General features: G+C 36.5%; 9 protein-coding genes across 9 annotated transcripts; all 9 read left to right on the top strand.

Annotated features, from left to right (window-relative positions):
- Nucleotides 1-26,336: 26,336 nt before the first annotated feature.
- On the top strand, nt 26,337-27,763 carry PCOAH_00025500 (SICA antigen; the record flags this gene model as incomplete). Its single annotated transcript, XM_020059355.1, has 2 exons — nt 26,337-26,420; nt 26,807-27,763. The coding sequence occupies 2 exons, from the start codon at nt 26,337-26,339 to the stop codon at nt 27,761-27,763; spliced, it is 1,041 nt and encodes a 346-aa protein (XP_019914831.1).
- An 11,607-nt stretch (nt 27,764-39,370) lies between these two features.
- PCOAH_00025490 (SICA-like antigen) lies at nt 39,371-40,210 on the top strand (the record flags this gene model as incomplete). The annotated part of the gene is made up of 1 exon (XM_020059354.1): nt 39,371-40,210. One exon carries the CDS (start codon nt 39,371-39,373, stop codon nt 40,208-40,210), a length of 840 nt encoding a protein of 279 aa, XP_019914873.1.
- A 1,319-nt stretch (nt 40,211-41,529) lies between these two features.
- On the top strand, nt 41,530-46,415 carry PCOAH_00025480 (SICA antigen; the record flags this gene model as incomplete). The annotated part of the gene is made up of 8 exons (XM_020059353.1): nt 41,530-41,635; nt 41,785-41,885; nt 42,016-42,669; nt 42,834-43,505; nt 43,674-44,673; nt 44,832-45,134; nt 45,240-45,391; nt 45,888-46,415. The coding sequence occupies 8 exons, from the start codon at nt 41,530-41,532 to the stop codon at nt 46,413-46,415; spliced, it is 3,516 nt and encodes a 1,171-aa protein (XP_019915005.1).
- Nucleotides 46,416-53,511: 7,096 nt separating this feature from the next.
- Nucleotides 53,512-54,940, top strand: PCOAH_00025470 (KIR protein; the record flags this gene model as incomplete). The annotated part of the gene is made up of 2 exons (XM_020059352.1): nt 53,512-53,535; nt 53,672-54,940. 2 exons carry the CDS (start codon nt 53,512-53,514, stop codon nt 54,938-54,940), a joined length of 1,293 nt encoding a protein of 430 aa, XP_019914811.1.
- A 1,870-nt stretch (nt 54,941-56,810) lies between these two features.
- On the top strand, nt 56,811-62,745 carry PCOAH_00025460 (SICA antigen; the record flags this gene model as incomplete). The annotated part of the gene is made up of 8 exons (XM_020059351.1): nt 56,811-57,591; nt 58,901-58,992; nt 59,143-59,632; nt 59,781-59,872; nt 60,160-60,777; nt 60,928-61,878; nt 62,080-62,188; nt 62,309-62,745. Coding segments are annotated over 8 exons (3,570 nt in total), but the record flags the coding sequence as incomplete, so codon positions are not given.
- Nucleotides 62,746-72,673: 9,928 nt separating this feature from the next.
- Nucleotides 72,674-91,768, top strand: PCOAH_00025450 (SICA-like antigen; the record flags this gene model as incomplete). Its single annotated transcript, XM_020059350.1, has 18 exons — nt 72,674-72,763; nt 72,897-73,586; nt 73,723-74,721; nt 75,865-75,928; nt 76,060-76,448; nt 76,694-77,762; nt 78,140-78,358; nt 79,264-79,405; nt 81,100-81,133; nt 83,104-84,201; nt 84,490-84,644; nt 86,187-86,241; nt 86,372-87,218; nt 87,368-88,084; nt 88,204-88,298; nt 88,788-89,414; nt 89,565-90,812; nt 91,166-91,768. The coding sequence occupies 18 exons, from the start codon at nt 72,674-72,676 to the stop codon at nt 91,766-91,768; spliced, it is 9,141 nt and encodes a 3,046-aa protein (XP_019915073.1).
- A 10,445-nt stretch (nt 91,769-102,213) lies between these two features.
- PCOAH_00025440 (SICA antigen) lies at nt 102,214-103,656 on the top strand (the record flags this gene model as incomplete). The annotated part of the gene is made up of 2 exons (XM_020059349.1): nt 102,214-102,288; nt 102,418-103,656. The coding sequence occupies 2 exons, from the start codon at nt 102,214-102,216 to the stop codon at nt 103,654-103,656; spliced, it is 1,314 nt and encodes a 437-aa protein (XP_019914728.1).
- A 1,851-nt stretch (nt 103,657-105,507) lies between these two features.
- PCOAH_00025430 (SICA antigen) lies at nt 105,508-107,069 on the top strand (the record flags this gene model as incomplete). The annotated part of the gene is made up of 4 exons (XM_020059348.1): nt 105,508-106,240; nt 106,410-106,472; nt 106,724-106,882; nt 106,972-107,069. The coding sequence occupies 4 exons, from the start codon at nt 105,508-105,510 to the stop codon at nt 107,067-107,069; spliced, it is 1,053 nt and encodes a 350-aa protein (XP_019914750.1).
- Nucleotides 107,070-107,772: 703 nt separating this feature from the next.
- On the top strand, nt 107,773-107,967 carry PCOAH_00025420 (SICA antigen; the record flags this gene model as incomplete). Its single annotated transcript, XM_020059347.1, has 1 exon — nt 107,773-107,967. One exon carries the CDS (start codon nt 107,773-107,775, stop codon nt 107,965-107,967), a length of 195 nt encoding a protein of 64 aa, XP_019914888.1.
- Nucleotides 107,968-112,755: the final 4,788 nt, after the last annotated feature.

Here is a 112,755-nt window from a genome sequence, read left to right as displayed (position 1 = left end):
TTAATAATATTCCATAAATATGTCCCTTCTTTACTGCTATATATATATTAATGAATATCCACACCTTCAAAACAGAAGGGAATAATACTATGTGAACAAATTATACTGTATCGGAGAATAATTTTTGTGAACACCTTCCAAATACCAATAAAACATGAATTAATATTACATATTGAAATTCCATATTAAAGGGAAAAAATTATGCTTCCTCATTATATATATTATAATTTCGACGTGTAAACAAATATTAATAATATAATGGCACCCCTAAATAATCATTTTACCATGGAATATATAATAAATAAGCATAACAAAAAAATATATATCCACACAAACATACACATAAACAATGACAATGAGTGGTGAGGTACTAAGAATGCCTTCCTTCATTCAAAACATATATATATATATATATATATATATATATGTATATATAGGCTATATGTATATATACATGTACATATATATTCCACTTATAGAACTTACACACCCTGGGATTACCATCCCAAGCAGCGTATATAATATTTAAGGATGGCGCAAATAATTGTAGCGCCTATCAAATGCAAACGAACGACGCGGAAAGTAAATTGAAAAACACACTAACTGTGCATCCAGGCATTAAAAAAGAAGTTGAGAAAATATTAAAAGCATGGTGCTATGCATCTTCACGAGGAGGAACACGGTTTTCAGACCTCAATAAGGAGTGCATTTTCTTTTATTATTGGTTGGGAAGCAAAATATGGCAAAATGGGCAAAATATAAGCACCTCTGACTCCTTTCAAAGCCTTATGAAAAGCATTTATGATGAATTAAAGAAAATTAAGCCCCAGGGGGGAGGAGGGGGAAAGGATGGATGTACCATTATAAACCAACACTATGACATCAGTAAAGACCTCTTTTCTAATGCAAGAACAATATCTGACTATTCGCTAGACTACACAACAATAAACAATAAATTATCGCAGCAGGAACAAAATGCTACATATTGTACAGCATATAAAACATACCTAAATATCGCTGCTACAGCTTACACTGCCTTGTGCACAAATACAGAAGGGGACAGTGAAACTGGCACTTTCGCTAATAAAGTTTGTGGGACATTTACGAGGGACAGAACTGGTGGTGAGAAAAAACATGATCCAGAGAAATTACTGCAACAACACTGTCCATCAATACTTGACAAAGGGTCTGAAGTACTTGAAGTTGCAGCAGGTTCAGTTGCGCAGGAGGGACATGTTCCCGGACGGGGTCCATTACCCACCACCACATCAGCAGAAGGGGGGGAAACCTCTTCCCATGGGAGTAGTGCTGTCCCTACTGTTGTCTCCAGCGCAGCTGCACTATTCGGACTACCAACAATCACCTTCCTTCTATATAAGGTAAGTACAATTACAATTTACAAAAATATAAGAACATAATATAACTAAGATGTAACATACACGCATATACCTATATATATACCTACATATATAGACATGTATATATGTATTGTATATATAACATATACATTTATATATATGTATATAATACATATTCCTTCCACCCTTCCCTTTCTTTCCACGATCCTTCATTCAGTATAACCGTTTACCCTCTTGGATTCATAACAAATTTGGAGGCAGGACCAGAAAAGGGAGATCCGTCAAACGCAACTTTGATACACTCACAGAAGACGACGACAACACCTCCACAACATATTCCACAGACGAATCTACCATATATGATAGGTCACCACCACCTAGAAGAAGCAATAATGGACAACGCAGAGCAAGAAATAATAATGCACGACAAGGAAATAGAAATAAAATACATTATCATCCTACATAAAAAGTGGCCCAACCTTCCTTTAATTATAAGTAACATATGTAATGTCCTTCCCCTTCCCTTTCCATTAATTATGAATAACGTATGTAATATACCCACCATTAATTATGAATAACATATGCAATGTCTCTCTCCCTCAAGAAGGTGAGTGTAGTGGATAATGCATCCTTCACATTAATTATAAGTAGCTAGCGTGTAATGTGAGAACTGCATTACCATAAAGGAATTATGAAATGTGGACAGGGAAAAATTCTTTACACACACATTTGTGTACGTGCTTCCTCCATAATTTAACCCATTCTCTTTGCAAAAAGTAGGAATGAAAATGGAAATGGAGAAATGAAAATGGGAAAATTTCTTTCCCCCTCCCCAGCCACTCTCCTTCATATATGAATACACACTGTAATGGTAAGCGTGATGGAACGTAGCTTTGTTATTAATAACATACCTATTATATTCTTCTATATAAATATATATATTGGTAGTTACCAGGAATGGTGTCAAATAACATTTCTATATTTGCATTCCATACACATGAGTACACGCTTCCCATAATAACTTAAATTCCTTTTTCCTGAATTAAAAGAATAAGTAGTGTATGTGATGGAGCATATCATGCTCCCTGAATGCTCCTTGAATCAAAAAATGGAGGGGGAAGCACATAGGAAACAACATCCACTTCTTTTCTATAAATATATATGTTGGAAAGGATGATGATTATATAATGATTCTCACATATATATGTATGTGGGAGGATGGAATTGTGCAAATTGTGAAAATTGTGGATATAAACACGGTGGTACATACCGAAATAATGAATGTGTATATATATTGTACAGTATTGTACAGTGTGTGGGGGGGCGGGAGCATGCGCATACACAAGTGTTGTAAAATATATATATTCATTCCATGCATTTATTCCTTCATATCAATATATATTACAAAAAAATAAATAAATGAAAAAAAAAAAAATAGTTGCTGAATAAATGTATATAATTCATGACTGAATAAGTGATTGAATAAATGACGACTATGATACATACATATATAATCATGTATATATAATAAAGTGGTACCTATGCGCAGGAGGAAAAGCTGAAATCAACCTTCTAAAATTTTTTGAGGAAAGGGAAGAAAGAAAAAAAAGGAGTACGCACATTAGTATATAGAAATATAATATGCTTTAAAAAGAAGGAAAGAGGAGTGTATAACTCAGGTGATATATAATATATATTATATCGTTGACTTCTTTATAATATAGATAGCCAAAAAAAGGAAGGTTTAAGGAAAAAAGAAAAAAAAAAAAAAAAAAAAAGAAAGGAAATAGTAGTAGTACATATGTATATATATGTGAGAACACAATAAAAGAAAAGAAAAAAAAAGAAAAAGAAAGAAAGGGAATCATTATTTTTGAATGATTATAAACAATGGAAGGAGAAGCAAGGGGGAGGGAAGGAAAAGGGTGTATACTGCAGGGAATGCTACATGTTATTATAGGAATGTATATGTGTACATATATTTCTGTTCTTTTTTTTTTTTTTTTTTTGTGTATAATGAATATATAATTCTTTGTATTGTATTATTTTACATTTATTTTATAAATGTACATTCTCCCAGCTGCATATAAATGCTTGTTAATATATGAAAGAAGGAAAAGGGAGGGTACATTTCCTATATATAAGTTGGCGATGTGTAAAAAACTTTAAACAATTTTTTTCAATTAACACTCCCCTTTAGAATAACCATAAAACATGAATTAAGAGTGTATACTAAATTTTCAGCTTAGAGGAAGAAATTACATTCCTCTGAGTAGAGCAGTTTGGGAAGGTGCGAATAATAATATAAAACATCAAACAATGATGTACACAGTTCAATAATGAAGAATTCATCCATGAACTTCATTACATATGCAGCAAGCATAAAGGGTAATAATAATAAAAGAAGAAGGAAACCACTTAAAGGAAACCACCTAAAAGGGATTACTACCTTTCCTACATTAAAAAGTAGCATACATACAAAACATACATACATATACATATATACGTATACATATATGTTATATATATATATACATATGTATATATGTACTTATATATATAACATATATGTATGGATATATAACATTCCACCCTACACCACTGTAAAAGTAGGAATGCATAAATATACCTTCCGGAATATACTAATAGAATTTAATTTTGATTAGTTCCTTATTAAGAAATATACAGATAGATCATGACAGGAAAAGGGCTTTATTGTAGTAGGCCGCAGCATGCAATTGAAAGTTATAGGCCTAATCTGAAGGGAAAGTTACCGTCGACACATCAGGATGAATATTTTGTGGATAATATTTCACAGGCCTGCTGTTGTGTATTCGACATTCCTGGCAAGGAACTTAATCAACACGACAGATGTGATCTCCTATACTACTTAATGGGAAGCATAGTATATGAAAAAATCAAGGACAAAAGTAAATTTGCAACAGTCATGAGCAAGTTACCCGAAGTATTAAAGGAACACTTTACTTTGCATGGATGTAAAATAGAGAAAGAAAAAGTCGGAAAAGAGTTATTTGCTAAAATGAACCATCTGGGAGGAAGTAGTTTCAAACTGGAAGGAGCATTTGACGGGCGGGGAAGTTCAAGTAACGTTAGTTGTGAAAGATATAAAAAGTATTTGGGTGAAATTGGGAAAATATATGGAATCGTGGAAGATCTTTGTAACCAGAAGAAGGGGGGAGCAGAATGTGAGGAAATTAAGAAGGGACATTGGAATAAGAGTCCCCAGGAACTGTACGCCCTAATGTATGGAGTAGTGAAGCTACCGAAACCTACATTCCTATTACCACAGGGACAGCCGGTACGAGAAGTTCATTTCCCTTGTTCAGAATGAATAAATAGTATGTCGTACTTTATGCGTATTGCAGAGAAAATGTAGGAAACACATATAAAAATGTACACCCATATATTTTATTCTTTACTCATTATATTTATAGGAAGAATGTTTAAAGCAATTACCCTCAGAACAAATATATGCTGAATTCGATGGTTGTACAGGTAAGTGTACTGATAAAGGGAAAGTCGGTAATGTACAAAGTGCCTTGCAAAGTACGTTAGGGAATCTGAAGAGCCCTGAAGATCATACTGGAGCTATCATAGGAGCCTGGTGTGATGCACGTAATGTAGGGAAGAACATTATATCGGAGGGTGAACGTTGTAATTTTCTGTATTATTGGCTGGGAACTACAGTAAGCAGCATATTAGGGAGTACCGATCAATTTCCAAATGCCATGAATACGACCTACCAGAAATTGGAACAGTTAGGGAATGAACTTAATTGCAATAATAAATACCATAATATTGCCTATGGTATTTTCACTGCAATAGAGAAAGTATATAAGTACTCTCAGGACTATACAACTATAGCAGAATATGCAGGAAGATCTAGGAACCATGATTCTTCCTGTACTCATGAATATCACTATTATCTGGAAGACGTTTTTCCAGCCTATAGTTATATGAATATGATCTGTAAAGATAAGAGTAATGATACATATTGTACACACTTTAAGCAAATAGCTACTAAGCATAGTCTTCAGGAGTTACTACAATTGAAATGTTCTTTAAAATATACACCAGATTGTCCAAGAAACACCGTCGCCGCTGCCATATCGGGTACATTGGCCACAGCAGTAGGATTACCTGTTATTGGTTATGCTTTATATAAAGTAATAGACATTATAATAGGAATATATATATATATATATATATAGGCATATGTCCATATATATACATGTATATATATAACTACATGTAGGCATACACATATATATATAATACATATTTCCACCCCTGAAACCTTTTTTTTCCTTCTCCCACCTAACATCCCTTCCCTCATCTCTTTTTTAGTATAATCTTCTACCCCCCTGGATAAAAAACTCCTTTGGAAACACTTTTGGAAGAAACAGCAGCACAAGAAACAGAAGATCCACTAAACATCACTTTGACACGTTCACAGAGGAGACCTCAACATTATATACGACAGATACTTCTACAACAGGTTCTATGGATGAATCTACTATATACAGTAGGAGACCACTACCCAGAGGAGCAGAGAATAATAATGCACGACAGAAGAAAAATGTAGCTTATCATCGTATGTAACATGTCCCCTTCATTTCTTACTAATAGTGTACGTAATGTCTTCCCCTCCTCAAAAAATTATAAATGACCACCATGCACACAGTTTGTGTACAGTTTATATGTACTGTTTGAAGAACAGAATGACCTTCTCCTACCTATTTTGCTTAATTTTTTTATTTTCGCCCCTACATTATTATTTCTCTCTTTCTATTGAATTTTTTATCTTTCCTTTAATTTGTTTATATGAATAATTCTCTGCATGAAGGAAGAAGAAAGAAAAAAAAAAAGGAACGGGAACGAACACATTATTACTACTAAGCAACCATGAGTGTGAGAGGGAGAAGGGTGGTTGGGCGTATACGCTACAAGGAAAGTATAATTATAAGGGATGTGCGTGAATATATTTTTCCTTTCAAGAACAGTTAACTCAATTTTTCGCACTACATGTTTTTTTTTTTTATTTATTTTATAAATGTACTTTCCTTATTAAATATTGAATAGATAAATGTACGCACATTCGAAAAAGGATGGGGGAGGGGAGGAAAGGAATGTATGCTCTCTCTATATATATATATATAATCCATACTGTATTGTATGTATGTCAACAGCTCCCCCTCCTCATAATATTCTTAAATAGGAATAAAATATATGTTAAGAATGCATGCACTAAAAATTTTTTTGCGCAAAATTTTTTTTCTGCTCAAAGAAGCAAAATTCCGCCGACTTTCCCTATATATATACACGCAATAAAAAGAGGGGAACGTGATATAAATAATATTAATAATAAATAATACAATGCTCCAATGTACAATAACATGCATGCTCCAATGTAAAATCTACAATGTGTAAAATGTACAATGTACATGTAAGTAATATGTTATCATTACTTGAAAATTAAGGTACATATATTCTTAAGAAAGAATAAAAAATTTCAACATTCCACACACCTACCAATCATACACATACAATTATCATAGAACAAACAATAACAAACAAACAGAAATAAAGCAAAACAAAAATTTTTTGCATACATACATACATACACTTCCCATATACTTCTCTATTACATAATTGTGTGAACAATTCTTAAGGAAGAATATAAACAAGAGTTCGTGTAAAAAAATGGCAGATCAGGTAATGAAAAGATTACTTCCTTCCTTGCAAAGGATGGGGGGAAAGGGGGGCCATTTGAATAATATGTGTCCACATATATACGTACATATATACATACATATACATATATATGTCTATATATGTACATATATATATATTCTACACTCTTCCTTCTGCTCAATTCCGTACGTACAGGATGGATTTTTAAAGAGTTTAACTTCATATAGCAAGTACTATGAGGCCTTCAATAATGAGGGTGGTACTATGAACAACTGTAACGGCAAGAATCTCAACCCCCAACAGTTAAGGTCTCCATTAGAAAGTAAATTCGAAGGGTGTACAAACATTATTAACGACTCTGATACAATCGCGCATGCTTATTGTAAAGCATGCAAGATGAAACAAGAGAGGAAAACGTCATCGCAGCCCAAGGATAATGAACCCTGTGAATTTTTTTATTATTGGTTGGGGGATAAATATGGGGACAAATTAAATGGTAGAACCTTGTTAAACCTGCTGAGTGCAATTTACCAAACGCTGACGGGAGGTAATACTGATGACGAATGTAGATTTCAATACACCGATATTAAGGAAACACTTCTCCCCCAAATGAAAACCATATTCGACTATTCCTACGACTATAATAGCATAGAAAAGGACTTCCAGAGTATTGATCCCGATTGTAATGGCCAATGGTCAACTTACCGCCAAAAAGTTACTCATGCATGTGAAAAATTGCACCAATATTGCGCAACTATAGACACTAATAATAAGGATTACTGTGACGATTTTAAAGACAAGTACAAAGTATATTGTAAGGCGGCGAAACTGCCAAAACTGACATGTGACTTAAAATCTGCGAAGCAAACAAAAGAATCTGAAGCTACAGCAGCATCCTTAGCAAAAGACCAAGCCGTTCGTTCTGCCACCACCACCTCTTCCATCTCTTCTATCTTTGGCACCTTAACAACCATAGGCGCCCCTTTCTTATTATACAAAGTAAGCATCCTAAAATTTCCAAATTTCAAAATTTTAAAAATAAAAAAATTGAAATATTTAACCATATTATTAATACTCAACTTCCTTAGACCCTTTCCTTCACTCCTTTTAACCCTTTCCTTTTTAACACATTCCTTCCCTTTAGTATAAACCATGGTCTTCTTTGTTTGGTAACCACACTTCTGGAAATGGAAGGAGCAACAGAAGAAGTAATAGAAGAAGAAGATCCACCATCAGGAATGAATTCGACACATTAACGGACGATGCTTCCACAACAGATTCAACCATAGTAGGTTCCACAGAAATGTCTACCATATATGATAGATCACCCAAAAGAGGAACAAGAGCAGAAGCAGGAACAGGACCAAGCACAGGAACAAATTCAAATAATAATAATACACCGCGTCATCACCAAAGAACGAATGTAGGTTACAGTCGGATGTAACACCATTGTAATGTAACACTCATTTGGAATGTTGAATGAGTGTGTGCCTCCCTTCCTCAGGAGGGGGGACGCATAAGTGACAGCGTACAATTTATATACCGTGTGTAAAGGAAAGAAGCAAAAATGGCCATTCTTCCTTCATTTACCCCTTCCTTTATTTTTTTTTTTATTTCTTTTCTTCATATTTCATTAATTTTTTTCCTTCTTTTCTTCTTATTCCTTCTTTCCTTCTTTCCTCCTTTCCTTCTTTCCTCCTTTCCTTCTTTCCTCCTTTCCTTCTTTCCTCCTTTCCTTCTTTCCTCCTTTCCTTCTTTCCCTTCCTTTCTCCTTATACCCCTTCTTCCTTCCCTCCTTAGAACCTCTATCCTTCCTCCTCCCTCAGACCCATCCTTTCCTTCTCCTTTCTTAGACCCAACTTTCCTTTCTTTCCTCCTAAGACCCCTTCCTTACACCCTCCTTTCCTTTCCTTCCCTTTTTTTCCTTTTTCCTCCTTAGACCCCCTTCCTTTCCTTCCTTCCTTAGACCCCTTCCTCCTGCGACCTTTCCTTCTAACACTAAATGCGAAATTTAACATCCACCCCTCTCCTTCCTACCTCCTAAGACCCCTCGCTTTCCTTTCCTTATTCCTCATTCGTCCTTCCCTCTTTCCTTATCCTTTCTTACTCCTTCTTATTCCTTCTTATTCCTTCCTTTACTCCTCACCATTATTCTCCTTTCTCCCCCTAAGAAGCTCAGTAGCAGACTATATTCTTCTTCCATAACAGAGAAAAAAACCTTATTCTTACAACTTGAACCATACTCCTACAGCCTGAACCCTATTCCTACACCCTACACCTTAAACCCGAAATCCGATTTCTTATACCCTGAACCCTCTTTACCTTAACCCGGAACCCACCTTCGCTCAACATCAAACCTAGAACCATCCTTTCTTTTTTTTTTTTTTTTCCCTCTTTTATATTCTTTCTTTTTTTTCTTTTCTTTCTTTCCTTCCGTAGACCCTTCGTCCACGTTAGAACTCTTCCCTACATAGAACGTCCTTCCACCATACTACCTAACAACCTTCCTTCCACCTACCACCTAACAACCCACCTACCGCCACACTAACAACCTTCCCTTTCACCAACCACCACTAACAACATTCCTTCCACCATACCACCCACCTAACAACCCACCTACCACCATAACACAACCTTCCCTTCCACACTACCACCACACTAACAACCCACCTACCACCACCCTAACAATCTTCCTTCCACAACCCTAACAACCTAACATAACCTTCCTTCCACCTACGAACAACCACCTAACAACCTTCCTTCAACCTACGAACAACCACCTAACAAAACACCTACCAGCCCTAACAACCTTCCTTCCACCGTACCACGCCTAACAAACTTCCTTCCACGAACCACCCCTAATAGCCTTGCTTCTACCTACCACCCGAAATAACCTTCCTTGCACCCTACCATCCCTAACACAACATTCCTTCCAACAACCCTAACAACCTTTCCTGCCACCTAAGAACATTCCCTTCCATCACCCTACCATCCCTAAGAACCTCTTCCTTCCTCCCCTAATACACCCCCATCCTTAAAATAATAATACATTAAAATAGAATAATACACTAAAATAATAAAACGCTAGAAAATAGTAATACCCACGAAAACCACCCTTAACCCCCCTACACATACATACTAAACACCTGCCCCTCGACACCACGCACACACCTACACGCTGAAAAAAATTCCACCGCTTTTCCACCACCCCTAACAACCCTCCTTCCACTCCTTACACGTAACCCCTTACACCTAACCCCTTATATCCCTTCCTTATACCCCCTGAACACACACACCTAAAGAAAAAAATTCCATCATTCTTAACGTGCAAAGAAATCTGACCTTCTTTCCTCCCACTACTTTTTTCACTATTATATCTAAATTAAAATAATAAAATTTTTTGAGTGTGAACTTATATAATTTTAATTTTTTTTTTTGAATGGCATAAAATATTTCTATTACACCGTTAAAAGGAAGGAAGGGAGTGTGACATACAATTGTGAGGGGTGTGAGTGTGAGAACGTGAAGGGCAAGATGTAGGGGGTTGGAGTGTGGAAGGAAGGAGTGTGAAGGAAAAAGGAGTGAAGGCAAGAGAAGGAAGTAAAAGGAGTGATGGAAAGGGAGTGTAAGATTTAGGATTAGGGCTATTAGTATGGGAGGGGGTGAGTGTTATTGTGGAGAGAAATGTGTTAGGGTGTGGGGGTTAGAAGGTGTGGGGTTTAGGGGGTGCAAGGAAGGTTGTTAGAAGGAAAGGTGGTGTGGGGGAGGGGTGTTACATTTATTTTTTCTTCTCTGTTAGAAAAATATTGACAGCTGTAAATGTTAAATTTTGAAATAATGTAATTATGTAATTAAAATATATTTTTTTTAATTATTACAAATTATTATAACACTTCCACATGTTTTATTATACATTATAATTTTAAATTGAGGAAGAAAACTTCATTTACACACTTAAAATTATGTAGCATGAATTATAGGCGCCTAAGTGACTTAATAAACATTTAGAATTAACGAACAAGAAAATAATCACATAATGTATTAATGTACACAGAACAAAGAAAAGTTTTTCATTTTTAAGCACATTTTTTAAACATTAAAAAAGAAGAAACAAAAAAAAAAAAGAAACGAACAAAATGGCACCTTTCACAAAACATTCGATACTCACCTTCGCCTACCTGCTCTTTTTGTTCTCCTGGCAACATCCTAACTACCACCACCATAATGTAAGATAAGAACTGTTACATCTTCTAAAAATTTGCGTATAATAATTATTATAATTAAAAATTTTTTTTACGCTCTTTTCACTAAAAAATTGAAAAAAAAAAAATAGAAAAGGAAAGGAAAAAAAGGAGAAAAAAAATTTTCCATCACCATAACAACCTTCCACCTTCCACTTAACAACCTTTTTTTTTTAGGTCCTAGTGCATGCAACCCCATGCGCAACCTCATGGGGCAAAACCACGTCATCAACGTCGAACACATCCACATGGAGTGCAAAATGGGGAAATACCACACCATCATCATGGAGTAAAGGGCGACGAAGTGGTTGTTTACGTGATTTATATGATTTGCCCGATCCAAGCACCATAACCACCGCAGGATCATCATTATCTACAAGTGGAAGTAGTGTAAAAACAAAACAGCACAAGCAAAATAAATACCCTTGTGTTCGTAGTACAAATTCCTCCAGGAACAACACAAATGAACGACCACCAAAAGAAAAGAACCCATTTGGTGGCCATCGATACAAAAAATCCAATTCTACAGAATCCCTTCTTAAAGAATATTCACCACCTAAAGATTCACTCCCTGAAGAATCACCACCTGACAACCCTCCAACCACCCCTAACAACCCACCCGAAGAATATTCACCACCCGAAGAATATGCACCACCCGAAGAGTATTCACCACCTAGCAACCTTCCTCCCACTCCTAACAACCCACCTGAAGAATCAGCACCCAAAGAAAATACACCACCTAAAGATTCACCACCTAACAACCTTCCCACCACCCCTAACAACCCACCTGAAGAATCACTCCCTGAAGAGTCAAATTCTAAAAATGAATTAACACAATTACCACCTGAAGAACCACAACCGAAGGTGGAATTAAAAAAATCAAAGGATGAAGCAAACCATCAAGAAAATAATGAAGAAAATAATGAAGCACCATGTGCAAAGAAGAAAAAAAGGAGTTGGCGTGATAGATTTATATGTAGATTATTCCGTGGAAAAATCAAAGCACATGAATGGATAGCTCTCGTATTAATTGCGTTCATCCTCTTTATGTGGACTCAGAGCCCTGTAGGTGCGCTCATCGATTTTGCTACAGCTGGGGGGGACTGTACTTCCTTCGGACCTGCCGCGATACCTGCCGTCACAGTTTATATAATCATTGGATTAGTACTCATGTTTATACTAGTACGATTTTTGTTCTCCAAGGGAGGAAAGAATTTGTCAAATAAAATATTAGGGTGCAAACCACCTGCAGAAGGGCAGGTCGTTCTACTCACAGAGAAAAAATCTGAAAAAACTGCAAAAACTGAATAGTTGGAAGGTGGTACGTGGGTGAAAGGAAGGTTGTTCGGGGTGGTGGTGGGAGGAAGGAACGTAAAGTTCCTTCTTTATATTAGTATGTGTATAGTGCCATTGTTCCTCCTATTCTGTGCTATGCTATATAAAATCCTTATCAATTGAGCTGAGTACAGTAACTTTGTGCAGTTATTTGGTAAATTAAAAAAATTAGGATTAAATTGTTCCTTATATGTGATGTATGTGATATGATATGTGTGTATGTGTAGTTCCGCCTGTTTATATTATTATATTGTTATGTATTAATTTGGTAAAGTTGTCTTCCTTTTGCTTTTTTTTTTTTTTTTTTTTTTAAATTATGGCAGTGTTTATTTTATTTTTCTTTTTTTCCTTTTTTTTTCCCTTAATATGTAAGAGGTTTGTGTGAATTATATACTATATTTGTCCGTTATTCCTATATATAATTAATGAACATTATTCATTTTGCTCATTGATATTATTAAGGAACAATGTATCATTGATATTGTTAAAAGGAAAAATGCATTATAGAAAGGAAGAAAGGAGGGAACCAACCTCCTCCCTTTTACAACCCCTTCTTTCTAAGGAAGGTTACAACCTTTCCTTCCCTTCAAGAGGGTTGCTTGCTTCCCTTTCCTTGGAAAGGTTGCTCCCTTCCTTTCCCTTCCTCAAGAAGGAAATCTTCCCTTCTTTCTTTCAGAGAAGGTAATGTTCCATTCCCATGTGGGAAGGTTGTTCATTTTCTTTCCTTCCACTCCTAACAACCTTACTTCGACCCACTTACCATCTTCTATCATCATCTGGATGATGAAGTGGTGGTGGTGTATGGAATAGAATATTCAGTTAAGCTGTCTGTTCCTCGACTACTGTTTAAATTTGATGTGAAATAATCTGTTGTTGAATAATCAGCGGAGTACTCTGTTTAATTATACTCCTTCAACGTATCAATGTTATGTGTAGTTGATCTCCTGCTTCTTCTTCCTCTGCTTCTGTTCATGCCTCCCTTAAATTGGTTATGGAACCAAGATGGTAGGAGACCGTACTGAAATGGGTAAATTTAAAAAAATAGAGTAGAAGGGGTGTTAGGGTGCGCATGTTTATATATATTCCTATATATACATATATGTGTATATATAGGTATATTATAATTATTACTCACTTTGTAGAGGAAGAAAGCGACAGCTGCTGGTAATCCTATGGTGGTTGCCACTGCAGAGGAGGCGATTGGGGCAACACCACCTCCATCTCCCACCACCTGTGGTGGCTGATCACTTAGTGTCTGCTGTGCTAATGATGATGCAGCGACTGCTGTAGTTGCTGCAGACAACTGTTCTAAACAGGAAAGGAGATGATCACCTTCCCCATCTTCCCCTTCGTCGTCGTCGGATAGTAGAGATTCCCCTCCTGACTCTGCTTTAGACTTCAAGTCCCTTGGTTTCGGAATTTTACCACCATTACCATCGAACTTCTCCCAAAATTTTTTAAAGTACGAATCTAGATTAGACGACCCAGTTGCTGCTATTTGTCCATACGCACCATCAGCTCCCTTAGCTCCAGTTAGGTAAGCGTCATATTTCCCCTTACAAGAGGAATCATCAGACGTGCAAACCTTCAATTCTTTCCATATAGTTTTATAATCGTAATAATAATCGAATAACTGTTTCTTCTGGGGGAAAAAATCTGTGTTCATTTTGCTGTGTACAGCACTGTTTGTACACAGTTCGTTGAATCCTTCGAATGTGTTGAAGATGCTTTGTATAACTTCCTTAAGTTTAGCATTTCCTCCTTCCAATTTGTTATGTAACATATCCCCTAACCAGAAATAAAGGAAGTCACAAATTACGGTGCACGATTGTTTCTTTGCGCTTAGTGCAGATATGTTGCACCGAGCTTGCGTAATTTTGTTGACACACTCTGTGCCATGACGCGTAGTGTCCTTTAATATATCTGCCACTACTTCCTCTATTTGTTTTGTCCAAGAACTGATTTCCGTACATGCATGTTTGCCATCCTGGAACTTTTTATATATTTTTTGTGAAGGTAATTGATTTAAGCATTGATCGTCCTATGAACATAATTAGGCAGATCATATGTATAAATGTGGGTATTTTTATATTTTTTTTTGCATTTTATTACATTATGCACATAGAGCAATATTATATGTACACCACATGAATATACACCTTACTTCATGTAATAAATAAATCATGTATTATCTTTTACCATTGTTCATGTGGACATTCTTTTATGCAATAAATTTTGTATTGTAATGTGTTGTGTTGTTGTTCCTTATATATTCATACATGCATGTGTTCACATGTGCGTACATATTTCTCTGTAGTATATAGTAAATTTATATTAAAATGTGTTCATATGTTCATGCGGAATGAATATGTGATAATTTTTTCCTGTTCCTTCATTTTGAATTGTTATGAAATTTTTATTTCCTTTTAATAATACATATTGTTTAATTTTTCACTAGATACAATATACAATACATATGTATCCGAATCAGTATACACATATATGTAAAGCAAAAAGTAGAAATAATTAGGGTGAGAATAAAAAAAAAAAAAAAAAAAAAATGTACAGAGAGCATAGTCCTTTATATACATTCCTTCTTTATTCATGTTATTTATTATTGAATAGTAGGTTATCAACGACAGCAATAGATTGTTACTTATGCGCCCCTTCCACTATGTATACGTACGAGCATACCCCCCCTTTTTTAAGTAGAAAATTTAACATGTTTTTTTCATTTATATTTTATTGTTACTTAAGGGGGGATGCTACTAGAAATTTTTAAGGTACCTATTATATAGTTCATCAGAAGGGAAGATTTTTTTTACTTCCCTTTTTTTGCGGAATTGTGCACATATATTATTGGCAAAAAACATACATATATACATATGTATGCATAATCCTACTCCTAAATTTATTGTGTGTTATTCACATAGAATATTACATAATATTTAATTCTTCATGTTGTAGAAGGAAGAGAACGAATAAAACAAAGGAAGGAAGGAACAAGGGAAGGAAAAAAAGAGAACACACACACACATATTTTCATAATAATAATAATATTCTTCTTTGTAGCACACAACTCCTTTCTTTCCCTTCCTTTCTTCCTTCCCTTTTTCGTTTATAATCAGTCAGAAATAATAATAATATTTCGCTCCTTTTTTCTTCCCTTTTTTTTTCATTTTCTTTCGCTTTTTCTTTTTTATGAAAGAAAGTGCTCATTCTATATAATATATAATTTAGGTAAAAAAGTCGCGCTTACAATTAATGTAAAGTAGATATAGAGAACCTCTTTGAATTGAAAAAAAGGGGAACAGAATGATGAGTGTGTGTTGCTTTTGTTACCAAAAGTAAAAGAATTAAAATCATGAAATTTTGACTTTTTAAAAGTTTTGCATATGAATATTAAAGAATACCATGAACAAGGATCAAAATGTAGCAGCAAAGAAATGAAATATTCTATAATTGAATGGTCGACACAAATCTTCTATTATATTTAGCAAGGTAGTTAGGAAATGTTAAAAAAATTAAGGTTAATTTGAGGAATAATTTTAATGTGATATGAAATAGCACTTTATTAAAAAGTGAACAATGTGCACGTAAACACTGGTTTTTATTACATGATAAAAGGATTATGAATATGTGAATGACATATAAGGGTACTTATATATATGTGGGCATATTTACATAGAAACCCTAATAATAATGAATGTACACATAAAATAATTGGGCGACACTGTACTAGTAGAATAAGTAAGGAGTAGGGAAAGGGAACATTCCCCCTTCCCTTTGCCCCATCTAGGTGTTACATATACGGTGTGTTATATACGATGGTTCAAGTTTTGATAAGAAATATTCCTTGAATTTTTTTTCCTTTGCCCCTGTGGTTGCTCCCTTCTATTATTACTTGTTCCTCTGGTATGTGTTGTAGTAGTATAGGCGGCAGAATATACTGTGTTAGAATCCTCCATTATTGAATTTTCTGTAGAATATAATGTTGTAGAGGTGTCATCGTCCGTTGAAGTTAGAATGTCAAATTCATTCCTGCTAGCAGATCTCCCTTTTCTTCTGGTTCTGTTTCTGTTGTTTCCAAAATGGTTACCAAAAGTATTATGTATCCAAGAAGGTAGGAGACCATACTAAGAAAGGGAAGAAAAAAATAAAAAAAAAAAAAAGGGGGGGGGGGGGGGGGTAGTATGCACATATGCAACATATGTATATATATGTACACACATATACATATATATATATATGTTGCATATATATACTTCATATATATATATATATATACATATAAATATAGCTCTATTATAATTGTTGTAATTATACTTACTTTATATAAAGCATAAGCAAGTGTTGGTAGTCCGACCACTCCAAATATGGAAGAGATGGCAGTGGTAGCGGCCATTGCTGTATTCCCAGAAGAGGACGCAGGGACGAAAATTCCTGGACTCCATACAAACTTTGGGCTACAACCAAATTTGACGTCCTTATATACTAGAACACCCTGCTCAGATCCATCTGCTAAGTTGCAATTTTTGCCTTCTAGACTTGATGTGGAAGCTTTTATACATTCAGACGTAGACTTAATTTCTAACTCCTTCTGTTGAGTGCATTCTGCAAACACTTTCTTAAATTCGATACAATATGGATCAGTGTCCGTCTTACTTTCACAATCCGCCTTTACAGCTTGATAAGCTGTAACAGCTTTTTCAAGGTGTTGGTAATATCCTTTATCACAGGTGTTGCTAAACTGGTTCAGCTTCGTCTTTATACCATTAAAGTCATAGGAGAAGTCGAATACGGTTTTTCGATTAAGGAAGAGATCCTTATCAAGATTTTTAGTGTCTGTGTCCATAATTGTGCAATTATTCGGAATATGGAATTCTAGAAGTGCCTCATAAATTTTATGCATAATTTTTGAAAATGTAGTACCACCTGCATCTCCTATTTTAGTCCATACAAGTTCACCTAACCAATAATAGAGGGCATGGCAGAATGCCTTATACAGAGATTCGTCACTGTCCTCGTTCTCCCTCTTTGAATGTATATAACAGAGGCCATCTGTAATTTTTTTGGCTTCACTCTTAATTTCTTGGCATGTCTTCAACTTGGATTCCACATTTCCTTTTTCACCATTATAATTACAATACAATGAATTTCCCCCGAGGCCTTTGTAGAGACGTGACTTCGACCCCAGTACTTCTAAGGTTGCTTTCTATAAAGTTCGTCAGGAAATTGTATATATATGTTTTCATTGTATTTTCTTTTATTATTACTTCTATTTGAGCATGCATAAATTATTATTCATTCAATAATTATAGATGCACATTAAGTAGAAGGATATGTACATTTAAGTATCCTCCTTGTGCTGGTTTTGCCATTTTTCATCTATTTGTGTGTTGTTTTTGTTAAATAATAAAATTTATATTTAAAATGTGCGCCAATTGTGCTCATTTTTCCACAGCATATATACATATACACGTAGAATTTGTGCAAAATGTGCAAATTGTGCATGTACAAATTCTCTTTGCATAGAAATTTTTTTGTATAAAAATTCTTTTTGTATAAAATTTTTTTTTTCCCCTCCTTTGGGAACCATTTTTCCCGGAACAATTTTTTTCGGGAACAATTTTTTGCAGTTATAGATTATTTTATTTTAATTGTTTTCGTTGCTATAGGAATAGGATTTATACAGATTTTATTAGTTATACATATTATATAGTTCATCTACATACACGTGCAGTTCATATATATGTATGTATATATGTATATGGACATATGTGCAGAGAGGGAGAGCATACATTCTATCCCCTTCCTAATTGTACATATATTGCTCAATATATTTGCATGAGTAGAGCAATGTATATTTATAAAGTACACATGTAACTGAGGAAGATGGGGGAGGTGGGGGTGTATAAATAAATTGTATTAATTTTCTGTGTATAGTGTTAGAAGGAAAAGAATTTTATGTGTGCGCATACCCCTTTTTAAATAATATTTCCTTGCAGTGTACACCCTTCCTTTTTTTTTCCATATTTATAGTTGTTTCAGTAATAATAATATTTTCTTTTCTTCTTTCCTCCCTTTCTTTCGGTATGTATACTATAAATAAATCACTTACATGGAATATGTGCACATTATATTATGTACTATTTGAGCATTATTCCCTTTTTTCTTTAATTCAATATTATACTTTACAAGTTAGTGTGTTCTTCCTTTTTCCCTCCTTTTATTCTTACTTGAAGGGACTGAAAAGGGTTGAAGGGGGCGGGGTTGGTTGGTTTTTTGAGTTTCTTCTTCCCCATTGAACGTACATGGGGGCTTATATTTACCATGCACTCATGCTGAGTCACATATATATTTTTGTGTACTATGCTACGTGCACTCCCCCCCTTTCTGCAACACTCCTCACAGACCCCCTCTTTCCCTCACATACGACTCACGCTGATCTCCTATGCGCATGGAAATACCAATTAAAGCTTTTCACTATTCCTAGGGGAAAAGTATTGCACATTCCCTTATTTATAATACACCATTCCACTTTTACTACACATATGTGAATGGTATATTCCAAGAAAACAGAATTGTGTACCAGTACTTTGAATTTTGACCCTGCCGCCCCTCCCCCCTCTTCATTTCTTAATTAGTTATAATGGTGGAAATAACAATATAGGAAGTACAGAAAAAAAAAAAAAAGAATGAACTTCACCTTTTTACATATATGTGGTAACAACAACTTCATATTTTGCATGCAGCACTTTTTACTTTCCATAAATTTCATTTATTGTACCCACTTTTTTCACATGTGTATATACAATTTTAATGCATATGTGAATGATTATAGATGTGTATGTGCCACCTATGTAGCACACATACGTGGTAAGATATAGTAAATAAATGAGTCTAATCCACTGTGCAGTATATAACTCCCAGTTTTAACAGCAAAAATGTATGATTCCATTTGACTATAGAGGAATTCCAGAAATGTGGACTAAGTAGAATTAATACACTTGATGACCGAATTACGTGGAGATCCCATACACCACCCTAAAAAACAAAGAACTAAATGTAAATACCCTCCTGGGTAACCTTTATGATATTGTCCTTTACACTTTATTCTTCTCATTTATGCAAAAATGAAACTTGGAGCAATGCTCATTCCACTATTATTCGTTCATTTCCATTGCCTCTATTTGGGACGCACAAATATATACGTAGATATGTTGCACGCGAAATGGAAGCAATGTGAAGGAAGATTCATTCCGCATTGCACAGTAGTGTGCAGCTACTTCTATTTAGGAAAAATTCATTTGGCACATATTGTAAGCACTGTTACATTCATAATTATAAATGTACACATTTATTCAGGAGACATGTACTCAAGACAGTATATGTTGTTATTGATAATTACAAGTATGTATACACATTTATTCGGGTGATGCATCTGCATGGGGCAGGACGTTCCATATGCAATATTCTAAGAATAATTCCCGTTGGCAGAATACCTTTGGATATTTTTCTTCCCCTATTTGGACAGTTTTTTTCCGATGTAGACAGTTCCTCCCAAAGACTAGGTATACGTAAAGGGGAAGCTTCTCGTAAAACGAATTAATAGGAACAGTTTTGCCGGGGGGGTCCATACAATTTTCCCTTTGAATACTTCCTTTGAACCGTTCATTTCTATAGGGATAAGTGTATGGGAACCCCTATTCTAGTATGTACATTCTTCCCGTAAAAGTTTTCTGTGAAGTCCGTTTCTCCCAAAAAAAAACGGTTCAGACAACCTTTTTTTTCCATATGAATATTTTCCACTTTTTTAGTCCAATAATAGCTATTAACTATTCATAGGGGAATGCGTAGACCAGGGCATGTACCTCATAGATATAATGAATGAGTTGTTCATTTATGAACTCATTCCTTTAACACTCTTTTCTTCGGGTGAAATTTTTTTTCCTGATTAATCTTTATTGAATATATATTCAAGGATAGGTATTCCTGTGGGTTGTCCCTGTTTTTATTTTGTTTCTCCTTGTCATCGAATGAAACATATATATATGGGGGGAATGTAGGCAAATTGAGAATTAATCGACGCGATATGCATGAGCAGTTGATTCCGTGACCTCCCTCCCTATAATGCATTTTTTTCATCGCGAAAAAAATGGCTAATTACAGTAGAAAAAATTATGTTGACCTATATATTAGGAAGCCCATATATATTTTTGGTAGGTACCGTTTCAACTATGGAACAAAGTTCGTTATCGTACTTTTAAGGGCAGGAACAGGTTTACTGTGTTGGTAAGGGTGAATAATTCTTTTTCTATCGAAAAAGGGGGGCAAAATTTTTTCATTCAAATAAAAATATCTTGTGTATATAGCATACAAAAAAAAAATTCTGCGCCATGGGAAAAATTCATCCGGAACAGAGCAGAATATTTATGCAAGACCATAGTTGTATTTCTTTCATGATAATAATTATGCAAGAATTTCTTTTTTTCTGCAGTTTTTCCTTTCCTTCTTTTAAAATTCCTCTTTCTTTATTTATTTCCCCTTTAAATCTTTTCTTCTCTTTCTTTTCTTTTTTCACCCATATTTGTGCTATTTTTTTTTTTTTTTTTTTTTGATTTTCTTTTTCATACTGTTAAAAAAGAGGGGTAAAAAAAAGAAGGAAGGTTAAAAAAAAATAGAAGAGTTAAAAAGGAAAAAAAAAAAAAGGGAGAGGTGCGTAATTTCCATTCCTCCCCTCCTCCTTTCTCTTCTTCTTCCTTCTTTTCTTTTTTAGAAGAAGAACGTAGTGCATAAGAAAGGGGAAGGGAGGTTGCATGCAGGAAAAGGTTTTCCCTTTTTTTTTTTTAGAAAAATACTGTTTATAAAAGAAGGAGGGTTATTATTCTTAAGGAAAGAAAAGGAAAAAAAAAAAAAAAGAAAAGTGAAAGAGAAAGGATGGCGCATAATTCCTTCGTTTTCTTTTCTTTCTAAGTTTATTTTTTTTCAAAATAATGTAAATAAAAATAAGAGTGAAAGGATGTATAGTGCACATGCAAATTGTGAATGGAATGCTTAGAATGCATGAAGCATGAGCATTTACATATTAAGGAATGAGAGTGCAAAATGTACTATATATATATTAAAAGGAAGCATGGACCGTAAGAAGAAGAATGTAATTTAATAGGAGTTATTAAATGAATATATAATATAGGAGAAGAATGAATTATAATATTAATAGGAAACCATGGCAAAACCTAACGATGAAGTATGGAAAAAATGGTTACGAAAATGGTTCCAGGATGTAAGAAAACACGGGGAAGATGCAGTTCACGTAAGGAATTATGATGAACAATGGAGGGACCGGTCGAGGAGTATATATATGTGCACGCAAGGATGAATTGTACAAGTGTACAGTAGGACATATGTGTACGTGTGCTTCATTTTTGCACACACAATATAGAAAAAACTATGGGATGATTTCAAGAGAACATTTGACGATTTGGTTGGTAGGTTAACGAAGACGGAACCGCAAGAAATCAGTCATCTTTGTGGAGATGTCCAAAAGAAAGGGTTTGGGAGTCTTTCAAATAAGAAAGAATTATGTAAAGCTATGATAGAAATACGATATTTTATGAATGGAATTATAGGAGGAAATAAAAGAGGACAAAATCGAACTATTGAGCAAATCGATGATACAGAAGCCTATCTTAGATGTATAGTTGGAATGGTCAGTATGTTGGAGTTCTATAAGGACCACTGCAAATTTGGGGAAATTGCAGAATACATTGTAGAACCGACGAAGGCAATGCAGGAAATGTACGGAACTGCAGAGAAATTTGAGAAATGTAAAGATATTGACCCCAAGAGTTTGATCATAGGCAAAAAAATTGTTGGGGAAGAAATTAAAAAATGGGTACAGGAAGCCATAAAGAAGAGTAATAGAAGAACGAAGGAAGTAATAGAGATAGGTAGAACAAATTGTAAGATAGAGAAGCTTAAGGAGAAAGAACAGGAAGAAAAAGAAAAAGAGAGTATTACAAAGTTATTTGGAAGGACAGATAAGGAAGATTTAAAGAAACTGACTGATACCAGTAATAATTTGTCTGAAGATCATGTAACGAAAATAGTGAAAACAATGGAGAAGGGAGGGATGGATAGTAAGGAGAAAGAATTATTGGAAAGAAAAGTAGAAGGAATAATAATGAACCCAACTAAATGCTCCGGAAATATAATAACAGGACTTGAAGAAAACGAGGAAGGTATAGAATTCTTTTAATATTTGTATTTTAATGTATAATACATGTAAGCATTGGGTGATGGTAAGTACTATATGGAACGAGGAAGAAGTTCATATGGCCATAAGGTAAATACATATAAGTTCGTACTCTTCCCAATATATGTTTTCAGAGAACTGGGAAGAAATGATGACAAGGTTCTTTAATGTTCCTATCAGCACGGACGACGATTATGATTACAGTCAGTTCCAGGGGTTGTCCTCCTGGTGTGGAGATGACGACCAAGATAGTGAGGATGGAATAAAAATGAGCGAATATAAAATATTCTGTGAGACTCTTATAAAGAATTTAATGATTATAGGAAAACGAAAATTCAAATGTGAAGAAGAAAATGGGGGGAATGTTCAAAGTAGGAAAGCATGTGTTAGAAGGTGTGATCTGTTAAATTTATGGTTAATGTACATGAGCAATATGTGCATACCGAGTGAAATCATTAGGAAAATTTTTCTAACAATGGAAGCCTGGGGAAAGGATTTCCCTGAAACAAAGAAGAATGCTGAATGCGCATATGGGTCATTCAGTGATTTATATAGGAATGGGGAAGATATGTTAAATATAATGACAAAATGGATGAACAGAAAAGCAGGATGTGGAAGTTTCGGTCACGCTAATAGGAAAGGGTGGTGTAAAGGGGGTGAATTGAAATACAGCACAGTTCAAAATGCACGATCGGATAATTATCATGGTGAGAAGGCTGGAGATCGTATGTTAGAAGAATATATAAAAAAATTAGAAGAGAAGACACAGGAGAACAAAGCAATACTGGACGAAATAGCAAAAACTGTCTCGTCACCACTACCATTACCACCACCACCCCCACCTCCGGAACCAGCACGACCAGCAGCTCCAGGAGGACAATTACATCCTAAACCTGCACCTTCCCCAAAGAAAGATGAGAAACCTGACCAGAAAGAAAAAACAATGGAGACAGGTAAGAAAGGGAATGATGCTAATGAATCTGACCTTCCACCTGATCAAATTGATCTTCCTTTGGATGATGTATTACCTACGGGGAGTCCTAGTCCATATGATGAGGAAGATAAACTGTACAACAAAGGTAAATTTTCAGTACCAGGTGGTCAGGCGGCCGACGTCAGCATAAATGTTGTTTCCACTATCACTACTTCAGGTCCAGGAACTACTCCCCTAAGTACAAAGGGTCAACCTTCAGGTAGTCAGGATTCAGGTCGCATTTCTACAGGTTCTACTCAAGGTCCTGGTACCACAGGACTACCAGCAGGTAAAAATATTAAAAAAAAGAATGAACACTTCCTGTCTAAATGTTCACCAAATAAACCGTAAAAAATTTAAAAAGTAAAAAGAGGTGTAAAAAAATAAAAATTAAAAAAAATAAAAAAATAATATTAAAAGAAAAAAAAAAAAAAAAAAGGAAAAGGAAAAAAAAATAAAAAGAAAAATAAATAAAATTAAGGTAAATGAATGAGTGGGGGTGTATGTAGGATGTCGCATTTTAGGGAGTGTATGTGTGTAGGATTTCGCATTTCAGGGTGTGTAAGGTTTCACAGTTAAGTTTAAGGTTCTAGGGTATAAGAACAACAATGTGGCCTGTTATTTAGCTATTTCATGGTGTAAGAACCACAATATGACCTGTTATTTAGCTGTTTTAGGGGGGATACGCCCAAAGGGTGTATTAAAAAAAAGAAAAAAAAAAAGAAAAAAAGAAAAAAAGAAAAAAAAAGTAAAAGTAAAAGTAAAAAAAAATTATGACGTAACAAAAAATTAGGACGCGTAAAAAAAATTAGAAAGTGAAAGAAGTGTAAAAATTCTGGACGCGTAAAAAATATTAGGAAGTGAAAGAAGTGTACAAAAAATTTAGGATGCGTAAAAAAAATTACGACGTAAAAAAATAAAAAAGTGAAAAATTAAAAAAGGAAAAAAATTAAAAGGTAAAAAATTAAAAAGTAAAAAAGTGAAAAATAAAAAAATAGAAGGCACGAAGAAAAAGGAAAAAAAAAAAAAAAGAAAAGAAAAAGGAAAGGAAAGGAATAAAAGTATTCCAGGAGTGTGTACAATCAGGGTGAATACAATGAATTTTGCACCCCAATACACTTGATTATATTAGAAGTCTGTACCTCCTTTTCTTACTTACTTCTTAGTTACTCCCAATAGTAAGGCTGATGGTGCAGAAGCGAAGCCTGTTGGAGGTGGTTCTGCAGGTTCTCAAGGTCAAGGTAGTGGTAAGGATGGTGGTCCAGGTGTCCCAGTAGTACCAGCTACAGGTGATCCAAATGGTGGTGTTGTACCAGGTGCTGAACCTGGTGTTCCTCCACCAGGTGGTAATGGTGCTGGTAGTGGTGGTGGAGGTGCTGGAATTCCAAGTATTGGTGTCCCTGGGGCAGGTATCCCTGTAGTTCCAGATGCAGGTCTTCCAGGAGCTGTTAGTCCTGTTGTTGTTGGTGGTGTAGATAGTCAAGATGGTTTGGTACCTGCCGCTGGAGGTGGACCTTTTGCAGGAGGTAGTGGTGCACATCCCCAAGCACCAGCATCTCCCGTCCTTCCAGCTCGACCACCCCCTCCACCACCACCAAGGAAACCATCCACACCACGAGCAAGAACAACAGCAACAACAGGAATATCGTCACCTACAGCTATTCCACTCAGTAACAAGATCGACCCTTCTGATTTTACCCCATACCTTCCTACCATTCCTGTGTTCCTTGGTATTTCTGCTATGAGCTACCCCCTTTGGAAGGTAAGAAAAAAAAGTTCAAAAAAAAAAGAGAAGAAAGGAAGAAAAAAAAAAAAGGACATATTATTTTTAGAAGGAAAGAAGGCAGAATAAAAAAAATTAAAAAAATTAAAAAAACAAAAAAAAAAGAAAAGAAAAGAAGCGAAAAAAAAAATATAAAGAGAAGAGAAAAAAAAGAAGGGAAAAAAAAAAAAAAATAAATAAAGGTTAATGAATCAGTGAGGGATATGTGGCACTTCACGCTTAAGGGTGAGTGTAGGATTTTGCATTTTAGGGTGTGTGTAGGATTTCGCATTTTAGGGTGTGCGTGTAGGATTTCGCATTTTAGGTTGTGCGTGTAGGATTTCGCATTTTAGGGGTGTATGTGTAGGATTTCCCATTTTAGGGTGTGTATGTGTAGGATTTCGCATTTTAAGATGTGTATGTAGGATTTCACATTTTAGGGTGTATGTGTAGGATTTCACATTTTGGGATGTGCGGGATTTCGCATTTTTGGGGTGTGTGTAGGATTTCGCATTTTAGGTTGTGTGTTGGTAGAATTTGATATTTTTGGGTGAGTGTATAGGATTTCTCATTTAAAGGGTGTAGGATTAAAGGTGTTGGATTGGGGCTGTAGTATTTGGGGGTGTAATGTTTTGCATTTAGGTTGTGGGATTTCGCGCTTAAGGTTAAAGTTTCAGGTTGTAACAGCAATAACATGGCCTGGTATTTAGCTGTTTTACGGTGTAGGGACAACAATGTAACCTGGTATTTAGCTGTTTTACGGTGTAAGGACAACAATGTAACCTGGTATTTAGCTGTTTTAGGGTGTAAGAAGAACAATATGTCCTGATGTTTATCTGTTTGGGGGTGTAATTAGAATAGTGTGACCAGCTGTTTAGCTGTTTCTAGGTTATAAGAAGAACAATGTGGCCTGGTCTTTACCTGCTTAAGGATTGTTATGCGTCTAATATGTGCATACAGAAAAAGGGAAAGAAGAAGAAAAAAGAGGGAGATAAAAAGGAAAAAAGAAAAAAAGAAAAGGGAGCATACACCTTCTAACTCTTCCTTTTTTTACCTTAGATGCACACATTGCTCTTACATTATAATGGCAATTATAATAATAATAATAATTTTTTACACCCTAAAAATTACATTTTCCTTCCTTCTTAACCTTTCCCTTTTTAGTATTTTTTCCTCGGTAAAACAAGAAAACGTCACAGAAGATCTCATCAAGTACGTGGTCCTCCAACTTTGGAAGAACAACCTCTTGATCATGTGGATGACCAGGATGATGGTCCACTTGAATATACTTTAGTAAAGGAACGAAAACAACCAAGATCAACACCACAAAGAAGAAGACAAAAACGTGGTGGTGGCCGTGTTGATCGACGCACTATTATTGATATTCATTTAGAAGTATTAAACGAATGTCAAAAAGGGGACCTGCATTCTACGAAGGAAGACTTCCTTAAAATCATTGTGGAGGAATTTATGGGAAGTGAATTTATAAAGGAGAAAAACGTTTCTAATGTTAATGTTCCAAATGAAGAGGTTCCAAGTTCAGATTCCGAGTTCGAGGTTCCACGTTTAGGTTTGAGGGAGGAAGACTTTGTTCCTAAGGAACAGGTTCCAAGTTCACATTCTGGGTTTAGGGAAGAAGATTTTGTTCCTAAGGAAGAGATTCCTAAGAAATGTGTTCCTAAGGAACAGGTTCCAAGTTCAGATTCCGGGTTTAGGCAGGAACACTTTATTCCTAAAGAAAAGGTTCTTGAGGAACAGGTTCCCAGGATTGATGTTCCTAAGGGAGGTGTACTTATGGAACAGGTTCCAAGTTCAGATTCCGGGTTTAGGAACGAAGACTTTGTTCCTACAGAAGATGTTCCTAAGAAATGTGTTCCTAAGGAACAGATTCCAAGTTCAGGTTTAGGGTTTAGGGAGGAAAACTTCGTTCCTGAGGAACAGGTTCAATGTTCAGATTCCGGGTTTAGGGTGGAACACTTTGTTCCTATGGAACAGGTTCAACGTTCAGATTTCGGGTTTAGGGAGGAAGACTTTGTTCCTAAGGTTGATGTTCCTAAGGAAGATATTCCTAAGGAAGGTGTTCCTATGGAACAGGTTCCAAGTTCAGATTCTAGGTTTTAGGGTGTAGTAAATATATTTTTTTTTTTTTTTTTTTTTTTTTTTTGTATTAAATTGTTTACATTGTTTATGTGTAATCAATATAAATGGAAGAAAAAAAAGGATTTTTGCCCACTTCTTTTTGACCTGTTTGTGAAATTTTTGACTTTATTCAGTTGTTTGCAACTTCTTTTTTTACTGAGAAGATCCAAAATATATGTTCATTAGAATTTTTTTTGTTACAAATTTTTATCTTTGTAATTTTTTTCAGTTCAAAATAATAATTTCCTTTTTTCCTAATTCCAATTATGGACATTTGAAAAGTGTGTTTCAGGATTTTGCGCGGGGCTCTCGCGAAGGTGCGCAAAAAAAGGAAAGGGTCTTAAAAAAGGAGTGTCTTCTTACAAAAGAAAAAAGAAAAAGAAGAAAGAACTGTGTGTACAAATTTACACGAATAATTTACCATGTCACACATGTGTGTGGAAAACTTCTTTCTTTTGTGCATTCCATAATTCCTGTGGTGATGTGCTTATTATTGTGCACATTATTTACAATTAACGGAAGGAGAACATCATATATGTGTTATTCATACATTTTTTAAAAGCAGTGGAACAGTATTTGTTATAATTTGAAAGGCGAACATTACAAACACTACTTATAATTAATGGGAGAGGAACAGCATTACATTGCTTGATAACGTATATTCCTTCCATGTCTATTATTTGTTCCTTTTCCTTTTCTGATGATGATAGATGATGGTGATGTATATAAAGAAGAATTTTCTGTTAAGTCACTCGTGGAAGCTTCCGTGGATTCATATAATGTTGAAACCTCTATAGAAGAATCGTCTTCTGTGAATGTACTAATGTTAGGCCCCGCCGATCTTTTTCTCGTATTTCTTCCACCGCTGTTGTTGTTGTTTCCAAATTGGTTACGAAGCCAAAAAGGTAGGGAAGTGTACTGAAAAAAAAAAGAAAGGGAAGGTTGGTAGTTTGTAATCTGTGCAGAATACATATATGTCACACAGCTCCCTCCTCATATACACTGTTCACACAAAAATAGTGCCCACTTCTTATATATTACTGCACTTATCAGATGTTTAATAATAGTTACCTTATATAAAAGGAAAGCAAGTGTTGGTAGTCCAACTATGGGAAGGGTGGAAGAAATGGCAGTGGTAATGTTGCTACTTCCAGGGTAGGTGGGTGTGTCCGCCTGATGTGTTACATGTCCTTCTTCCTGCGATGAAGCACATGTTAATTCTGATGGCTTCGGTATATTGTTACTTACACCATTGAACTTTTGCGTAAATTCGACACAATATGGATTATTCTTATTTTCAGGATTCGTACAATTTGTATTTATAGCTTCATATGCGGTAACAATACCTTTCAGGTAGTCACTATACTTTCCTTTACACTCAGACTTACTATTCTCTAGGAGTTTCTGTATAACACTATAGTCATGCCAATAATCAAATATGGTTTTTCTATTATTGAAAAGTTCTTTCTCAGTAGTTTCACAAATAAGTTCGCGCCCTCCTTCCCGATAGGTAGTCTTCATATTCCAACAGATCAAACTGAGAGCAGTCGCAACTATACTATCATCCTCTTCATTTCTGAATAAGAGATCCCCTATCCAATAATACAGAAATTTACACCATTCACCATTTAGTGGATCTGGTGGTTTCCCATTAGGCTTGGTACAATAGGCGCTTAGAATTTTACCTTCATAAGCACTAAGGGGGGAGTAGGTGTCCAGTGCATCTTTTACTTCTCTCTTAAAAGACGTATCATCACAGGTTGCATGGGTTTCCTTGAACTTCTTGTAGAAATGCTTGTAGGAAGGTAATTGATTCAAATATTCATCCTACAAGTATATTTGGACAGGTGTATATATATGCATTCCCATGTATATATTTTATACTCGTTAATTTAATGCATTATGGATAATGTATTATATGATTCCTGTACATATATTCATTCTGAATTAAGGTAACATACCGTTAGTGGTCCTTCTGCTTTCGCCGGATCCGGCATTGTGCATGTACACTTTTGTTGTATATATAATGGAATTTATGTTGGGAATTGAGAACACATATTCATTCCTATAGGAATATATTTGGAAGATTCACCTTTGCTCCATCTTCATGAATGAACATGAATGTTCAAAATTTTCCCATTCTTAATAATACATACTGCTCTTCCACTGCCGAAGGACGATAACACATTATATAAACATATATATACATATACATGTGCATGCATTAGAGGTATATCATTATCATATATGTTCCCATTCAACTGCAATGAACTATTAATAAATATTCGAACATAATAAAATGGGAGGAGCCATAAAATATGCATTCTCACATATACATTCCCATTTTTTCATTTATGCATTATATTATTGCATTGTAAACCATTATTTATAGCCCTATAATATTTATGCAACTCATTCATTCCCGCTGTGCACATGAGGACGTCGCACCTTTCCTTATTGATGTGTATATTTTTTATGTGTGCTATATTAATTTTATGCTTACTTTTTTGTATTTAATAAATTATTTGGTAGTAATTAACATATATGTAGTGCAATTCATACATATATATGTGGAATACTATTCATTCCTTCCTTCCGTATGGAATGTGCACATTCATCTATATATTTAATGAAGGGGCATGAATTTATAAAAGAAGTGAAAGAGGGATGTAATGCATAGAACTGTATTAACGATGTGTGAAGAGAAAAAACGTACGTGCACCTTCCCATAATAATATTTTTTACAGTGTACATTGTATTATTTGTGCTGTATGAGTAAGAATAATTTATATTACACCTCCCTTCCCCTTCCTTCTAATGTAGATTACATTTTATACATTACAATATTCCTCATTTTTAATTTTACTTTTTTCCTTTTTAGTTCATATTTGGGGAAGAACTAGGGAGGTTCAGGAAAGTTAATGGAGGGGAGGCCTAAGAGGGGGGTTCCTACCCACGCCTTTATCTTTTACGTTCATTCTCCTAGAATATATATATGGAATGATCTTACATACGTATTGTTATTATTCCCTTTAGGGAGTTATTTATTATAATGTATGATCAAATATAATAAATAAATGAAGAATGAAGTGTAGTTTACGCGTAAATTGTATACACGAATATATTTTCCTTTTTGCTTCGTTCGCATGCCTTTTTTTCCCCTTTGAACAAAGTCAGTAAATACTACAGTTAAAGGACTAGTGAATATATATATATGTAAAGAAAAATGGAAGGATAATGAGAGGCGAGGTCCCTAATTCAGTACAACTATCAACATCTATACGTAGTGCCATGTTGGGTCCCTGCAATTGTTGCTATCACTGCAATATGAGGCAACTTGCACATTATTCCTTCCCTCCCCCCTTTTACGTGGCAGGAACACCTGTGCATGTTGCCTCATATTGCTCATAGTTGTGGGGAATTTTCTGGACAAAATATTTCATAGGAGTAGAACTTGAGTGTGCAAATGTTATGCAGAAACAGCGTACTACACCATGCATGCTAAGAGGTCACGCACACTGCTAACTACTTATCTCCCGTATTTTATTACATGTATCCTATAGAACTGTTTATATGAATATCCTTATAGTAATGTGTGGAGAGAATCTACTTATGGTTACCATACTTTCTAATTATATTGCCCCCCTCCCTCTCCGTTAGGACATAACTAATACAGACCATTTATCAGTCGATTAGTGCAATGTACGAGGGGTCCCCTTTACTACAGCAGTTCCTTCGGGAGGCAGGAATATTCTTCCTGCTGCTATATTATTTATGAAGGTACGTAAGTGCCATGAGCACGCTCTTTTCCCCATGTGCAAAATATTATTCACACTCGGAGGAAGCGGTATTAAGAGCATGTGCCATTATTACTAGGGTTGTGTGCATTATTATACTATTCTTAAAGTATATTTTCACTCCCTACACATATATATAGCCTTCCCTGTACACTCTGATGTACATATTGCGAAGTGTGGACTGCACGTGGGTACTTAATCAGCAGTTGGACATTTCTAGGTCCTTCTGGTCCAATCACTATAGAGGACAGTGCTCTACGCAAAAGTTCATGCACACTGTGTTTTTTGCCTGTCGGTAGTTCCATACTTAGGATATTAATCCATGTATACTATGAGCACCCAAAAGTGCAATGAACATTAGGACTCATTACATAATGGTAGGACATGTGCTACTTGTTCCGGAAGGAAAAAATTGGAAATATATGTGCTTCCTCTGTGTACCATGTGGTATATGGCACTTAGACCATATACCATGCATACATGTTCCATAGTGCACCGCACTAGCAACATAATGTTCCTAGTTCAACATAAACACTCTAATGAATTATTGTACGCACCCATGGCAGCCACTGCAATATATATATGTTGGACATTTCCAAAGGAAAATTCCTTATAACTGTACTGCGAGTGTCTACCCCACCGCCCTACACATGAATTATGTTCTCACCCTTCCCTTATGGAAACCTCATATTTACCATCTAAGGAAAGATTAGTATACGAATTATTGGAGGATATTTCTTTAAAAGTAGGTTCACACCTAATTTAAGTATTTGCAGGGAAAAAAGTGTAGGGGGAAATTTCCTAAGGGAACTAATTCTGCCCATCAGGTTCATATGAAGGATTCCTTTCTCTGGAGGAAGGGAGTTCGCTAAGTGTTCATCAGGAGGTAACGGACTAATAAACCCCCTCCGGCAGGAATGTGCTGTAATAGATTTTCTCCTTAGGGGAAGATGATGGCTGGGGGAGGTGGGCGCACATAAATCGATGGGGAAATAATGTTAGAGAAGGGGGGGGGAGCTTCTTCCCCCCCCATGATGTACATATAGTTCACAACGTTGTTGTGTATGTATGAATAAACTACTTGTAATATACCTATCGGAGGGACGGAGAAGGATGTGTGAAATAAGTTCTGGAATATAGTATAAATAAAAAAACAAAGGCAATTCAGATAGTATAATATATATTTTTTCTGTTCAAACTGTTTATAGTGTAATTATAAGAAAAGGGATAAAAAGGGAATAAAAAGGAAGAAGAAGGTGAAAATTATTATTACAGCAAATGAAAGAAGGAAGGAGAAGAAACGAATTAATAAATAAGGAATGTGTGCGTGCACACAAGCAGAAACAGAATTTTCACTCTCTCTCTTTTGAACAGAAGAAATATGTGAGAAGAAAATATGTGAGCATATATATCTGTGTATTATATTACCTTTTTCATTTGTATTGTGAATGCACACATAGCCCTTTTCACTGAGCATATAAATGAATGTGTACATATTACGTAGGGAAGGAGGGAAGAGTGTGCTCCTTTTTTTTTGTTTGAATTATGCAATACGTGCATGTATTAACAATTTTTAATTAACCTTCCTCTTTAAACATAACAATAAAACATTAATTAATATGTAGTACATGTGAAAATTTTCGTCAAATAGAAAAAAAGGTGTGCATATATACATAACAAGAGAGAAGTGTACATAATAATGGAATGCTCCAAATGAACAAGCATATACGCAATGTACACAGAATGTGCACAAATGTAATACATAGATACAAATTGAACATAAGGAGTTTGACTCCTTCGATCCATTATTTTCTTATTCTTTGTTTGTTCGTTCATTCTTCCTGTCCGTTCATATTCTTACCTCAATTAAATGTCCCTAATTATTTAACACGTACGTATGTAGTGTGTGTAATCATAATTGGAAAGTGAAGGATTACACATCTTTATTAAGAAAGAAGTACAAAAGTTTGATATATATATATACATCTCCCACTGAGGAACTCCCCAACTTGGAATGTATAAGTGAAAAAGTGTTAACATATTTATTTATATTCCCTTCATGAATAAATAAGGGAGGAAACCTTAATAGAAATTTTGTTCTATGTACAAAGATATGTGTATATAAACAATGAGTCCAGGGGTAAGGAACACACTGAAGGAACTGTTGACCACTCCTTCCTCCTTCTTCCTTCCTTAGACCCTTTCCTTCCTTCGCAACATAAACTATTATATATATCAATGTGCACATATAATATTTTATGTGCATAGTGTAGTAAATAATAATATGGAAGGAACGTACACACATGTAGAAATACCCATTTTTTACACATGCTCCATTCTCTTTGTCAATTCCATATTTGTAGGGGAAGACAGGTTCATTTAACTTACCTTCAAAGAAAATATACGAAGCTTTAGACCAAGGAAGGGAAGGAAGGAGTTGTACATTACAAGGAAAATGGAAGAACCACAGTGAACTGGAAGAACAACTGAAAAATTCATTACAATCATACAATGGGAAAGATTGGGGGTTGATCCCTACAATAGCAAGAAACTACTGTTTAGCATGTTCGGATAAGGGGTTGGATATGCTGGGAGATGATGACCGTTGTCCATTTTTTTATTATTGGTTAGGTGATAAAGTAAGGGTAAAATTTCACACAAAAGGCCATTTCCAAATGGTTATGACGGCAATTTATGGTAAGCTCATAGGTTCCATATCCGAATGTAAGTGCAATAATATATACCCCAATATTTTGAAGGATCGTTTCGGAGAGGCTAAAATATTACATGACTATTATTATGACTATAACAAAATAGAGAAGAGTGGGGAGCCTACTAAATATACCTGCACTCCAGAATATAAGCGGTCCTTCATGACAGCCCAAACAACATATTCAGACTTAAATTCAAAGTGTGTAACCACTGCCGAAGAACCATATTGTGATAAATTTAAAGTGGAGAAAACTAAGGACGGAGAATTCGCGAAACCGAAGGAACTAACATGCCCCCCCGCCCCCCAAGCACGTATGGAAACATCTGACGATCTGGAAGCAGGTAAGGCAAATAAAATAAAGGAAGGTAAGATTCTAGGTTTAATTTGAAGGGGAAAAAAAGAAAGAAGTTTAAAGGGGAGAAAAAAAGAAAGAAGTTTAAAGGGGAGAAAAAAAGAAAGTTTTTAAAGAAGGTAAAAAAAGAAACAAAAGAAAGGAAAAAAAAGATAGGAGGAAAAGGAAGGGTCTAAGGAGAAGTAAGGAAAGGAAGGAGGATCTAAAGGAGGGAAGGAAGGTTCTTAGGGTGATGGAAGGAAGGTTGTTAGGGATGGTAGCAAGGTTGTTAGGTGGTAGGTGGAAGGAAGGTTGTTAGGGGTGGTTGGTGTTAGGTGGAAGGAAGGTTGTTAGGGGTGGTTGGTGTTAGGTGGAAGGAGAACCGTTGTTTGGGGTGGTTGGTGGAAGGGAAGGAAGGGATCTAAGGAAGGAAAGGGGGGGTCTAAGGCGTGGGTCAGAAGGAGGTCTTAGGAGAAAGGGTTAAGGGTGTTAGAAGGAAGGTTGTTAGACGGTGGTAGGTGGGTTGTTAGGGGTGTTAGAAGGAAGGTTTAAGTGTGTGTGACCTAAGGGTTTCTAGGTTATGGAACAACAATATGGCCTGCTACTTTAGCCAAACCAGGGGGGGGAGTACACCCGAAGGGTGTAGAAAGAAGATAGAGAATAAAAGGAAAGAAAAGAAGGAAAAAAAAAGAGAGAAAAAAGAAGGAAAGGTAAAAAGGGAAAAAAAAGAAAAAGGAATAAGGATAAATTTAATCACCTCCTTTTCTTACTTCTCCCTTAGACGCAAATGGACACCAGTCTCCCGGTTCTTCGGGGCCCGGAAGTACTGGCCATGAGAGTAGTGCGTCTTCTTCTAGTAGCAGCTCTTCCTCCAGTAGTAGTTCCAGTTCCAGTTCTGCGGTTGTCCAAGATGGTATAGGTGACAACGCTGCAGGGGAGGGACCAGGTCCAGGACAACAACCTCCCCCTCCTCCACCACCTCAACAACAACAGCAACCTCAACCTCCACAATTATTCGTCCCACCTGCTCCTGCCTCTTCCGCAATGGACAATACCACTATTGGTGGTGGTGCCGCTGCTGGGGCAGCAGCAATAGGATTACCAGCACTTGCTTTCTATCTATATAAGGTAAGTACACTTAACACAGGAAATATGCATAATAACACTTATTAATATTTGCTGTCTATGTAAAAAAAGAGTGCATAGAATAAATGTTAAGGTGAACGCATAAAAATAAATATAAAAAAAAATGGAATGTAGAAAAAAATGAATGCTTAAAAATGCAATGCTTACAATGTGAGCAGTAATGTGCATATATACATGCAGAACATATTTTAAATCCTTTCTCTTTCATCTTTTTTCTTTCCTTTCTTAGTATACTTCTATATTTTCCGACTTACGTGACACCTTCTTTGGAGGTGGAGGGGGAAGAAGCAGCAATAATAAAAGTAGAAGAAAAAAAAGATCATTAGTACGCAGGTTAAATAAGGAGAATGAATATGATTCTTCTCCATTTGGCTCAACAACAGTAGATTCAGAATCTGATTTAATGGAAGAGGAGGAGGATGATGATTCTACAGAACATTCTACGTTATATTCTGTTCCTTATATTAGATAAGTTCCTCTCATTCTAAAAGAAGAAGGGGAAAAAAAAAATGAAGAAAAGGAAAGGGAATAAAAAATAATGCAGGGAAGGAACAGAATAAGCTGGAAATGAGAACATGCTACTGATAATGTTCCATCCACGAAAGGTGGAAGCAACACCTAAGCAACAAACTATATGAATAGTCCTATAAGAAAAATAGTTTAGCTTCCAAATTGTGGATGCTAATCCCTTGGCAAAAATGGTTGTCGAACAATATGAGATGGAAGAAAATGTGTGTGATAAGGAAATTTATTTGGACAACCTGTTACAAAATATTTGACATAATCATATGAGCATATAAGTAGATGGGAATAAAATATGACAAAAATACTTTACTTTCTTCTATTAAACAATACACATAATGTGCTACAGCATTTGTACTATTTGCTATTTTTTCCTTTTCCTATTTATTTTTCCTTCTGCTTCCTAAAGTTAATGATTTTGTACATTCCATTCTACTCTCTTTTTTTCTTTTTCATTCTTCCATACTTACTTTTTAAAAGAAAAAAATTCCCTAAAAAAAAAAAAAAAGTTTTCTAATCTCTTTTTTTTACTTATATATTCTTCATAAAAGAAGAAGAAGAAAAAAAAAAAAAAAAAAGGAAATTGGCTAAAGAAGAGAAAAAAAGGAAAGTTTAAAAGGAAAAAAAAAAGAAAAACAAGAAAGAAAAAAAAAAAAAAAAGAATGAAGGAACGTAATTCCTTCTCTCTTCTTCCTTTCTTTCTTCCTTAGGAAGAATGTAGTGCATAAAGGAAATTGCAAAAAAAAGGGCAATACATGGGTAGAATGTATATGAAAAGGAAGGAGGCAATGGCTGTGTTTTCTCTCTCTTTTTCTTCTCTTCTTAAGAAAGTGCAATGCATAAAGGAAGGAGAAGGGTAAATTGTTTTCTTTCTTTTCTTAAAAAAAAAAAGAAAAATTTTAAAAAAATGAAAAGAAGGACATAAAAAAAAAAAAAAGGAAAAAAAAATATTTTTTCCGCAAAAAAAAAAAAAGGTAAATGGAAAAAAATGAAAGAAAAAAGGAAAAAAGGAAAAAAGGAAAATAGAAAATAATAAAAAAAAAAGAATTAAAGGAAAAAAGAAAAAAGTTTTAAGGAGTAAAAAAAAGAGAAAAGAAGAAGTGGATAATTCCTTCGTTTTTCCTTTTTTTAAAAGAGAAAGAGGAAAAAAAAGAAAGGAACAAAAGGGAAGAAAAAAGAAGAGATGCGCAATTCCACCTCCTTCTTCCTCCTTTCTTCTTTAGGAAGAATACAATGTATAAGGAAAGGAAGGAGAAGGGATGGTTATTCTCCTTTTTTCTTCCTCCTCTTCTTCTTCTTCTTTTTTAGATGAAGAAAAATGTAGTTGTATATAAGGAAGGAGAGAAGGGAAGTTTAAGGAATCTTTTCCTGAAAAAGAAAAAAAGGAAAAGAAAAAAAAAAAGGACGGGTAACTCCCTCTTTTCTTTTTTCTTTACAGAATGCAATTGTACATAGGAAGGGAAGGGTGGACGGAAGGTTGTACATTCACTGAGCAGAACAGCAGAACAGCAGAACAGCAGAACAGCAGAACAGCAGAACAGCAGAACAGTAGAACAATGTTCTATGAACATTATGTCTTCCTTCGAACCATAATAGTGGTAGTACTAGGAATGTAAGGAGTGGAGTCCCAATAGGGTCACAAACAGGGGTCATCACCGAACCAACACCATCTAAAGAATAGAGTGGGGGCAGCAACATGGCAAGACAACAAACAGGACCAAAGGCGGCGACGGCAGTCGCCATAGCGCAGCATCAATTTTTCACCACATTATTAACAAAATGGATGAAGGCAAAAGGCATGGGCAAAGAAGTGGATAACTTTAAGGTAAGGAACTCTTTAAATGTGTGAGGGGGAGTAGTTGCATAATAATAGTATAAGAAAAAAAATATATATAATGGAAGGACGAGTTCACTATGGAGGTTAGAAAGGAAGTAACCTTCCATAGAAGGCGGGTGGAAGGAAGGTTGTTAGGTGGTTGGTGGAAGGAAGGGGTCTAAGGAATGAAAGGAGGTGGTCTAAGGAGGAAGGAAGGGTGCAAGGAGGAGGACTAAGGAGGAAGAAGGAGGTCTAAGGAGGGAAGGAAAAGAAAGATAGAAAAACGAAAGGAAAGAAAGGAAAGAAAGGAACGAAAGAAAAAAAAGGAAGGAAGTTTCTAGGTTTAAGGATCAGGGAAGGTGCGATCTAGCTTAAGGGTAATGCGGGTCCCGGGTTAAGGGTAAAGGTGGGTTCCGGATGAAGGGTAAGGTGGGTCCTGGGTTAACGATGATTCTGGGTTCCGGGTTAAGGGTAAGGTGGAAAATAGGTGTAGTGTGTGGAGAATAAGTGGAAAATTGGAGAATAAGACTTTTGGTTTAGGATTCAGGGTTTAGGGTGTAGGAGTAGGGTTGCAGGTGTGAGAGTGGGTTTAAAGATATAAAGAATTCGGATTTCGGGTTTAGGATTCAAGGAGTAGGACTATTGGTTAGGATATTAATTTAGGATTTAGGATTTAGGGTTCAGCTTTCAGTGTTTTGGGTTGAGGTTTCAGTAATAGAGTCTGGAGTTTTAAAAAATGATAAGTGTTTTTGAAAGGAAAAAGCTCCTCGCAGACTGACTACCTTTAATTAATTAAAGGAGGCGATAGCCTCAAGGGGAAGAAATCCTCGCAGAGAGGCGAACCTGAAACTGGTTGAAGCGGACAAGTCGGTCGAACCGGAGATGGGGGTGAACCGGACAAGGAGCAACTGTACAAGGGGTCAACTGAACAAGGGGGGAAGGAAACCGGACAAGGGAGGTGAACTGGACAGGGGGGGGTGAAGTGGACAAGGGGGGGACAATCCGACAACCCCGGTCGAACCGGAAACTGGGTGAACTGTACAAGGGGGGAACCCTCCAGGTGCACTCTGTAAAGGGTGCATCCAAAAAAAAAAAAGAAAACAGCAAGGTGTTTGAGCAGGAAAGATTAGAGGGTCGTTGTTAAGGGAGGAAAACTGTATATATCACATATATATATAATATATATATATATATGTGTACTTATGTTAATTCACTCTTATAGACCAAAATATGGAATGAGTTGGAGGATTACACCAGAGACATGATGTATAATGTACTGGATGATGGGCAGGATGATCAGGATATGTGTTCCAATTTGGACGATAAGAAGCACTCGGAAAAGGAGTTATGTAAAATTCTAGCAAGAATATTTCTTTGGATGGATGGATTAAAGCTAGACCCTAGCAAGGAAAAAGTAGGAAGTTTCCCATGGGTACCAAGAAAAGAGGAGGATGAAAAACCGAAAGAGAAGGAACTACACTCTTATTATCGATGTTTAATCGGTAAAGTTACTATATTAAACATGTTAGGTAAGCATTGTATGTTAAAGGAAGTATCAGAAACAGTTAAAAATGGTAGGGAAGAAATGAGGAGAACTAACGATCTTGGGGAGGGGAATCAACTCTGTAAGGACGTGTATTTCGGAAGTTTAAAATTGGGGAACAGGTTCATGTGGGAGGAAATTAAGAAGGAGATAGATGGCCATGAGAGGGAAAACGACCATAGTGTTGGGTTATCGCTAGTAACAAAAGGAAAGAGCAAATTGCACACAGTAAGGGACCAAGTACTAGACACTAGTATTTGCCCAAGCGGAGAAGGGACATTGGACCAAACAATCTTACAGAATTTAGAAATAAAAGTCATCGACAATGAAGACCTGTCCCTAGACGAAGCCACTGACCCTCCCGGGAAAAAAACTTCAGGGAAGGACGAGTTGGAGGATGTATTGGACAAAGCTGAGAAAGAAGTGCAAGAAGGAGGGGTCGATGCGGGTATAGTGGAAGTATTGAAGGAAATAAATAGAATATGGGACGAAAAAATTCAAAAGGCTCAAGAGAAAATGGCAGCGAAGGCTGTACCAGCACCAACTGTCCCAGGTAAGTAATATTATTAAAAGTATTATATAAAAGAGAACGAAAGAGAAAAGAAAAAATTTAAAGAATTTAAAGAAGAAAAGGAAACAGAAGAAAAAGAAAGTGGAGTTCTGAGTAAGGGGGAGCTTGAAGGAAGGGTTCAAAGAGAAGGGCTTAAGAGGAAGAATGACAACGGAACCGGACCGGACAATAAGAATAACTGAACTGAACAGGGGTCCAACCTGACAAGGGGGGAAAAGAATCGGACAAGGCGGACAACGGGATCCAGCCGGACAAGGGGGGCAAGGAACGCGGACAAGGAGGGAATGGAACCTGGACAAGGGGTGAAATGGATAGGGGGTGAACCGAACAAGGACCACCCGGACAAGAGGTCCAACAGAACAAGGGGGAGAACTGGACAAGGGGGGAAGGAAACCGGAACAAAGGGGGAAAGGAAACCAAACCGGACAATGAGGGTCCAACCGGACAGGGGGGAAGGAAGCGATGAAGGGAAATGTGGAGGGGAGAGGCGAATGATAATAGGGAGGGGGTGGGTGGTGGGCCATATTCCGTTATCCTCCTGAAGGGAGAATATAAAAGAAAAAGATGAAAAGGAAGAAAGGAAATGGAAAGAAAGGGATGAAGGATAGAGAGATAAAAAAATGGGGAATAAGAAGGAAAGAAGGAAAAGAAGGAAAAGAAGGAAAAGAAGGAAAAGAAGGAAAAGAAGGAAAAGAAGGAAAAGAAGGAAAAGAAGGAAAAGAAGGAAAAGAAGGAAAAGAAGGAAAAGAGGGAAAAGAAGGAATAAGGAAAGAAAGAAATAGAGAAAGGAATAAAGGAAGGAGATACAAAAAAAAGGGGGAAAAGGAAGATAGAAAAGAAAAGAGAAAAATGGGAAAAAAAAAAAAAAAAAAAAAAAAGGAAGCTGGGTTCGGCGGTAAGAATGAGGTGGAAAATAGGTGTGGTATGTGGAGAATAAGTGGAAAATTGGAGAATAGGACTTCGGATTTAGGGCTGTTAGAATAAAGGGTAGGAAGTTGTAGAATCATGATGTTATGGATGTTTGAATGAAGGTTGTTAAGGGTGGAAGGAAGGTTGTTAGGGGTGGTGGTAGGTGGGTTGTTAGGTTGTGGTGTGGTAGGTGGGTTGTTAGGTTGTGGTGTGGTAGGTGGGTTGTTAGGTTGTGGTGTGATAGGTGGGTTGTTAGGTTGTGATGTGGTAGGTGGGTTGTTAGGGTGGTGGTAGGTGGAAGGAAGGTTGTGTTAGGTTAGTGGTTGTTGGAAGGAAGGTGGTGTTAGGTGTAGTTGGTGGAAGGAAGGTACTTCCTAAGTGAAGGAAGGGTCTGAAGGAAATGAGAGTTCTAAGGAGGAAAGAATGGTGTAAGGAGGAGGAAGGAAAGGAAGGGCCTAAGGAGGATGACGGAAAGGGTCTAAGAAAGGGGTCTAAGGAAGGAAGAGGTTCTAAGGAAAGGAAAGGAAAGAGGAAAAAAGGAAGAAGTGTGTACACCATCATCACCATTCTGCCATTACTTCCGTACCATTTTTTGATATAATCATATATATTTTTATTCTTCCATTTTTTTTCTATCACTCTTCCTATCTGTTAGACACACCCTGTAACGAAAGTGACCTATGTAATCGTGTTAAATGCGTAACGACGAAGTGGTTCCCCAGCAGGAAGCGTAGTCCAAATGACGCGAATCAGTGGGTAAGTTAGTTTATTGCCTACTATAGTGAAGTACAATTCAATGAGTAATACACTCTGTATATATTAGGCGGAGGAATAAGCACAAATCCTGTGTGTCCATTATGTATACATATTTGTTCTTTTCTTTTAGATTGGGGATGGTGGCTATTGGAAGGATGTTGAAAAGAGATTGATCCCACTGTCTACTGCTATGGCTAATGGGAATGGGGCGGACGAAAAACTATGTGAAAACATTGGTGGAAAAAATGGCACAACTACAGAAGTGAACAGACTGGCGTGTACATATATAACAGCAGGATTAAAGAGTATTTATGAAATTGAAAGAGGTACACCGCAAGAGGGGGAGAACAAAGAAAAGGAGAAAAGGAAGATAGAAGATAATCTCATATTCCATCGAACTATGGCATGCGTTTTATTGAACGCATATGCAGATAAAATGATCGAACTAACTGAGGGTCAGCCATGTGGTATTACTGAGGACACTATAAAAAAGGCCTTTGCTAAAAGTAAAGAAATTAAAAATACAGTACCTACATGCCAGAGTGATCCTATCTGTGTTGAATGTACAAGGAAACCTAAGTTCCATTGTGATATAGGCAATGACAAGAACCAATACAAAGTAAAGCAGGAAGTGGATAAGCTGCTCAATGGGACGAGCGGTACCAAAATAAAGACAACTCTGACTGCTATAAATGATATAAATAATAACCTATGTCAACGCGCAAATTGTGTAGCGACTAATTGGTTTAATGATAGAAAGGGGTATTATGACAAACAAGACTGGGTAAGGGAACAATATTATTCATTGTAGTAAGGGGCATTCTAATAAATAATACTCCTTATACATAATACAGAAAGAAAAGGGGACGACTGTGAATCTTATGTGCGTGTCTATAAAGTGTACATATATGTTCTGTTCTTCCTTCTTCCTGCCTTCGTTCTATGCAGTGTACATTCTGGGATGCGGACGTCAAAAATGAATTGGGGAGACTGTCTAATGCTATGACCGCTGATAACGGGGATACTGATAAATTATGCGAAGGCACTAATAGTGAAAGTAAAATAAAGACAGAAGCCGAAAGAGCGGCGTGCAAGGTTATTGTGCGGGGATTAAAATATATTTACAATAAGGTAAAAGAAAATAAGAGTAGTGCAGATGAAAAGAGGAAGGCTGAACATAATCTACAATTTTGGCGAACCATGTCATGCATATTTCTGAACGCATACGCAGATAAGCTGCAGGCACATGCACCATGCCCTATCGATGAGAACATAATAAAAGAAGCATTTAGTAATGGAAATAAGAATATAGGCTCCTGGTGTAAAGATAAGGATAATGGTCAGAAGAATGGCTGTTTTGCATGTAATAGGCAAGAAAATCTAAAGTGCACATTAAACGTGGATGGAAATCTATGGACAAATAAGAAAAAAAACAGTGGACCATGCGACAAAGGCGGAAATAATATGAAGGAAGAAGTGGGAAAATTGCTCAACGACAATAAAGACATACAAAAAACTTTAACTACCATAAATAATGCAACTACTTTATGTGAACGCGTAAAGTGTATCTACTATAGGTGGGGTGAAAACCGAAAAGTCGGGGAACAGAAACAGGACCCGGTAAGAATCACTATTGTGTGCTGTTCCCAAAAACAAAGAAATCGATAGTGTGCATATATTATACGCCCTTATATTGGGGAAGTGCAACCTCATGTTGTGTATATATATAGTGTATATAAATATATGATATCTATATGTATATATGTTCTATCTTTTTCTTGTATATAGGAGAAGTTTTGGGATCCGGACGTCGAGACTAGACTGAAGAACTTGTCTGAAGCTATAACTAAGAATAATGAGACGCACGACAATTTATGTAATGATATTCAGGATGGAAGTAATACAACTGCAGGATCTCATAAAAAGGCTTGCCTGTTCATTATTGCAGGTTTAAAACATATTTATGGAATTACAAAGGGCACTGAAAGCAGCAAACCACAGAAGATTGAGGACGACCTCATATTCCATCGAACTTTCTCTTGTATGTTATTGAATATATTCGCTGATGAAATGGAGCAAAAGTGTTCCGACGTAAAGGAAGCTGAAATAAAGAAAATGTTCGAAAATGGAAATGGACAGATGAGTATTTGGTGTAAGGATAAGGTGAATGGTAATGATTGTGTACCATGTGAAAGGGATAAGGGCTATTCATCTTGCAGAATACAGGATACAGACACGAATACAATAGGGCACAGAATGAAAGAGATGCTGGACCCAAGTAAGGTAACGAATCAAGAAGTAAAGCAGGCAGTAAAGCAAGCTATGGATTCTATAAGTAATATATGTCCGAAGGATACGGAAGCATCTTCAGTAAGTAGTTCAGTGGGCAGAAGTGAAAACCTCCCTGAAGAAGCACCAGGACCACTACCACCAGCACCTAAAGCAGAACCAACAGCAGCACCACGTAACCCAAGTGCAGCACAACCAGGTAAGGATAACATTATTGATACTGCAGATAGTGTTATTGTTGGTGATGTTGTACTTTCCCTCGATGGACCCCCAATTAATTCAACAGAAAAAGGTTTTCAGGACGATAGCCGCTACACCCGAGGGGCTTGGTCTGTAACGACTGATGGTGCAACAACCACTGTTATTAATGCAACCACTATTAATACTTCAGGGCCAGGCAATCTTAACCCCGGTTCCTCCGGTACTGGTAGCACAGGAACTCCTGATCATGGTTCATCTGGTACAAGTTCCACTACCTTAAGTAGTCCAACTCAGCCAGGTAAAAATAGTAAAAATAGAAGTGAAGATAAAAGAAGAAAATGGCTCCTAACACTTCCTAGCCTAAATAGTGTACATATGGGTGCACTCTAGGATGTTCCGTGTTCTACGACATTCCAACGTTCCCCTAACCGTCCATCTCCCATGTTCATTTTTTAGGAGCACAAGGTCCGGATATACCTGCTGCTAATGGTAATGTTGATCAAGCAGCAACCGGCCAAGAGAATACTCACAGTGCCAAGGTTGACGACAGTAATGGTGGTGATGATGGTGCAGCTGCTGGTTTGGTGCCCGGTGTTGGTGGTGTCGTACCTGGTGCCCCTGGTATAGGTGGTATTGCTGGTGTTGGTACTCCAGCTGCAGCTGATGCTTCTCCTGCACAAGGATCAGGTGGCGGTACTGGTGGTAGTCAACATGGTGGTGGTCCTGGTTCAGGCAAACCTCAGGGACCACCACAACAAGGTGGGAACAAACCACAAGGCCCACCTCCTCCAGTATCACCATCATCAGCAGCACCAACAGCATTATCACCAACACCATCACTATCTGGAAGTGTTACAACAGTAGGAAGAGGTGGTGATCAAGGGGGGGGTGCCGGAGGCACCCTTTTCCCTGTTCCACTTACTAAGAAGATCAGCCCTTCCGAACTCCTTACCCCATACCTTCCTACCATTCCTGTCTTCATTGGTATTTCGGCTATGACCTACTTGCTATGGAAGGTAAAAGAAAAAAGGAACAAAAGGATGTAAAAAAAAAGGAAAATTAATATTAGAAGAGAAGAAGGAAAAAAAAGGATATTAGAAGAAAAGAAAAAAATAAAAAAAAAAAAAGGAGTGAATGAGTAAGGAAGTGTAGGATTTCGCATTTAGGTGTGTGTATGTAGGATTTCGCATTTTAGGGGGTGTGTGCATGTAGGATTTCGCATTTTGGGGGTGTATGTGTAGGATTTCGCATTTAAGGGTGTGTGGGATCTCGCAATTAGGGGTGTATGTGTATAGGATTTCACATTTTAGGGTGTATGTGTAGGATTTTGCATTTAAGGGTGTATGTGTGTAGGATTTCGCATTTTAGGGGTGTATGTATAGGATTTCGCATTTTAGGGGTGTTTGTAAGATTGAGCACTTAGCTTAAAAGTAGTACTTGTTGTTCCTAGAAACAACACTCACCTTTTAAAAAAACATTTCCTTTTTTTTTTTTTTTACCTTCTGCTTTCAGTATTTTACCCTCGGTAAGCGAAGACGACGTCACAGAAGAGCTCATCAAGTACGTGGTCCACCTTCCTTAGAAGAACAACTCCTTGATCCTGTGGACGACCAGGATGGTCCACATGAATATACCTTAGTAAAGGAACGAAAACAACCAAGATCTGCTCCAACGGGAAGAACGAAGAGATCAAAAAAACGGGGTGTTGGTCGTCGTGGTGTAGGTCGCCGCATGATTATTGATATTCATTTGGAAGTCTTAAACGAATGTCAAAAGGGCAACCTGCATTCGACGAAGGAAGACTTTTTTGAAATTTTGGTTCAAGAATTTATGGGAAGCGAATTTATAAAAGAAGTAAATGTTCCTAAGGAACAAATTCGTAAGGAAGAAAGTCTTCCTATGGTTGATGTTCCTATGGAACAGGTTCCAAGTTCAGATTCCGTGTTTAGGGAGGAAGACTTTGTTCCTAAAGAAGATGTTCCTAGGGAACAGGTTCCAAGTTCAGATTCCGGGTTTCGGGAGGGAAGACTTTCTTCCTAAGGAAGATGTTCCTATGGAACAAGTTCAAAGTTCGGATTCCGGGTTTAGGGAAGGAAGGCTTTGTTTCTAAGGAAGGTGTTCCTGCGAAAGTCGTTCCTAAGGAACAGGTTCAAAGTCCAGATTGCGGGTTTTAGGGTGTAAGTATATATGTTTCCTTTTTTCTCTTTTTTTTTTTCGTTTTGCGCGAAAATGTTTACGTTCATTTGTATTTAATATAAGTGGAAGTGAAAAAAAAAAAATTTTCCTCCTTCACTTTATTTTGATTTGTTTGAGATAAATTTCTACTTTATTGAAGAATTAAAAAATGTTTATTCATTTTGTTATAAAAATTTTTTAACTTCATAAATTTTTTTTGTTGTTTTTTAAAATACAAGAATACTTTTCTGAAAGGTGGTCAGGACCTTTTTCCGTTTGGCGCGCCTATTTTTGGGAGTATTCTTTCATTATGTGCTTATTCAAATACACAAATGTAGGGAGAACGGAATAAAGAAAAAAAATAAGTAGAGGAAGAGGAAGGAAGAAAGAAAAGAAAAAAGAAAGATAAGAAAAGTGAAAGAAGGAAGGTCATTCTGTTTTTATATTGTTTTAACTTCGCCCTTATACATGTTCCTTCCTGGAGGAGGTACATTCCAATGGTGTTTCATTTCAATGTGTTCCATGTGGTGTGTTACATGCGACCATAACTAATATTTCTTGACGTCTGTCTTTGTTGTTGTCTTTGTTGTGGTTGTTGCTCCTTCCTGCTATTTGTTCTTCTTAGTGGTTCCTTATATATAGTGGATCCATCTGTTGAGTCGAATGTTGAGCCTCCTACTATTGTTGTCGACATATCTGTAGATGAAGTTTCTGTGAGTGTATCAATGTTGCGTCTGACGGATCTTTTCCCTCTTCTGTTCCTTCTTCGTACGCTATTTCCACTGTTGTTTCCAAAATGATTACCAAACCAAGAAGGTAAAAGATTATACTAATAAAAAAGGAAAGAAAAAGAAGAAGGTGGAATGGAGGGAGGTAGGAATGTGTACGGACGTGTTATATATATATATATATATATATATATATATATGTATGTAGTTATATATAGATACTATATATACATAGTACTAATTATAGTAGTTGTACTTCGTACTTTATATAAAACAAATGTGGTTATTGGTAATGCTCCTAATCCTAGTATGGATGATATGGTGGTGAGTGCTGGATTTGCTGTAGGGGCATAATTGAATTTGAAATGCACATTCTTGTATATTGTAGTATCTCCCGAAAGTCCCGCACCCAGGTCAAGGGATGCGGTCCTCGGAGCTGTTTCCGCTTTAGACTTCAGTTCTAATATTTTCCCTTTTTCGTACCCTTCAATCGTTGCTTCAATTTTTTCACAGTGTGTATCGTCCCTCCACCTAATACTTGTGCAGACTGCATTATAAGCTTTAACAGCTTCGTTGAGGTGGTCATAGTAGGTTTTATCACAGGAGTTGTTATGAGATTGTAGTTTGTCTTTTATGTGTTTATAATTGTAGGAGAAATCATGGACGTTTTTTCTTTGAAGGAAGAGGTCCTTGCTAATTTTATCATTGTCCGTGTACATAATGGAGCATGCATTTAGAACACGTAATTGTTCCAATGTTGTGTATATATTATTCATGACGGTAGGAAAATCATTATCCTGATTCAACCCGTTCCATACTGTACCCGCTAGCCAAAAATAGAAGAAATGGCACGGTGTGCCGCTATGTTGAAGGTCCAACTTCATTTGTGATGCTTTACAATAGGCTCCTACGAAGTTTTCCGCGTAAGTTTTCATAGTAGAATAACTTGTTAATTTTCCCTCCAACGAACTTTTCGCCTGTGCTGCGCCATCCTTATTATCACAGGAATTTTCATCAGCACCATCAAATTTAGTGTATACGTCCATATGGGAAGGAAATTTATCCAAATCCGCAGCCTACAAATGTAATGAACAAAATGTATGTACACACATATATATGTATGCAGTCCCATATATATATATATATATATTTTATACATCTCCTTCTCTCTTAATACATTATATATATATTATATGTAAGCATATTTTATAGTATTTCATTCCAAATTTTATGTATATATGTACAGTTCAAAGAAAAGATAAGGACGAACATACCTGTAGGTACGGTTTTTCCCCCGCCATTTTTTTTTTGTGCGTTGTTTTATGTATATATAATGTGAATTTTATATCTTATAAAATGTGTGCTTACTTTTCTACATATATATATATGTATTAAGTCGTTGCACATATATACATACATATATATATGTTATATTATGTTATGCGTATATATGTGTACATTAAGATCATTATATATGTGCGCATATATAATTAAAGAAGAGAAATGTAGGAAGGATCATGTACTAAAATTATATAATGAGGAGTAATGGAAGGAAGAAAAATTTCAATTCTTCCCTTCCTACGTTGCTAACCCACTCACTCACTTACCATATTATAGGAATGAATTATTATAAGAACTTATATATACGTTTGCCACAGTTACATTACACTATTATTATTTATGCAAGCCCCCCGCCTAAATAGTGCATATAGAAAAATGTAATTTTCTTCCTTTCTATGAACAAATTTCAACGATCACCGCGAATTAATGTTTTATCGTTATTCAAAGAAAAATTATTAAAAGAATTTTCTTTAACGTGTACATATATATATTGTACACAGTTCACATATGCACATGCATATATGCAGCAGAGAGGGAGAGCATACATTCTATCCCTTCCTAATTATATATATGTTGCTGAATATGCAATGAGCATTGCATTTCTATAAAATGAATAGAAGGAAAACTAGTAGAAATAATTGTACTAATTTTCTGTGTATTGTAGGAAAAATTTTACGCACCTTCCATAATAGTAAATTCTTGTAGTGTACACCATACCTTCTTTTTTTCCATATTTATTGTTGTTTCAGTAATAATAATTTACTTTTTTTTTCTTCTTTCCTCCCTTTTTTTCGGTATGTATACTATAAATAAATCACTTCGCCCTTAAAATATGCACATTATATTATGTACTATTTTGAGCATTATTCCCTTTTTTCTTTAATTCAATATTATACTTTACAGGTTATTGTATTCTTCCTCCCCCCTTTTTGTTCCTTCCTTTAAGGAATAGAAAGGGTTGAAGAGGGCGGGGTTGGTTTTTGAGTTCTTTTCCCCTTTGAATTTACATGGGTGCTTCTACTTACCACGCACTCATGTTAAGTTATATATGTATTCCTCTGTACTATGGTACGTGCACTCCCCCCTTTTCTGCAATAATTTTCACAGACCCCCTCTTTCCCCCACATACGACTCACGCTGATCTCCTGTGCGTATTGAAATATGAATTAAAGCTTTTTACTTTGCACAAGGGAACAAATAAGTGCATATTTCCTTATTCATATTACACCATTCGGATTTTACTACACATATGTGAGCGCTATATTCCAAGGAAACAGAACTTTGTACCAGTACTTTGAATTTTGGCCCTGCCCTTCACCTTTCCTTTCTTAATTAGTTATAATCGTGAAAAAAACAAAATAGGAAGTACAGAAAAAAAAAGAAGCGAAAAAAAAAAAAAAAAAAAGAATGAACCTCACCTTTTTACATATATGTGGTAACAACAACTTCATTTTGTGCATCCAGCACATTTAGTATTTCCATAAGTTTTATTTATGGTACCCACTTTTTTCACATGTGTATATACAATTTTAATGCATATATGAATGATTATAGATGTGTATGTGTCATCTATGTAACACACGTAGTGCTTCCCATGTAGCACACATATGTAGAAAAGGGTTTAGTAAATAAATGAGTCTAATCCACTGTGCAAACATATAACTTCCACTTTTCACAGGAAAAATGTATGCTCCCATTTAAATATAGAGGAATTCCAAAAATAGGGACTAAATAAGAATAGTGCGCTTTATGGTCGCATTATGTACGGACTTCGCACAATGCCCTAGGAAGCAGAAAACTAAGTCTAAAGATCCTCCTGGGTAACTTTTACCATATTACACAGCGTCCGTCTCTCCCATTTAATTCTCCTCACTTATGCAAAAATGAAACATTGGAGCAATGCTCATTCCACTATTAGTCGTTCATTTCTATTGCCTCTATTTGGGACGCACAAATATACGTAGATATGTTGCACACCAAATTAGGCAATGTGGAAAAAAGAAGGGGGCAGGGGGACCCATTCCGCAGTACACAACACTGTGTAATGAATCTCCCCCTTCTGTTTATGGAAAAATCTATATGACGCGCATATATATAGCACAGATCCTTCATGGGACAATATATATTGTTATGGATAATTACAAGTGCGTATATGCACTTTTATTCGGGTTACTTATCTGCATAGGGTAGTATGTTTCGTGTCTAGTTCTAGAAACATTTCATGTGGACAGAATTCCTTTGGATAGTTTCCTTCCCCTATTTGGACAGTTTTTTTTCCCCATGTAGACAGTTCTTCCCAAAGAATAGGCATACGTAAAGGGGAAGCTTCTCGTAAAACGAATTAATAGGAACAGTTTTGCCGGGGGGCTCCATACAATTTTCCCTTTGAATACTTCCTTTGAACCGTTCATTTCTATAGGGATAAGTGTATGGGAACCCCTATTCCAGTATATACATTCTCCCCGTAAAAGCTTTCTGTGAAGTCTGTTTCTCCCAAAAAAAAACAGTTCAGACAACCTTTTTTTTCCATATGAACGTTTTCCACTTTTTTAGTCCAATAATAGCTATTGACTATTCATAGGGGAATGTGTAGACCACGGCATGTATCTCATAGATATAACGGATGAGTTCATTATGAACTCATTTCTTCAATACTCTTTTCTTCGGGTGAAAATTTTTGCCCGATTAATTATTATTGAATATATATTCAGGGATAGGTGTCCCTGTGGGTCGTCCCTGTTTTTTTTTTTATTTCTTCCTGTCATTGTATGAAACATATATATATAGGGGAGGGAGTACCGGGGCACATTGACAAATTAATCGACGCGAGGTACATGAGCACTTGGTTACGTGACCTCCCTTCCTTGTGCATTCTTTTCATCGCAAGAAAAATGGGTAACTACAGTAGAAAAAATTATGTTGACCTATGTTAGGAAGCCCATATATATTTGTGGTAGATACACTTTCAACTACGGAATAGCATTATAGTCATCCTGTTCCTTAGGAAGGCACGAACAGGTTACTGCTGATAAGGGTGAATAATCCTTTTTCTATCGTTAAAGGGGGCCAATTTTTTTTTTCATTTTTGCAAAGGTAAGTTGAGATGTTAAAAGTGGAACATAAAAAGTGAGCCATATTTTTTTTGCATCTGTGCGTAGGAACGAACTTTACTACCCCACAATTTTTGAAAAAAAAAAAAAATCACATTAGACTTTCCTTCGATTAGAAAATGTGCGCCAGTTTTTCCGCATCATGCTTATGAATATCTTCATAGGCGCACACATTATGCGTGCTATAGACGTCACCGTCACAATGGCCCTTTCGGAACAATGTCAATCTGCGCATCTGAACACATAGGCACATGCGTGGTGTGCAACACCACGTCATCGTCAGAGCAGAATGCATCGCCACCCATGTGTCTACGTGTTCAGCTTCACAGTGACCCCATTCCGCATGGTCCATGTGGCGTGACGGCTAGCACGCATATGTCCATCTGCTTAGATTCGCAGATGGACGCCGCACTGATTTTTTCTTCCTCCCTATGAGGAGGGACAACCCCTAACAATCCCCCATATTGGGACAACTTCTAAAACCCCATATTGGGGAGACAACCACAAATTGAAGGAAATGATAAAGTAAAAAATAAAATATAAAATAAAATAAAATAAGGGAAAATTGAGGCACTCCCCCATAAGAACATATCGTAGCAGCATTTATCGTCATTTTTTCGTAAGAACGATGCACCCAGCACCCCTCCATCTCTCAGGTTCTCAGAATCCGTTCTTATTTCCTTCACCTATATACCACATAACTGAAAAATTCCCCTCAATGTATTGTTAAAAATGAATAAATGGAATGCGTAGGAAAGGGATAGGTTATTCTTGTTCTTTACTTCTCCCTTCTCTGTTCTTTTTTTTTTTTTTTCTTTGGCAGAATGTAATGTAAGGAAAGGAAAGAGAATGAGGAAGGAACGAGAAGGGAAAGGTTGTTTCTTTCTTTTTCTTTTTGGAAAAAAGCAAAAAAGGTAGAGAAAGGGTGAAAAAAAGATAGTGAAGGAGTGAAAAAAAAAGGAATGAAGAAAAAAGGATGGAAGGAAAAAGGATTGAAGGAGTGAAAAAAAAGAGGGTAAGCTCCCTTTTTAGAGTGTACACATTCACTTAAAAGAAGGAAAGAAAGAATGAGGAAAGAAGGAAAAAGGCGGTCTAAGGAGGAGGAAGGAAAGAATGAATAAGGAAAGAAGGAGGAAAGGAAAGAAGGAAAAAAGGAAAGAAGAAAGAAGGAAGGTGTAAAGAGAAGGAAGGAACAAGAAGGAATGAAGGAAAGAAGGAATGAGAAATAAGAAGGAATGAGGAATAAGGAATAAGGAAAGAAGGAAAGAAGGAATGGGGATAGAAGGGCTAAGGAGGAGGAAAGAAGGAATAAGAAGGAAAGAAGGAAAAGAAAAAAAGAAAAGAAAGAAGGAGAGAAGGAAATAAAGTAAAGGAAAAGGAGTGAAGGAGTGAAGATTAGCTCAAAAATAATAACACAATATATATATATGTACATATTATATATAAATGAACAACTTTATAACGTACTTATCAAAAACAAAACAAAAACATAAAAAAAACACAAACAAAAAAAAAACGGAGAAAAGAAGAAGCAAAAAATTACTATTCTTACATAAATAATAAGTGAAAGGAAAAGAGGTATATATATACATATAAATATATATATACTATATATATATGTATATATATATATATGTCGAAGGAAGAAAAGGGGGAAAAACAGCACACACAAACACACAACATTTTTATAACACAAAAATTTCCTTATACAAGGCAAAAGGGGGGAAAGGCAAAAAGGCAAAAAAAATATATATATTATATATATACACATGCACATGAACAATGACGGGGACAGTCACATTAGGGGTTAACTTCTTCTATTCAAAAGGGGGGATGAAGGAACTTAATAGTGTATATACACATATATAATACCTAATGAATAGTAGAATAAATGGTAGTATGAATTATGCAGTAAAATATATTTCCCCAATTATATTTATAGGCCAACCATTTGGCTCTATTGCCTTCAAAATCAGATTTATATGGAAAATTACCGGGGGGAACGGGACGTTCAGACTATTGTACAGATCAGAGCAAAGTGGGGGATGCGGAGAATGGAGTGGGAGCTTATCTTGGGAAAGGGGACCAAGCTAAGAAATTTGTAAAAGCTTGGTGTTATATACATCAGATGATGAGGGTCAATAGTCTTAATGATGAGTTATGTTATCAATTCTATTATTGGCTGGGAGGTATGGTATCGAAAAGTCAAAATGGCCAAACTTCATTTCAAACCGTCATGGATTCGATTTACAAGGACCTAAAGAGCTCAACTCTTGGGAATATATGCACTAACCTATACCCAAGTATTGACCAAAGTGCTTTCGAACAAAGGAAAATAATGTATGATTACACCCAAGACTACTTGTCTATTCTAGGATATTCATCTACAGGGGACGAAACATGTGATACAGCATATCACGATCATTTAGAAAAACTGAAGGGGGCATGTGATCCTATCACATCACACTGCAACGAAGACACAAATAAGAATGGTTTATATTGTACGTGGTTTGCAGGGAAGAAAGATGAATACTGTAAACCAGACAAACTATCAAAATTAACATGCAAAAAAGTTATGAACCCTGGTTCTTCTGGTCCCGGTTCCACTGGAACCTGGAATCCAGATTCTTCTGGTTCCGGTTCTATTGGAACGTGGAACCCCGGTTCTTCGGGTTCCGGTTCTACAGGACATCAGTCTCCTGGTTCCTCCGGTCCAGGTAGTACTGGAACCTGGAAACCCGGATCCTCTGGACCAGGTTCCACGGGAACTTGGAATCCAGGTTCTTCTGGTACCGGTTCCACGGGAAACCAGAACACTGGTAGTCCAAGACCAGGTTTTACTGGAACCTGGAACCCAGGTTCTTCCGGTACTGGTTCTACGGGAAACCAGAACACTGGTAGTCCAAGACCAGGTTCTACAGCTTCCCAAGCTGGTGGAAGTGCTGTTATACCTGGTGCTGTGTCTGGTGCATTAGCTGCAGTGGGACTTCCTGCCTTAGCATACTTTTTTTACAAGTATAAATCACACCTCTTCCTCTTCTCCCTTAAGGGGAATAACCACTCTGGAAATGGAAGAATGAGCAGAAGAAAAAGGTCCCTTAGGAGAGAATTTAATGATTTTGAGGGGGAAGACGACTCAACGGAGTACGACCTAGCAACGGAATATTCGTCCGAATATTCCATCCCATATACATCATCATCATCCAGATGAAGAAGGAAGGGTTGTTAGGGTGGTGTTGTTAGGTGGTAGGGTGGTAGGTGGGTTGTTAGGGGTGTGAGAATAAGGTTATTGCTGCTATTCGAGTCGGGTTCAGGGTGTGAGAATATGTTTTCGGGTATTAGGGTGAAGATTCAGGGTGTCAGAGTAGGGTAGAAGTTGTTTGAGTAGGGTTCCGCTTATTAGAGTGAAGTATTGAGGGTCTGATAGTTGGGTTCCTGGTGTTAGAGTGAAGGTTCCGGGTGTAAGAATAGGGTGCAGGTTGTTAGAGTAGGATTTAGGTTGTATGAATAGGGTTAAACTCGATTTTGGAACAACAGTGTGGCCAGTTGTTTGATAATTTAGGGGTGTAATTGTACCCGGAAGGGTGCATTTAAATAAAAAAATAAAATAAAATAAGGAGAAATAATATAAATATAAAGAATGAGACGAATAGAATAAAGAGAAAATTAAAAAGGAAGGTAAGTTAAATGAGAAAAGGAGGAAAAAGATGCGCAATTCCATTCCTTACCACCTTTTTCCTCTTCTTCTTCTTTAGGAAGAATGTAGTGTATATAAGGAAAGAAGAAGAAGAGGAATGTTCCTCACTTCTCTCTTTTTTCCTTTTTTTTAGAAGAATACAGTGTATGAGGAAGAAGGGGAGTTTGTTCTTCCTGGAAAAAAGAAATTAAAAAATTCATGAAAGAAAAAAGCAGATGGGGGAGGTGGATAATTCCTCTCTTTTTCTTTTCCTTAGAAGAATGCAATGTATATAGGAAGGGAGGAGAAGGAACCGTTGCTTCCCTCACTTCTTCTCCCCTCACCTCTCTTTTTAGAAGAAATAAAAGGAAGTTAAGAAAAAAGAAGAAGAAAATTAAAGGAAAAATAGGAAGGAAAAACAAGAAATTGAAGGAAAATTGGAAGAAAAAAAAAGAAAGGTCGGTATTTCCTGTTCTTCTTTTCTATAGAGGAATGTAGTGTATGTAGGGCATAGAGGAAGTAAGGTTTCTTTTTTTTTTGAAAGAAAAAAAAAAAAAAAGAAAGAGAAATATTTTAAAAGAAGACAAGGAAAGAAGGAGAAAAGAGTAGGTGCGTAATTTCCACTTCTTCCCTTTTGATTAAAGGAACATAGGAAGTATAGGAAGGAAGGTTGCTTCCATCACTTCTTCTCCCCTCACCTCTTTTTTTAGAAGAAATAAAAGAAAGGGAGTTAAGAAAAAAAGGGAACAAAAAAAATTAAAGGAAAAAAGAAAAAGAAAATAAGGTTAAGGAAAAAAAAGGAAAGAAAAAGGTAAGGTGGATAATTCATCCCTCTTTTTTTAAAAGAGAAGGAGGAAAAAAAGAATAAAAAAAAAATTAGAGAGAAAAAAGAGAAGGAAAAGTAGGTTATTCCTTCGTCCTTCTTCTTTTTTGGGGGGGCAGAGGAATACAGTATATAGGTAGAATATAGTAGTACTTCTTTGTTTTTCTCCTTTTTTTTGAAGAATTCCGAATGTGTAATTAGGAGAAAATAAGGAAAAGAAGTGGGTAGGCATATATAAAGAGCAAATATATTGTAATGGTGAACATAAAAAATAAAGGTGTAAGGGGAAAAATTGCAGTATAGGGTGCAGGAAAAATTTGAGTAATGTAAAACTCTTTTAATATAAGAACAAATTATATAAGGAGAAAGGTAACATCATGGGGTTCTTACAGTTTGCACATCTAATAGCCCAATGGCAACTCCGTAAAGGGACCTCAGGGGACGTAAGTATTTTAACATTTTTCATAATACATGCGAATATGTGCGGCCCAATAATAAATTTGTGTGCTAGAATAATTGGAGTTCAAGAAATGTGACGGGTGTATACATATGTGGCTGTATTTTTTAAACTTATCCTAATAGGGCGCCGTATGGGATGGTATGAAGAGAATGTTTCATGAATTAACGAAACGTTTACAGAATGATAAGAACGAGTTCAAAAAACTCTGTGAAGAAGTACACCTTCAGGACACAACAGAAGGAACAATAAAGAAAGAGATCTGCAAAGCATTAGTACAAATAAAGTTATTCATGAGTGGAATTAAAGTACAAGATGATAATGCTGGATATGGATTCGACGTGGAGAACATGGAAGAAGTAGAGTCTTATTTGAGGTGTATGATTGGGACTGTAGCAGCCTCAAAATTATTCAAAGAACACAGCTGCCTGGGGGATGTCGCTGAGTATGTAGTAGGAATACTTGGGATGTTTTTGGATGCGGAGGAATTGAAGGGGAAAAAAGGGAAATGTGGAAATTTCGATTTCCGAACTGTAAAATTAGGCAAAGAGCTAATCGGGAAGGAAATAGAGAAATGGGTGAAGAGCGCTAAAGGGGATATAGGGATAATAAGGGAAACAAATAAACACAACGCATGTAAAAAGACGAGTAAGGAAGACCGCAGGGCCGATGCCAAGGGGGGTCAGGACCAGGGGCTTATTCGCAAACTATTTGGTATAGAGGATGACACACAACTGAAGGAAATGGCCGATACAAGCAACAGTTTATCGGAGGAAGGTGCTAAGGAAGTACTGCAAAAAGTGAAGGAAGGAAGAATAACGGATGATAAGATGCTGCAACAGGAGGTTGATTCTAAAATACAAAAAGAGAAGGAGGAAGCAAGTCAACCACAATCAAGTGGAGCAGGTAAAACAAATAAGAACTACATTCGAACGTGTAGTAAATAACAAATATGTGTATAATTTAGAAATATATATATTATTACACAAATAAAAAGAAAAGAAAGAATGTTTAAGGTGTATAGAAGGAAGTTTTAAGGTGTAAAAAAGGAAGGAAAGGAAGGATAGGGTCTAAGGATGCAGGAAGTTCTAAGGAAGGAGCAAGGGGTATATGGCGGAGGAAAGGAAGGGTTTGAAAGGAGAAAGGAGGGTATAAGGAGGAAAGAATGAGAGTGAAGGAAGTGAGTGAAGGAGTGAAGATTCAGGGTGTAGGAGTGAAGACTAATAGTGAAGGAGTGGAGATTAATGGTGTAGGAGTGAGGATTAAGTGTGTAGGAGTAAGGTTCAGGGTGTAGAACTAAAATTCCGGGTATAGAAGTAGAGTTCAGGTTGTGGGAGTAGGGTTGACGGTGTGAGAGTAGGGTTAAGGGTGTTGGAGTAGGATTTAGGGTGTAGAAGTAGGGTGAAGGAAGATAGGGGAGTGAAAATTCATTGTAAAGGAGTAGGATCCAGGGTATAGAAATTGGAATTTCTGGTTTAGAGTTCAAGGGTTAAGGGTATAGGAATTCGCATTTCGGGTTTAGATTTGAAGGGCTATGGGTATAGGTATTGGATTTTGCGTTTAGGTTTCATGATTTAGGGTATGGATGTCAGAAATCGGGTTTAGTTTGAACAATATGAACCGGTTTTTTTTGAAAAATAAAGGGTTCAGTTTTTAGGGTTTAGGGGTTGTGAGTTCAGGGTACAGGAATTCGATTTCGGATTTAGTGTTCAGGTTTTAGGTGGTAAAGCAATTCGGGTTTGGGGTTTAGGGGTTCAACAGATATGGTCTGGAGTTTAAGGAAGGATAGGTGTATGAAGGGGAAAAACTGCTCGTAGACAGGAGGTTACAGCCGTTTAATTGTTAAGGGGCGTTTAGCGCTCCTTGGAGTGGAAAGAACTCCTCAAATGGCGATAGAGAGGACAAGGAGGAAGGAACATAACAAGGGGTCCAACCGGACAAATGGAAACCTCCCAAGTGCACCCTGAAAAGGGTATATCCAAAGAAAAAAACTAAGAAAAAGAAATAAAGAGAAAAAAGGATGGAAGGAAGAAAAGAGAGGAAGGAAAAGTGAAAAGAAAGAGGAAGAGAGGAGAATGGAAAAGGAGGAAGGAGATGAAAGAAGGAGGGGTAGAAGAAGGAAGGAAGAGGAATATACCCTACCACTACTCATTCATGTACACACCTTCCTTCCCTCACTCACTGTTTTTTCCTTCCTGGCTTCCTTCCTTTATAGGTGAACACTGTAAGGACAAGAAATACTTATGTGAACGTGCACTGTGTGTAGCAGACTATTACCGTGAAGACAGTGGGAAGAAACCAAACTGGGTAAGGAACAAGAATGCTTATTATGGGTAGGAACAGTACAATGAATATTGTTTCTCATATATATATGATCGTCAAGGGAACGATCATAAATTATGTGCATATACTTCACACACATATATTTTCATTCTTTCCTTTCTCCTGTTTGTATAGGATAAAATGTGGGGTGATGTGAATGGTTATGTGGACAAACTCTCTACGGGTATATTAAATAAGAGGGCAGAAACTGAGCAGTATTGTAATGGCTCCAGTGGGACTAATAAGGAGGTTTGTCAGGTGATTACTGCAGGATTAAAGCATATTTATGAAATTAAAGAAGAAAAGATTGGTGGGGAGAAGAAGAACAACCAATTATTTAATCAAACTATGGCCTGCGTCTTATTAAATGCATTAATACGGAAATTGAAGGAGAAGCAATCTCCCTGTAACATAGACATAGGCATAGAAAAGGCTTTCAATGTGGCAGAACAATATAGGAAAAACTGGTGCGTAAATAAGAACAGGGGCGATTGTGACCTGTGTGATCAGGAAAAGGAATATAAAAATTGTCAATTGGGAGGGAAGAACCTATGGGAAGAAGTAAAAACAAAACTTGAAGGGAATCAACAAATAACACAAACTCTGTCTACTATAGATACTTTATGTAAGGAGAATGCAAAACTAACGTCTACCCCTAAAGAGAGTCTGCGAAAGCGGCACCAGACACACCAGGGACGACATCACCACCACCACTGTCTACCATCACATTCAACTACTACTTATTCCTTCACTCTGTTTCTTCATTCCTGTAGGTAAAGACTGTAGTAAGGAGGATAACTTATGTGCTCGTACAAAGTGCGTAGCAAGGAAATGGGGAATAAACAAAAGAGAGGATGCAACTTGGGTAAGTGAACACAATATTATATTGTCTTCACTAGAATAAAAAAAGGGGGGGAAGGAACACAATATATTGTCCATTAGAATAAAGGACACTTCTGTGAGTGTTGTAGTATGTAGAAACTGAACAGGGGAAGAATTAGACGCACACATAACGTGCATATAATTATAGGGTGGACATAATAATTATAGGGGGGTGGTGGACAACATAATAATTATAGGGTGGGGGGGTGCACATAATTACATAGGATACATTTGTTTCCTTCCCTGTTTCCTCCCTCCTTTTATGAACAGAGTAATATGGAGAGTGATATTAACAAGGAGGCCTCAGAAATGTTTAAGAAAATATCTCAGGATACCAGCAAAAGTATTGCAAATTATTGTAGTGATTCAGATCCAAGTAGTAGAAGAGTCACTGACCCAGAGATAAAAGCATGCAAGCTCATTAGTAGAGGGTTAAAGCATATTTATGAAATTAAAGAAGACAAAAGTGACGATACGGAACAGAAAAGGAAAGATAATCAGTTATTTAAGCAAACTATGATGTGCCTCCTCCTCAACGCTTATGCAGATGAATTGAAGAAGCAGGTGAAATCTCCCTGTGAGGTCAGTGAGCAAACAATAGCACAATCATTTGAGGAAGGAAATAAGGAACTTACGAAATCGTGTAAGGGTAAAAATAGTGAGAAGGGTCATTGCGTTCAGTGTGATAGGTATGATCAATATGCAGATTGCCAAATAGACAGTGAAAAGATAGGGGACAAATTGGAAACAATGCTCAGGAAAGATGGGAACGTACAACAAACTCTAACTGATATAAGTACTATAAATAATACCTTATGTGATCGCGCCCAGTGCGTAACAACACAATGGACTAGGGATAGGAGACAAGGGGGCCAAACGAAATGGGAGGTTAGGGCGATCCATATTGGACACCAGAATCCAAGCATATATATTGCATGTAGAAAGAATATATACGTACTCAGACGAAGTTTGAGTAAAGTTTTTATGTAAAAGTTAAATGTAAATATATGCCCCCTCTTTTTTCCATTGTATTGGCAGTATCACATTTGGGATGATAAGGACATGGAAAAAATATTGAATGCCATATGTGCGGCTATTGCTAATGGATACATGAACGAAGCAGGTGCATGCAAGAACATTGTAGATAAGGATAATACAACTTCAGAAGCAAAGAAATTAGCATGTCAACTTATAACTGCAGGTTTAAGGTATATATATGGTATTATGGAAGATCAGAAGGGCACTACGGAGGAGCGCAAAAGAAATGACAAAATATTTAAACAAACTATGGCTTGTATGGCATTAAATGTATTCGCAAAAGAAATACTGAAAGGAAGATGTAAAATCACGGAGGAAATATTAACACAAACATTTGAGGACGGAAAGGGTCTCTACACCACTATGTGTTCCAGTAGCAATAATTGTCAAAAATGTGAGTGGGACAGTTGTTCAAAGCCTACATTTAATAATAGCCAACTACGGCAAAAAATAAAAGAGGAGCTCCTGAAGAATGCAGAAATAAATAAAACTTTGGAGGAGATATGTAAAAAGGATACGCAACCAGAAGCTGCTCCTGCAGCACCAGCAGAAAAAACTCCAGTTATGAAAGCAAAAGAAGACGGTTACGACAGTCAGGTGAATGGTGGTACTGGTGTTCTACGAGCTCCTAGTCCTTCTCTTGGTGGTGGTGATGATAAGGTCAGTCAGAGTCCTGCCAAAGATGATTTACAAGGTCCTCCAGATGGTATTCCAGCTGGTCCAGGTGTTGGGACTCAGGGTTCAGGGGGAGGTATTAGTTCTCAGAGTACAAGTTCATCAGGAGGTGGAGGAAAAAGTGAAGCTCTTCCAAAAACACCGAAGACTCTGAAAGTAGTGAACGTAAAGGAGGAAGGGATGGTCGACCCTTCCGACCTTACCCCATACCTTCCTTACCTCCCTCTGGCTCCTGTCTTCATTGGTATGTCTGCTATGAGCTATCTCCTTTGGAAGGTAAAAGAACAGAGAAAAGAAAAAAAAAAAGAAACAACGAAAAAAAAAAAAAAAAAAGAAACATGAAGGTGAATGAATCACTGGGGGTATGTAAGATTTCACATTTTAGGGTTTGAAGTAGTAATTACTGTTGCGTGAACAACATTTTACCCCTTTTAAAAAAACATTTATTACCTTTTTTTTTTTTTTTTTTTTGTTCAGTATTTTGGAATACTTCGCAAGACAAGAAAACGTTACCGAAGAGCACATCAAATACGTGGTCCCTCCTTAGAACAAAAGATTGTTGACCATGTGGACCAGGATGGTCCACGTGAATATACCTTAGTAAAGGAACGCAAACATCGTTCCACGCCTAAAACAAGGAGGAAAAAATGGGTTCCTGGTCGTCGTCGTGGTGTACGTCGCCGCATGATTATTGATATTCATTTAGAAGTCTTAAACGAATGTCAGAAAGGGGACCTCCATTCGACGAAGGAAGATTTTTTTGAAATTTTGGTTCAAGAATTCATGGGATCTGAATTTATGAAGGAAGAAAACGTTCCTAAGGAACAGGTTCCAAGTTCAGATTCCGGGTTTAGGGTTCATGTTCCTAAGGAGGATTTTCTTAAGGAGGATGTTCCAAGTTCAGATTCCGCATTTAGAGAGGATGACTTTGTTCCTAAGGAAGAATTTCCTAGTGTTGATGTTCCTAAGGAAGAATTTCCTAGTATTGATGTTCCTAAGGAATGTGTTCCAAGTTTAAATTCCGGGTTTAGGGAGGAAGAATCTGTTCCTAAGGAGGATGTTCCTGGGGGAAATGTTCCTGAGGAACAGGTTCCATGTTCAGATTCCGGGTTTAGGAAAGAAGACGTTCTTCCTAAGGAACAGGTTCCACGTTCAGGGTTCCGGGTTTTAGGGTGTAGTATAAATATTTTTCTTTTTTTCTTTTCTTTTTTTCGTTTTGTGTATTAAATTGTTTGCATGTTCATGTGTAATTAACATAAGTGGATGTGAAAAGAAAAAATTTTCTGCTTTCACGGATGTGTTGGGAAACTTCTTTATTTATTGACGATCCAAAACATGATTATTAAATTTTTTTTGTTATAATCTTTTCCCTTGATAATTTTTTTTTATCTTAATAATTTTCTCTTTGTTAATTCCAATTATGGACATATTCGAAAAAAGTACTCCAAATTGTGCGAAAGATTCGCGAAGGTGCGAAAAAAAAAAGAGTGTGTTCTTACAAAAAAAAAAAAAGAAAGGAACTGTATACAATTACACAAATTTTGAACCACATCACACATGTATGTGTATACGAAGGGATCAGAATTATGAGGACAAACGTGGCACAACAAAAAAAAAGTAAAAAAATTAAATTAAATTTAATTAATTCTTAATATTAAAGAAAAAAAAATAAGAGAGAAAAAAAAAAAGGAGGGGCTTCGCTTACGCTGCTTTTTTTTTTTTTTTTGCACCCAAAGTTGTCCATTTCAAGCGTCCACCAGCAGCACATCACATCACATCACATCACAAAGCGTGCTTCTTCTTCTCCTCCGAAAAAGAAAGTGTGTTCTTACCAAAAAAAAAAAAGAAAGGAGAGACATTACATACAAACATACAGACAGACACACACATACACTAATTATATAATTAATGTGAAGGAAGAAGGGGAAAGGAAGGGGAACTTATTAAGTAGGATGATAACTTATATTCCTATGTTGTTGTCCGTTCCTTCTATTATTATTACTGTTATTTGCTTTCCTAGGTAACTCATTATATATGGTAGAATTAACTATTGATTCTGCTGTTGAGAAGTTTGTGGAACCTTCGGTTGAATATAGTGTGGAAGCATCGTCTGTTAATGTGTCGAATTCATGTTTAATGGTGGATCTTCTTCCTCTGCTTCCAATGTTCCTTCCACCGGAGGGAAGGGTGTTACTTATCCAAGGAGGTAAAAGGTTATACTGAACGAAGGAAAGAAAGAGAAGGCAGGAAGCGTGATATATATATATACCGATATATGTGCCTATATATATATGTTCTATATATGTACATGTACAAATGTTATGTATCTATGTACATAGTGGTGATAATTATGTAGTATTACTTTATATAAAGAAAAAAGGATTAATGGAATTGCTCCTATTCCTAGTATGGAGGATACGATTGGAGTGGCAACACTACCACCCTCGGAAGGGGATCCACTAGGTGGTGGGAGGGGTAGAGGTGGAGGACGCTGAGACCCCTCCCGCTCAGATGTTACAACACAATTCAATGCCTGTATTTCCTGTTGAATGTTAGTCTTATTTGTTGTCCAAAAATTGGAACAGTAACTATCGGGGCTTCTTCCACAATCTGCGCTCACTTTATCATAAGCTGCAGAAATATCTTCCAGATGTTTCTTATATGCTTCATCACAACGATAACCACGGCGTTTAGAACCCTCTATTTGCTGTTTCATTTTGGCACGGTCATGCCAATAGTCGAATATTAATTTTCTGTTAGTGAAAGGTTCCTTTTCAATAGTATTTCCGCAAAGAACTTTGTCCTTCTCATTTGGATACGTACTTTTTATATGTTTACAGATCGAATTTAGGGGGTGCGGGATTATGGTATCATCATCCTTCACATTTGTGAATAAAAAGTTCCCTATCCAGTAGTATAAAAAATTACAACGTTCCTTATACAATGTGTCGTTCGCATCCATCATTTTAGACATATAGCACCATCCTTTCTTAATTTTATCCGTATGTTTGCTCATAGTGGTATGTTCCCCTTCTAAAGTGCCTTTTAATTTTTCTACCCAAGAATCATCGTCACAACCATCACAGGAACCTTCGTCACAACTACCACAGCCTGTTTCAAAATTACTATAGAAATTTTTGTGGGAAGGTAATTTGTTCAAATCATCCTCCTATAGAAATCATTAGTAGGAAGGTGTACACATATATATACATATGTATATATATAGGTATATATATAATTGTTTATGTTGATACAGCGAAGGAAGGAGGGTGGATGGAAGGAGTGAACTCACCGATAACAGTTGTTGGCCAGGGTCCGGCATTTTTTCTATGTATATACATTTCTATGTATATATAATGGAATTACTTTTGTAATTGGTTTCCATTCATTTATATGGAATACATATATATGTGTTTGTATGATAGAACATCATATATATATATTCCATAGGATGATCATTGTTTTTGTTATTATTATTATGTTTATTATGATTATGATTGTCAGATTAAGGTATGGGGTGCCCGTTATTTTATAATATTTCCAGGTAGTGTTTTTTTTTTTTGTACACAATGGTAGTACATTATATGTATATATATATGTGCATCGGGAATCATTACATATGTACATAATGGAGATGAATGTATAAGCGAATGTACTGAAGTAATAGAACGGAAAAAAAAGAGAAGCACATTTTTCTATATATATTCCTTATTCAATGTGATATATTATTGCACTGTAAATGATTATTTGTAACCCTATAATATTTATGCAGTTCATTCATTCCCTCTGTGCACATAAGGTCGCACCTCTTCTTGATGTGTATATTTTTTATGTGTGCTACATTAAATTTATGCCTAACTTTTTTGCACTTAGTAAATCATTTGGTAGTAATTAACATATATGTAGTGCAGTTCATACACATATATGTGGAATATTATTCATTCCTTCCTTCCGCATGGAATGTGCACATTCATCAGTATTTAATGAAGGGGCATGAATTTATAAAAGAAGTGAAAGAGGGATGTAATGCATAGAACTGTATTAACTATGTATGAAGAGAAAAAACGTACGTGGCACATCCCTATAATAATATTTTACAGTGTATATTTTATTATTTGTACTGTATTAGTAATAGTACTTTATATTACACCTGCCTTCACGTTCCTTCTAATGTAGATTACATTTTATACCTTACAGTATTCCTCATTTTTAATTTTACTTTTTTCCTTTTCAGTTCATATTTGGGCAAGAACTAGGGAGGTTCAGAAAGTTAATGGAGGGGACACCTAAGAGGGGGGTCCCCACCCATGCTCTTACCTTTTACGTGCATTCTCCTAGAATATATATATGTGGAATGATCTTACATATGTATTGTTATTGTTCCCTTTAAGGAAGTTATTTTATTATAGTGTATGGTCATGAATAATAAATAAAATGAGTGCATTCTACACATAAATTGTATACATGCATATTTTTCCACCTCCTTCCCCCGTTCTTTCGCCTTTATATTAGAAAATTTCTTTGCTTGCGCACATATTATTTACATAATGTGCTCAAAATGTTATTTGCAAAAAGGATTGTTTGTGCCAAACTGTTAACATATACATGTAGTATACAGTTCATATACATGCGCGGAGCACTCTGTACTTCCTACATGTGTAATTTTATATGCACGCTCAATGAGAAGGAGGAAGCGTACATTTTCATAATAATAATAACATTTTATGCGCTCTGAGCATGTATATGTGTATATATGTGCATTGTGTATACCATTTTGAGCTTCCACCTCCCCTTTTTTATGTGTACATTATATTCTATATATTAATGTGCTTTCTTTTTTCCCTCCTTCCTTAGACCTCCTTCCTTTTCCTTCTTTTTTTTTTCATGTACATTTATGATGGTGTAATAAGAATAACTTTCGTATTTTCGCACCTTTATATTTTTTTTTCTTTTTTTCTCTGACGAAAGGGTAAAAGATTCCGGTTCAAACATATGTAAAGAGAGGGAGGGGGAGAGGGACAATGTATACATAGAATGGGGAAAGGAATGAGCACTGCAATTGTTGCTACCAAGATTATCGTTGTTAGCTACGATCATTATTGTTGTTGCGATTGACATTACTGTTGTTGTTTGCTACCACAGCAATTGTTCTTGGCTATCACCACTACCATGTTGGGTCACCACTGAAATTGTTGCAAGTAACCTGCCGTGATGGACGCAGAAATGTTCGTACATTATTCTTTCCCTTTGCAGGTGTATATATTCCTATATATATATATAGGACAGAATAATATGTGTACACACTTTATTCATACATATATACATATATATATAAATATATATGTATATATATGTGAAGGTACCGTGCGTTAATTCTAAATAAGGTTTTTACCATCCGTATGGAGCACTTAAGTTCCACCAATAGGTACGACACTATAAGATGTGCCAATGAACACTCCTACATGGTGGTATAGCACTTGTAGGTTCCATTATGGAGATTGAACTACTGGCCCACCAGCTGATGAACTATTGCCTCGGGCGACATCACCAGTGCTCACTAGGAACGTCCCAGTGTTCTGCGCTTTTAATTTTTTCCCTAGGGTAGGAACATTTTCCCCTTTCCATATTATTTAAGGGAAGTATTAATATGGCAATACCATTTTAATTGTGGATCATAATATTCATATATTTCAGGTACAGCACGGGGGGCATGTACAATGTGCTATGTAAGACGTAGAAAGGGTTCTATACACTTGCCCCCCACTATATACCATTCCTCCCTATAACATGGGAAGGATACTTATGATTCTAGGAAGTGGAAAATAGTACTTTGCACGAACACGCATTACCATAATACACCTATTTCTTTATGCATAGACATTCCAATGAACCACTTTGTGCGTCCCTATAGCGGCCACCACAATATATATATATATATTGGACATTTCCAAAGGAAAATTCCTTATAATTTTACTGTATGTGTGTCCAACCCCCGCCCCACACATGAATTATGTTCTCGCCCCTTCCCCTATGGGAACCTAACATTTACCCACTGAGGGAAGTTACTGCACGAAGTAGCAAAATATTTTTCCTTAAAAAGTAGGTGCACACCTAATTTAAGTATTTGCAGGGAAAAAAAGTGTAGGAGAAAATTTTCTAACGGGACTAATTCTTCCCGTCAGGTTCATATGATGAATTCTTTTCTCTGGAGGATGGGAGTTCGCTAAGTGTTCGTTAAGAGGAAAGGGGTGAATGGACTTCCACACGCGGGGGGAATGTGGTGTAATAGATTTTCCCCCTTTTAAGGCAGATAGGAGTAACCTGGAACATTAATCCATAAGGAATAATGTAAGAAAAGGAAGAAGAATGATCAATTAGTGCATAATGTGGATAACGTTCCACATATGTATATAATCTATGTGTAATGCACTCAGATGAAGGATGGACGGAAGAATAAAGTAAGTTGTGGAATATAGGATAGATTGAAGGAAATAAGGAAGAAAACACAAATAGCATAATATATATATTCTGTTTAAACTATTTATCGTGTAATTATTAGAAAAAGGTATAAGGAACAAAAGAGAGGGGAAGAGGAAGTGAAAATTATTATAAGAAACTGATCATTAACAGAGGAGGAGAGGGTAGGTATGGTGAAGGGGAAGGGAAAGGACGCTGCTTTCTTTCCCAGCAGTAAACTACTACTACTACTAGAAGGAATGTGCATACAAAAATGTCACTCTTGAGCAAAATTAATACATATTTTTACATTACACTCTTTTCTCTATACTTGTATTGTGAAGTGCACACATACCTTTTGCACTGAGCTCATAAATGTAGTGTGCACACATTCAGGGAGAGGGAGGAATTGAATGTGCTCCTTATATAAGCCATAAAATATATATAAACAGTTTCCAATAATGCTCCCTTAAATCATAATAAAACATAAGTACGTAGTACGTGCCGAAATTTTCAATTCAAAGGGGGGAAATTGCACTTTTTTGAACGCACTTACGGAAGAGTATAGATATTAATATAATACACAGCATAATCGTACACAATCCAATAATATAATGCATGAATGGTATGCAGTGCGTCAAGCAAAAATCCACTCCTTATTCTTCCTTATTTTATTATTCCAGCATATATATTTTTGTTCTTATTCTTACCTTAATGAAATGTTCCTAATGATTTAACACGTACGTATGTAGTGTGTGTAATCATAATTAGAAAGTGAAGGATTACGCATCTTTATTAAGAAAGAAGAAGTGTACAAAAATTTGCTACATATACACTTTTCAAATGGTAGATGCCCACCTCCATCCTTCCCCTTCAGAATATATAAGTGAAGAATGTCATATATATTTATATTCATTCTGCATGAATAAATAAGAAAGCAAGTTCCGTAGAAATTTACTATATGCAAGAATATATACATAAACAATGAGTCCAGGGGTAAGGAACAACACTAAAGGGCTTGTTGCTTCCCTTCCTTCCACCTACCACCCCTAACACAACCTTCCTTCCTTCTTTACAACATGGACACTTATATATATTATGTATATATAATAATTTGTGCATAGTGCAGTAAATAATAATATAGGAAGGAACGTACACACATGTAGAAACACCCATTTTTTACACATGCTCCTTTTCATACTACCAATTATTCTTTTAGCAGGCCGCTTCATTTAAATTGCCCTCAGAGGAAATATACGATGCGTTAGACAAAGAGGAAAGAAGGAATTGTAAACTCTGGGGGAGTGAGGGGAGCAGAGTGGACCACAATAAAGTAGAACGAACGTTGAAACTATCATTAAAATCTTACCAAGGGCAAAATTGGAAATGGATCAATAAAATTGTGCAAAACTACTGTGTAGCGTGTAACAGGACTGGGGAGGGTGAGTTCGCTTCTTTGCCGGATGATGAACGTTATGCCTTCTTCTTTTATTGGTTAGGTGATAAAATAAGAAACGAAAAATTGATAAGCTTACCTTTCACAATGGTTTTGCCGGAAATTTATAAGAAGCTGAAGGCATTCGACCTCACATGTAAGTGTACTAATATATACGAAGGTATTTGGAAGGATCGTTTCGGAGAGGCTAAAATATTACATGACTACTACTATGACTACAATAAAATACAGAAGAGTGTGGATCCTACTACATATTCCTGCACTACAGAATACGAGAAGTCCTGGAAAAACGCCCAAACAACATATTCACACTTAAATCAGAAGTGTCGAACCACTGCCGAAGAACCATATTGTAAAAAATTTGAAAGGGAGAAAGGGAAGCCAAGCGGCGAATTCGCGCCACCGAAGGAACTAACATGTCCTCAGCAAGCATCACGTTCAACATCTGAATTAGGTAAGACAAATAAAGGAAAAGGAAGGGGAAAATGTTATGTGTTGTATTCTTAGAATAAGTTGTTAAAAGTATAGAGGAAAGGGTGTGGGATTGAGGGGTTGTAGGATTAGGGGGGGTGTATGAACTGAAGCTTGTTCACGGTCTAAGAACAGAAATATGGTCTGGTATTTAAGTGCCCGAGGGTTTAGGTGCGTTCGGGGTGTAGGATTTAGGAGTTGTAGGTTCAAAGGGTGTAGGATTAAAGCGGGAAAAAAAAAAAAAAGAAAGTTTAAAGAGTTTAAAGGAGGGAAAAAAAGAAAAAAATAGAAAAAAAGGAGGGTGAAGGGAGTAAGAAAGGGGGGGTGGATTTTGGGATTCGCATTTAGGGTGTTAGAAGGAAGGTTGTTAAGTGGTAGGGTGGTAGGGTGGTAGGGTGGTCGGTGGGTTGTTAGGGGTTTTAGAAGGAAGGGTTGAGGGTGTAAGGGTAGGGTCTTTTTAGGTTAATGCCCCATAATATGGCCTGGTACTTTAGTCACCCCAGCGGGGGAAGTACAGCCGAAAGGGTGTATAAAAAAAAAGGAAAAAAGGATAAGAGGAAGAAAGGAAGAAAGAAAGAAAGGAAAGAAATGCAAGAAAATGGAGGATTGCACGATGTCTATGTTCCTCCTATTTCTTTCCAGATGGCTCAGAACAGAAAGCTGAAGGTGATCAAAACCAAGGGAAAAAAGCAGAAGGTGCACAAAACCAAGGAAAAAAAACCGAAGGTGTTCAGAATGGTCAGCAGGAACAACAGCAGGAACAACAGCAGGAACAGGAGCAACAACAACAGCAACAACAGCAGCAACCGCAGCCTCCCCAATTACCCTTCCCTGCTGGTGGACCACCTGCACGAGAAGGTGGAGGGGAAGCTGCTGCTGTGTCTGCTTCTGTGTCCTCCGCAATGGATAGTACCACTATTGGTGGTGGTGCTGCTGCTGGTGCAGCAGCAATAGGATTACCAGCAGTTGCACTATTACTATATAAGGTAAGTACACTTAACACAAGAAATATGTATAATAACACTTATTCATATTTGCTGTCTATTTAAAAATGAATGCATAGAACAAATGTAAAAAAAAAAATGGAATGCTAAATTAAAATGAATGTAAAAAACGAGCAGTAATGCACATGTACATTCTGCGAACACATTCCCATCTTTGTCCTTTCCTTTCTTTTATTTTTAGTATACTTCCTTATTTTCCGACTTACGTAACACCCTCTTTGGAGGAGGAAGGAACAACATTAGTAGAAGCAGAAAAAAAATATCATTAGTACGCAAGTTAAATAAGGAGAATGAATATGATTCTTCCTCAGCATACAACTCAACAACAGTAGATTCAGAACCTGACTTAACGGAGGAGGAGGAGGATGATACTTCGTTATATTCTGTTCCTTATGTTAGATAAGTTTCTTTTTAAAAAAGGAAGGAGAGGGGAACAAAAAATAATGGAGGGAAGGAACACAATAAGCTGGAAATGGAACATGCTACTGATAATATTCCATCCACGTAAGGTAGTAGAAGCAACACCTAAGCAACAAACTATATGAGCAGTCCCACAGGACAAATCGTTTAGCTGCGAAATTGTGGATGCTAATCCTTTGGCAACAATGGTGGTGGTATGTTCTTGAGGAGTGTGTGTGAAATGGAAAAGAGAAAAGAAAATGTGTTTTTATGAAAAAAGAATGGTATGTTTAGATCATTCATTACAAAACACACTTTGACTTAATTGTTATGTGGGCATATAAATAGAACTGTATTGCGACAATAATATTGGGTTTTTTTCATTATGAAACGATGTATATACTGTGCTACAGCATTTGTACTATTTGCTATTTATTTTTCCGTGTACTTCCTAAAGTTAATGATTTTGTACATTCCAGTATGCTTCTCTTTCTTTTTTTCCATTTTTCCTCTTTTTTTCTTCCATTCTTACTGTTTAAAAGAAAAAATTCTCCAAAGAAAAAAAAGAAGTTTTCTAATTTCTTTTCTCTTTTATATATTCTCTTCTTTAAAAATAAGAAAAAGTACAAAAAAATGAAATAGGCTAAAGAAGAGAAAAAAAGGTTTAAAAAAGAACAAAAAAATTCTTTTTAGAAAAAAAGAAGGATAAAAAGAAGGAAAAAAAGAAGGAAAAAAAGAAGGAAAAAAAGAAAAAAAAAAAAAACAGAAGAGGAGAAAGAATGTAAAAATGAAGAATGAAAAGAAAAAAAAGAATATAGGTAATTCCTTACTCTCTTCTTCTCCCTTCTCTTTTTTTTAAAAAAAAATTACAGCGTATGAGAGAAGGAAGGGAACGCCGCTTTTCCTTTCTTTTTTCTTCTAAAGAAGTAAAGGGGAAGGGAAAAAGAAAAGGAAGAAAAAAAAAAAAAAAAAAAAGGGAAGAAGAGGAATAAAATCTTAAAGGAGAAAAGAGAAAAAAGAAAAGAAAAACAAGAAAAAGAAAAAAAATTTCCTTAGATGAAGAAAAAAAAAAAGAACAAAAAAGAGTGAAAAAAATGAAAAAAAAATGAATGAAAAAAAGTAAAAAATTCCCCACATATACTACTTCCTGGAAGTTAGCACGTCAGTCAGTCATAAAAGAAGCGTTAATATGAGTAATGAAAGTATAAGTTGTGAACAGTATGTAGCACTTACTGAAGTACTATTTTTAATTAACAAATAACACAGAGAAGGAATAGTAGAAAGAATGGCTTCCAACAGTCCAAAATTCGACGATTTGATGAAGAGGTGGTTGGAGGAGAAGAAATCTGAGTGGAGCGGTGAGAACTCTAGGAAGGTATAATAGTATAGTGTGCGGTATATATAAAACAATAATACATATTTTCATCAGTCTATACTGATTTTTTGTAGAAAGAAGAAATGATGAATGTGCAGTATGTATATATAAATATATTATTCCCAATCTGCAGACACAACTCATGAAGAGTATAATAAGTTGGGTTCAAGAAATTCTTGTAGGAATGAATGATAAGAACGAAGAAACCACTGCTCAAGGGCTATGCAAAACAGTGGGAGAAAAGGGGAAGCCACTGGAGTCAGAAGAAATGGAACTGTGCACCTTCGTTGTTAAGAATTTGCTAAAAATAAGAGGAAGTGGGATCAAACCATGTGGAAAAGGAACTGCTGATGAGCTAATGGAGGATTATGTGCATTGCACAATAATGAACTTGTGGGCAACCATGTATCGAATGCAACATTGTGATAAGAACAATGTTATAAATGAGGCATACAGTGCAATAAAGATTCTGGGCACATTAGATGGGAAAGTTCAGTGCGATGTATGCGAGTATAAGGATTTGGAGCATATGAAAATATTAGGGGAACTCGACATGTTAGGATTTATCTATAATACTATGAGTAAGGAGCAGGGAATTATGGCATTAATTAAAAACAACACAAAACCCAAGGGATCATGTACACAACAGGAGGATGTTCTAGCAAAATTAGGTCTCCCCACTAGTAGTAACAATGTATTGTCATCACGGAACCCACACCATCCAATGAATGGTGGGGACAGCGCAGCAGGGGATAGATTGTTAAGCAGTCTGGTTAACAGATGGGTTCTCAAAAGGAGTATAACAAAGCAGGATCAACTGAATGTAATAATGAAAGAGTGAAATCCGTAATAAAGGGCAAATATAAGTACATATATATGTAGGCAGCCTTGGAGAATGGAGAGTGAATTCAGGGTATATATGCTTAATTATATATTTCCCCTTTTTTATTATATTATAGGAAGGAATATGGAAAGATTTAATAACAATATTTAATAATATGATGGATACATTAAATATGGAGGAAAAAGTTCATAGTACAATGTGTGCCACATATGAAGGGGAAAGCAAGGACAATGTTAAATGGGGAACGGAAGAAAAAGAATTTTGTAAAGCTGTAATGAAAGTATTATTATACACAAATGGGTTAACACATAAATTTGGCATAAGAAATGGTGTTGAGAAGGAAGATATGGTAGAAACTTATTTCAGGTGCATAGTGGGAAGGGTGGTTTTGATGGAATTGTATGGGGGACACTGCTTATTTGATAAACACATAGGGTACATGCATAGAATGGTTGAATCTCTTCTGGAATTTCACGAGGCAGATCCGACATATAAGTTATGTTCTAATTTCAATTTGAAGAAGTCCATGATAGGGGGAAAATTAATATGGGGAACCATAGCAAAGTGGGTAGATGAGAAGAAGACGAAGACAGGGAAGGATGAAATAAAGAAATATAAGAATTTAATGGGAATTTGGAACTGTCCTAATGGAAGCAAAGCAGGGGGAAGCAGTACAGCTGAAGGTCAAGGGTGGAACGGTAAAGTTATTATACAGGAATTAAAGAAAATGAAGGAGAACGGAGATTTTGTATCGCAGAAGGGTGCAGATCAAATAATGTTAGAAATGGATCCAAATGAGGGGGAAGACCAAATCCAGAAGAAATTAGAAAGTAAAATTGAAGAGAAAGTACAGGAAGAGAAGAAAGCAGCACCTCCTTTAGCAGTCAAACCAGCCACAGCAGCAAAACCGGTTGCTGCCAAACCAGCAACAGTACAACCTCCTGCTGCATCAACACAGCATCCTGAACCAGCACCATCATCTGATCCATGCGCTCCCACCCAATCACATGAAGAACAGCAGAAAAGGCAAGAAAGTGAACAGAAAAGGACAAAACTAAGAGAAGCATGGGATACAAAGCAGAAAGAGTTCATGACGGGCGGAACCTTAGACCAGGTAAGGAAGGTAAATTTCCTCTGCAGTGTTATTATTATTATTTTTTAAAAAAAAAAGAAGAAAACGTGTAAAGAAGGAAGGTTTTAGGAAAAAAGAAAAAGAAGGTTCAGGTAAAAAAAAAGGAAGGCTTAAGGGATAAAAAAGAAGGAAAATTTAAGAGGGAAAGAAAAATGGAAGTTTTAAGGTAGTAAAGAAGGAAAGTTAAATAAAAAAAGATAAAGAAGAAAAGGAAAGAAAAGGCAAAAAAAAAAAAAAGAATAAGGCCGAACACATATGACTATATATTCAAAGGAGAAGATAAAAGAATTAGGTCCAAGCACGCACCCATATATACTAATAATATAATTTTAAAAATAAAAAATTTGAAACAAAAAAAGAGAAGAATCAATTAAAATAAAGGAATGGAAAAAAAAAAAAAGAAAAAAAAAGAGGAGGGTTCAGGGTTTAGGATTCTGGGTTTAGGGTTCAGGGTTTAGGGTTCAGGGTTTAGGATTCAGGGTTTAGGTTCAGGGTTTAAGTTTTAGAGTTTAGTGTTTAGGGGTTCAGGGTTCAGGGTTCAGGGTTCAGGTTTTAGGGTTTGGGGTTCGGTGTTCAGTGTTCAGGTTTTAGGTTTAGGTTTTAGTGTTCAGGGTTCAGGTTTTAGGTTTAGGTTTTAGTGTTCAGGTTTTTTGTTTTAGGGTTCCGGGTTCAGTATTCAGGGTTTAGGGTTTATTATTTAGGCTTCATTATTTACGTTTCAGGGTTTAGGATTTAGGGTCTAAGCTACCGGAATTTGTTATTAGTGCTTATTGTTTTGGGTTGATGGTTTAGGTTTTTATTTATAGGGTTTGAAGGTGCACCTTTTAGTGTTCATGTTCTAGGGTTTAGCGATCAGGGTTTAGGGTTTTAGGATTTAGGGTTGAGGTTTCAGGATTTAAGGTTTAGAATTTAGGGTTCATTGTTTAGCGTTTTGGGTTCAGGGTTAAGATCTTAGTGTTTAGGCTTAGTGTTAAATATTTAATGTTGAGTGTTCAGTGTTTTTGTGTTTCAGCTTTTAGGGTTGAGGGTTCGGGTTTAGGGTTCAGGGTTTAGGGTTCATGGGTTAGGGTGGAGGATTTTGGGTTCAAGTGTATAGAAATTTGGATTTCGGTTTTATGTTTCAAGGTTTATGGCCTGGTGTTTAGAGAATTTAGGTGTTTGAGGAAGATGCACTCCTCGCAGAGAGGGGGTTATCTCGGTTGTATGAAAGGAGGCTGATGCCTGTAGGGAGGGTCTCCTCGCGGATAGGGGAATGTGAAACTGGGTGAACTTGACAAGGAGGAGAGTGGACAAGGGGTGAACTGATCAGGGGGAGAGCAGCCGGACAAAGGGGTAATGAATCCGGACAAGGAGGGAAGGAAAACGGAACAGGGGGGAAGGAAACCGGACAAGGGTGGAAAGGGAACCGGAACAAGGGGCGAAGGAATCCGGACAAGGGGAAAGCAGCCGGAACGAGGATGGATGGAAACCGAACAAGGGGAAAAGGAAACGGGACAAGTGGGGAAGGAAACCGGACAACCCGGGTCCAGCTGGACAAGGGGGAACTGGACAAGGGGGAGAATGGACATGGGGGAGAATGGACATGGGGGAGATTGGACAAGGGGGGAAAGAAACGGGACAAGGGGGAAAGGAAACCGGACAAGGGGGAAAAGAAACCAGACAAGGGGGAAAGGAAACCGGACAAGGGGAGAAGGAACCGGAACAAGGGGGTTAACCGGACAAGGGACAACCTTTCAAGTGCACCCTGAAAAAGGGTGCTTACAGGAAAAAAGAAGAAAGAAGGAAAGAAAGAAAAAAGAGAAAAAGAAAAAATGAAAAAGAGAAAAAAGGGAAGGATGAAATGAAACAAAAGAAAAGAGCCCATTAAGTGTCGCAAATATATAGGAAGGAAGAGAAAGGAATAAATCTGTAAGTTTCATAGGTCTATTTCTTCCCCTTTCTCCTTATTTTTCAGGATAAATTGAAAAGTGAAGTAGGGAAGGAAGTGCAGAGATTGTTGGACGAATTAAAGAAGTATATGGAAATGCAGGAAAAGCCGGGGAAGATACATAATATATGTGGTGGAATACAAGGTGAGAACACGAACGAAACGAAACAAATGAAGGGCATATGCAAAAGATTAGTAAGAGTAATTTATTGGATGGAAGGATGGGACGAAGATAAGAATAAGTGGAAAGAAAAGAATGAGAGGGAGAAGGTGAACTCAGAGTCATACTTAAAATGTATAATAGGGAATAATATTATAATAAGGATATTGAAGGATAAGTGTCGTATAGGGGAAGTTCTAAAAGCTCTTTCCAATACTATGGGAGAAGTAGAAAAACAATTCAAAAGAAAGGATATCAATAGTCTATGTGATTGGGTTAAAGTGGATGATGTAGAAACTGTGGAAAAGTTAGCTGGGGCACAAATACATAAATGGTTAGAGAAGGGAAGAAAGAAGGATAATGGTATTTATGAGTTAGATCAGGTAATGACCTGGATGCCATGCCAACAGGGGGAGAAAGAGCAGGAAGAAGCAGAACAAAGTGGAGATTGCCCTAATGGAAGAATTGTAGACCTATTGAAATTAGGAAGATCAAAGGAATTACGGAAAGTAGTCAATACAGACCCTCCAGCTGCGAAACCGGCTCCATCAAAGGATCCTGCGAAGTCCGCACCTGCACCAGCAGAACCTGGCACGGAGGGAACTCACTCAACTAAAGCAGGTAAGAAGGATAAGGATGATGAGGAAAGTGCATGTAAGGATAGTGCTGAGAAAACTAATACTCAGGGTGGTCCCAGTAGTGTCCATATAACTGCAGGGTGTACATCTGCCAAATCCTTAGGAGCAAAGACAGGTCTTAATGATAAGGATGAGGAGAACGAACTCATCCAGAGAATATTGAAAAATTATGGAACTGCAGTAACACTGGAAAATCCTGATAACACTGTTCTCACAACTTCAGGTACAGGTATAACAACTGATCCAACTCAAAATCCCGGTTCTTCCGGCCCAGGAACCTCACATGAAGCAACACCAGGTAATAATAATAAAAAAAAAAAGTGAACACTTCCTGTCTACGTGTATACTCCGGTGTACGGTTTAAAAAATTAAAAAAGTAAAAAATAAAAAAAATTACAAAGTGAAAGAAGCGTAAAAAGAAAGTGTACAAAAAAGTTAGGATGCGTAAAAAAAAATTACAAAGTGAAAAAAGTGTAAAAAAAGTGCAAAAAAATTGGGACGTGAAAAATTACAAAATAAAAGAATTAAAAAATATAAAATATGAAAAAGGAAAAAGTGTAAAAAATTAGAAAATAAAAAATAAAATAAAGAAGTGTGTGCACAAGGGTCCATATAATATTCAAGATGTCGCTACTTTTGATAATACTGGAACTACACTTTTCACTTCCTTCTTAGGTACCCCTGGAGTATCTGGTCCCGGTAGTACTGGACACCAGTCTCCTGGTTCCTCCGGACCAGGTTCCACAGGAACTTGGAAACCTGGTTCCTCTGGTCCTGGTAGTACTGGAACGTGGAACCCAGGTTCTTCCGGTACCGGTTCTACTGGAACCTGGAATCCAGGTTCTTCAGGTACCGGTTCCACGGGAAACCAGAACACTGGTAGTCCAAGACCAGGTTCAGCACCATCATCACCAACAGTAATAGTACAACCAGTACCGTCATTAGGAACTGCTACAACAACAAGAAAAAGTGGTTCAAGGGAAGGTGCTGCAGTTCCCCCCCTTGTTCCTGTCCCACTTGTTAACAGAATCAACCCTTCTGATCTTACCCCATACCTACCTTCGGTACCTGTCGTAATTGGTCTTTCTGCTATGACCTACCTACTCTGGAAGGTAAGAAAAAGAAAAAAAGGAGCAAATATTTTTTTCCGCATAAAGAAAAAAAAAAGAAAAAGAAAAAAAAAGGAAGGAACTAAAAAGTTCCTTCTTAAGGGCTGAAGGAAAAGAAAAAAATTAAAGAAAAGAAGAAAAGAAAAAAAAAAGAGAAAAAAAAAAAAAAAAAAAACGGTGAATGAATCAGAGTGCGGGTGTGTGTATAGGATTTCGAATTTTAGTGGTGTATGTAGGACTATTTCGCATTTGAGTGGTGTGTTTGTAGGATTTCGCATTTTAGGGGTGTGTGTGTAGGATTTCGCATTTGGGGGTTTTTAAGGTTTCGTACATAGGGGTGTATCACTTTACACTTGGGTTTGAAGTAGTAATTACTGTTGCGTGAACAGCATTTCGCATCCCCATGAAAGAAATATTTTTTTCCCTTTTTTTTTTTTTAGTATTTTTTCCTTGGTAAAAAAAGAAAACGTTACAGAAGAACTCATCAAGTATCTGGTCTTCCTTCCTTACAAGAACAACTCCCTGATAATGTGGACCATCTTCGTGGTCCATATGAATATACCTTAGTAAAGGAACGAAAACGACCAGGATCTGCTCCAACAAAAACGAAGAGGTCAAAAAAACAGGGCGTCCGTCGCCCTGTTGGTCGTCGTGGTGTAGGTCACCGCACCATTATTGATATTCATTTAGAAGTCTTAAACGAATGTCAAAAGGGGGACCAGCATTCGACGAAGGAGGACTTCCTTAAAATAATTGTAGAAGAATTTATGGGACCCCAATTTATAAAAGACGAAAAGGTTCCTAAGGAACAGGTCCAAAGTTCAGATTCCGGGTTTAGGGAAGAAAGACTTTGTTCCTAAGGAAAGTTTTTGTAAGGAGGATGTTTTTAAGGAACAGGTTCCATGTTCAAATTCCGGGTTTTAGGGAGGAAGACTTTCTTACTACGGAAGGTGCTCCTAAGGAACCGGTGAAATATTCAGATTCCGGGTTTTAGTGAAGGAAGAATTTGTTCCTAAGGAAGATGTTCCTATGGAACTGGTTCCAAATTCAAATTCCGGGTTTAGGGAAAAAAGACTTTCTTCCTAAGAAAGGAATTCCAAGTTCAGATTCCGGGTTTAGGGAAAGAAGACATTGTTCCTAACGAAGACTCTGTTCCCACAAAAAATGTTCCTAGGGAAGAAGTTTCTAATGAAGGGGTTGAATGTTCATATTCCGGTTTTAGGTTGATGTTCCTGAGGAGCAGGTTTCAAGTTCAGATTCCGGGTTTTAGGGTGTAGTAAATATTTTTCTTTTTTTTTTTTTTGTTTTGTTTTTTGTATTAAATTGTTTACATGTTCATGTGTGAACAATATAAGGTCTAAGGAAATTTTTTTACCTTATTGATTTGTTTTGTAATTTCTTAATTTAAGATCCAAAGTGTTCATTAAATTTTTTATTTTATTTTTTTTTTCGTGCATAAGTATTTTTTTTATCTAAATAATTTTTTTTATCTTAATAAATCTCTTGTTCCTAATGTCCAATTAATGGACATTTGAAAAGGTGCTCCTGCAAATTGTGCGCGAGGGTTCGCGAAGGTTCCCGTCCCGGCCTTCTTTTTTATGTTACACATCTTTTAGATGCAGTGTTCATATAAAAGTGCAAATTACACCATGTTTTCGCAGAAGAAAGAGGAAAGTTGCGTTCTTTCCCTTTGTGTTTTTATTCGATTTTAAGTATACTATTAGTCAATAAGAAATTAGCCAAAAAAAAAAAATTGTTCAAAAAAAAAAAAAAGAAAAAATGCCCTAATATAAATTTTGTCACACAGAAAAAATTGCACCAAAAAAAAAGGAGGGGCTACTTCCTTTTCCGTTTGATAAAATGAATACCTACAACACTGCGCAAAAGTATATGATACCTACTTTTGTATTCATACCCCCCTTTTTTTATTCCGCATTTTGATTTTGCCTTTCGAGTTCGCTCTTTTGTTGTACAATGAGCTTAAACAGAAGCGCGCAGATATGAATTTTATTAATAATATAAGGTGCATTACATGTAAGCACACACGCAACGCACTAATGGTTTGTTCCCATTTTCGTGTCCGCGAGAAAAATATTGTATATTCTTTGGTAGTGCTGATGAATTAAAGTAAAGACTGAAGGTTCCTGTGACCATATATGGGCAAAATGGGAAAGAACGTATTTTGCACATTGCTCAAAAAGGAAAGCGTAGGCAAGAAATTGTACAGGAATTGTATAAAATGTGTACTGCCATGAAATGGCACTATTTTGATAAAAGGCTTGTAGAGTCAGGTTTGTGTTGTAACCCTGATTTTTCGAATGTTGGTCATTTTTTTTGGACTTTTGCAACTATAGAATTTCTACTCCACTTTTTTTGTGCGCAACAAAGTGGAGACTAAGCTTTCCTCAAAGGGGAAAGGTCACACTTTGGTGGATGGAAAGAGGGGAGGGGAGTGCAATCCAATCATATGTGCATCTTTCTCTGTTGAAGGGGAGGGGCTCTATTTTTCGTTGGTCCCCCTTCCAGAAGAAGAGGGGGGGATTGCTATTCCATAGAGCAGGTTTGCTCTTCCACTGAGTGAGGGTTTGCTTTGCGTGTCTGGTTTGAGGGGGCGCGTCCCTCCTACAGAATAACTAAGGAGAAAGGGGTCTAAGGAAGAAGGGGGTTTAAGGAGGAAGAAAGGACGTCTAATGAAGAGGAAAGTATGATGAAAGGGATCGAAGGAAGGGTCTAAGGAAGGAAAGGTCTAAGGAAGAAAGGATGTCTAAGGAAGAAAGGATGTCTAAGGAAGAAAGGATGTCTAAGAAGAAAGAAGGGGCGTTCGGGGTGCTAGGAGGGGGGTCTAAGGAGGAGGAAGGAGCGAGTCTATGGAGCAGGAAGGAAAGGAGTGTCTAAGGAGGAGCAAGGAAGGAGGAAGGAATATTGTTAGGGGGTGGAAGGAAGGATGATTGTTAGGGGTGTTAGAATGAAGGTGTAGATGTGTTAGGATGATGGTTGCTAGGTGGGTGGTACGATGGAGAGAAGGTTGTTACGTTGTAGGTGGAAGGAAGGTTGTTAGGGGAGTTAGAATGAAAGGTTTGTGGTGTAAGGAAGATTGTTAGGGTTGTTAGATTGAAGGGTTAGGGGTGGAAGGAACGTTCGTAGGAAGGAAGGTGATGTAAGGAGAAAAGGAAAGGGTCTAAGGAGAAAAGGAAAGGGTCTAATGAGGAAGGAAAGGGTCTAATGAGGAAGGAAAGGGTCTTAGGGGGGGAAGAATGAAGGTTGTTAGGGGTGGATGGAAGGGGTCTTAGTGGCGTTAGAACGAGAGGTTCTTAGGGGTGTTAGAATGAAGATTTAGGGGTGTCAGAATGAATGGTTTAGGGGTGTTAGAATGAAGTTTTAAGGGTTTAGGGTTTAAGGTTCTTTCTAGGTTAATGCCCCATAATATGGCTTGCTACTTTAGCCGCCTCAAAGGGGGGTACACCCAAAGGGTGTAATGAAAAAAAAAAAAAAAAAAAAAAAAAAAAGTGAAAAAGAGAAAAAAAGAAAAGGAAAAAAAGAAGAAAAGGAAAAAAAGAAGAAAAAAAAAAGGATATAAGAATGAAGAGAAAGAATGAAAGGAAGGGTGCATTAACGTGTGAAGTATAGTGTGTACTGACGGAGGGTAGAAAGAAAGAAAGGAGAAAGGAATGTGCTCCTAATGCACATAGGCATAAGAACTGCCACATATATGCATATGTATGAACTGTGCATTGCACCACACAATATATACATGTGATCTAACAATAGTTTAATGATCTAACAACCCACCTACCACCCCCCAACGTTCCCCCTTTCCATTTAAGAATGTAAATAGAACATAGAGTAAATGGCATATTCTGAAAAATTTTTGCCTAAAGAAGAAAGGCAGTTGCGCAAGCCCCCTTTTCTTCTATATATGTACATAATAAAGGAGCGCATGCGAGCCTAATGTAATAGGGAAGCATGCTTGTACAAATAAGAATAATAATACTGTGTTCTACGATGTCCTCAAAGAATAGCGTACGGATAACTATCATATCATACTGCAGTAAAGGAATGAACGAATCTAAAAGGAAGTAAAGGAAGGGAATGTAAAAGGAATTTGAAAGGAATGTGGTGGGTGTGAAAGGGCGGGAAAGAAAAATGTGAAAAGGGGGTAGTGATGTGCTGTGCTGCCTGTACTCGCACATGTTCTATATATAATTATATATATACATATATACACATACATATGTAGAGAAAAGTAAACAATTTTCCTCCTTAATACATAAAAGGGTATTTTACATACAGGAATTATATGCAACTAGAGCAAAATGGCACCAGGACAGGTAAGGAATGAAAAAGTTGGGAGCACCGGAAAAAAAAAAAAATATTATCCCTCCCTATTTAAAGTTTCTAATTGAACATATTTGCGTCCGACATCTTATATATATATATGTTATATGTATGTACATGTATATATAGGTATATATATGTGTATATATGGAGTACATATTTGTACACTTTCCCCCCAACTATTCACATTTGTAGAAATTGGATTTGGGTAATTTACCTTCCAGTACCGACTACTATGAGAAATTCGTGGACGCAGATGGAAAGGAATGTAACACCATTGGGGTCAATGTCGCACAACTGACGAATACATTACAACAAGCATTAATAGGATACTCCTCAATTTCTTCCTATGCGGGGATGTTGATGGGAGCTTATTGCCACGCATCAGAAAGGAAAAAAGAATATGCCGGCGATCCCGAAAAATTGCACCTCAAAGGCGCACCCTGTCAATTCTTTTATCATTGGGTGGGGAAATTTTTCCTCAGCACTAATCATGGGCATAAGGTATCAGACGTATTGGAAGCAATTTACGAAACGCTGGGAACTTATTTCGGTGAAAGTAAATGTGAAGTTAAATACAAGGATGTTGACAATAGCAAAGACCTTTTCGACAATAGGAAAAGAGTATTCGAATATTATTACGATTATTATTACGTAAAAAAGTATTTACAGCAAGTAAAGGGCGCGACACAGGGCAGTATTTGGCAGAGTTATCAGGCGGATGTTACTAATGCATGTGAAGCTATAGGAGAATATTGCTCACCAGGAGGAGAAGGGGGGGTAGGCACAACTAATGGTGAGGCTGACCCATATTGTGACGAGTACAACAGTACATACAAAGCTTACTGTGAAGGAGTGAACAAACAACCATTAACATGTTCTGGAGTAAAAGAACTGGAACCCGAATCGGAATCAGAATCCGAACGACCAGGTGAACTCGAATCTGAAGTGAAAGTTTCACTACCCACTGCAGATGGTTCACCTGGTCATCAAGCACTTCAGAACAGTGTGGACGTTGTGCAGCCCCCTCTGAAAACGGAAGTGGTGAAAGCTACTGAAGACCATCCAGAAGGTGCTCCAGAAGCCACGCTGCAACCTCCTACATCCCAGCATGGAAATGACGAGGGAGTGCATACTCCACAACATGGTCATGGACATGGAAGTGGTCCGACGGTGGAAACGCCTCTCCCTACACACAGTACACCAAGTGGCTCAGGACTTCCCACTGCTGCTATGTCTGGTGGTGCATTGGCAACAATAGGATTACCAGCACTTGGATACTTTTTATATAAGGTACACTTATAATGGACAATTATAATTACCATTACAATTACCATTATAGTGAAATTATATATAATAATAATCATTATTATTATTTCCACCCTTATTTAAAAGGGAAAAAATATATGGAGAATGAACTGTATACAATGCACTATATATACGTATACATATACGTATATATACTTACATATATACATACAACCATACATACATATATATGTACATATATTTTAGATATATGTATTTATATAATACATATTTTTATACTCCCTTTCTTTAACACCTTTCTTTCCTTCGTAGTATGATCTTCTACCTTCTCGGATAAAAAACTTCCTCGTAGGAAGCAGCAGCAAAAATAAAAGAAAGGGAAGAAACAGAAGAAAAGAAAGGTCCCTTAGAAGAGAATTTAATGAGTTTGACCATGACGAAGACTACGACAACTCAACAACAGAAACGTATTCCACAAGAACAATTTCCACCACTGGCGATTCTACTACGTTATATTCTGTCCCCTATATTAGATAAGGTCGTTCTCTTCCTTCCTTCTTTCCTTCCTTCTTCTTCCTTTTTTTTTTTTTTTTAATAAAAGAATGCAAGTGTATGTAAGGAAAGAGAGGGAGGAGGGAAGAAGGAAGCTTACTTCTCTATTCCTTATTTTTTTTTAAAGAAATAAGAGGGAAGGAAGTTTAGAAGAAAAAAAAAAAGAAAAAGAAAAGGAAAAAAAGAAGAAAGAAAAAAAAAATTTCCTTAGATGAAGAAAAAAAAAAAAAAAGAAAAAAAGAAGAAAGAGAAAAAAAATTTACTTAGATGAAGAAAAAAAAAGAAAAAAAAAAAGAGGAGAGTACGAAGTTTATTTCTTTTAAGGAAAGGTAAGAAAAAATTTAAAGGGAGAAAAAGAAAGAAAAAGAGGAAGGTGGATAATTCCTCCTTCCTTTTTTTTTTTAAGAAGAAAGAAGAAAAAAAAAAAAAAAAAAAGGCAATGAATGTATAGGAATAATGTTTTCTTGTTTTTTATTTTGAGAAGAATGCAAAAGGAAGCACATGGGTAGAATGTATAGAAAGGTTGCTTCTTCTTCTGTTGCAATGAGGATGCTGTATATAGAAGGGGGGAAAATTGTTCTCTTTTTTTATTTTTTTTTTTTTTGGTCACTCTATTTCTAGGTCTTACTTTTTTGGCAGTAATGGAAAAAGAAATAAAAGGAAGTTAAGAAAAAAGATGAAAAAATTAAAAAAAAAGAAAAAGGAAGTAAAAAAAGTAAAGAAAGAGTAGAATGGTGGTGGTAGGTGCACGTTCCTTCTTCCTCTGCTTCTCTTGTTTCGATGAATGTAAGGAAGGAATAAAAGGAAAGGATTCTTTTTTTTTCTTTTAGAGAAAGAATAAAAAGAAAGAAGGGAGAAGGCTAAAAAAAAAAAAAACAAAAAAGTGGAGGAAAAAAAAAAAAGGAGAGGTGGATAATTCCTCCCTTTCTTCTTCTGCCTTCTCTGTTCTTTCTTTTTCTTTTTTTCAGAAGAAATGTGGTGTACAGGAAAAAGGGGAGAATAAGGAAGTTTGCATGCGCAGAATTTTTCTGTTTTCATTTTTCCATAGAGAAAGAAAGGAGAAAACAAGAACAAAAAAAAGGAAGAAAGAATGAAAAAAGAACAAAAAAAAAAAAAAGAAATAGGAAAATAATGAATGGAATAAGAAGAAAAAGGAAGAAGTAGATGGGAGCAAAATAGAAATTTCAAAAAAAAATAAGGGGGAAGTAAAACTGGGAATAAAAAGAACCATAAAAGGGAAAAAAGACGACGAATGTGAAATGTGGACAATTATCATAAGGAAATGGAAAGACAGAAGAATAGATCCGTACCGGGAAGTACTTGTGTGTGGTTGCAGATATGATGAATTATAATATTCACTTACTAAAGAATAAGTCTAAATGTAATAGGGAAAATTGGTAAAGGACCTAAGACTTATATTATAAAAATAAATATGTAATCATGGCACCAACTATAAGGAAATTCATTGAGTACCAGTTAAAACTGGTGAAGACACATGGGGCGGGGGCTGATGTAAGTAGGCTGCGGCCAAAGGGGGAGTGCTCAATATAATATAGTGTACGTAGATACGGAGCTTTAAAGGACCAAGGAGGATGTAGGTTCAAGGAAATATCTGTCCTTATTTTTTTATTTACCATGGCAGGATCAATTATGGACAAACTTGAAGAAAATGTTAGAAGCCATACCCGGGTATTTGGGGCCAGAGCATACGCAAATACAAACATGGTGCAGTAGGGACTTCGCGGAAACTATACTGGAAGAAAGGCTTAGGGAGAATGATTGGGATCCAACCTTATGTAAGATGTTAAGTAAATTATTACTATGGATGAATGGTCGAAATCAAGATGGGCAGAAGCAGAAAATGGGGATGGGAACAAGTGAAGGAGAAGAAATGGAATTGATGTTCCGATGTATAGCGGGAAGTGTAGTCATATGGGCCATGTTTGGAGATCATTGTCTATTGGGAAATATGTTGGATTATACAACGGGAGCAGTGGATGGAATATTGGCAAATTTCTATAAGGCAGGAGTAGAAAGAAAATGTGGGTACTATGATTTTAAGGACCTTAGAATAGGAACACAGTTATTAGGTACCTTAGTAAAAGGATGGGTGGACGAAAATAAAGGAAGTTTACGTGGTTATGGCACTGTAGAAAAGGATAAGGGTAAGGTATGCAGCAAAAAGGAGGAAAAGGCAAGTACTCAGAAGAAAGAGAACCGGCAAGAAACTAAAATAAAGGGAATGACTGGGTATGAAGCGAAGGAAATGGAAGAAATAAAAGAAATTATTAAGGAAGAGCAGTTTTTAACAGAAAAAAGTGCAAAAGAAGTAATTGGCCAAATTAAGGTCGGCCAAATTAAGGATGATAATGGAATTGAGCAAATAATACAACAGAAAATGAAAGAGCAGAGGGAAGCAGCTGTAAACCCCAAACTATCAGTAGACCAGAATAACTGTACAATCAAGGGATTGGAAGAAAATGAAGAAGGTATAGACTGAACTGTACATTCTTCATTTCATGTGCTGCATCCATAAGTACTTAGTACAATAATTATCATGATGAAGGTATAATGGTATATGCGGGAAATGTAGGTACATGTATATAAACTTCTTCTATATTCTGCGATATCCTCACAGGTAACTGGGATGAGGTGTTTACTGCATTCTCAAATAATCCAAGTGATGCTGATGGTCAGGATATATTTAGCAAGTGGGAAGGATATAAAAGTGTATGTGAGAATCATGCAATAACGGATGGGGAGTGGACAGAAGTGGAAAAAACTTTCTGTAAAATTTTAATAAGAAATTTAATAATAGCCAATGAGAAGAAATTTGAATGTGAGGGAAAAAAGAAGAATGTTCCAGGGAAATATTGTGTAACAAAATGTGATTTGTTGAATATGTGGCTTATGTATGTGAAGGATCGTTGTGTAAGTAGTGACATTATTAAGTACGCATACGAAGCAATGTATAATTTGGAGGGCAAATTAGGGGAAGGGCAGACAGGTGAACTTTGTGAGTATGGGAAATTTAGTAGAATTGCGAGGGATACTGGCGACGTACTACATACTGTTACTAGTAAAATGATTTGTGATGGGAAAAGGGGTAAATTAGGGAATATTCACAATAAGGATTGGTGCAATGATAATAACAGGAAATATACAAAGAACCTAATTCAGGATAGGGGGCGCAGTGGTAATGCAAGTGCAGGGAGTGGGAGAGGGAAAGAGCTACTAAGGAAGATAGAAGAGAAGGAACAGGAAGTTAAAAGCCAACTGCAGGATCTGATGGAAGAAATTAAAAAGGTGGAGGCAGCAGGAGCACTCTCTACCCCAACACCCAAAGCAGGACAAGGTAAGTGAAGAATAAATGAAATAAACAGGGAAAAAAGAAAGATAAAAACAGTACTGGAAAGACAGGAATGTGCACCTACCACCATCACCATCCTCCTGTTACCGCTGTCCTCCTCACAGGTACTGACTGTAAGAACAAGGGTAACCTATGTGATCGCGTAGACTGCGTAGCAAAGAAATGGGGAATCAACAATGGAAGTCAGGCGGTCACCTGGGTAAGTGAACACAATATATATATTGTCCTCATTGGAATTAAAATTATGTGAACATAATATATATTGTCTTCATTACAATAAAAAGGAACACAGTGTTGTCCGTTACAGTTTGGGGACAGTATTGTTCATTAGAATTAAAAAAAAGACGGGGGGCGGAAGGAATACAATATGTATTGTCTTCATTAGAATAAAAAAAGGGTGTAAACACAATATTGTTCATTAAAGGGAGGGACAGTGTTGTCTTCATTACACTTTGGGGACAGTTTTTTTTGTATGTGTGCGTGCGTATTGCACTTTTTGTGCAAAACGGATACGGGGGGAAGAAATTAGACACACACATATAGGATTGCATATAATTGTAGGGTGGACATAGTTATAGGGGGGGAGTGGACATCATAATAATTATAAGGTGGGGATACACATAATTACATAGCATACATTTGTTTCCTTCCCTTTTTCCTTCCTCCCTCTCTTTCCTTCTATGAACAGGATAACATGCGCGATAACATCGAGCAGAGGGCCAAAGATATGTTTGAATATATATCTAATAATAACGCTGGTATGAAAGATTACTGTACTGATAGAAATTCAGAGAGAAATAGTAGAAGAGTCACTGACCCGGAGATAAATGCATGTACATATATTGCGGCAGGATTAGAACATATATACAGTATTCCGGAAGATGGAGACGGAACGCACAAGAAAGACGACAGGGATTTTAAGCAAACTATGTTATGCCTAGTTCTAAACGCCTATGCAGATATGCTGAAACATGTGGTTAAATCTCCCTGTGAAGTCAGTGAGGATACAATAAAACAATCATTTGAGAAAGGGAATGGGCAATTTAAAAATTGGTGTAAGGTTACAGGAACGAATGGTAAGGGTGATTGTGTTAAATGTGATAGGGATACAAATTATGCAAATTGTAAAATAGGCGGTACTAAGGAAACAGATAAAGTAGGACAAAAGTTGGAGCAATTGTTCAAGAAGAATGAAAAAAAAGAAAAATTAGATCAAGGCATGAGTGATATAAATAAGAACTTATGTGATCGCGCCCAGTGTGTAACAACACAATGGACTAGGGATAGGAGACAAGGGGGCCAAACGAAATGGGAGGTTAGGGCGATCCACATTTTAATTATGAATCTAAGCGTATATATTGCATGTAGAAACAATGTATACGTACTCAGGGGAAGGTATGAGTAAAGTTTTTATGTAAAAGTTAAATGTAAGTATATGCCCCCTCTTCTTTCCTTGTATTGGCAGAATCAAATTTGGACAGATGGGGACATGGGGAACATATTGAACAAACTGTCTAATGCTATAGCCAATGGAAGCACTTTAGACGATGATTCATGCAAGAACATTTTACATAATGGTAATACATCTCCAGAAGCTAATAAAAGGATATGCCAGCTTATTACAGCAGGTCTAAGGCATATATATAATATTACCGAAGAGGGGAACGATGGGCCGAAACCCAAGAATAACCAACTATTTAAGCAAACTATGGCTTGTATGGCATTAAATGTGTTTGCAAATGAGATACTGACGGAAAGGAAGTGTGTCGACCAGGAAAAAATGAAAAAAGTGTTTAAGGACGGAGGAAGTCTTTATAAGGAATTGTGCAACAGTGGTGATAATTGTGAGAAATGTGAGTGGGACAGTTGTCCAAAGCCTACTTTTAATAATAGCAACCTACGGCAAAAAATAAAAGAGGAGCTCCTGAAGAATGCAGAAATAAATAAAACTTTGGAGGAGATATGTAAAAAGGATACGCAACCAGAAGCTGCTCCAACAGCACCTGCTGCTGCACCAGGTGCACGATCTGAAGAGAACCAAGAACAGTTACCAGCACCTGGATATCCTCCCGCACCCGCATCGGCACCACCAAGCATTTCGGGTACACATGAAACAGGTCAGGCAGGTAAGATTGCCCACGATGAAGGCTGCTTCGATGATTCTGCAGGTGGCCCTAATTCTGTTCCGATTACTGAATCAGGCGGAAGTACTGTTATAGTGAAGAGTAAACATAAAATAGAAGGGCAGATTTCCTGTACGCAACTAAGGGAACTGGAACGTCAGCAGAATAATTCACATCCTTCTTTTGCAGGCGCAGGTGACAGTCAAACTCCAAGCACAGGAACAGACACCCAAACTCCATCCGGTACCACGGGTGATCCACCATCACAAAATACTGAAGTAACAATCAAGGAACCAGACCAAGCTGGCAGCTCAACTAGTCAGACAAATAACAATGTAACAGGTCCAGAGCCACCACCTGCAAAACCTGCTCCTACTCCAGCTCCAGGTCCTGCCCCAACTCCTACACGTGGTCCTTCTGATTCTAGAGGTGGAAGAAAAACTGAAACTGTTTTAAGAATACCGAAGACTCTGAAAGTAGTGAACGTAAAGAAGAAAGGGATGGACAACCCTTCGGAACTCCTTACCCCATACCTTCCTACCATTCCTGTCTTCATTGGTACTTCTGTCATAGGTTATCTTTTTTGGAAGGTAAAGGAAGAGAAAAAAAAAAAAAAAAAAAAAAGGTAAAAAAAAGAAAAAAACAAATAAAAAGAAAAAAAAAAAAAAAAAGGAAAGAGTGTATGAGTGATTCAGTTGGGTGTAAGGTTTCGCATCTTAGGGTGTATGTGTAGGATTTCGTATTTTAGGGTGTGTGTATGTAGGATTTCGTATTTTAGGGTGTATATGTAGGATTTCGCATTTTAGGGTGTGTGTGTAGGATTTTTGCATTTACGGGATGTGTGTTTGTAGGATTTCGCATTTAGGTTAGAAGTAGTAATTATTGCTCTAAAAAGAAAACATTCACCCCTCTTAAGAATTGTTTTCTCCCTTTTTCTTTTTAGTATTTTTTCCTTGGTAAAAGAAGAAAACGGCACAGAAGAGCTCATCAAGTATCCGGTCCTCCTCCTTTAGGAGAAATCCTTGCTCATGTGGACGACCAGGCAGATGGTCCACATGCATATACCTTAGTAAAGGAGCGAAAACCAAGATCTACTCCAACGAGAACGAAGAGGGAAAAAAAACAGGGCGTTGATGGCCGTGTGTGTCACCGTACCATTATTGATATTCATTTAGAAGTCTTAGACGAATGTCAAAAAGGGGACCTTCATTCAACGAAGGAAGACTTTTTTGAAATTTTGGTTCAAGAATTTATGGGAAGCAATTTTATCAAGGAAGAAAATGTTCCTAGGGAACAAGTTCCTTGTTCAGATTCCTGGTTTAGGGAGGAAGACTTTGTTCCTACGGAAGGTGTTCCCAAGGAACAGGTTCCAAGTTCAGATTCCGGGTTTAGGGAAGATGACTTTGTTTCTGAGGAAAGTGTTCCTAAGGAACAGGTTCTTAGGGAACAGGTTCCAAGTTCAGATTCCGGATTTACGGAAGAAGACTTTATTCTTAAGGAAGGTGTTCTTCAGGAACAGGTTCCAAGTTCAGATTCCGGGTTTTAGGTTGTAGTATATATTTTTTCTTTTTTTTTTTGTTCTGTATTAAATTGTTTACGTTGTTGTGTAATTAATAGAAGTTAAAAAAAAATTTCCTCAACTCACGGACATGTTGGGAAATTGTTTTATTCTAATTTATTTTTTCGTACATAAATATTTTTTTTATCTTAATAATTTGTTTTTATTTTTATAATTTTCTTTTCTTCCTTCTCCTTTTTAAGTACTAATTATGGACCATTTGAAAAGTGTGTTTCAAATTGCGCGCAGTGTCGCGCGCTGAAAGTGTAATGTTCGCGTAGTTGTAAAGTCACTAACCCGTAAAGCTCCTAAGAGGTATAACGCGAACAGTTAAAATGAAAACTGTATAAAATTTGTGAACACAGTTAAAATGCAAAACTGCAAAAATACCAAACAATAAATTAGCAACCGCGTGGCAGAAAAGTGCAAAAAAGATTTCCGGCGTTTTCCCCGTCGCTGTTGTGCGAAAAAAGTGCGACTTGCACCAGCAGGCGCGCAAAGCAAAATTACACGGTGTAAAATATTAGAAAAACAAGTTTGAAAAAAAAAAAAAAAAAAAATCATCAATAAAATTCATGTTGCGAAAAAAAAAAAGGAACTGTGTACAATTACACAAATTTTTTACACCATGTCACACATGTGTGTCTGTATACGAAAAAGAATCAATATTATGAAGGACAAACACTAGCACAACAAAAAAAGAAAAAAAAAAGGAAAAAAAAAAAAATTTTTAAATTGAATTAAATTCAATTGAATTCATAATATTAAAAAAAAAAAAAAAAAAAGGATAAAAATAAAATTGAATTGAATTGTATTAATTCAAAATATTAAAAAAGAAAAGAAAGAAAAAAAAGAAGAGCGTGGAAAAAAGGATCATTCTATTCTTTCTACACTACATAAGCTATCATCAGGTTGTACTTGCTTCCGCCTCCTGGGGGGCACCCATTTTAAGTGTTACATTCCACAATGTGTGTTGTTACATGCGACGATAATGTATATTCCTATTCCTCTTCCTCTTCTGTTGCTGCTGTGTCCTTCCAGATGGTCGTCGTTCGTCATATATAGTAGACACATCTGTATAATCTGCTATAGAACCTATCGTCGATTCTATTGCGGAAGTTTCTGTGGAAGCATCGTCCATTGATCGTAGATCGAATTCATTCCTGGTGATGGATCTTTTTCTTCTACTTCTATTTCTGTTGCTTCTATTAATTTTTTTGTTTCCAAATTGGTTACCAAACCAAGAAGGTAGGAGATTATACTAAAAAAAGAAATAGGGGGTGTTAGGGTTGAAAGAATATCTATCTATATATATATATATATATATATATATATATATACATATATACATGTATATGTACACATATATATGTGGACATATATATATGCAACCTACATATATATAGCATATGTATATGTGCATATTTCAAATACATAGTGTTTTTCGTGGTAATTATGTATACTTACTTTATACAAAAGATAAGTGATGAATGGTAATCCTACTATAGGCAGTGCGGTAGATACGATTGGGGTGACATTACTACCACCGGTAGTGGCTGTAGCAGCTGTGGAAGGGGCAACAGCCACTTCAGAATGTCCATTATGTTGTGCTGCAGCTTTTTCTGCATGCTCTTCAGGACACTTTAAATATAATTTATCGTTAGAACCACACTGAGCACACTTACTTTGGAATTCCTTACAGTACTCATTAGTATGATCATTCCGGCAGGTCACACTTACTTCCTTATAGGCTGATTCAAGTTTCTTCAGATAGCTGCCATATTTTCCGGTGCACCCGAACCCACTTTCCTGGAACAGTTTATTTATATCTTCACGATCATGCCAATAGTCGAATATTAATTTTCTACGGTTGAATTCGTCCTTTTCAATAGTTCTGTCGCAAATGAGGTCGCACTCCTTACTCTTATACGTAGTCTTTATATTTTTACAGATCGGGGATAGAATACCCGCGGTGAACCCACTATCTCCTGGAATACTGAATAAGAGGTCCCCTATCCAATAGTACAGAAATTTGCAGCGTTCATCGTATAAGGGCTGCTCGCCCTTTTTCATGTTGGACATACAGCACCATGCTTTTACAACCTCTTCCTTATGTTCTTGAATACTGGTATGTCCGTCTAATTTTTCTTTCAATTCTTCGACCCAAGATTCTCCATCACAACCAGTACAACCGTCATTGAACTTACTATAGAAATTTTTGTGGGAAGGTAATTTGTTCAAATCATCCTGCTATGAATATAATTGAACAGGTGTATATATGTTTCTATATATATTATTTACTTCCCTAATTTTTATGGTGTGTGTTCAACACAAAGAATATTATATACATATCTACATGTGTATATATATATATATAGTTGTATGTATGTATATATATGTGTATAATTGTTCATGTTGTAACAAGGAAGGAAGAAAGGGGAAAGAGGGAGTGAACTCACCGGGAGTAGATCCTTAGAATCCGTCATGGTCTATATGTACACTTCTATGTATATATAATGGAATTTATGTTGGGAATTGAGAACACATATTCATTCCTATAGAATATATTTGTACAGTTCCTATTTGTTCCTTGGTTAAGAATGAACATGAATGTTCAAAATTTTCCCATTCTTAATAATACATACTGCTCTATTTTTTTGTGTGGCGATAACACATTATATACACATATATACACATATGCATGTGCATGTATTAGATGTATATCATTATCATATACGTGCACATTCAACTGCAATGAAATATTAATAAATTAATGTACATGAATAATAATGAAATGGAAGAGGAAAAGGAACGAGAGGCATAAAATATGAATTCCTCCATATACATTTTTCTTTTTTTCATTTATGTTATATTATTGCATTGTAAACCATTATTTGTACCCCTATAATATTTATGCAACTCATTCATTCATTCCTTCCGTATGGAATGTGCACATTCATCAATATTTAATGAAGGGGCATGAATTTATAATAGAAGTGAAAGATGGATGTAATGCATAGAACTGTATTAACTATGTATGAAGAGAAAAAACGTACGCGCACATCCCTATAATAATATTTTACAGTGTACATTTTATTATTTATGCTGTATTAGTAATAGTACTTTACATTACACCTCCGTTCCCGTTCCTTCTAATGTAGATTATATTTTATACCCTACAGTATTCCTCATTTTTAATTTTACTTTTTTCCTTTTCAGTTCATATTTGGGCAAGAACTAGGGAGGTTCAGGATGATTGAAAGAGGTTGGGAAGGTTCAGGAAAGTTAATGGAGGGGAGGCCTAAGAGGGGGGTTCCTACACATGCTCTTACCTTTTACGTGCATTCATCTAGAATATATATATGGAATGAACATACATATGTATTGTTATTATTCCCTTTAAGGAATTTATTTTATTATAGTGTATGGTCATGAATAATAAATAAAGGATGCGTGCACTTTACACGTAAATTATATACACGAATATATTTTCCTTTTTCCTTCGTTCGCATGCCTTTTTTCTCATTTGAACAATGTCAGTAAATACTACAGTTAAAGGACTAGTGAATATATATATAGAGAGAAAAATGGAAGAATAATGGGAGGCCAGGTACCTAAATTCAGTACTACTATCAACTTCTATACGTAGTGCCATGTTGGATCACTACTGCAGATGTTGTTTCCTATCACCACTTGCAATTGTTGCGATTGACAATATTGTTTCTATCACAGCAATGAGTACAATGATTGCAATTGTTGTTGTTGTTAGTAACCTGCCATATTGGACACAACCTGCCGTGTTGGACGCAGAAGTGTTCGTACATTATTCCTTCCCTCCACCCTTTACGTGACAGGAACATCTGTGCATGTTGCCTCATATTGCTCATAGTTGTGGGGAAATTTCTGGACAAAATATTTTATAGGAGTAGAACTTGAGTGTGCAAATGTTATGCAGAAACAGCGTACTACACCATGCATGCTAAGAGGTCACGCACACTGCCAACTACTTATCTCCCGTATTTTATTACATGTATCCTATAGAATTCCTTATATGAATACCCTTATAGTAATGTGTGTGGGAAATGCAACTTATGGTGCCGTACTTTCTAATTATATTTCCCCCACCTCGCCCTCCGTTAGGACACAACTAATACAGACCATTTAGCAGGGGATAAGTACAATGTGCGAGGGGTCCCTTTACTACAATTGCCGCGGAGGCAGGAATATTCTTCCTGCTACTATATTATTTATGAACGTACGTAAGTGCCATGAGCACACTCTTTTCCCCATGTGCAACATATTATTCACACTCGGAGGAAGCCGTATTATGAGCATGTATTATTATTACTGGAAGAGTATACATTACTACGCTGTGCATAATGTGTTGTTCCAGTGCCTATATATACGCAATACTCTATACGCAGTAACCCGAATTGCACGTATTTTTTTATGCATAGACATTCCAATGAACCACTTTGTGCGCCCCCATGGCGGCCACCACAATATACATATATATATTGGACATTTCCAAAGGAAAATTCCTTATAATTGTACTGTGTGTGTCCAACCCCGGCCCTACACATGAATTATGTTTTCGCCCTTCCCTTATGGGAACCTAACATTTACCCACTGAGGGAAGTTACTGCACGAAGTAGCAAAATATTTTTCCTTAAAAAGTAGGTGCACACCGAATGTACATATTTGCATGGAAAAAAAAGTGTAAGGGAAATTTTTCTAAGGGGACTAATTCTGCCCATAGGGTTCATATAAGGGACTTTATGCTGAAGTGACAGTACACTAAGTGTTCGTTAAGAGAAAATGGGACAATAGACGTCATTTGGAGGGGGGGAATGTGCTGTAATAGGGTTTTGCCCCCCTTTTAAGGCAGATAGGGATAGCAGAAACCTGGCACATTAATCCATAGGAAATATTCATAAGCATTTAAGTATGGTGAAAAAAAAAGTTGAGTACTTAATATAAAATAGGTATATGCACTGTATAAGAAAGCTTCCATAGAAATTTTAAGTGTAAAACATTTTTTTCTAATCCAAAGAACATAATTCTAAATTCTTCCCTTTTTTAAGGTGAAGAATAATATGTTAAAGGGAAATGAACAAATCACAGTAATAACAAAGTAATATAAGAATGAACAAACTCACACAATGAATAATAATATAAGAAAAAAGAAGGAAAAAGGAGAAGGAAAAAATAAATAAGGAATGTGCGCACGCACACAAAAATTTCACTTTTGAACAAAATATGAGCACATATATCTTTGTATTATACTCCCTTTCTCTATACTTGTATTGTTGGTATATATATTTCTCCACCGACCATAGATGAATGTGCACATTGTACGAAAAGGAAGAAGGGGAGGGAGAGAGGGTGCTCCTTTTTTTTTATTTGAATTATGCAATACGTGCATGTATTAACAATTTTCAATTAACTCCCCTTTAAACATAACAATAAAACATAAAAGTATGTAATACATGTGAAATTTTTCGTCAAAAAAAAAAAAAGGTGTGCTTATATGCACATAATAAGAGAGATGTGTACATAATAATGGAATATTCCGAGCATGCGTACACAGCTTAGAAATATAATGCATAGATACAAAGTTAACAAGGAGGAGTTTGACTCCTTCGATCCATTATTTTCTTATTCTTTGCTTGTTCATTCATTTGTACGCCCGTTCATATTCTTACCTTAAATTATATATACGTGCACATATTATGTAATGACTTTGATGTGTATGTGTGTATATGTAGTGTATTATTATTGCATTCCTTTGAGGGATGTTAAAGGATTACACATTTTTATGAAAAAAGGAGGGAAGAGTAGTGAAAAAATTTTGATATATATATATACATACAACTTCCAAATGGTGGGGCACCATTCTTCCCTTCAGAATATATAAGTGAAGAATGTCATATATATTTATATTCATTCTGCATGAATAAAAAAGAAAGCACCTTTCTGTATAAATTCTGTTATTTGCACAAAAATAAACAGTCAAAATGGTTCCGAAGGTAAAAACAGACTAAAGGTCCATTCCTTCCTTCTCCCAACATGGACACTTATATATATGATGTATATATAGTAATTTGTGCATAGTGCAGTAAATAATAATATAGGAAGGAACGTACACATGTGTACACGCACACATACTTCAATTCTATATATTTTCTTAGGGGAAGGAAGAGGAAGATACAGTTACATTACCCTCATGGGACATATATGCTGAATTCGAAAATGGAATAAGAGCAAAAAGGTGTACATTCCGAGGGGGGAGCCAGGGAAACAATAGTAAACTGGAACAGGATGTGAAAGGATCAGTAGAACCGTACGGAGGTCAAAATTGGAAATGGATCAAAGAAATTGCAGGGAACTGGTGCTACGCCTGTAACGGAAGATCAGGAGAGGACAATTTGTCGGATGATCAGCGTTGTACCTTCTTCTATTATTGGTTAGGTGATAAGGTAAGAGAGGCAGAATGGAAGGAGGACAGACAATTCTCAATGGTTATGAGTGCAATTTATAAGAAGCTGATGGAATTCGATTCTGGATGTAAGTGCACTCATATATACCCTTATATTAAAAAGGACAGGTTTGACCAGGCTAAAGTACTATATGATTGGTACTATAACTATAGTAAATTACATAATAACGACGACTGTAGTGATTATTGCAATAATAATGAAAAATGTAATGCCCCCTTCAAGAAAGCTGACTCAACATATACAAACTTAAGTGGAGCTTGCGGAAACAGTGGCGGAGAATTATATTGTGAGGATTTTAAGAACAAAAAAGGGGGGAGGGGGGAATATAAGAAACCACAAAAATTAGTCTGCCCTGCTTCAGAAAAACAACAGGTTAATTCTTATTTGAAATTTTATAAATATTATAAATATAATACTCTATACGTAATGTAATAAAGAAATATAAGAAATGTACACATGATAATATATTCACATCTATGTATATATTCCACTTCCTCCTCTTCAATTCTATATTTTTTTAGGGGGACGGAGACACAAGTAAATTACCTTCGGAGAAAATATATAGTGCGTTAGAGAGCGGAGTAGGAACAAGTTGTGCACTCAACGGAAGCAAAGGGAACAATAGGGAACTGGAAGGACAACTGAAAAATTCATTAACGTCGTACGGAGGGAATAAGTGGGATTGGATTGATAAAATTGTGCAAAACTACTGTGTAACTTGTAAGGGAACAGGGAGGGAAGAATTCGCTTCATTGTCCTATAGTGACCGTTATAGCTTCTTTTATTATTGGCTGGGCGATAAAGTAAAGGAAGAATCTAAGGAGGATAGCCATTTCAAATTGGCTATGAAGACAATTTATGATAAACTGCAGGATTCCATGTATAAATGTACGTGTAATAATATATACAATGGTATTAACAAAGAAAGGTTCGAAAAGGCTAAGAAGGTATTTGATTGGTACTTTGACTACAGTACTATAGAAAAGAGTGGGAAATGTAATGAATATTGCCCCAATAAAAAATGTAATGCTCCCTTCCAAAAAGCCAAATCAACGCATTCAGAGTTAATTTCAACTTGCATAAGCGAGGGCGGAGAATTATATTGTGAGAAGTTTAAAGCGAACTATCAGAAGGAGGGGGAATTTAAGGAACCGAAGGAACTGAAGTGCATTGCAGCTGCATCACCACCTTTAAGATCTGCATCAGGTAAGACAAAGAGAGCAAGAGGAGGTAGAACACATAATAACAAATATGCATAATTCGAAAGTATTATTACAGAGAAAAAATATATATACAGAAAAGGGAAAGTGCACCCACATCATGTCACTTTCTGCGACCTTCGATATGATTTAAACCACCCTTTTTTCTTACTTCCTTGTTAGTTGGAGGAGGTGGCGGAGCTCATAACCCTAGTTCTTCTCGACCTGGTTCTACAGGAACATGGAACCCAGGTTCTTCCGGTACCGGTTCTACGGGAAACCAGAACACTGGTAGTCCAAGACCAGGTTCTACTGGAACTTGGAACCCAGGTTCTTCTGGACACGGCAAACCACAGGGACCATCACAACAAGGTGGTAACAAACCCCAAGGTCCACCTCCCCCAGGAAAACCACAAGGACCACCACAACAGGGTGGTAATGGAGCACAGGGTCAAGCATCAGAGGACTCAACACTTTCAGCTCCTCTTGTTTCCTCTGAAGGAATGGACAGTAGCACTATTGGTGGTGGTGCTGCTGCTGGGGCAGCAGCAATAGGTTTACCGGCACTTGCTTTCTATCTATATAAGGTAAGTACAATTAACAGAAGAAATATATATAATAACACTTATTAATATTTACTGTCTATGTAAAAAAAGAGTGCATAGAACAAATGTAAAAAATGGAATATAAAAAATAAATGAATGCTTAAAATGTGAGCAGTAATTGTACATATATATATTCTGCGAACACATTCTCACCCTTGTCCATTCTTTTCTTTTATTTTCAGTATACTTCTATATTTTCCGACTTACGTAACACCTTCTTTGGAGGTGGAGGGGGAGAAAGGAGCAACAATGGAAGCAGAAGAAAAAAAAGATCATTAGTACGCAGGTTAAATAAGGAGAATGAAGATTCGACGTATGGCTCAACAACAGTAGATTCAGAACCTGACTTAACGGAGGAGGAGGATGATGATACTACAGAATATTCTACGTCATATTCTGTTCCATATATTAGATGAGTTCCTCTCATTCTAAAAGAAGGGAAAAAAAAAAAAAGAAGGAAAGAAAGTAATGGGAATAAAAAAATAATGGAGGGAAGGAACAGAATAAGCTGGAAATGAGAACATGCTGCTGATAATGTTCCATTGACGAAAGGTGGAAGCAACACCTAAGCAACAAACTATATGAGCAGTCCCATAGGAGAAATCGTTTAGCCATCAAATTGTGAATGCTAATCCCTTGGCAACAATGGTGATGGTCTGTTGTTTGAGGAATGTTTGAAATGGTAGAAAATGTGTATGATAAAGGAAATTGTATATTTTGGGATCATTCATTACAAAACACACTTTGACATAATTGTTACGCGGGTATATAAATAGAATTGTAATGCGACAATAATATTGGGTTTTTTTCATTATGAAACGATGTATATACTGTTCTACAGCATTTGTACTATTTGCTATTTATTTTTCCTTCTGCTTCCTAAAGTTAATGATTTTGTACATTCCAGTATGCTTCTCTTTCTTACTTTTTCATTCTTCCACTTTTTTTCTTCCATTCTTACTTTTTAAAAGGAGAAAATTCTCCAAAAAGAAGAAGAAAAAGGTTTTCTAATTTCTTTTTTATATATTCTCTTCTTTAAAAAGAAGAAAAAGAAAAAAAAAAAAGGTAATAGGCTAAAGAAGAGAAAAAAAAGAAAAAAAAGGAAGGAAAAAAAGAAAACCAAGAAGAAAAAAATGAAGGAAGGTTATTCCTTCCCTTCTTCCTTCTTCCTTCTTTCTTCTTTTAGGAAGAATGTAGTGCATAAAGAAAAATGCAAAAAAGGGGGGAGTACATAGGTAGAATGTATACGAAAAGGAAGGAGACAATGGTTGTGTTTTCTTTCTTTTTTTCTTTTCTTCTTAGGAAAGTGCAATGCATAAAGGAAGGAGAAGGGAAAATTGTTTTTCTTTTTTAAAGGAAAAGAAAAATTTTAAAAAAAAGAAAAAGAAGGAAATAAAAAAAAAAAAAAAAGGAAAATATTTTTTCCTCAAAAAAGAAAAAAAGAAAAGAAAAGAAAAGAAAAAAGAAAAGAAAAGAAAAGAAAAGAAAAGAAAAGAAAAGAAAAGAAAAGAAAGAAAAGAAAAGAAAAGAAAAGAAAAGAAAAGAAAAGAAAAGAAAAGAAAAGAAAAGAAAAGAAAAGAAAAGAAAAGAAAGAAAAGAAAAGAAAAGAAAAGAAAAGAAAAGAAAAGAAAAGAAAAGAAAAGAAAAGAAAAGAAAAGAAAAGAAAAGAAAAGAAAAGAAAAGAAAAGAAAAGAAAAGAAAAGAAAAGAAAAGAAAAGAAAAGAAAAGAAAAGAAAAGAAAAGAAAAGAAAAGAAAAGAAAGAAAAGAAAAGAAAAGAAAAGAAAAGAAAAGAAAAGAAAAGAAAAGAAAAGAAAAGAAAAGAAAAGAAAAGAAAAGAAAAGAAAAGAAAAGAAAAGAAAAGAAAAGAAAAGAAAAGAAAAGAAAAGAGGATTAAAGGGCAAAAAAAAAGGGAGGAAGATAGGAAAGGGCGCATGCGCAGAATTTTTCTTTTTTTTTTGTTCACAGATATAAAAGCAAAGTAAGGAAGAAGGAATAACTGTGGACAGGGAAGGAAGAAAAAAACAGAAATAACAGGAAAAATCTTCCCTTGACAAGTTCATAGAATTCTTATTAATATATAATATTTTAATATAACAATGAATCATATAATAATGAAGAGAGGGCCACCATGGAGTATAAGTACTTTGCAGAATTCCTGGTGGAGTGGTTGAAAGTGAAAGGCTACAAGTCCTCAGGGGATTATGTAATATGCTTTCACCCTAAAGGAACAATTAGTGCTACGTGTAAATGTTATTGTTTATTAAATTACATAAATGAATAAGTGTGTGTAGGTTGTTTGTACATAGGAGTACATTGTATGTTCTATTTGTAGCATAAAATATGGGACGATATTAGAGAAATATTCGATGGAATTATGTATCAGGCTTGGTTAGGTCCTCCGCAAATTAACCAACTATGTAGTGGAGAAGTGGAAGACGGGGAGAAGAAGAATTTCACCAAGCAGGACAAAGAATTATGCAAAGCCATGGTAAGAGTGTTGTTGTACATAAATGGGCAAAAAATAGGGACATACAATGCTATACAGGAAGTAACGGTTCCTCAAAATCGAAGGCAAGTGGAGTCTTATCTTAGATGTATCGTTGGTAGGATAATTATGATAAAATGGCTTGGAGAGCATTGTAGCAGAAGGAAGGTGGCAGAGACTGTTTTAGGGGCTATAGTAGGATTGACCACGATCAGTGGGGTTAGTGAGGTCCATAAAAAATGTGAAGGATTAGATTTTAAGAATTTGAATATTGGTGGAAAATATCTTTGGCCCCAAATGGAAGAATGGGCAAAAGGCACGAAAACAGGTAGGACATGGCAGGTGACGAAGGGTATCCAGAGAATGGACAGTATAAGAGAACAAGGAAAAAAGTGCGGAACAAGTACTACGCCGAAGAAGTCAGAACCCTCCTATTCAGCCGATGATGAGGAAAATTTGAAGAAAGTATTTGGCGTTAGTAAAGATGAGTTAGACAAATTAGTTCAGGATACAGATAAGTGGGATAACAAGGATTTGGAGGATGTATTAAAAGAAATAAAAGAAAATGAAAAGAGAGGGGAAAATTTCTTAGCAAAGCAGGCGTGGATCTCCTTGGGGAAATTGTATGAAAAAAGACTGAAAGAAAAGCAGAGTATATCACAGAGTGGGAGTCCAAGAGGTCAAGGAAGGAGTGACCACACTACACAGGATGATGCTTCACTATCACCACCCCAATCCCAGGCACCAGGATCTGTAACCACCCCTGCAAAGAAAAAAGATACTCCTCAAGCACAATCTGATCCATGCCCATCCGAACCAAGTGCGGAAGTACAAGAAAAAAGGAATAAACTGATGAGTGCATGGGATACAAAGAAGAAAGAGTTGACGCCGAATGGGCAACTAGGCAAGGTAAGTCAAACATGGTGTAGAGGGTTATTATTATATTTTAAAAAAAAAACGAAGAAAACGTGTAAAGAACCAAGGTTTAAGGAAGAAAAAAAAAAGAAGGAGGGTCTAAAGAAAGAAGGTCTAAGGAAAAAAAAAAAAAAAGGTAGGCTTAAGAGGGAAGGAAAAAGAAAGGTTTAAGGTGTAAGGAGAAGAAAGCCTTAAGGTAAATGTGTAACGAGAAGGAAGGTTTAAGGGAGTAAAGAACGAAGGTTAAGTAAAAAAGACAAAGAATAAAAGGAAAGAACAGGCAAAAAAAAAAAAAGAATAAGGCCGAACACATATGATTCTATATTCAAAGGAGAAGAAAAAAGAATTAGCACCAAGCACGCACGCATATATACTAATAATATAATTTGAAAAATAAAAAAGTTGAAAAAAAAAAGAGCAGAATCAATTAAAATAAAGGAATGGAAAAAAAAAAAAAAAAAAAAAGAGTGACGATGGTTTAGAGTTTCAGGGTTCATGGTGTAGGAACAGAGAAGTATGGTTAGGGGTGATAGAATGAGGGCGGGTTAGGAGGAAGGGTGGTTTAAAGGAAGAAAGTGTTAGAAGGAGAACGGTTTAGGGTATAGGCTTCAGGGCTCAGGATTTAGGGTTTAGGGTTCATGGGTTCAGGATTTAGAGTTCAGGTTTAGGGTTCAGGGTTCAGGTTCGTGGTATAGGAAGTTGATCGTATGGTTTAGGTTTTAGGATTTAGGGTTAAGGATTTATAGTTTAGATCTTAGGATTTTGGGTTAAATTTTTAGGGTTCAGGATTTAGGGTTTAAGGTTCAGTATTTAGGATTCAGGGTTTAGGGGTCAGGGTTTAGGGTTCCGGGTTCAGGATTTTGGGTTTATGAATTCGGATTTCGGTTTTAGCATTTAGGGTTCAGGATTTAGGGTATATGAATTGGATTTCGGGTTTAGGATTCAGGGTTAAGGGTATAGTGAATGTATATTTCATTTTTAGAATTTGGATTTAGTGTTCAGGGTTTAGCGTATAGGAATTCGGATTTCGGTTTTATCATTTAGGATTGAGTATTTGGGGTATAGGATTTCGGATTTGGGTTTTAGCATTTAGGGTTCAGGGTTTAGGGTTGAGAGTTTAGGGTTTATGTTTTAGGGTTTAGGGTTTAGGTTTCAGGGTTTAGGGTTTAAGGTTCAGGGTTTAAGGTTCATGCTGTAGGTTATAGGAATTGTATTTCGGGTTTAGGATTCAGATTTGAGGATATAGTGAATGTTTATTTGGGTTTTAGAATTTGAATTTAGGGTTCAGGGTTTAGTGTATAGGAATTCGGATATCGAGTTTACTTTGAACATTATGGCGTTATGGTTTAAAAGATGAAGGTGTTTTAAGGGGAAAATGTAGGAGGAGACAGGCGGACCCCCGATAAATTAAAAGAGGCTCGTGCCTGCAGGAAAAGTCTCCTCGAATGTTATCCCGCCTAAGGGAGGCAACCCGAAACTGGATGAACCGGGGAACAGGGAGACTGGGTAAGGTGGATGGAATCGGACAAGGGGGATGGGAACCGGGAAGGGGTAGGGGAAACCAGAGGAGGGGGGAAGGAAACAGGACAAGGGAGGATGGAAACCGGACAACCCGGGTCCAACCGGAGAAGGGGGAAAGGAAACCGGACAAGGGGGAAGTTGACAAGGGGGGTTAACTGGACAAGGGATAAACTAGACAAGGGGGGAAGGAAACCGGACAACGGGGGTCCAACCCGACAAGGGGGAAGGTAACCGGACAAGGGGAGAAGGAAGGCGGACAAGGGGAGGTGGAAACTGGACAAGGAGGAACCGGATAAGCCGGGTCGAACCGGAGAAGGGGTTATCCTTCCAAGGGAAAGGGGGGAAAGAAGGAAAAAAGAAAAAAAAGGAAAAAAGGAAGAGAGAAATATGAAAAAATTAAAGTATAATTATCAATTAGAGGGGTACATATAAAGATAAAAGGGAATAAATCTATAAGTTCATATGTCTATTTCTTCCTTTCCCTTTATTTTTCAGGCTAAAATGAAGGGCGAATTGGAAGGAAAAGTGGAGGATTTGTTGGCGGAGCTAAAGAGTTATATGGAAATAACGGATGAGAAATCGCCAAAAATAGATAAAATATGTGGTGAAATTAAGAATGAAACCGGGAAAGATATAAATCAATTGAAAAGAATATGCAAAAGCTTAGTGAAAGTAATATACTTTATGGAAGGATGGGACAGAAGTAAAAATGTATGGAGGGGAGAACAAGAGAAGGAGAAAGAAGAGTGGAAGCGTTATCTGAAGTGCGTAATAGGTCATACGGTTATATTAGAAATGGTTGAGGATAAATGTGGTATAAAGCAGGTCTTAAGCATTCTATCGCAGACTATGCAAGGAACTGCGACAAATTTTCCACAAGGGAAAGAGAATAAGATGGATTGTGACTGGGTTCAACAATCTGATATAACAGATACAAGACAAATAATGGGGAAACAAATAAAAGAATGGCTGAAGAGCGCAAAAAGTAATAAGGGAGGTGTCCCAGGATTGGGACCAATAATGGAATGGATGAAGTGTAAAGGAGATCAGGAGGCACAGGAAGACTCGAAACAAAGTGGAACTTGCTCTAATGCAAGAATTATAGACCTATTGAAATTAGGAAGATCAAAGGAATTACGGAAATTAGTCAATACGGACCAGCCTGCACCAGCACCACCAAGTAACCCAAGTGCAGCACAACCAGGTAAGGAAGACATTATTGATACGGGGGATGGTATTATTGTTAATGGTGTTAAACTTTCTCTTTGATAGCCCCCCAATTAATTCTATAAATAAAGGCTTCGAGGACTATAGCCGCTACGAAAGAGGTGTTTGGTCTGTAACGACTGATGGTGCAACAACCACTGTTATTAATGCAACCATCACCACTACTCCTACTTCAGGTACAGGTCCAACAGTTAACCAGGATCCAGAACCTGCTCAACCTGGCCAGGGTATTGCGACAGGTAATAATACTAAGGAGATCGATGGACGGAAACGAGGAAGGGAAAGAGTGTTCACTCCCTTCCTTCCTTCTTTTTTCTTTTCTTTCTTTCTTTTCTTTCTTCTTTTCTTTTTTCTCTTTATTCCTTCCACCTTTCGGAGGAAGTGTGCACCCAAAAAGGGTGTACATAGAATAAAAAAAAAGAGAAAAAAAAAAGGGAAGAAAGAAGGAAGGAGAATGAATTCAAACATTCTTCTGATCCTCTTCCCACAGGTGCAGGTCCTACAGGTATAACAACTGATCAAACTCAAAATCCAGGTTCTTCTGGTTCCGGTTCTACTGGAACTTGGAATCCAGGTTCTTCTGGTTCCGATTCTTCAGGAATTGCAGCTACTGATAATCAAAACACGGGTAGTCCAAGACCAGGTTCAGGTCCTTCCGGCCCCCAAGGTTCTGGTGAAGATCCCGGTAGTTCCCAAGTTGTCCAACCCCAATCTCCTGTTGTCCACATTCCTTCAAAGGATACAACGGTAGACATATCTACGCCTGCTACAGCATCAATACAAACATCAACAACATCATCACAAGCTCGAAGCGTTTCAAAAGAAAAACTAGGTAGTAAAGGAGGGAGTGCCGCAGGCACCCCCCTTCCTGTTCCAGCCCAAGTTAGTAACCCAATAAACCCTTCCGAACTCCTTACCCCATACCTTCCTACAATCCCTGTTGCCATCGCCACCTCTGTCATAAGTTATCTCCTTTGGAAGGTAAGAAAACTAAAAGAAAAAAAAACAAAAAAAATTGCTCCTTCGCGCTGGGAAGAAGAAGTTTTGCAAAATGGCAAACAAAAAAAAAAATTATTTTTCTAAAAAAAAAAAAATAATAATAATAATAAAAAGAAAAAGAAAGGGGTGAATGAAGGATTGGGGGTGTAAGATTTAGGGGGGGGTGTAGGATTTCGCATGTTAAGGGTGTGTATGTATAGGATTTCGCATTTTAGGGTGTGTGTATGTAGGATTTCGCATTTTAGGGTGTGTGTATATAGGATTTCGCATTTAGGTTAAAAGTAGTAATTATGGTTCTAAAAGGAAAACATTTTCCCTCTAAAAATCACTTTTTCCTTTTTTTTTTTTTTTTTTTTTTTTGTTCAGTATTTTGACACTCTTGGTAAGAGTAGAAGACGTTATGGAAGAGCTCATCGCGTACCTGGTCCAACTTTGGAGGAACAACCTCTTCATCATGTGGAACAGCACGATGGTCCACATGAATATACCTTAGTAAAAAAACGCAAACCTCGTTCTACGCCAGAAGAAAGAATAAAAGGAATGAAAAAAAGTGTAGGTCGACGCACGATTATTGATATTCATTTAGAAGTCTTAGACGAATGTCAAAAAGGGGACTTGCATTTGACGAAGGAAAACTTTTTTGAAATTTTGGTTCAAGAATTTATGGGAAGCAAATTTATAAAAGACAAAAATGTTCCTAAGGTAGATGTCCCTATGGAACAGATTCCATGTTGAGGGTTCAGGGTTTAGGGAGGAAGACTTTGTTTGTACAGAAGGTGTTCTTCAGGAACAGGTTCCAAGTTCTAATTCGGGGTTTTAGGGTTTAGGGTGTAGTAAATATTTTTTTTCTCTCTTTTTTTTTGTTTTGTGTATTAAATTGTTTAGATGTTCATGTCTAACCAATATAAGTCAGAAAAAAAATTGTTTTTTAGTTTACATAGGCGTTGCTTGGATAAGTGTCCATACAAAAAAAAAAAAAAAATGCCCTAATACAAATTTGTCACACAGAAAAAATTGCCAAAAAAAAAAGGGGGGATATTGGCTAATTTTTTTTTTTTGCGCGCAAAGTTGTCCATTTCTAGCTCCCCCACCAGCATATCACATATGCACGCTTCACTTCTCCCCCTCTGCAAATAAATGTTCTTACAAAAAAAAAAAAAAAAAGAACTGTGTACACAATTACACAAATTTTTTACCATGTCACAAAGATGTGCGCTGCTCTTCTCCTCCTCCGCAAAAAAAAAAAAAAGTGTCTTAAAAAAGGAAGAGTGTTCTTACAAAAAAAAAAAAAAGAAGAAAGGAACTGTGTGTACAATTACACAAAATTTTTACCATGTCACATGTGTGTGTTTATACGAAGAAGAATCAATATTTTTAAGGACAAACTGATACATTAAACAGAAAAAAAAAAAAATGTTTTAATTGAATTAATTCATAATATTAAAGAAAAAAAAAAAAAAAAGAAAGAAGAAAAAAGATTAAAGAAAACTAAGAAAGAAATGCCACTTCGTCCTTTGCAGTGTATATAGAAACTGTGTGTAAAGCCCCCTATATTAAGTGGGAAGGAAGCATAACATACGTTGATAAGCTATATTACTTTCTTTCCTGTTGCTGCTTTGCCTTGACTGTCTTTGTTGTTGCTGTTGTCTACTATTATTAGTTCTTCTTCTAAGTGGTGACCCATCATATATGGTAGAATTATCTTCTGTAGTTGAACCAAGTGTTGAGTTTTCTGTAGAATATTGCGTTGTGAAGTCGTCATCCGTTACTATATGAAAATTTTCTCTAATGGACCTTTCTCCCCTTCCTTTAAATTTGTTACCAAACCAAGAAGGTAGAATATTATACTAAAATAAAGGAAAGAGGAAGGTGGGGGTGTCATATATATAAAGCAGCTTATTCTATATATTTGTCTTTCTAAATGAAAAGAATATATATATAGACAAATAATACTATTATTCTTGCTATTATCATTATAGTTATAATTATTAATTTATATATAATTTTTTCCATTATAACGGTAACTACAACTATTATTTCATATATTTTAATTATAATTGTAGTTGTAATTGGGAAGTGTAATTGTATGCTTACTTTATATAAAAGATAGGTGATGAATGGTACTCCTATTACAGGTATTACGGAAGAGACAACTGCACCAGTAGTGGGGGCTGTGGAAACACTTCCAAATTCGAACTCGTCATGGTGCTGCGTTGAAGGTTGTTCTCCTTCACGCACTTCAGGACACTTTAAATCTGATGGTTTTGGAATTTTGTTACTACTATTGAACATTTTATTGAATTCCTCACAGTACGGACCTTTCCCCTGGTTCTGTACTCCGCAATCTCCACTTACAGCAGCGTATGCTGAAGCAATGGCATTTAGGTAAGGACCATATTTAGTAGTGCAATTGTTAGCACTACTACTTATGAGGCCCTTTAATGTAGTGTAGTCATGCCAATAATCAAATATTAATTTTCTGTTAGTGAAAGGTTCCTTATCAATAGTACTGTCGCAAAGAACTTTGTCCTTCTCATTCCGATAAGTAGTCTTTATATTTGTACAGACCAAACGTAGAGTATCCGGGATCATGTTATCACCTGGTAAACTCTTAAATAATAGATCGCCAATCCAATAATATAAGAAATTACAACGTTGATCTACGGATGGAGTGCTTACGCTTTCTGACATTCTGGACATAGAGCACCATCCTTTCTTAATTCTACCTGTATGTTCTTTAATACTGGAATGCATGTCTAAACTGTTTTCCAACTTTTCTACCCATGATTCATCGTCACAGCCCTCACAGCCTGCATTGAACTTGCTATAGAAATTATTGTGGGAAGGTAATTTGTCCAAATCGTCCTCCTATAGAATATCATGAGTAGAAAGGTGTACACATATATAGTATATATATGTACCTATATACATGTATATGTGTATATAAATATAGGTATATATATATGTATGTACATGTATGTATATAATTATTGTTCCTATTGGGAAGGAAAAAAAGAAAAGTAACTAACTTGCAATAGTTGTTGGGCAGGGTTCGGCATTTTTTTCGTGTGTGTATACACCTTTTTGTATTGGATGAACTTATATTTGAATTAATTTTTATTCATTCCTATAGAAATATATTTGTACGGTTCCTATTTGTTCTGTGATTATGAATGAAAATTAACATTCTATGTTCTTAATAATACATACTGCCCTTCCACTGCCGAAGGACGATAACACATTATATGCACATATATATACATATACATGTGCATGTATTAGATGTATATCATTATAATATATGTGCACAGATAACTATAATGAACTATTAGCGAATATACTGAAGTAATATAACATCAAAAAAAAGAGAAGCACATTTTCTATATACATTCCTTATTCAATGTGCTATATTATTGCATTGTAAATTATTATTTATAGCCCTATAATGTTTATACAGTGCATTCATTCCCTCTGCGCACATAAGGAAGTCGCACCTTCCCCTTCTTGATGTGCATATTTTTTATGTGTGCTATATTAATTTTATGCTTACTTTTTTGTATTTAATAAATTATTTGGTAGTAATTAACATATATGTAGTGCAGTTCATACACATATATGTGGAATACAATTCATTCCTTCCTTCCCTATGGAATGTGCACATTCATCAATATTTAATGAAGCGGCATGAATTTATAATAGAAGTGAAAGAGGGATGTAATGCATAGAACTGTATTAACTATGTATGAAGAGAAAAAACGTACGTGGCACAACCCTATAATAATACTTTTTACACTGTACATTTTATTATTCATGCTGTATTAGTAATAGTACTTTATATTACACCTCCGTTCCCGTTCCTTCTAATGTAGATTATATTTTATACCTTACAGTATTCCTCATTTTTAATTTTACTTTTTTCCTTTTCAGTTCATATTTGTGCAAGAACTAGGGAGGATCAGAAAAGTTAATGGAGGGGACGCCTAAGAGGGGGGTTCCTATCAACGTTCCTATATTTTATGTGTATTCTGCTAAAATATATATATGGAATGATCATACATATGTATTGTTATTGTTCCCTTTAGGGAGTTATCCATTTATTGTAATATGTGTGTGCAGTTATGAAATAATAAATGAAGGAAGTGTAGTGTACAGTTCACACTTCCGTTGTGCATGTATATATTTTCCCGTTCTCCTTTTTTCTCATTTGAACAAAGTCAGTAAATACTGCCGTTAAACACAGGTGAATATATATACGTAAAGAAAAAGGGAAGGATAATGGGAAGTCAGGTTCCTAATTCAGTACAACTATCAACTTTTGTACAAAATGAAATTGTTGCTATCACCACTTGCAATTGTTGTTGTTGTTAGTAATCTGTCATATTGGACGAAACCTGTCGTGTTGGACACAGAACTGTTCGTACATTATTCCTTCCCTCCCCCCTTTACGTGGCAGGAACACCTGTGCATGTTGCCTCATATTGCTCATAGTTGTGGGGAAAATTCTGGACAAAATATTTCATAGGAGTAGAACTTGAGTGTGCAAATGTTATGCAGAAACAGCGTACTACACCATGCATGCTAAGAGGTCACGCACACTTCCAACTACTTATCTCCCGTATTTTATTACATGTATCCTATAGAACTGTTTATATGAATACCTTTATAGTAATGTGTGCGAGGAAAATTCAATTTATGGTGCCGTACTTTCTAATTATATTGCCCACCCCCTCCATTAGGACATAACTAATACAGACCATTTAGCAGTTGATTAGTGCAATGTACGGCGGGTCCCCTTTACTACACCAGTTGCTTCGGGAGGCAGGAATATTCTTCCTGCTACTATATTATTTATGAACGTACGTAAGTGCCATGAGCACACTCTTTTCCCCATGTGCAACATATTATTCACAATCGGAGGAAGCGGTATTAAGAGCATGTGCCATTATTACTAGGGTTGTGTGCATTATTATACTATACTTAAAGTATATTTTCACTCCCTGCACATATATATAGCCTTCCCTGTACACTCTGATGTACATATTGTGAAGTGTGGACTGCACGTGGGTGCTTATTCAGCAGTTGGACATTTCTATATCCTTCTGGTACAATCATTATAGAGGACAGTTCTCTACGCAAAAGTTCATGCACCCTGCGTTTTTTGCCTGTCAGCAGTTCCATACTTAGGATATTAATCCATGTATACTATGAGTACCCAAAAGTGCAATGAACATTAGGACTCATTACATAATGGTAGGACATGTGCTACTTATTTCAGAAGGAAATAATTGGAAACATATGTGCTTGCTCTATGTACCATGTGGAATATGGCACTTAGACCATATACCATGCATACATGTTCCATAGTGCACCGCACTAGGAACATAATGTTCCTAGTTCAACATAAACACTCTAATGAATTATTGTACGCACCCATGGCGGCCACTGCAATATATATATGTTGGAAATTTCCAAAGGAAAATTCCTTATAATTGTACTGTGTGTGTCCACCCCCCGCCCCACACA

The sequence above is a fragment of the Plasmodium coatneyi genome, chromosome 9 (genome assembly GCF_001680005.1).
Source record: "Plasmodium coatneyi strain Hackeri chromosome 9, complete sequence".
Taxonomy (NCBI): Eukaryota; Apicomplexa; class Aconoidasida; order Haemosporida; family Plasmodiidae; genus Plasmodium; species Plasmodium coatneyi.
Note: the sequence above shows the minus strand (reverse complement) of the source record. Positions and strands in the feature narration are given on the sequence as shown.